At 39.1% G+C, this 144,179-nt stretch overlaps 1 protein-coding gene across 1 annotated transcript; it reads right to left on the reverse strand.

The window, feature by feature from the left end:
* Positions 1 to 25,271: 25,271 nt before the first annotated feature.
* PKP2 (plakophilin 2) lies at positions 25,272 to 115,438 on the reverse strand. Its single transcript, XM_080812526.1, has 13 exons — positions 115,146 to 115,438; positions 100,038 to 100,150; positions 98,645 to 99,339; positions 87,134 to 87,269; positions 72,040 to 72,247; positions 62,637 to 62,814; positions 47,671 to 47,788; positions 46,656 to 46,820; positions 45,591 to 45,764; positions 38,740 to 38,893; positions 30,443 to 30,632; positions 27,291 to 27,378; positions 25,272 to 27,143 (listed from the first exon to the last, which is right to left on the reverse strand). Exons 1-13 carry the CDS (start codon positions 115,366 to 115,368, stop codon positions 27,075 to 27,077), a joined length of 2,511 nt encoding a protein of 836 aa, XP_080668652.1. The 5' UTR covers positions 115,369 to 115,438; the 3' UTR covers positions 25,272 to 27,074.
* Positions 115,439 to 144,179: the final 28,741 nt, after the last annotated feature.

Raw genomic sequence — 144,179 nt, forward strand, 5'->3', positions numbered from 1 at the left:
AAAGCTGAAAGCTATCTCTCCCAGAATCGTTTGCAGCTAGGGTTCTTTTTTTTTTTTTTAATCCCTCCAAATTTTATTTATTTATTTGACACAGAGAGAGAAAGAGTACAAGCAAGAGGAGCAGCTGGCAGAGGGAGAGGAGGAGGGGGAAGCAGACTCCTGCTGAGCAAGGAGCCTGACCTGGGGCTCCATCCCAGGGCCCTGGGATCATAATCTGAACTAGAGGTGGTCACTTAACCACTGAGTCCCCCAGATGTCCCTACATCTAGGGTTCTAAATGAAAGTTGGATTCCTCCAGTCAGACGTACTCAGACATACTCATATGGACGGAGTCAGCTGTCAGGTGGAGGCCATCAGTCTTTAGCTGTCAGGGGGAGGCCATCAGTCTTCCTTCCTTCCTTGCTTCCTCCCTGTCTGTATCCCTCCCTTTCTTTCTTTTTTTGGTGAGAATATTGAAGTTTTACACTTTGAACAATTTCAAATATATATCACACTGTCACCTATCAACTATAGTCACCATGTTATACATTAGTTCCTTAGAAATTACTCATCTTTTAACTGAAAATTTGTACCCTTTTACCAACCTCTTCTTATTTCCCCAACTTCTGAGCCCTGGCAACCACTTTTCTACTGTTTGTACAAGTTTGACCTTTTGGGAGTGATTCCACATATGAGACACCTGAGTAGCCAGTGGGTTAAGCGTCTGCCTTCAGTTCAGCTCATGATCCCAGGGTCCTGGAGTTCAGCTCCCTGCTCCGGGGGGAGGCTGCTTCTTCCTCTCCCTCTGCCGCTCCTCCTGCTTGTGTTCTCGCATGCACTCTCTTTCCAATCAATCAATAAATACATACATACATACATACATACATACATACATACATACCGTCTTTAAAAAAAATCTTCTTCTGCCTTCAGTCAGGAATCCTGGGACACCAATAAACAAAGATTCTTTCCATCTAGTTTCTCTCATTCTTAGCCTGGAGCAGTGGTCCAGTGGTCTCCAAATCATTGTGGTCATGCATCCCTAACTAAGAAAGTTTGAGCAGCCAGTATCTCAGCGTGTGTGTGTGTGTACACATGTGTGAAACATGCACTACTAAAATATTATGTACCTCATAAAACACCCACAAATTGAATTAAAATATACAAATAAAAATTCTGCTTTTTTAAAATCTTGTATCCCATTGTGTGAATATGCACCCTCCGCTGGGGTACACACACAACATTCTAAGATGAATGCCTTGAAGTTCAGAACAAAGTTCAAAGGAGCCGACCTCCTGCAGTGATAAATCTACTCTGGTTCCTCCCATAGGAATATTTTAAAACTAGTTTTTAATGGCTTTTTATTTTCTTAACGCCCACAAGTAGTCCTTATACCAAGCCAGAACTAACTTAATCCTTGATTTTTCTTGTTCTTTTCTGACTTACGTATTTCTTTTCCTTTGCTTACTCTCTGTATTTGCAGTCTTGTTTTCTCTCAAGCAATCTGTTTCCAACATATTTTAACACTTAAACCATATAAATTTACACTGACTTTACAAAATGCTGTTTGCAGCAATACTGAAGGGATACACACGCAAACAAGGAGGAAGGGAATTTCCTTTAGATTCTGTTTGGATTCAGCCCAAGATGGAAAGGACCTGGAAGCCTTTCAGAGATGGGATAAACTGACAATTGGATGAAAAACTGTAAAGGACATTGGGATTTTCCACATATAAAAATATATAAAAGAAACATGAATAGAAATAAAACCTGCACTACTTTTCACTAGAAATAACTATCTAATACATAATAAGAGCTATGATCTCAGCAATTTGGCCTTCATATCCTGGATCGATGTCAAAAGCCTACAGGCCGGCCAGTAAAAAGCAGTATATTGTTTAAAAAAAAACCAAAACAACAAAACCTTATGAGTCAAATTTGAGACATTTAAAGACACATAGTTTTTTTTTAGAAGACAACCTCTGTTACCAGTTCTTTTGCATCTTTTCAAATCCATCATATATAATGCCACTAAAAATATACTATATAGACCATCCTGCATCATTCTTGTTTTGATTTAAAATTATATCTTAGCAAAGTTTCTAGTCAGTAAAGGAAGAGGACCCTCATTCTTTTTTATGGTTTCATGAACAGCTGTAAGATAATTTATTTAGTCAATCATTTATTTAGCCAATATTGATGATCAAAAGCACCAGTATTTAGCTATTACAAATATTGCCACAGGAATAATCTTACATGTGCCATCTTATGTTCATACTAATACGTCTGTAGTATGAATTCTTAGAAATCAATCGCTGGTCAAAGAGTGGTTTTGGCTTTAATAGGTATTGGCAATTATTGCTCTGTGATTCTGTGATGCTGACCCAATCCCAACAGGTCTAAACTCAGTTTTACTCCTGTTTTTCCACAGGTGGCTTAAGCCTTCAATCAGCCTCGACTGTGCACTCCACGATGCTTAGCTCAGGCCACACTGCACACCGACGTCTTGTCCGTGGTCTTAGTCCTGCGGGCTGAATTCTTCACGTTGACCTGCTGGCCCACAATCTGAATTTTGCGGGGGGCCTCAGGTGAGGGGCAGCTCAACACCTGCATCTCGCTATCTGCTTTGCTGTTACAAGTCACGATAGCCACGCGTGTCTTCTCTCTGAGAGGTGGTGCATGTTGACCCCCAGAGCCTTAGTCTGGCTCTTGCAGCTTTACTGGCCTTCTGGGGTCCTGAGGAGAGTTCTCTCGGAGTCCGGGGAGCCACAGAGTGCAGGAAAAATACAGACTTTGGAGCAAGACAAATACAGTCTTGAATCACAGCTTAGATTCTTTCCGGCGGTCACCTTGACCAAGCCCCTTAGCCATTTTGTTCCAGCGTTCTCATCTGTAACATGGTGACAGCAGTGTTAGCGTCATGAGGTTTTATTGTTAAGAGCGGAAGCAATAATGTGCGTAACATTTTTGGCAAAGGCTGACAGGTTCTACACACTTTATTTTTATTGCTCTATCCTGCAGCCACCTTTAACCGGAGCTTTTTCCCCTCCAATCTGTGAGGGCTGTGGCGGCGTTGATGACTTGTATATTAAAGACATGAGGGGGAATCATTCCTTTTTCTTTTCCTCCTATGTTACAGGCAGATAGATTCTTCCTCTTCGTGATCCTGAGTAAAAGATAGATGTGTTCTTAAGCCTGCTGTTGGAGTATGGCCACATAACCTTCTCCTCAGTCAAAGGGGAGGGTCTCCTATGGGCGGTCTCAGCTTGAACTCTTCTTTCAGTGCTAGAAATGGTCTTTCAGGGGCGCTTGGGTGGCTCAGTGGGTTAAGTCTCTGCCTTCGGCTTGGGTCATGATCTCAGGTTCCTGGGATAGAGCCCCTCATCAGGCTCTCTCTTCGGTGGGGAGCCTGCTTCCCCCCATCTCTCTCTGCCTGCCTCTCTGTCTGCTTGTGATCTCTATGTCAAAAAAAAAAAAAAAAAAAGGAAAGAAAAAAAGAAAGAAAAAGAAAAAGAAAAAAAAGAAATGGTCTTTCACAGGGGTCTTGCTGGCTTTGAAAATGTAGGCTTTGAGCACAGAGCTCACATAACCACAGTCCTATTATCTTGGAACTTAATAATAGTGTAAGAGGAAACCATATTAGAAATTACTCTTTCGGGGCACCTGGGTGGCTCAGTGGGTTAAAGCCTCTGTCTTCAGCTTAGGTCATGATCTCAGGGTCCTGGGATCGAGCCCTGCATCGGGCTCTCTGCTCAGTGGGGAGCCTGCTTCTCCCCCCCTCTCTACCTGCCTCTCTGCCTACTTGTGGTCTGTCTGTCAAATAAATAAATAAAATCGTAAAAAGAAAAAAAAAGAAATTACTCTTTTTTTTTTTTTTTTTAAGATTTTTATTTATTTGACAGAGATCACAAGTAGGCAGAGAGGCAGGCAGAGAGAGAGGAAGGGAAGTAGGCTCCCTGCTGAGCAGAGAGCCCAATGCGGGGCTCGATCCCAGGACCCTGAGATCATGACCTGAGCCGAAGGCAGAGGCCTTAACCCACTGAGCCACCCAGGCACCCCAGAAATTACTCTTTCATCATGAATATCCTTACCTTGAGAAGGCCAATAAACGTTAGTTAATGTACAGACCAACAAAACTGCAGATAAGGAAATCAGACTATTTTGTGCACAAGGTCATGAGGAAAAGTAACAAGTGCAACTGTTGACACCAAGCACTCAAAAAGGGTGTTTTCTTGCTCTTGCTGAAGAGAGGTGCAGGATTGTTAGTTGCTACTCGGCAAAAGCCTTTCCAGTCTGATGATCATTACTGAGTTTGTCTTCTGGCACTTCTTACCAAGTTAAAAGATTCTAATTTTTAGAAAGGTTTTTGGATATTCTGTTTTTTAGTAGCTTGATGCTACTTTGAATTTTTTTTTTGTTTAAGTTTTTTTTCATTTTATTTCTTTTCAGTGTTCCAGCATTCATTGTTTATGCACCACACCCAGTGCTCCACACAATACGTGCCCTCCATAATACCCATCACCAGGCCCTCCCAGCCCCCCACTCCCCTCCCCTCCAAAACCCTCCGTTTGTTTCTCAGAGTCCACAGCCTTTCATGGTTTGTCTCCCCCTCCGATTTCCCCCAACTCACTTCTTCTCTCCATCTCCCCATGTCCTCTGTGTTTTCTTATGCTCCACAAGTAAGTGAAACCATATGATAATTGACTCTCTCTGCTTGACTTAGTTCACTCAGCATAATCTCCTCCAGTCCCGTCTATGTCGATACAAAAGTTGGGTGTTCATCCTTTCTGATGGAGGCATAATACTCCATTGTATATATGGATCATATCTTCCTTATCCATTCATCCGTTGAAGGGCATCATTTTGAATTCTTCCTTTTTTAAAAAAAAATTCCCACTTTTATTTATTTTTTATTAACATATAATATATTATTTGTTTCAGGGCTACAGGTCTGTGATTCATCAGTCTTACACAATTCACAGCACTCACCCTGGCACATAGCACATAGTACTTTGAATTCTTCTTAAATATCTCCATATTTTTAAGTAAAATAACCTAGTGATCACAGTTTTCCAGTGAGATTTAAACCACTGTTCATTATAGCTGTAGTTATCTTGTCTGATGCTTTATCACCCATGTTTCTGATATACAAAAGACAATCTCCAATTTAAACTTGGATCTAGGAATCCCCTCGCCCAAGAGAAAGCTGTTTAGCTGCTTTGAGAGTTGTTGGAAGTCTATAACTAGTTCTTGTGTACGTGCCTGTGGGGATTTGGAGTTCTGGAAGACAGGAAAATGTCAATTGGTGGCAAGCCTAAAATGCTGGCAATAAAGGAGCTCCTTTTCTCTTATAAATCTGAGGAAGAAACCGAGAGAAGAAATACAGAAATGAGTGATGCAACAAAATCACAGGGTGTTGGGTCCCCAATGTTGGGTCCCCCAATAATGGGTCCATGATTAAAGGAGCAAGACTGATACAAAGCAAAGGTCAAGCAAAGCTTTATTTCACGCCAAGCATCGAGAATCAAACCGACCGGCCGGGGCCACGCCTCTTATAGAGAGTGTGACCCCTCCCTGCCTCACAGACTAACTTTTATAGAGCAAAGGCCATGTGGTTGGGCCTGGCGCCACACACAGGTAGCCAATGAGATTGTAACACACAGAGAAAGCTGCATAGTCATGCTAGGTCCCACATGTGTGTCCAATTGGATTACAATTCACCCCATAGTAACTATTTGAACTAGCCTATCGCCTTGGTCAGAATTGGTGCCCAAAAGCCGCCCAAAAGGTGGGGCCCACACTCCTTGGTAGGGGAGACAGTATGCGTGCTTTACTGATTGGATGTCTCCACCTAACCCGACTCATCCCTGCATTCGGGCTGTTATCTCTACTTGACCTGACCCACCCTTGTATTTGGGCTTTGTTACCTCGGACTGGTTTCCCGGACTTGCTTCTAAATAAGTTCCCCTTGTGGGGGGAGGCAGGGTCAATTTAAGTTTTACTGCATAAACAACAAAATGGCTGTTCAACCGAGGTCAGGCCGCTCTGGCTAAATAGGTCCTTACAAGGGTAGTTTAGACTTGGAAGAAACTTGCTGTTCTTCTGGTTTAAATGCTTTACTCAACAGCAGATGACCCAAGACCACAATGCTAGAAATTGACATAAGTTTAATTTTGATACCAATCTTATGGATGATGAAATTGAGGTAACTCAGACAGTAAGTGTAGACTTGGAATTTGGACCTAGATTTGGTTGGCTTTGGAGCCAAAATTTCAGCCTCCGTGCTACCTCATACACATAGATCTATGAGACGTTTTCTTGCATTGATTCACTTGTGTGTGTTTATAATGAATGACTGCATTTGCCCCATTGCATTTTGCTTATATTCCCTAAAGGATTTAGATGGTTTTTGTGCAAGGAAAAGACATTCTCTTATGTGCAAAAGACTTGGATTATCGCTTGAGTTTTTCCCCTCTGGAGAATTTATAACCTCCATAGTATCCCAGGAGATCAAACTGGCAGGGGGAAAGGGGCCAGGGAGTCAGGGAAGGGCACAGAAAGGCCAACTTGAGGATCCTAAAAACAAACAAAACGATCAATCAAAAAACTGGGGGTAAGATGTATGGAGTAATGACCAAAGGACACACCCAGTAAATTATAATACTGAAAACAATACTGGTCATGCTTTAAAATTGGAAAATAATGTTGATAAAGGAGGTAAGTCAAATTGAGGGGCTGAGTCAAAAGGATGTCTCTATGGGGGAAAAAAATCAACTCACTATTTTCCCACAGCCTGGCTTGAAGTTTTAATCATTTCATATATCTTCTTCTTCTTTTTTTTTTTTTCTTAAGATTTTACTTACTTATTTGACAGAGAAAAAGAGAGCGAGCACAAGCAGGGGGAGTGGCAGGCAGAAGGAGAGGGAGAAGCAGACACCCTGTAGAGCAGGGGAAGCCCAATATGGGACTCAATCCCAGGACTCTGGGATGACCTGAGTCATGAAGGTAGTGGCTTAATCAACTGAGCTACCCAGGAGCCCCTCATGTCTTTACATGGTAAGTAGAGAGGAGGAGAAAGGAAAGTAGCAGGTCCCTACATAAGATACAGCAAAAGACATATTTATTTCAAAATATAAGTATTAAATCTGTACCACTTCACCTGTTCAATAATTAAAATTTATTGAACACCTGTTCTGTGCCAAGCCTTGCATGAGATGTTACATATCCATACATAAGACACCACTCCTGAGCTCAATCAATTAACTGCCTGGCAGGGGAGACAGTACACAGATGTCTACAATATAATGGACAGGTAATAGGACCATAAAACCTTAATACAACAGTTTGAACAAGCAACTCAGCTTGGGGTATCTGGGATATAATCACAACAATTCCTTGAGTTGTAGGAACTTTTAGAAGGAGAGGAGAGGAGGTTTGCCAGATGAAAACAAAGGGGAGAAGATATTTCAGGTCAATGGCACTGTGTGAGCAAAGACACAGAATTATGCAAGCACACACATGGAGGGTCTGGAGAACTGTGCAAAGTTAGCATAGCTCTAGCTAGAGGACCAAGGGTAATGGCTATTATAGTTGGTCCTTGAACAATGCGGGGGTGAGGGGTGCTGTCCCCCTGTGCAGCTGAAAATCTGCATCTGAATTTTGGCTCCTTAAAAACTTAACTACTAATAACCCACTATTGACCAGAAACCTTACCAGTAACATAATTAGTCAATTAACACATATTTTGTATGTTGTATATATTATATATCTGTTCTTACCATAAAGCCAGGCAAAAGAAAATGTTAAGAAAGTCACAAGGAAGAGAAAATACATTTATAGTACTATACTGTACATATTGGGGAAAAAACTACATGGAGAGCAGACAAGCGGTTCAAATCCTTATTGTTCAAGGGTCAGCTGTGTTATACTAGCTAGTTACAATTAAAGTATTAATAGTTATTATAACAAGTTCATTCCACATACACTAATGCCAGACTGGAAAGCAAGTTGAGCAAGGCTGGGTCTGAGAGAGTGAAAGTTTCTGTATATGACAGAGATTATTAAAGATAAGATAAAAAACAACTTCATAGCAGAGAGATGGACAATATAACCAAGTTATCATTTCCAGAGTTTAAGGAAGTCTTCACAACAAAGAGATAGTCAAGCGGACCACTTCACCCTGAGACAGCAATGGTAAGAGCTTTCTTGAAGTCCAGATGAAACTGAGCAAAATACTGTAGAACAAGCAGAATGAATCAACAGAAGAATCTATGCAATCCTCTTGGATTTCCTTTCAGAGAACATGTCTAGAGAAGAGAGTATGGCAATTGGAGTCTCAGAGTCTGAGGTTTGAATTCTGGCTACGCCATTTTACTCACTATGTGGCCAGGAACAACGTAACCTCCAGAGTCTTAACTAACTCCTGTGGAAAATGGAGGCACGGAGAGGTGCCTCGTGGAGACGCTGCAGTGAAAAGTCTAGCACGATGCTTGGCACCCAGTGTGAACCCCCAACGTGAGAGTCAACCTTGCTGTGATCTCAGGGGGCTTACTTTGAACATGTAATCAAATTTACTGCCTTCTTCAGAACAACTCTAGAGAAAGTCCTTTGAAATAAGCTATGTTCGATGAACCATCCATGTGGGAGGGTTGTATGTGGTGGCGGTATGTCTATGGAGAGGTGAGCAGTTTTTGAAATAGTTTCAGAACAAAGAAAAAAAAAAGCCACTTTATGCAGTGGGTGACAGATAACTACGTAAAGCTTTTTGCCAGTCAATGTTATACAGAAACTGTCAACTCTCAATGAAGCCATAGACTTTACAAAACCCAAGTTCTACAAAGGTAGATGGCTGTAGGGTTATCTTTATGTTGTTCAACATATTCCTAATGCTGAGCACTGTATCTGACGCATAGCAGGTACCAAATAACTATCTGTTAAATGAAAGAAGAAAGAAAGGAATGGTATTGAAAAGGTTTGGGCATGCTCAAAAATGGCATAACCTTAACATAATCCAAGGGCAAGTTGATAAGCATTTGGGGGATACATCGGCTTCTTTATGTTGACACTGAGATAATCAACTGTCATACTTTCCCACTAAATATTCCTTAGTACAGGGGTACCTGGGTGGCTCAGTCGGTTGAGTATCTGACTCTTGGTTTTGGCTTGGGTCGTGGTATCAGGGTCGTGATATCGAGCCCTGCTTCTTTTCTTTCTTTTTTTTTTTTTTTTAAGATTTTAATTATTTATTTCACAGAGAGAGAGAGCACAAGTAGGCAGAAAGGCAGGCAGAAATAATAAATAACATCTTAAAAAATATTCCTTAGCACCATTTTCAGAGAGAAATATTCACTCAATAATTCCTTGAACAGGTGAAGTTCTTAGAAATTCCAGATGGGTAGGTTCGTAGAGTTCACATCTGAATGGACATTGTTACCAGAAAGACCGAGGAACCCAAATGATAGTGCAGTTTTACATTCCTCCTTTAACATGAAACCCAGCAACCTTCAGATGATTTCTGTACTCTTTTCCATTTTCAGCCAAAATAGATCTTTTGTGCGTCTCTCAAACTTTCCCATTATTGCATAATCCAGGAGGTCCCTGCAGAGCTTCCCTTGTTGTTAAGCAGAACTGACAGAAGAGTGATATTTTCTATTTAAGGCAGAGCTTGGAAGTTACCAGCTAATTCTTATATAGCACTGAAAAACAAATGCTGGGTTCATTCACCAGATATTGTACCTTTGACTTTTACTTTCTCGCCTCTAAATATCAGCTCTTAAACACCAGCCTGTTTAAGAGGTCCCATCACTGACATGGGATCATTGGAATTGCTATTATTTCTTTAGAAGGCAAAATTTAGGCTTTTATATTTTGTTTTCATTATATTTGAGAAACAATGCCTCACATCTACATAAACAAACCTGGAAATTCCATCTTGGAGGTTCAAATTCAAAATGTTAGAGTATCTTTGTTCCTTTAAGAGGTCCCTGATAAGAGCACCTGGGTGGGTCAGTTGGTTAAGCCACTGCCTTCAGCTCAGGTCACGATCCTGGAGTATCAAGATCGAGTCCTGCATCAGGCTCCCTGGTCAGCAGGGAGTCTGATTCTCCCTTTGACCTTCTCCCTTCTTATGCCCTCTCTCTCAAGTAAATAAAATTTTTAAAGAAAATAAATAAACAAACAAATAAATAAATAAATAAGTAAATGTCCCCGATAAGAAAAAAAAAATCTCTAAACAAAGAAGCAAGCAAACAAAAAATAACCCACACCTCGCAAAACGAAAAGGTTCAGGGCAGTATGTAATTTTGATAATATGCCACTTTATAGAGTGATACCTGTTTTCAATATCTAACTAGCTTTTTAAAAAATTTTTTAAAATTTATTTATTTGACAGAGATAGTGAGAGAGGGAATACAAGCAGGGGGAGTGAGAGAGGGGGAAGCAGGCTTCCCGCTGAGCAGAGATCCTGATGTGGGGCTCCATCCCAGGACCCTGGGATCATGACCTGAGCCGAAGGCAAACACTTAACGACTGAGCCACCCAGGCGCCCCTCTAACTGGCTTTTTTTCCTCTATTAACCTAAATGACTTCTAATATTTTTCACAGTTATTTAAAACATGTTCATGTGGTCATAGTTAAATCCTATAAAGGGCAAAGGGACTTGGCCTTTACATAAGCAAACCTCAGAGACACTGCGGTTTAGTTCCAGACCACCACAGTAAAGTGAGTATTGCAATGAATTTTTTGGTTTCCCAATGCATACAAAAGTTAGGTTTAGTGTATTAAGTGTGCAACAGCATTATGTCTAAAAAACGCCCAGTATACATACCTTAATTTACACCTACTTCATTGCTAAAGAGTACTAACCATCCTCTGATCATTGAGAGTGGTCATCTTCTTCCTGGTCGAGGGTCTTGCCTCAACATTCATGGCTGCTGACCGATGAGTGATGGTTGCTGAAGGCTGGGGTAGCTGGGGCAATTTCTTAAAATAAGACAACAATGAAGTCTGCCCCATCAATTGACAAATTCCTTTCACATATTTCTTTGCAGCATGTGATGCTGTTTGATAATATTTCACCCCCAGCAGAACTTCTTTCAAAATTAGAATCATTCCTCCCAAACCCTGCTGCTGCTTCATCAGCTAGTTGATGTAATATTCTAAATCCTTCATTGTCATTTCAATAATGCTCATAGTATCTTCACCAGGAGTAGATTCCTTCTCAAGAAACCACTTTCTATGCTCATTCATAAGAAGCAACTCGTCTTCCATTAAAGTTTTATCAGGAGATTGCAACAATTCAGTCCCAGCTTCAGGCTCCCCTTCTAATTCTAGTTCTCTGGCTGTTTCCATCACATCAGCAGTTACTTCCTTCTACCGAAGTCCTGAACCCCCTCAAAGTCATCCATGAGGGCTGGAATCAACTTCTTCCCAACACTTGTTCATGTTGATATTCTGATCTCTTCTCATGAGTCATGAATATTCTTAATAATCTCTAGAATGGTGAATCCTTTTCCGAAGATTTTCAGTTTACTTTGCCCCGATCCTCCAGAGGAATCACTATCAATGGCAGCTATACCCATACACAATGTAATTTTTAAATAAGAAGACTGGGAAGTCAAAATTACTCTTTGGTCCATGGGCTGCAGAATGAATGTTGTAACAGCAGGTATGAAAACAACATTAATCTTGGATGTCTCCATCAGTTCTCTTGGGTGATCAGGCACACTGTCAATGAACAGTAATATTTTGAAAGGGATCTTTTTTTTTTTTTTCTAGTACATCTCAACAGTGAGCTTAAAATATTGAGTAAACTATGTTGTAAACAAATGTGCTACTACCCAGGGTTTGTTGTTCCCTTGATAGAGCACAGGCAAAGTAGATTTAGCATAATTCTTAAGAGCCCTAGGGTTTTAGAAATGGTCAGTGAGCATTGGCTTCAACTTAGAGTCCCAGCTGCAATAGTCCCTAACAAAAGAGTCAGCCTGTTTTTTGAAGCCCGGCATTGGCTTCTCCTCTCTGGCTGTGAAAGTCCTAGATGGCATCTTCTTCTAGTATAAAGCTGCTTGGTCTACATTGAAAATCTGTTGTTAGTGTAGCTACTATCATTAATTATCTTAGCAAGATTTTTTTAAAAAATTTTATTTATTTGAGAGAGAGAGCGAGAGCATGAGCAGGGGCAGGGGAGAGGGAGAAGCAGACTCCCTGCTGAGCAGGGAGCCTGACACAGGGTTCAGTCCCAGGGACCCCACATCATGACCCGAGCCAAAGTCAGACACTTACTTAGCCGACTGAGTCACCCAGGTGACGGTTAGTTAGATCTTGATAACTTGCTGCTTCACCTTACACTGTTATGTTATGGAGACAGCTTCTTTCCTTTAACCTCATGAAGGAAACTTTGCTAACTTCCAACTTCCTTTCTGCAGGTTCCCTACTTCTCTCAGATTTCACAGAACTGAAGAGAGTTAGGGACTTCCTGTGGAGTGGGCTCTGGCGTAAGGGAATGTTGTGGCTGGTTTGATCTTCCATCCAGACCACTGAAACTTTCTCCCTATCAGCAATAAAGCTGTTTTTCTTTTCTTATTCGTGTTTCACTGGAGTGAACTTCCAACTTCCTTCAAGACCTTCTCCTTTGCGTTCACAACTTGGTTAACTAGTGCAAGTGGCCTGGCTTTCAGCCAGTCTTGGCTTCCAATGTGCCTTCCTCGCTGAGCTCTATCATTTCTAGCTTTTGATTTAAAGTGAGAGATGCGCAGCTCTTCCTTCCACTTGAACGTTTGAAGGCCATTGTAGGGTTACTAACTGGCCTAATTTCAATCTGTGTCTCGGGAAGTAGGGGGGCCCCGAGGTGAGACAGACAGATGGGGGAATAGCCAATTGGTGGAGCAGTCAGAACACACACATTTATTTATTAAAAGAGCCAAATTTGCTGTCTTACTGGGTATGGTTCACAGGATCCTCCAACAATGATAATAGTAACATCGAAGATGACTGATCACAGATCAACCATAACAAGTATAATAAAAACTCTGAAATAGTGTGAGAATTATCAAAATATGGCACAGAGGTATGACGTGAACAGAATGCTATTGACAAAAAGGTGCCAATTGACTTGCTTGATGCAGGGTTGCCAAAACCTTCAACTTGTAAAAAGCACAGTATCTGGAAAGCGCAATAAAGCAAAGTGCAAAAGAGAAGAATTCTTGTAATCTCAACTTAACCGGTCTGGAGATATGGGCTTTGCTAGGGAAAGGGACATGATCTCAGGTTTACTACTGTCTTCAGTCAAAGGCAAGTCCCAGAGAAGGACTCAGCTCAGAGACAGTGATTGCTAACACTCCCAGAAGCTGGAAGCGTGTGCTCCAAACCTGCGGTCGGGTATCCTGGTGGTACACCTTGGCCTCTAAGGAGAGATGGAAGTGGGACTCCGCTCAGAGTTCTGGCCCTCTTCACTTTCAAATCATGGCAGATCATCTTTAATTTTTTTTAAGATTTTGTTTATTTGTCAGATAGAGAGACAGATAGCACAAGCAGGAGGAGCGGCAGGCAGAGGGAGAAGCAGACTCCCTGCTGAGCAAGAAACCGCATGTGGGACTAGATCCTAGGACCCTGGGATCACGACCTGAGTGGAAGGCAGAGGCTTAACCGACTGAGCCATACAGGTATCCTGAGATCATCTTTAATTTTTAAATTAGTTTTAAACTTTTAATCATGATATATATCACACTAGAGAACTTAAAATATTGTCTACTATATAGAGCATTTCCAATACCTTGGAAGCCCCCACATAAATCTCCTTAATTGTATCCTCTACAGAGGTAACTGCTGAGCCACATTTGATGTTAATCATTTACTGGCTACTCTTTATAGCTGCCCCTTTTTAAAAAATTAAGACACCAGAGAGATTGGGCTGGAGGAAACCATTCAACCTACATGATTTTTTCCCTTACAACCATCTTATTTCACATGTGCTTAAACACTTTTCTACACGCATTACAGAATGGATACGACATTACATTCATGGATACGACACTGTTCTCGACACGGCAAGCAGGGAGCACCTCTACAAAGATCTTCTTTACATGTGTTCTTAAAAACACTTCTCTCATGCGTTCCTTTATGGCTTTTTAAAGACACATAAGTATTCCTAATAAATATTTTTTAGTTTAGTTTAAATGGACTCATCCTACTTCAGTCTCTTCCTGCTTAACATGATCTAATTTAGCTTTCCTTTTTACTGGTGATTATAGCGGCAGCTTGTTCTTTTCTCCTACTGTATATTATTCCATTATATGATGAGCGATGCCACTGATTTCTTTTATATTGTCTGATGTTGTTGGTTGGAACTTTGGGTACTAACTTGTCTATGAGAGTGTGTTTTTTAAAAGAGGTTTTATATTTGACCAAAGCCTTAATCTCTAGTTGTTGACTTCATGCAATGGCACAGAACGGATAGAAATATCCTTTTCACAGAGGAACTTTTTGTTTTGATAGAAATGTCTTCCACTTAATCATTAGAGTCTGTTAACCTATAATGGTTGGTTTTAGTTAGAGCATAACTAACACAAAAATTTTTCAAAAATGAAATAAAATCAATGTTTTATAATTAGAAAGATATATGAAGGAATCCTGTCTTTAAAGACAATTATCATATGATCTCTTGGATATGAGGAATTTGAGAGGCAGGGCAGAGGATCGTGGTGGGTAGAGAGGGAAAAAACGAAAAAGATGGGACCAGAGAGGGAGAGGAAACGTAAGAGACTCTTAATCTCGGGAAACAAACTGAGGATGGCTGGGGGGTGGGACGGTAGGGAGAGGGTGGCTGGGTGACGGACACTGGGAAGGGTATGTGTTATGTGTATGGTATGTGAGTGCTGTGAAATGTGTAAGACTGATGATTCACAGACCTATACCCCTGGGGCAAATAATACATCATGTGTTAATAAAAAATAATGATGTTAAAAGAATCAGCAAAATCAATAATAATTGTGGTATATAAAAACAAATTTTGTATATGAGCATCTCACGGATAACTCTGATCCTTTGAGTTTTATTGCTGCAATTATCAAACATGGGACCTCAGCCCCGAACATGCCTTTTCAAGATGATGAATCACAGGCAGTGAATTACAAAATGCTGAACTTCAGCCAACAACTCTAACAATAAGGAATTTGACTAGTTGCTTGGGATTTTACAGTACACTAATGTGAAGTTTTTCAAAAAAGATTAATTTGCTAAATATAGCATTGCTGGAAATTACCTTTCTCTAATGGTTTTCCTGATGAAGAAGCAATTCCTACAAGACAATTTGGCCTTCGGTATAATTTCAAGGAGCTAACACCAGAACAAATCAATGGCTTTAATTATCTGCTTGCCAAAATTAAGCTAAAACTTTTTAAAGCAAATGCCCCCACAGGGGTTTGTTCAAAAATGATTTTAAAACATCTAAAATGGCTTAGTATTCTTGATTCAGAAAAATTTCTTTGAAGGATATAAATTCAATATCTGGAAGTGCCTTTCCTTTCCCATGAGTTTAAATCCATTGAGGTGTCAGGAGCAATGTTTTTCCCCCAGGAGGGAAAAAAGGAAGAAGGTGTGTGTGTGTGTGTGTGTGTGTGTGTGTATGTATGTATGTATGTATGTGTTTCCCTCAAAGGAATGCTGTTCACTAATTTTTATTTATTGTAGACTTTTTGTATCAGGGCCCAAAGTTAGAGCTGTCCTTACGATGTTTACAGAATGATGGCTTTAAAGGTAATAAAGTAATGCATAAGAACATTAATTACTCTGTGTGTGCTTGCAGGACTCCGTTAACTCTAATCCAGCAGGAGAAACTTGCCACCATCTTGCTTCGTATGTGAGACTGTGTGTGTGTCTATGAATAAGTCGTTCACTCCACCCAAGTAAGACAATAAAATGTTGTTAGAGATTGGAGAAGGGGACCAGGTAGCAGAAAAAGCATGTGCTTCCAAAGTCCTATTACTGTAAGAAGGATAATCTGTGAGAAAGGGCAGAGGGAGATCATCTGTGGTTTGGGTGGCTCAGGTAGAATCAAATGGGACCAGCATCTAGACCCCTTGTACACATCTGGAGTCTCTGCCTATAATCACACCTGAGATAGCATTTTGGTACTGGATTTCATACCAATGAACTTAGACTACCATCTGCTTTCTTTATTTTTATTTATTTATGTAACTTATTTTAAAGATTTTATTTGAGAGAGAGAGAGAGAGAGAGCATGTACGCATATGCAATCATGAGCAGGGGGAGAGGCAGAGGGAGAAGCAGACTCCCCACTGAGCAGGGGCCTCTGAGGAGATGAGGCAGGGCTAGATCCCAGGACTCTGGGATCATGACCTGAGCAGAAAGCAGATGCTTAGCCAACTAAGCCACCCAGGCATTCCTATATAACTGATTTTATTATCCAGTATAGTTTAATACAGTGTTATACTAGTTTCAGGTGTACTGCTTTCTTTAGTTATACGGGTGACTTTGTAACCTTGCAAAGGCTCTAGCCATCATAGAAATGATGACATGAATCAAAATAATATTAATACTTCTATATACACCTAGAGATGAAGTTTTAAAAATCATTATAATATGCCTCTATTTTTTATTTAACATATTTAATACAATTAAGGAGATCTGGCATTTTGTACTTGTGATTTTATTTTTTTAAGTTTTATTTATTTTTTTTTAGTAATCTCTACACCCAATGTGGGGCTCAAACTCATGACCCCAAGATTGAGATCAAGAATCCCATGCTCAGGGCGCCTGGTGGCTCAGTGGGTTAAAGCCTCTGCCTTCAGCTCAAGTCATGATCTCAGGGTCCTGGGATCGAGCCCCACATTGGGCTCTCTGCTCAGCGGGGAGCCTGCTTCCCCCCCTCTCTCTCTGCCTGCCTTTCTGCCTACTTGTGATCTCTGTCAAATAAGTAAATAAAATCTTAAAAAAAAAAAAAAAAAAGAATCCCATGCTCTTCCAACTGGGCCAGCCAGATCCCCCTGTACTTGTGATCTTAATTTGATATGTTTAATTAATATTAGTCTTATGATTTTTATAAGGAAGGTTTTTGATATAGTTTGAAAATAGTATTTGACTGTCTAAAGGAATTGGATATTTCAAGTCTTTATGTTTCAGGTTTCTTAGCACCATTTAACTTAGTCAAGTTTAATTAAATATTTGGATCTAATATGTTGGGTGTATGAAGGCCTTGAGATACACTGAATTTCTGTGATTATTGTTTATCATGCTTAACCAACATATAATTAATTAAAGGTCAATTATTTGGGATAAATTACTGTTAAACTTATTACTTATTGAAATAGTAATCAAAGATCAAGTAAAAATTTTATGGAAAAATTATATGTGTATTGAAAACCAAATATTTAAGTTGAGCTCAATGTTTAAGAAACACCAATCTTTATGATATACCAAAGATCCCTTTTTAACATTAAAGAACTCAGTTAACAAATGATTACGCTATTCTGGGAAACTAATTTCCCCAATTCTTGGCAAATATATGAGTGACTAGAATACTCTCAGGGTTCGGCACAGAAAACAACTCACTCTAACAGAGTAGAATTTCTACCTGTACAACAGTGTATAAGTAGAAAGGACTTTGGGTGTTCACACACTCCTGCAAGAGCTGGACGAGCGGAAGTCAGAAGGTCAGTTGCTGCTGGTCCTACCATCACACCAGTCACTATCACGGCTGCCAACGTGCACGGAGCTGGTGACCGGACATTGGTACACTTACATCTATTGGGACTTGCTTGCCAAACGCAGTAGCGGCTGGAACATGGCCTCCATCTTCCTCCCCGCCTGCATCGTACTGGCAAAACCCAAGCTGTATTCTAAACTCTAACAGTGAGAGAGTGAAAAAGGTAGCTTCTTGCCTCCTAGCACCTAGGACACAGGAGGGAATTTAGAAGAGGTAGAACTGGGTGCTGAGTGTCCAAAGGCAACATCTGTGAAGCAAAACGACCACAAATCCATACAGGCCTAGTTATTATGACATAGCATTATTTTTTAATATCATAGAATGCAGGTCAGAAATGCCTTCTATCATATAGAGCATCTGGGGGATACAGAGTATTAGTCAACCATAGGTGGTTTTCCAGTAGAAGTTTTAAAAATGTTTGTGACCTAATTTAGACTACTTAATGGTTCTTTTCATTTTGTAGAAATTATTTCCTCTTGACATTTGTCAGCAAATACATCGTATAAAACAGGTTTCTTTCTCACATGGTTTTCCAAGGTTTATATTTCAGCACTACAATTTTCTGGGGCAATATGCCCCAGAGTGTGCTTTCCAGAGGAAATATGACACCATTAGGTCAAAACTGTGCCTTCCAGTTCCCTCTTGGAAACGTATGTATTTTTTTATTGAGTAGAATTAATTTCACAATGTGGCTGAAGACTGCTTTGTAAAAAGGCTTATCAACAGAATAAATAAATCTGAAGTCCAAAATTAACTCACCAAATTTATTTCTCTTTTTCTGTATTCTCATGAGCAATTTAATCTTCTTGTTGGCATTTTGATCTAGGACAGAAACACTGTATCTTCTGGTTTGGAAATTTTCTTGATTTGGTTTTGCTCTATATAATAGTGTTAAGAAGTGATAGTTAGAATTTTGATTGTGAGATACAAAAACTAAAACATTTTGCTCTCTATAGTAGTGTTAAGAAGTGATGGTTAGAATTAAGTTTGATTGTGAGATATAAAAACTAAAATAATAATAGCTTACACCCAATAAAATTTTATTTCTCTCTCATGTGTGCAGTGTCTGAAGGTAAGTGGCCCTGAACTGGTATGACCGGGTTCCACTGAGATCACTGTCCCACCACACCAGAGTGTGGCCTTCCTCCTTGTGGTCAGGCAGGTAATGTCAGCATTCCAGGCAGAATGGAGAAAGGGGATAAATGAGGGCACAGGGTATGTGCCCACTGTGTTAAGGAAGGTTTTGAGAGGCTGTAGGATAATACTTCACTTCCGTGCTGCTAGCTCGCATTTACTCACATGCCTTCAACTCAGCTGCCACGTGAGTCAGGGAAATACAGTCTTTACACTGGGCACTGCGTGTCCTGTCAAAAATGCCCTTGTGATGGGAGGAGAGAAAGGATGTCGTGAGGGTAATGAGCAGTCTATGTCACACCCATACTTTCATACACACATAAAACATTAACTTCAGAAATGTATCAGAATACTCTAAGAAAAAAAAAAAATCTTTTTTTTTTTTCCAGAAAAGGAAGCTAAGTGCTACTGTTTGACCAGATGCATTATTTACCCTAAGTAGCACAAATGCCTTTCTTTAATAGAAAAGCTTATTCAATATTTCCTCCCGGGTTAGCAAGAACACACTATCTCCCACTGCAACCCTAGTAGTAAAGGGAGTCCTTTCATTTTGTGCCCCTGCAAGTTTTCCCTGATTTGAGTTCCTCAGGATAGAGTTTGGTGTGGATTACGGATTAGCAGAAGTGAAGTGAGCAGAACCAGGAGGCACGAGGAGGGGCTGGAGGGATGAGGAGATTTGGCAGGTAAGTTTTCCCTCTCTCTTCCTCTCTCTTCCCATTTCCCGTTTCATCACTATGGAATTTGCTTTCTGCTCTAAGATGATTCCTGGGCCACTGTGAAAAGCAGGGGAATTAGACTGGAGAAGCTGAAGTCTGGGGAACCCCTGGGTGACGGACCAGTCTATAGGAGGTCATCAAGACTACCTTGTATTGAGTGCCCAGGAGCCAAGCATGATGAAAACATCACCTCATCTTATTCCTTGAACCGTCCAGTGAACCGGTAATTGTCAACTCCATTTTACCAGTGACTCAAAAAGTTAAAGTAACTCCCCAGAGTCACACAGCCAGGGAGGGGTAAAGTCAGAATTCCAATCCACGCTGTGTCTACTGGCTAAACTGATGTCTCACTGAGGAAATGAGTTTGTCCAAACACTTCAAGCTCAGGCCAGATGTCCTTCTAAGATGATGTGGTCCATGAAGGTAAAACTTGGGTTCCATAATTACCAGTTAAAGGTGAGGAATGGTAGATGTCAAGAAAATTAAAAAGAGGCACAGAACTTCCGAAATGATTTTATTCCACCCTTACTGTTCAGCGAGCATCATCTTCATTTTTCTCCTTGAAATCATGATTATTGGTTTAACTGCAGTTCCCAACTCTTCCGTCATTCTTCATCCACAAGCCCTCACGGACTTTGTCCTAAATGCAATGCAACAGCCACACTTGTCCTTTCTCCTGCGGCACTTGAGAAAACACTTCTACAGACAAATGAAGTCAGTTTGCTAAGAAATGTCGAATTCTTAAAAAAAAAGAAAAAAAAAAGGTAAATTCTTTCTTCTTCAAATGTCCTTACAGATGGCAGGCGGTGTTGGTTGACTACTCTGCCGCCCCTTTTGTTCTTGTTCAATAAAACCCCGGCTTTGTTCAAGTGTTCCCCATCCTTGCCTCTCAGTGGAGGTAGGCCCAGCCTTGTGTGAAATGTGATCGGTTTGAGAAAGGAACTGTAGTTTCATTTTTCTCACCAGGAATTGATTTAAGAACGGACAGGTGAAAGAATTCTGGGCAATATAAAATGAGGATATCTGATGGAGGCTTCTGGGAAATTTTTCTTTACTTATTAAAAAAAAGCATGCAAGTGGGGCACCTGGGTGGCTCAGTTGATTACATGTCTGCCTTTGACTCAGGTCATGATCCTGGGGTCTGGGGATCGGGTCCCACCCACATCGGGCTCCCTACTCAGTGGGGAGTCTGCTTCTCCCTCTGACCTTAGCTCCTTTCATGCACTCTCTCACTTCCTCTCTCTCAAATAAATAAATAAAAAAAAAAAAAAAACAACAAACCCAACCCAAAACCAAAACAACACTTAAAAAAAAAAAGGATGCAAGAAAGGATTGCTTGCTCTTCTGGCCTTTAGACATGGCCCTGTAAAGGTGACACGTTTGGAGCTGCTGCAACCATTTTGTCAACATGGAGAAATCAACCAGGGGACAAAAGCAAAAATGCCAAGGAGGCAGAGCAGAAAGACTGAAGGAACCTAGATGTTTTTTCAAAAAAGATTTTATTTAGGGGTGCCTGGTCGGCTCAGTCATTAAGCGTCTGCCTTCGGCTCAGGTCATGATCTCAGGTCCTGGGATTGAGCCCCACATTAGGCTCCCTGCTCAGCAAGAAGCCTGCTTCTCTCTCTCCCTCTGCTGCTGCCCCTGCTTGTATTCCCTCTCTCGCTGTCTCTGTCAAATAAATTAATATTTTTTCAAAAAAGATTTTATTTATTTGAGAGAAAGTGAGCAAGAAAGCAAGAGATCTGAGCAGGGAGCCTGAAGGGCTCTATCCCTAATCTCAGGGTCATGACCTTAGCCAAAGGCAAAGGCAGATGCTTAACCAACTGAACCACCCAGGGATCCCCAGAAATCTAGATTCTTGATGACTTCAATGAGCTGCTGGAATAACCAGGCCTGAGCCTAAACCTGGTCTTCCTGTTACACAAAATAAATACATTTATTGTTTAAGCCACTTCAGCTGAACCTTTTTGTTACCTGAATGCAAATGAAGCATCTTAAGTGATAAACTAAAGCGGGAGAAATAGAACCATGAGATGAGGAAGTGGGTCACTTTAGGTATGAGCCACCAGAAGAAGTGGCAATGTGCTACTTAGTATGTTCACACATAATTCTTACAAAGAGCTGTTCAGCAATATCACAAAAATAGATTACTTCTATTTTTTCAATTAGGAACTGCAAAAACCTCCAATTAGAGCAAGAGGTAAAACAAATTGGAGAAAAAAAATTTTTGTTAATTTTCTAAATATTAAATTTTTCACACATTCTTAGTAAAGGATATAAATTCTGATAACTCCTCCTGGCTAAAGATGCAGGTATGTTCTTCTTAGTCCTTTGTCTCTCAGGCTAACCATTGTTCTACGAGAGACCTATTCCAGAAGGTCCGTGTGGCTCTAGAGCTCCCCAACTCTCACCCTATAGAATGACGACATTCATTTCCCAGGAAGTAAGATGATGACTTTTCATTTCGCAGATACTGCAAAGGATACTGTAAACTGTATAAGTTTCCATCACAGAGACATCTGTTTTGCTCAGATATGTGAGCACTTTCTCAAAGCTGCATCTCACTGGTCGTCAGCTCCAGGAATAAACGTTCAATACATGTACGCTGAAAGAGAATTAAAAGTGGAACTCCTCCTTTTTTTCTAAAACAAAACTCCAAAGGATTGCTTATTACTGGGAAGAACATCTTATATCACAGCTGTAGGAAAATCTGCAAGTTTTAACTTGTTTTTTGTTCCTTACCAGATGGATTGTTATGTTAGTAGCTTACGGTGAAAGTCAGGCCTCTGAGAGATTTAACTGCTTCTTGACGTGAGATTTAGGACAAGGTTTGATCAGCGGGATGTAGGAATGTCTGTTGCTGCCTCAACATGCTCCTCTGGGCTAATCACTGCCTTCTGAGTTGCCTTCTTGCCTATAGACGAGCACACTCCAGGTGGGAAGGAAACAAAATACTCAGGAACCAGTCCTTAATCTATTGAAATCACTGACTTTCTGATTTCACTAAATCATGACTAAGCCCAGGTATGGTTTCTGAGTAGCCCAGGCCTCAGGAGATGAAATGGACGAGGCTGCTAAGCAGAGGAATGCCTCTCGTCCTCCTGCCTCTGGCCCAGATCACAGTGCCCACAACAGAAGCACAGCTTCAAGAGTCATCTAAGAAAAAAGGCTGTACTGATTGAAACAAAAGTCTCCCATTCTTAGGAGATTTCACAATGCACAGTGCACGTTAGAGACTCTGAGAAGTCTTGTAATCAATCTTTGTATAATCCAGCCCCTCTCACATTTATCGGATTTGGGGATATTTCTTTTCATATAACACTTACAAATACCTCCCAAGAGACTTGTTTCCTGAAGGAACAGACATTCGGGATCACTTGACTGGGCCATATTTGTTTTCCTCTTTTTTTACTGGCCTTCTAAGGGATGGTGTGTGTGCAAAATGGGTAGCTGGGGGAAGGGGTTGGGGCTTTTAACTAAACCAACCACATCTGAAAAGAGAAACTCAAGAGATAGAATAGAAAAAGAGAGCAAAGAACCCTCAAACCAGGGAACTCTAAGTAATGTAGTTAGCATTTGTTGGGTACGTACTGTCAGGGACTGTTTTTAGTGCTTTACAATTAAGAAACATTTAAACCTCAAACAACCGAACAGTAGAAGTAACTACTACTATCATTCCCACCTAACGGCTAAAGAAGACTGAGACTCAGAGTAAGTAAGAAACTCACTCCAGCTATTAAACGGAGAAGTCACACTTGGAGCTCAGACTGGTTGGTTCTAGAATCAGTCCTCTTCACCATTATGCCAGACTGCCCTTATAACTCTCCAAAGAGAGATAAGCCAAACAGATCCCCCACATTGCCCCAGCATGGAGACACGTCTTCCATTCTTTGGTCTCTAAGTAGACCCCGTGAGGAGCTATCCCACCTGATTTTCTATGGCCTCCCTGAACTTTCTGGCTGTACTCCTTTGGAAGGTGACCTCTTTCTGGCTTCACATTATTTTCATGTGTAAAATGTAAAAAAAGAAAGAAAAAGGAAAAACTGTATCCTTCATGAGGAGGCTGTGAGGAGTGCTCAAATATACGTCCACTATTGTTCAGTCAAAGCTAGTCTCACAAGCCTCTACCTATTGGCCCTGGTCTGTCCTCTACTCAGAATAAGACTGTCATCTTTTATACAAAGGTCCTTCAGATAGTTGAAGACAGGTAACATGGCACCTTTCTTCCAGGCTAACTATTGCTGGATTCTTTTTTTTTTTTTTTAAGATTTTATTAATTTATTTGACAGAGAGACAGAGATCGAGATCTCAAGTAGCAGGCGGGGGGCGTGGGGAGCAGGCTCCCTGCGAAGCAGAGAGCCCGATGCGGGCTCGATCCCAGGACCCTGAGATCATGACCTGAGCCGAAGGCAGAGGCCTAACCCACTGAGCCACCCAGGCGCCCCTATTGCTGGATTCTTTACATGTGTCTCCCAGATGGCTTCCCCTTCCTCTCATACTTTAAACAGCTCTTTTACCAACATACAGCATTTTGATCTTTCTTTCCTGAATATATCATAAAAAGAGAGTTTTCCTTTCTCTTACTGTCCTTAAAAGGTTGAAGTTTATTTCCTAAGAGATGAAGTTGTCAGTACCACTACAAACTAAAACATTAAATGTAATGCAGGATTTTATTTTGAAAAGTTTGTTTCCTTTTTTATTTCTCTTCCATAACAAATAATTTAATGTAACACTGACTGAGTCTTAAAATGGGTGCATTACAGGGTCATGCGAGCATTAGCTGAACAAATGACTGGAAATTTTTCTCCTGTTACTTTGATAAGAACTGCATCTTTTCTGATGCATTCAATACTTTAAGAAGGACTTGACCAGATGTCCTCTAAATTCCCCCCTAATCCTCAGATCCCACGATTCGAGGCTTCTGCAATTTTGTTGGAAGTACAAACATACTGAAGCTGACCTCATTCCAAAGCACAATAAGTTCATGACACGTTTTATTTAGAGGAAATTTCATTTATAACCATAGAACAAATAAATTATAGGTATATAAAGATATTGAAATATGTCTATTTCCGATTTCCTTTCTTTATTCTGAGAAATTGCTTCTTCAGAGGGTGATTAAATTCATTTTAAAGTGGTTTATCTACTCATGCTGTGTATTTCCCCATTTGACATGTTAATCCCCTATCTTGCCAGATAACCCCTTGGTTATTTCCATCAGGTATAAACAAATGTTTCCAGTGACAGAAAGCCAGGGCAGTGACCTCCCATATGCCACAACACCATTAAGAATTCTTGACAAGGAAGTAGTCCTTTGGAACTCTTAGCACAAATACACAAAAAGGCTCCACTCAGCTTGTCAATTCTCCTGATGACATGGGGGAGGTTGGGACACATATTTAAAAAAAAAAAAAAAAAGGTTTTTGTGTGGACCTGAGATCAAAACTGATATTCAACACACAAGGACCTCCCCCAGAGGTATCCAAAGATAGTAAAACAGTGAGGTTTTTGGTAAGCAGAGTGAACAAAGCAGGACATGGGGATCAAGCCCGTCTATCTTGTCAGGGTTACAGGCCCATTCAATTTACTAAAATCTACCACATTAGTATGTCTGTCCATAGTTGCATGCTTTAGTCATTAGCTAATTCCAGTTTTCTTACAGGAAGTGTTTCTTGGTAAAGAATTTAGGCTTTTAAGAAGAAATAGAAATAATTACAAAGTATTAAACCCTTAGCAATGTAAGTTTATAAGGTCAAATCTTCAAATGCCATGTCAATCATAGCACATATACCATGATACACAAATAAATCAGATGTACACAGATACCAGTGCAGGCAACATTATTTTGACCTCCTTTTGTGTTTAATATTGAAGGCTCTACTAATGCATTAAAAAAACACAGAAACTTTTTGAACATCCATCAGTTATGTGGAGGAATAAAAAATGTTCCAAATGTTATTCATCAAAACTCTAGAAAAAGAAGATTTTTCTCTTCAGTATTTAAAAATTGGTATCTAACTAATTTCATTTTTAACTAGGTTAGTATTCTGAGTCTTCTCCATCAAGCTCCTAAAATTAAAAGAATTTTGTCTTCTCAATATAATAAAGACTTAAGTACACATTCAATTTGAAAATGGGCATTTATTTTTCTATTACACTTCTCTGGTCAAAGGGAGCTGAAGGATTTTTTTTCCTTCTTACTTTCTTATAGCAAATATTGTCAGATTTTTTTTTTAAAAGCAAAATATAACAGATCTGTAGTTGAGAAGACTAATTTTACGTAAATGGTACTAATCACCACTCAGTTAAAAGAACACTTGTAATAGATTCACTTCAACAGATGATGTCAACATGTCAACTTTTCAACACTAGTATATCCCATATCATTTCTGCATGGCCTTGACATATTTTTCCTCAACACGGTGTCTTCACTTTTTTGCTCTGTAATTTCCTTGACTTAAAATAATGGCTTGAGGAAGATCACATGAGATTTAGAGGCTCTGTGGTATTTTTTAAATGTTAGGCAAAGTTGGGCTGCTTGATAATGTAATTTATTAAAATGAGCTGTTTTCAGTGCCCTGGGCTCATGCAGCAGTTTGAAAGGTTTTCATTTCCTTTTGTAGCTGAAGAGTATAGAGTATAGAGTATAGAGTCAACTGAAGTTGCTGAAAAAGTCCGGGTAATAGATCATACTGAATCCTACAATTCTGGAGAGATTTGCATTTCATGGTGTTGTCATAGGGTAGGTAGTTCCTTGAGCAAGACTCATATTTGACAGTGTTAGAGGGAACACGGAATTTCGTAACCATAGTCGCTGTTCTCTGTGAGAAGATTTTTAAATTTGCTATGATCACTTCATTTCAATTTCGTTTTCTTAGAGTCATGCACACTCAATGTGACCTAAATTTCTTCAGTTCATTTCAAATCAGAGAAAAAAATTCAAGAGGATAAAAACAAGCACTAAGTAAACAAACATATAATCTTGCCATTAAATTTTCTCCTGCAAATATTTCTCGTCGTTTCCATTCTGTTTCAACACTGCAGAACAATACACTCGTGGCCAATGGCGAAGCAATGTGCATATATGAGTGACAAAATATGGAAACCAGAAAAGGACTATAAGCGTAAATCAAACTTTTAAAATCCTGGTAATAGAACTGTCTCCTTCTTTCCTTGTTTGTTGTTAATGTTCATTCCACATGAATTCGCATTTCGGTTCCGGGAGGCCTCGCACCATGAATCCTGATCACAAGGACCACAGTCTGTGGAGGGTAAAAGCGAGGCTGTTGCCAGTGTCTACTGGTAGCAAACTTGAAAAAGTTTTCTGGAAGACTAATAAAATTATATTTTGCCTATATGTCTTCTGGATTCTGGGGACCTTGGAAATAGAAAAGGCTAAGAAACAGGGCATGCTTTTTTGAGGTTTCTTGGGCTGGGAAGTAGAAAAATAGGTGTTTTCCTTTGAGGCTTTTTTTGTGGCTGAGAATGGTGAGGTTGAGATTTCTGAGAGCACTTTTTCATTTTCCTCAGTCTTTAAGGGAGTGGTAGGCTTTGGCAGTCCGGCTGTTGACAAAATCTGTCTTCTTAAACTGAGCCTTTGGAATAAGCAAACAGAAATGTGAAAGGTAACAACATTTTCATACAAGAAAATGGAGTTTTTAGTGCTGTGTCGCCAGGGGCAGACAAACGGGCCATTAGGATCTGGCCGTTAACTGCAACCCATACCTTTTTCGTGTTCTTACCTTCTTGTAGGCATTATGGAGCTCCGTGTGCGTCCACAGGGAATAGAGGAGAACAGAAGCAGCTTTACTTGCTTTGTTGGAGCCATAACTGAAAAGAGGAAAAAGGCATTCTGAGATCAGTGAGAACGGGGCAGGCTTCTGGATGCTGTCTGTGGACGTTCCGTAAACCTTCTTTAACTGCTGCTGCTCGGCAGCCATCCGTTAAGTCAGGACACTCACCATGACAAGAGAATTAGATGGTGAGCTCTGAAGGCCAAGGGCCACATTGGGTTTAAAAAAAAAAATTATTAAAAAAAATCTTAAAACCACTAGCACAGGCTAACAAATAGTTTTTATAGAGCATATTCCTGATATTTACAAGGAATATATCCTTAGATTTCATCAATCCTTGGCTTATAGAATACAATTTATATATTTATATACATTATTTACATTTATTGATATCACATTACTAAATATATGTATATTAAATATTATATATGCTATTTATAGAATAGAAATATATTTGTACATTTATAATGCATATACATAGAATATAAATTCGGGAAAGCATGACTGAAAAATATACCTACCTCCTAGACTTAGTGACTCTACAAGAGTAAGAGTAATATTTTTAAGCTAATATAATAAATTCTTATTGAAATATTTGTTAAAATAGCTTCCAAATTTCTTTGTTTTTGTATAGAGTGAATGGAAAAATGTACTCCCATTATAAATCCAAGTCACTACAATACTGGACACTGTACTTAAGTTTTTTTCCTTCAATTTAAAAAAAAGACTATTTATTTATTTGAGAGAGAGAGGGAAAGTGAGAAAGAGAGAGAATGAGCATGGGGAGGGGCATAGGGAAAAGGAGACTCCTGGTGGAGAAGGGAGTCCAGCATGGGGCTGGATCCCAGGACCATGGGAACATGACCCGGGCCAAAGGCAGACGCTTAACCAACTGAGCCACCCAGACGCCCCTCTTCTTTATTTTTTAAGTAATCTCTACACCCAACATGGGGCTCAAACTCACAACCCTGATATCAAAAGTCACATGTTCCACCCACTGAGCTAGCCAGGTACCCCGACACTAAGATTTTGACGTTTTGCTTTTAAGTTTGTCCTAAAATGAGATGAGTTGGGGGGTGAGGTAACTGGGTGATGGGCATTAAGGAAGGCACTTGAAGTAATGAACACTTGGGTGTTCTATGCAACCAATGAATCACTACATTCTACGGCTGAAACTAACAATATACTATGTGTTAATTAAATTGAATTTAAATAAAAACAAAACAAAACAAAACATCTGTCTTAAACACCCTGTTTCTGGCTAAGGATCTATGCTTCCTTAGAGCTTTTTCTCTTCCATCACGTGAACTAGCACACAGCTGAGTTTTTTCTTTTAACAAAGAAACAAACATTTAATTTTTCATGTCATAGGAGTTTATAAACAGGCAACCATGAACAGAAAATGCAATACGGTATGGAAAAGAACATCTTGAGTTCATTCATTAGCTAAAAGCCTTTCTCTTCCATGCCAGCCTTGCATTAAGGGAAATCAAATCAGCACTTTACGGATTTTTTTAGTACTTCACGGACTTTTCAGAGCCACTTGCTGATACTGAAATACTAATAAATCCATGAAAGCTATGGGTCTCTGATATATAAAACTGGAAAATGTTTTTTGAATAGCAAGGGTTTCATATCATAGCTTCTTTATAAGTTGGTTGTTTGGCACTTGGAAATCATTTATTCAAAGGAAAAAAATGCTATAAATGGCAACTAATTTCCAGGCTAGCCCCTAAATTACGGGTCAGCTATACAACACTTAGCAAGGAAGGAACAGCAGGCACAACCGGTAGAAGCTCCATGTTGATATATTTTTTTTTGAGCCAGGGCAAATGGACACTCAGGGTGAAAAAGAACAGAGTAGCACATCCCCATATGTTGCTAAGCTATAAGCAGTTTCCAAAAGTGAGGGTATATTCTCATGCACTTCTTATGCCCGAGTACTCAAATAATAAAAATCATATAGTCTTAAGGAGATTTGCTTAGAAGCATGGATGACTACTTGAAAAAGTCATTTCTGTTTTATAGCAATCATTCAATCTTTCCATAAAGACTGAGGAACTGCTCTCTGCCAGACTCTGGGGACAGGTGAATATTCTGACTTGGGGAACTGACATTCTAACCAGCGCTCCTTTTAATTCTTTGACTCTGAATATGGGCTTCCTTCCCCATGAGGTTTGGGAATGGGGCTGCAGAGCACAGGGGCCTATCTTTGTGGGGAAGGAGATGTGTGTTGACTCTAGGACCCCACAGACCCCTGTGCTTCCCCATGGGGCCAGGCACACATTTGTCTAGCAGGGATGAAGTCCATGTGCTTTACGACTCATGAGAATTGGGGTATAACACTTAGTCTCTTTCTTAGTTATTTACAAAAGTAACTTATATTTAACAACTCAAACAATTCATATAAATAGAGAAAAAGATGCCCTCTTTGGATTCCATACCTGTAAATTAACTAATAGTAATTAATTTCACTACACAAGGTTTTTCATTCTCTTTATCACTTTTTTTTTAATGGAAAAAATTTAAAGACACAGGAACAGGGATGTGGGATGTCTTCTGTAATTAGATCTCCTATTCTCAAAAGGGAATAAGAGATGGAAGAGATGTGATAGAGAAAAACTGAGAAAGCAAGAATTTCTGATTATGTTGCCTCCTACTTCTTGTGTCATCACTGCTTCTTCTAAGGCACCTGGCGTGACACTGGCTCTAGATCTAAGTGAGGGAAGGGGCAGTCCCTGCCCGTAGGACTCTCACTTTGCTTATATTTTCCTGGTTTTAAATCATAGCTGTGGCTCTAGGAAACAAATTAATTCATTAGGTCAATAAAAGGTTGCCACGTACTACCCAGGGAAACTATGGAGTTTGACTATCTGGATATTTTAGAAGTGAATGGGCAACTATTCAGCTTGGAGAATTCAGTTTTTCACTTGCTTGATTCTCAAGAATTGAACCAGATGATCTGGCTCAACTTTACAATCTTGTTTTTTGGGCCATAATATCCATGGTTCTCAATGTGTGGACATTCAAAACTAGATTTCCATATGGGAGGGATGGTGAGGAATGGGGAGATAGCCAACAGGCAGATACTGTAGACTTACACATCGCTTGAGCTGATGGTCATGATTTTCTGCAGACCTCCAGTGTTCAGAAGATCCCGTGCATTCTGGTAACTATTTTGGATTATATTGTTCAGAGTATAGCAGGCAGAGGCTGTAGTCTCAATGAGAAGATCAGTACTTGGGACTGTGTCAGGAATTATGGAAACCAAATCCGGTAAAGTTTCTTTGGCTACAAAATGAAAAAAAATCAACATTTGATTAGAAGGATTGTTCCTTAATCTCAAGATCCCAGTACATTTTGGGTAAAGAACATTTTTAAAAGAAACATAACTAGTTAATGAAGGTATGGAAAGACGTAATCTCTGATACTCAAATTTTAAAAAGATTCTTAAAAGGTGATTTTTAAAAAACATTTATTTGAGAGAGAGAGAGAGAGTGCATGAGGGCACAGGGACCTGTGAGTGGGGGGAGGGAGACTCCCTAGCATACTCTCTGCTGAGCAGGGAGTCCAATGTGGGGCTCGATCCCATGACCCTGAAAGTGACTTAAGCTGAAATCAAGAGTTGGGTGCTCAACCCAAAAAGATGATATTCTCTTCTCAGTACATTGGAAATCTTTTGACAGAAACGACAATGACAATTTGACAGAAGTGTCAAGAATTTAAAAAATTTTCACATTCTTTGATTCAGTAATTCCACTTCTGGAAATTCATCCTAAAGACATTTACTTTAAGAACAGAAAAAGCCTTATGCAGAGGTTTTTATTATAGTATTATATATAAGTGAAAAATTATAAAAAGCTTACATAACTTAATAATAGGAATATGATTATCTAAAACACATCAGCAAAGATTATGTATCTCAAAAATATTTGTGAAACATGTATAATAAGAAAATATTTATATTAGTATTCTGTGTGAAAGTTAAGTTCAGTGATTTAGAAAGAATATATAATATAAAATATTAAAAAAAGAATATATAACATTTGGAAAGAAAATATTCAAAAGAAACCTGAGAAGAAATACATTAAAATGTTAATAAGACTTGTTTTTTGACAATAGTATTGATGGTGACCTCAAAATTTTTCAAAAAAATTATTTGTACTGCTTAGTTTCTTCAGTACACAAATAATACTATTATTTAAAAAAAAAGCAACACTTTTAAATTTATGTTTTCACTCTATATGTAAGTTCTAGGTTGTAGGGTTTTAATTTGGCTTTTTTATGGTAACAAAAGAGGTATTACTATTTGATGATTTGACTGTAACTTGTCAAATATATTGGTATATATTTTGGGCAATATAGATTTATACTTGATTTTTTGCAATGATTCTTTTCATGTGTATTTTCTTCTTTTTCTCTTACTACTTTGGACCCCTCTTCAATGATAGAGAACATGGTCCTGTTGCTCCTCACAACTCTTTAATACAGTGTTGTGTTTATCATGATTGTATAACAAATACTTCTGCTTTGTTTTATTGTTTCTTCATCTGAGTTTATGTGTCATGATGAAGCGCACTCCTCTCTCTAGGGCACTGCATTGTAATCAGTCATGTGCTGTCTGGGTTCCAAAGGGGGCTATGGGTTCCTGAAGAAAATCATCACATTCACTCCTGGACTTCCAGCATTGAGCGCTAGGTCTAAAACAGAGACAGATGCAATAAAAGAACTGAGCAACTTGTCATCCTTTGATAATACGTGGACCTGACTGACAGGAAGGGCACATATTCTGCTCAAAGACCTGAGCTCTGGGTTTTCACTGTTGTTGAAGCATCGAGGCACAGTGTTCAGAGCTCAGAGCTCAGCCTCTGAAGTCACACTTTTCAGTTTCAGTCCTGTCTCTGCCCCTCCGTGGCTGTGTGGTCTGGGCAAGCTACTTAACCGCTCCATGCTGCGTTTTCTTAAACTGTAAAATGGGGGAATAATAGTATCTACTTCACAGGGTTGGTAATATACATACATATACAACTGCATACATGTAACATTAGTAAAGAAAATAAACAAAAGAAACCTGAGAAGAAAGAGCGTACGTATGTATGCATATGTACGTACACCCATGACTGGGCCTGGATGAATATATTCTGGGACAATTAAAATGGGATCTTTAATAATGAAATATAAAATTAAAGGCCTTATCATGTTATTGGGAGAGTTACAGCTCAATGTCATGTTGTTGAGGGAGATTTTATTTAATTCTTAAACTCAATGTCTTAAAAAGCCGAGGCATTAGTTGGATGTCAGAAAACATCTGTAAATATGAGTAAATGGGAAGTAGAATCTCAAGATGCATCCAAATACTTCCTTATAAATACATTATTTTATCTGATCCTTGTAAAAACACCGTGAAGTAGTGATTATTAATCTCATTCTGGTTAGAGCAGTTCAATGACTAGCCAAGGTGGTGTAAGTGACAAAGTGGCCTTGTAGGACACAGATGTGTGTCTTCTGCATGAGCTCTATTACCCTGTCACCATAGCAAGTGTGCCTATCTTTAAATTTGTAAGAAAATATGTTTTTTAAAAAAGATTTTATTTGTTTATTTGAGAGAGTGTGCATGCCCGAGCCAGGGGGAGGTGCAGAAAGAGAAGCAGGCTCCCGGATGAGCAGAGAGCTGCATGTGGGGCTCGATCCCTGCACCCTGGGATCATGACCTAAGGTGAAGGCAGACGCTTGACCAACTGAGCCACCCAGGTACTCCAAGAAAATAAAAGTTTTAAGTTTATTTCTGTAAATCTAAGTAATAGGTGAGGATTTCTTTTTTTTTTTTTTAATTTTATTTATTTGACAGAGAGAGATCACAAGTAGGCAGAGAGGCAGGCAGAGAGAGGAAGGGAAGCAGGCTCCCCGCTGAGCAGAGAGCCCGATGCGGGGGCTCAATGCGGAGCTGATCCCAGGACCCTGGGATCATGACCTGAGCTGAAGGCAGAGGCTTTAACCCACTGAGCCACCCAGACGCCCCAATACATGAGGATTTCATTCCAGGTCAGCATATGGAAGGTTTTAGTCTAGAAGTCTCTCATGAGAAACACAATTCATGTATTTTAAACTGATTTTCAGGGGCGCTTGGGTGGCTCAGTGGGTTAAGGCCGCTGCCTTCGGCTCAGTTCATGATCTCAGGGTCCTGGGATCGAGCCCCGCATCAGGCTCTCTGCTCAGCAGGGAGCCTGCTTCCTCCTCTCTCTCTCTGCCTGCCTCTCTGCCTACTTGTGATCTGTCTGTCAAGTGAATAAATAAAATCTTTAAACAAACAAACAAAAAACAAACAACTGATTTTCATTTATTCCTGGCTATGACTACTCTGAATCAAGATGGGTCCTGTCACTCAAATTATTTATTTGACATAAAGCGGACTTGGAACTTAAAAATTGCATTTATCTTGCAGAACCCTCTTCTCGATACTGTCCTTGAAATGAATAGAGTTTTATCAGTGCATTATCTTATGAAAGCAGGGGGCTACATAGAAATAAACCTAAATTATACGACCAATTAATCTTCGACAAAGGAGGTAAGAATATGCCATGAGAAAACACCAGTCTTTTCAACAAATGGTGTTAGGAAAACTGGACAGCAACATGCAAAAAATGAAAGTAAAAGTGGATCACTTCCTTATACCATACATAAAAATAAGATTGATTAAATATCCATAAAATTCCTAAAAGAGAGGACAGGTAGTAATTTCTCTGACTTCGACTGTAGCAACATTTTTCTAGATCTGTCTCCTGCAGCAAGGGAAACACAGCAAAAGTAAACTATCAGGACTACATCAAATGAGAAAGCTTCTGTTCAGCAAAAAAACAATAAACAAAACTAAAAGACAACCTACTGAATGGAAGGAGATAGTTGCAAATGACATATCTGATAAACAGTTATTATCCAAAATATATGAACAACTTATACAACTCAATACCAAAACCCAAATAATCCAATTAAAAAGTGGGCAGAAGACAAGAACAGATGTTTCTCCAAAGACAACAGATGGCCAACAGACACATGAAAAGATGCTCATCATCACTTATCATCAAGAAAATGCAAATCAAAACCACTATGAGATATCACCTCACACCTGTCAGATGGCTAAAATTAAAAAAAGAAAAAACTCAAGAAACAAGTGTTGGCAAGAATATGGAGAAAAAGGAATCCTTGTACACTGTTGGTGGGAATGCAAACTGGAGCACCACTGTAGAGGACAGCATGGAAATTCCTCAAAAACTTAAAAATAGGACTACCCTACCATCCAGTAATTGCACTACTGGGTATTTACCCAAAGAATATGAAAACACTAATTCAAAGGGATACATGCACCCCTATGTTTATTGCAGCATTATTTACAATAACCAAATTATAGAAGCAGCCCAAATGCCCACGGATAGATGAACAGATAAAGAAAATGTGATGCGTGTGTGTGTGTGTGTGTGTGTGTGTGTGTGTGTGTGTGTATTATATGGAATATTATTCAGCCATAAAAAAGAATGAAATCTTGTCATTTGCAAAAACATGGTTGGAACTAGAGAGTGTAACACTAAGTGAAATAAGTCACTCAAGGAAAGATGAATACCATATGATTTCACGCATATGGTGAATTCTTTTTTTTTTAAAGATTTTATTTATTTATTTGAGAGAGAGAGCGAGCACGCACAAGCAGTGGGAACAGCAGAGGGTGAGGAAGAACAGTCTCCCTGCTGAATAGGGAACCGGATATGGGGCTCTACCCCAGGACCCCAGGATCACGACCTGATGCGAAGGCAGATGCTTAACTGACTGAGCCACACAGGTACCCCTCATAAATAGAATTTAAGAAACAAAATAAACAAAGGGGGGAAAAAGGCAATTAAAAAAACAGACTCTTTTCTGCAGAGGACAAACTGATGGTTACCAGAGGGGTAGTAGGTGGGGGGAATGCATGAAATACGTGAAGGGGATTAAGAGTACAGATACTGGGCACCTGGGTGGCTCAGTGGGTTAAAGCCTCTGCCTTCGGCTCAGGTCATGATCCCAGGGTCCTGGGATCAAGCCCCACATGGGGCTCTCTGCTCAGCGGGGAGCCTTCTTCCCCCCCCACCCCCCGCCTGCCTCTCTGCCTACTTGTGATCTCTGTCAAATAAATAAACAAAATCTTAAAAAAAAAGAGTACAGATAATGGTGATAAGCACTGAGTAATGTATAGACTTGATGAATCACTGCATTGTACACCTGAAACAAATGACACTGCATGTTAACTACACTAGAATTAAAATTTTAAAAATTACAAAGAATCCAATAAAGATGACCTCATTAGAATTTTATGAATACAAGCCTCACTACAATAACAGGCTCCATAAAATAAATTGAACAAAACTAGACTTTTTGTGCAAACTACCTCATTAGTGAGAGGATGTGGATGAGGCTGGTCATAATAAATTCTGATGTGACTGTACCATAATGGTCCTTTGGAGCTATTCCATAATACAGGACATGGCCAGACCTATTTAACAAAACACTGGTCCGCCCTATAATGCTCAGTGGGCATCACCTACAGTTTACATGGCACTTTAGTTAAGAGGACCACTAAAATGACAAATTGGAATACAGACATTGGAATAGAAACTTTCCTCTCTCTTTCCCTCTCTCCCTTCCTTCCCTTTCTTCTCTCCTTTGTTTCTTTCCATTTTATGTTTTTATAGGCTGTGTTACACGCGTGTCATACACAAGTTACAAAAGAGGAACTATTAGAGATCGAGGAGACTAATACTGCTGCGTGTGCAATCAAGACATTCCTCTAGGTTTGGCCAAGAGTTAGAAATCAGGACTGAGACAAACTTGAGTACACGTTCCCACAGTTTCTAAAACATGTCTGAAATGTAGTGAAAAATTTATCCAAAGTTCAGTGATTCCATGTCATTCAGTTTGCTTTTGTTAAAACTAATTCTAATGATTTATTGGCCACTAGATGTTGTATGATCCAATTTTAATATCATTTATTCATCTTTCTGTCTAAAGTTTCATCTGTTTATAGGCATAGAAAGATGTCTGGAATGATATTCACCTAAGGTTAACAAGAGTTATTTTCTGAGTGATAAGAGGAAGTATTTTCGCTTTTTTGTGGTGCTTTTCATAATTGCTTGGATTTTTAAAATGAGCATATATCTTTAAAAAAATTAAAGTTGTTGTTCTTTAATAAAACCATCCAAAACAATGATTTTCCATTTATCTAGCTTCTGGTTGAAAGTGACAAATACGGGAAGAGAAGTCATATTGTTAAGCCATTAAATATTAAGAGGAAAAAAAGTATAAATATTATAATTACCCAGGGGAGCCAACAAAATTTGAGATGCAATGTATCAAAGCCAGAACTCACTCAAAGTAGGCAAACAAAGAAAATAAATAAACATTAAGTATAGTGCAATGCAAAAAAACCTTGACTCTGCCAAGGCCATTTCCTGCTCAACTGAAGTGTTTATTTATTAAAAAAAAAACAAAAAACTGAAGTGTGGGGCTACATTTGTATCTTCCCAACGGTTTAGAGGATGGTAGAGCCCGGGAACAACAGTATTTCTGCCCTGAAGGCACATGCATAATGGGTTGAGTGCAAGTTACCTCCATCAGCACTGTTTAAAGATGGAGCCATCTATCCTTTGTGGGGAAAAAAAGGTCAAAGGATAATACACCTGATTAAAGTGCAGCACAAAAGTCCACAAAGGACAATGAGGAGAACACTTTCATATTTTTCAGAGTGCCTAGGGCAAGGTTTCTTTTAGATTCATGAAAAGTTTCCAGGCTCTGTCTGTATTTATAATGGGCGGGAAACCATTTATGAAACCGCCCGTCCGGTATCGTGCTGCTGGCTGGCTTTGGAAACGACATGAGTAAAACATAACCACAGACTTCAGTATCTCTGGTGCGATGTGTCTGTGTGTGTATTCCAAACTAATCCAATCCTCTAAAACCAAATAAGAATTTGTTTATAATTTTAGTGGAAGATTGTGAAAAACTGAATTTTGAGTCGTCAGGAATGACTGATTTATGGAGCATTAGGAAACATGATTGATTTTGGCGTTATCTTCCTATCATCTCATTTTATAGTATTTGACTTAATTCAAACATTCATCAGACATTTCTATATAGAAAGCAAAGGAACAAAACATTATATTATTTGATAGTGTAACATAGTTATCTTTGTCAATAATACAGACTCTCAAAAAAGGAGCAAATACTTCATTGTATTCATTTTAAAAATGTCTATGCCAATTTTTTTTTAAAGATTTTATTTATTATTTATTTGACAGACAGAGATCACAAGTAGGCAGAGAAGCAGGCAGAGAGAGAGGAGGAAGCAGGCTCCCTGCTGAGCAGAGAGCCCGATGCGGGGCTCGAATCCTGGGATCAGGACCTGAGCCAAAGGCAGAGGCTTTAACCCACTGAGCCACCCAAGCGCCCCTATGCCAATTTTTTTTTAATCTGAAAAATTTTGGGGTGCCTGGGTGGCTCAGTGGGCTAAAGCCTCTGCCTTAGGCTCAGGTCATGATCTCAGGGTCCTGGGATCAAGCCCCGCCTGGGGCTCTCTGCTCAGCAGGGAGCCTGCTTCCTCCTCTCTCTGCCTGCCTCTCTGCCTACTTGTGATCTGTCAAATAAATAAATAATCTTTAAAATTTTTTTTTAATTTAAATTCAGTTTAACTAACATATAGTGTATTATTAGCTTTAGTGTATTATTAGGTCTGCTTCCCTCTCTGTTTTTATCTTATTTTTCTTTTCCTTCCCCTTGATCCTCTGTCTTATTTCTCATATTCCTCTTATCAGAGAGATGTATGATAATTGTCTTCCTCTGATTGACTTACTTCGCTTAGCATAATCCCCTCTAGCTCCATCACACTGTTGCAAATGTATGCCAATTCGGTATATAATCAGTGACTCCACCTTTCTGCCTTTTTTGCACATCCATCCATTTTTTTTCTAGTGCAACAGGGACCAACCTTCTAAAGGGAGGACCGCTGTGTGTATATTTTCCACGTTTTAGAAGAGCAGTGCTTAAGCAGTCTGAACTAACTGCGCAGGTTAAAAAGGCTCCAGGGACTGCTGAGCTGAAGGCTTTTGAAAAACATCAGACATGTTACCTACCTTGTTAATTTCTCTTCCATAGTAATTAGAACAATAAAAAAATGCTGGATATTAAGAAAATCCCTATTTGAGACCCAGGGAGAAAGACCACCTTGCTGCCTGGGTGCAAAAGCCAGGTCTATCACATTTCACCCCTAAGTCCCATTTTCGGTTCATCACTGTAGAAAATGTGGTAAAGACAATGGTACCCTGCATTTGTATTTTCAATATGTATTCACGACATCAAGACACGTTTGCTGACTCACCAATTTCATTCTGCAGAGAAAGATTCCGAGACAAATTTCTCAGCAGGGAGACCGCCGTCTTTTTCACACTTGGATCACCGATATGCAGCATCTTGCGGGTGTGCTGAAGGCCATTTTCCTTCTGGACAACTGTCTGAGCTACTGACGTCGGCATCTGTTGCATGAGGCATGTCTTATTAATACTATTGCATTAACTTCACACGATAATATCAAGTTTCTATAGATTACTAGAGACTGAGCAAGATGTTTTGAAAACTTGCCAAATCCAATATTGGCAAGTTGCTATATTTTTGCACGTTTATAAATAAAACCTGTCTTTTCCTTTCCTTCCTCTTTATTCACATTTTCAGCTCAGCATCTTGAAAAGGATATAAGGACGATGTTTTACAATCAAACATGAGTGTCAAGAACCTAGTTGCATAATGTTTTCCCTTTCTCTATTTTCTTGAACTATTTGTTTAATTAATATTTCAGTGTATTTGTAGCTTGTTGCCTTGGTCACCTTCTTGCTCACATTTTGGCACTTTTTGTATTTTTAATAAACATTCATTTCTAAGAAGCCAACTTATTCTGAAAAGAGATGTTGGGCTTTTAAAGAATGCATGGCTAGTTAGATTACCCTAATTTTACATTCTCAATCAGAGGCTGTATGTGCAAATCTTATTTGGAATCAAGCTGGCCACCTACTTTCAGGGGGTCTGAGTACTGACCAGAACCTTCCTAGCATCAATAAACCTCTAACATTGCGGTTTGTGTCTGCAACTTTATAGATTTGTATTTGAAGCTAACTTGAGGCCACCTGCCAGAAATTCCCAGAATTCTTGACCATTGTTAAGGGTGACTATCTTCTCTGTTTATCTTATCTAAACACTGCTTATTTCCCCCACCTCCTGCAGACTGCTCTCCTTACGTTCACGACTCTACTTTGTAGAACAGGGGTTCTTAATATAGGGCCTAGGATAGGTTTCAGGGAGGGAACAGGAGGTCCTTAAAACTATTTTTGTATTGGGGCACCTGGTTGGCTCAGTTGGTGGAGCCTGCAGCTCTTGATCTTGGGGCTGTGAGTTCAAGCCCCACGCTGGGTACAGAGAGTACTTAAAAATAAAAAAATTCATAAAAAAAAGGAAGCCTATTTTTGTGTTTATAATAAACTTTCTCAGGGAAAGGATATATAACTTTTATTAGATACTCAAAGGGTCCACAACTCCAAAGAAGTTTAACACTCATTATTTTAGAATGTTTTATTGGAAACCAGTTACACTTTGTTTTTCACTAATTTGTTGAACATTCCATTAAACTATTTGCTCCAATCTGAGAAGAATCTTTCCTCTGTAGCCATCCGGAGAGGAGGCTACTTATTCTCTACCACTCCTGTGACTTGGGTACACACGTAGGTTAGCATTCCTTTCTCTTCCCAGTGTCCTTTCTAGATAATGTCTTCCCAAACATGCAAAAGCTCTGCTCTTCTGAGTCCTGTCATCCAGCCTATCACCCCCATAGCGTTTTCTTTGTCATCTCAAGGCCTACTGGTCCTTTCCCAACATCCACTGGAGGCTTCAGAGCCTGGCTCAGAGCCTTCTCCATCTCCTGTTCACTGTAGATGAGGACATTAATTACATCATAGTTCCTAGACTTCCTAAATGTCACTGACCTTCATCTCTCCTATACATTTCCCAATCACTTCCACGGTCATACAGAATCTGTATTCACCCCAAAATGCCTTGAGCCTGAAAACATAAACTCCAGTGTTAGACTCTGAATGCAACTTTCTGTACGTTTTTGCCCTTTCTCCCTTACTCCTACCATATTTCTTCCTCAGCCTCATCAAGAACTCCAGTGCCTTTATCACAACCCTTACTCCCCACACCTCAAGTTGTCAATCCTCTCTGCCTTACCTTTCTTTCTTATTTAGACTAAGGTACATGAACCAACACATCAAAAACTATCTTTCAATACCCTTAATTCTCTCATTCCAGCTTATTTCCACCCATCCATTAAAACTACAAAACTGATTTTACACCGGGTGACCAAACACTGTTAGAGTAAATAGTGCAGTTGTGGAATGGTATTTCTGCAAATTTATGGTCTCTAGTCTTCACTAGGAACCAAATATTGCCAGTCAACTTTTTAAAATACCTGTTGGGGCTTCAAAGTCTTACACCAGAATGATCCTCCTAAAATTCAATCTTATTCCACCTCAGGATTAAGCCCTGTAATGACTCTCCATAGTCTCCAGAATGATGTTCAGTTGTCTTCAGATGGCCTGGCATGCACTTTCCTTTCTTTCCTTATCATTACTCCCTAATCGTCTGGGTTACAACTACACTAAATTGCGCTCTCTCTTACTAGAACATAAGCTCCTTTGAAGGAGGATATGGATCTTATCCATCCCTTTTCTCCCCTTCAGGGCCTTGTATGGTACCTAGAACACGAGAGGTCCTATGTAAATGTTTACTGAATTGAACTATATGAACAATACGTTATCAAGTTTTCCCAAAGATTTACTATCATCTCAGGAGATCCAGATGGATTAAAAAGTCACAAGATATTGATTTCTTAAAATTTTTAAGACATAAGATGCTTTTAAAATTAAAATCTTGCTTTCTATATCATACTATACCACCTCATGATATATTCTTATATATAATAAAGCACGTTGATGTTAGGATATAAAAAAGATCATTGAACATATAAGACCTGATGAAGTCTGGATCCTCAAATGATGTTTAATCAACCAGGATTGAAAGCACAGCATATTAGTCTTATTGATTCTGATTCACTGAGGGAAATGATAAAGTCCAAAGCGATATGGTTTTTACAATCTGCTCAAAAAGGAAAGTAAACAGATTTACCAAATAGAGATTTTTTATATTCCAGCTCTAGGGAATATGTGAAAATGACTATTAATTAGTTGGTCAGCTATTTGCAAATAGCACTTCTAGTTCATATTGTCCTGATTACTAATGAGGTTTTAAGCATCTCTTCAAGTGTTTATTGGCCATTTTTATATTATTCTTTGTGAAGGGCCTGTTCAAGTCTCTTGCCCACTTTTCTATTAGGTTAGCTTTTGACTGTTAACTTGATGAGTTTTCTTATGTTTCCTAGACACCAACCTTTGTTACTTACATATCTTGCAAAAATCTTTTTCTACTCTGCGGTTTTGCCTTCTTACTGTCTTAACAATGTTTTTTGATAGCATAACAGTGTAAGTTGTTAATTTTAATGTAGTCAATTTATAAAGTACATACTTGATAGTAGTACTTTTACTACTATCAATCTTTAAAACCTTCCCCTTCCAGGTCATGAGGATATTCTTCCACAAGCTCTACTGTCTTGTCTTTCATATTTAAATCTCACTGATGTTAGAACTTGCTTTCTAGTAAGGTCTGAGGCTAAGGGATATATTTTGTTTTTTTTCCAACTGATATTAAGTGCTTTTAAAGTGTTTTAGAAATTTGAAAAGTACTTATTTCAATGACTTTTAACTTTGACTATGTGGCATTTTAACTTATTTCTATTGATACATAACTGACACATAAAACTATATTAGTTTTAGGAGTAAAATATAATGATTTGATATAACTATATACTGCCAAATAATTACCACAATAAATTTAGTTAATATCCATCACTACACATGATTGTAATTTTTCTTCTTGTGATGAGAACTTTTAAGATCTATTCTCTCAGCAACTTTTAAATATACAACTCAGTATTGCTAACTATAGTCACTGTGCTGTGCCTTACATCCTCGGGACTTATCTTATAATTGAAAGCTTGTATCTTAACCTTTTCTTTTTTCTGTACCTTAATCTTTTAATTTATAATGTACTTTTAATTTATACTGTACTTAGAGAGTTTGCTAAATGGGTAAATTTAATTAATCCTTTCTCTTTCCTTACTTATTATCTGAACCATATCTGAACCAATAAAGTTTATAGATATACTTTTACTAACTAGAAATTACTGTCACAATTTTATACTTAAATTATATAACCTATCTTTTAGGAAGGTATTAAGTTTAGGTTCTTTGTCATTTCAGGCACATGGCCATCAATTGCTCAGTGATATCTCAGTTATGAACACAAGGTTAATCACTGGATATTTACGGAAACTATTTTAAATGCCCTGCTTTTTAAGTTTTCCTATTCAATGGTTCTTTTTAAAAAATGATAAAAACAAGTATTTTTTATAATATGTAAGTATAACAAAATTAGGAAAAGTAATAATTAGAAAGGATATATAAGTCAAAATTTTAATAAAAAGCATTTTGTTAATTAAAAGAACATATCGGAGGGGGAGACAAACCATGAGAGACTGTGGACTTTGAGAAATAAACTGAGGGTTTTGGAGGAGAGGCGGATGAGGGGTTGGGTGAGCCTGGTGATGGGTATTAAGGAGGGCACATATTGGATGGAGCACTGGGTGTGGTGCATAAAGAATGAATTTTGGATTACTGAAAAAAAAAAGTTAAATTAAATTAAAAAAAATTAAATTTAAAAATTAAATTAAAAAAAAAAAAGAACATATCACTGTCCCATGGTGCTAATGATTTTCTCCTATAGATCTCCAGTCAAATTAAACTTTAATAACTCTGAGTATAGATTAATACCAGATCAGAGTAGGCCTCCTTTCAGGGGACCAGACTGGTATTATTTAAAATGCCTTGACGCAATTAGAACAGTTATGAGGGTATCTCCAATGCTTGGATTCTTTTTGGACTGGGAATCTCCCAGTACCTTAGAGTTCTGTTTATTTGTTTATCGTTAGATTATTATCAAATACAGGGATTTTGTCTTATTCATTGCTACATACTTAGCATTAGGCTGGTACCTGCTGTATAGTAGGTGCTCAAAAAATGAATGAAGGAACTTAAGATCTAGGTAATAAACTAATATATTCAGAACTTGTGTGGCACAATATTTCTGTATCTATCCTCGGGAATGTGGAAACATCTCTGGACTGCTTGGATTCCATGAGAGATCTTGGAGTGTAAGAGGGCTAAAATCCAGGCTTAAGGGTTTAGCTCATACTGAACCCTACTTAGAGCACAGGGAACTCAGATATGCACACACACACGTGCACACCACGTTAATTCCTAACATTTTTTTTTAAGTTGGCTGGGAGTTAATGAGAGGGCTTCTGTAGTTTGGGGAAGTGAAAGAAATGGAAACCTCGCATGGGAAGATGGGAAGGTAAAATGATTGTGTATCATTCAGGGCTCCCTGGTAGTTTCTTGTTCTTTCCTTTTTGTGTACAAGTAAATTTTGCAGAAAATCAAAGAGTTTATAGTTTGGTTTTATTTTTTTTCAGATTTTATTTTTAAGTAATCTCTACACCCAACATGGGGCTCAAACTTAACAAGCCCGAGATCAAGAGTCCCAGGTTCTCCTGAATGAGACAGCAGGCGCCCTGAGTTTATTCATATTCTTAATCACAGTGCCAAGGTAAGAGAAATACTGGTTTTAGTATTTCACAATTTTGTTCAAAATAGAGCAAGCTTCTGTGTAAACCATTAATTAAAGAACGAATATGGTTTCTTTCTTTCTTTCTTTCTTTTTTTTTTAAGATTTTGTTTATTTATTTGACACAGAGAGAGACAGTGAGAGAAGAAACACAACCAGGGGGAGTGGGAGAGGGAGAGGGAGAAGCAGGCTTCCCACTAAGCAGGGAGCCCGATGCGGGCTCGATTCTAGGACCTGGGATCATGACCTGAGCCTAAGGCAGACGCTTAACTGACTGAGCCACCCAGACGCCCCAGGAACATGGTTTCTTAAGAATAAATAATATTTTTGTTATCCACAAAGGTACTCTTTCTATGGGGATGGATAATTGGAAACTGGACATATAATGAACAATTTTGTGGGGGGGGCACTTATTATAATAACTTCATGATCAAGACAAAGAATGCAAGCTTAGTTCAAAGAACTAAACTGTGTAATAAGGTGTAAAATACCTGGGGTGGGGAATAAGCTTTTACTGTTTATGTAATTTGACTTTGCTGGTATAAAGTAAGCACTTCAGGAAGAGAAGCAGCTCTTTATTTTCTGTTGAATTTCTGGGACGTAAAAGCACAGATGTCCTTTCCAACTCCATACGCGGTGGACATCTGTTGTTTTTGCCTGGCCAGCACTCATTCTTCTTCTGCTAATGAGTCGCTACTTTAGCATTTCAGTCCATGTAGTCCCCATGGCAGTGAGCCCGCCTGCTCAAACCCATGCCCCCGAAATTCACAGGTGGGCCCATCACCCAGACCTGGTGAGCACAACATCACAGGCTACTAGCCACAGGTACTGGTTCAGATATGGACAAGTGAGACTCATTTCTCGAGTTCCAAATGGAGCTATTGAGAAAATAGTAGTTTCTTTACTGTGGGGACATTGGGTAGATAAAATATAAGTCTGAAATCACTGGTGGCCTTTGCTATCATATGAGAAGAGCCTTTGAAAACAAAAAAGTAGAAGAGGGAACCCAGAGATAGAGTTATAATTACAATTTCTGGGCACCTACCCACCACGACAGAAAGAAGACCCACCTTGACTTTCCAGTTAAACGAGCCAAGACATTTCTCTTTTTTGCCCAGGGCAGGTTAGGTAGGATTCTGAGACTCATAACTGGAAGAGCTCTAATATAAGTATCTAGGAGTCTTCCACTCACAGCCTTACTCGGCTCTGCAGAAGTTGAGGCTGAAAGTCCTAAAAAGCTGGACGCCTTGCTGGCAATTACTGAGAACTGTCTTGACAGAAGAGAAAAAACTTGCTCTTACTTCACTGTCTCATCTCTGAACCTAATGTAGGTATGTCCTACAATGCCATATTTTTAAAAAGCAGAAGAATAGGGGTGATACTCACTGGTCCACTTCCTGCTGTGAGATTCTGCAGAGCTCCCAAAGACGCTTCCTGAGTGTAGTTTCGGACACTCTTTGCGATCAAGGACAAATACATCCGTATCACGATGGAATGCCACAGCCATTCCACACCCTTCGGGTTGCTCTTTTCTTCTGGCATCGGCATGTCCTGATATTGCTAACCACATACACAGTGAAATCCAGAATTAATGTCTTCAAGTGATTTCTACAATTCCATGCCCAAACTAAGGGACCAGAAATACCATCTCATCTGGGGAGACTGACAATTTCCCTAATAACAAGCCCCTGATATGGAAATGAAAAAGCAAACATGTAGGATTTCCAGTTAGTTAACTTTTAGCTAATAATGTCTGTTTCTTCTTAACAACACCCCAACTTTACATTTCATAGTGAGAGAAAATTTGAGAATGAAGCATAGACTGTTCTAGAATCGTTTTCAGGCTGCTGTTAAGGTAAAAGCTTACTTAGTCACAACCACTGTGGAGATAAGAAAAACAGGCCTCTTCCCTCAGTCTTGGGAAGTTGTCTGGGATAGCATCAGCGTTCTAAATTTACCAGTTGCTCTCCAAGTTCACAAATATGTACCACGATAGTCTGAGGAATAGCAGAGGTTACATTCTTCCAGCTTTCAAGAAATGCCAGTGGACAGTATTCCTTCATATGGATATAGTTTTAGGCTACCAAGAGCCAAACACCAGGGTTGCTTTTCAAGTTAAACGTTTTATACACCATTGGCTATGCTGTATTAAGCTTATTTCCTAACTTATAAAGCATACAGCAGTATGATATAGTGGCTAATGAAGGAAATCTGGAGCCAGACCACCTGGGATTGAATTCCATCCCCCCTATTATAATTTCCCGGATTTGGGGGGGGGGGAAATTAATTAGCCATTCTCTACTTCTGTTTCCTAGTCAGTAAATGATATTAATAATACATACCTTATAAGGTTGATATAAGGATTAAAACAACTTAAAATAGTGCCTGACATACACTAAGTACTCAGAAATACACAGATAAACTCTTTCTTTCAAAGTCCTCCCAATATACCTCTTTTATTTTCCTGCTTCGACTGCCAAAACACCCAATACTTTTGTTGTTGTCAGTCTGGATAGTCCGGTTTTGAATATAGATACTCTGGGCATATCTGTCTGGGAGCTCTGTCTCCAGCTGGTAGGAGAGGTTATGAAGAATGCACACACAGTTCTCTGTGGCCTGAGAAAACAGGACATGAATCTTAATCATATACATATAGACAACCCCTTACAGGTGTGATACCACAGGATGTATTAAGCTTTCACAGTTTAATGGATGCAGTGGGGTGTGCTTGGACTGTGTCTGGGGAAGTGGGAAGAGCGTGGCTAGATCATGAATGGTCATAAGCACAATGCTAAGGAGTAGAGGCTGAATTTCTTAAACCACTGGAGAGCCTTTCTAGTTTATTTTTAAGAGTGTGTTCAGACGATTCTATATTTTAAGATACATAACTTAGTAGCCACGTGGAGGTGGAAAACAGAAGATACTGTTTGCAGGACCAGTTAGGAGGCTACTGCATGGTAAGTATGAAAGATGCACAAACCAGGGCAGCAGGAACAGCGTGAGGGAGGAGGAGCGGACCAACTGGGGGCATTTCTGAGGTGGAATACACGTGGTTTGCTGCCTGATGGATAAAGGACATGAGGGAAGGAAGGCAGTCAGAGATTACTCAGATTTCTTCTTTCATTTCGTGGGTGAGGATAATTATTAAAAAGGATTATTCAGACATGGAACAAGTTTGGGAATAAAGGAATAGATGACATTATTGCACATGGAGCACTTGGGCTCCTTTGAAATATCTACACAGAGTTGTTAAACAGGTAGTTGTAAATTTGGGTCTGGAAAGTGGACAGAAAAATGGGGCTAGGTAGACTTTTAATATTGCTAAGTATGGATGGGAGACCTTAAGCTTAGCAAGTGAGCTAATGAATAAATCTAAACCCAAAGAGAATACTTTGAGAATCTTCTGAAGTGTCCTAGTAAGACAAAGTAAGTAATTCAAAAGAGAGATATTTAATACACGGATCACCTTGTCGTCTGGCTGGTAGTCTGCAATGGTTCCTCTGACATAATGGACCAGCGAGTCGATCAGCCCGTCACACCGTCTCATCACTTTCCTCCCGTCAGGCCCGGCCGAGCTCATATTTCTATCAGGAAAAACAAGTAACCATAATACTTAAGCTGTGTATCTAATAGGCCTTTGTTTTAAAGTTTTACTTGATTGATGCTTCTTCCAAGTGTTTGGAAAACTGACAAATTGGTAAAAGCGGGGCAGACACGGGGTCAGTTCATTATCAATTGATGGTCATAAAATCTGGACACAACCTCTAACTATACTCCTGGAACATGTCAGTGTGTCAATAAAAGCTTTCTGTCTACTTCACTCCAAGCACCAAGGTCACAGCATCATTTACTTAATCTGCAATCGGTTTTTGAGAGGGTAGATATGAAGCAAACACTTCACAACTAAAAGAACAAACGGCACATTTGACATAGCGGTATACTAGATGTCCAAGTACCAACCTGTTCTGTGTCTTAACTCTAAATAACTTAAAGTGACTTAAATTCTCTGGGACTATTTCCTTATTTGTTAAGACATGATGTTGGACTCTTATTATTTTGGGGTTTTGTAGCTTTCAGTGTAAACAATCACTGACAAATATCAAACCAGATGTTCTAAAATGTGGTGACTCCATAAAATGGCAGAGAGATGTGACAAGAATGCGAAGTTCCACAGTCTGTAAGATCTAAGTCAAAAGCATGACCTATAAATATCTTTGCACTTAGTCTATTTCTAATTTTGCTAGGCCAGACACCTTTCTATAAACAGTAACTACATCTACAAGTGGAGGTCGCTTCCTTATAGAGGATTAAAACTTATCGAATACAGCAAAGTAATTTATTTGGGGATCAAATTTCAAATTCAGATGTTTATATTCTAGTATTATTATTACTATGTTCCTTTGGATTAAGGTTTTGTTAGCATCAACAATTAAAAAAATTTTCCTCCAAAAATGTTAATACTTCTGTCAACAAAAATGGTAAAAGAATAGCACATTCAGATTTTTAGAATTTTGAGAACCACCTTTACTTATTCCCTTTTGTTAACTTTAATTGCTAAGAACTACTCCTATAAAATTTATCAGATCAGTTTGTTTGTTTGGTTTCTTTGCTGGCAAAGTATTTGTTTATAATGTCTCTGTCATTCTGAACAGCAAAAAAAACTACAATTCTGAGAACTTTTGGGTCTTATTTTCTTCATCTTTAAAATAATAAGTTGCATTAAGTGATTTCAAAAAGCCTTTCTGCCCCAAAATACTGCTTTGAATACATACTATATAAGAGAACAAATGTACCCAGCATGGTATCAAGAAGTAATGGAAAGAAAAAAGGAACACATAGCATTGTACCCTGCTCCCATGAAAATCACATCTATAGGATGAACTTGATGGAAAATACTATTTTTAACCCACAGAAATGCAATTTCATGATTCAATGTAATACTTGAAGAGATAAGACTAATATATATAAAACCAAGGATTACTAACAATTTAATGTTTTCTGGATTGATACAATGAATTTTTAATTTTAATAAAATCCTTTCTGTGACTTTGGTTTTCATTTGACTATTCCAATTAAAGATTTACCTCCTTAACTTTACTGTACCTGAAAAACCAACACTTCGTCCATTAAAAAAAGATAATGCATGGGTTTATAAACTGTAAATCGAACCATTTTTATGATAGCTTTTTTCTCAAGAAATGATCATTTCAACCAATATCCTGTGTCTATTCTCTGAAGAAGCTTGACAGAAAATGAAAAGGCATCTTTCCAGTCATCTTCTTTTACACATGGAGAAACAGAGGTCCAAAGAGTTTAAGTCACTTTTCCCAGTAGAGTCAGAATGGGAGAGCTGTTCTTCATCCTGTTCGCAGGGGCGGCTCCAGACTAGGGCACACCTCATCAACGTTCATTCACTCTGCCATTTGCTTAGCAAATACCAGATGTCCCTCAACTCCAAGACAACGTTATCACATGTTTTAAAGCTTCCCCTTGACCTTTTCAACCTCTGGCTTGGAGAAATGGCAGTAGTTTAAAATTGCTTTGACAAATCAAAAGGTTTCTCACTAGCTAAAGCCGCTGCATACCTTGCAGATGGATGACCTAGCTTTGTTAAACTTCAGGGTGTTTATTTTGGGTGCGAATAGTAATTCGCTTTGGCGGGACTGCCAGTTCACACGCGCGGACTCTTGTCCTGTAGTTTGGTATTATCCAGACTCTACTTGCTTGAAATGGGACTTATCAAGGTTTTCTGGCACTTGATACCTTTGTTGACAGAAAGTGCAACCCCACTGCTTCAGTATTTGCTCCTGCATATCAAAAATAGTTCCTACCTTACTCAGCTGCCCAGAAATATGAACGATAAGGGTGGATGATTTTATAGCACTACATCCATGAATAGAAGTCCCTAGTCAGAAAGGAATTTGTTATTGTACCACTCCGAAAATAAGCAGTAATTATGAAAGTGATATATCTATCTTAAGGTACTAAAATTTTTTTTTCAATAGCTAGTACTTAAGTTTGTGGGAATCAGAGAATTACCATGGCTAATCTTAGGCAGAATGGAAGCTTTTACAATTTATCTCCCAAATCCTGAGAAATATTTATTTATAACTATTTCCTATAGGTAGCCCAAGAGTTTTAATATGGAAAATATCCCATAATTATAAATGAAATACTATCAAATATTTATACATGGCAACAATTATCGAAAAGTAAAAGAGAATGAGCATACAGACACACTACTCAATAAAAATTGATTATCAGAGTTACCAATGAATATATTAGGAATGTTTAATTTAGTATCTATGATTTCAACTCAATTAGATGATGGTTTTACTTCTCTTGGTATAATCTAGCCAAAGTCTGGGTAAATACATCAGCAACTTCGAGCAAACTAAAATATGTATGCTGTTGTACACTGAAATTTAAAAACCAGATCCTTGGACTTGGGTTGGAGGCTGGTAGCCCAGCCTCAGAAGAAGGGAGAAGTGGGGAATATAAACTCCTCACACAAAAGCAGAATTGTTTTGGAACTCTTCACCTTCCATGAGCCAGAATGGGGGGAACACCAGCTCGATTGGTTACTTATGCTTGATATGAGGAAGAATTTTTCTGGCAATAGGACTTGTAATGGTGGAAAAAAATAGAATCTGAACCTCTGTATGTCTCTGAACAAAACTTTACAGATTTAGGAAGATTCAGATGTTTTATCTAAAAGCAAATCAATGATTCATGACTGTCTTTAGGACCACTTTTCTCACACATTCCTGAGTGTCCTAATGAAAAGGAGAAAAGAAAACCAAACACCCAGGACTTTGTTAGAATTAAAGGAAGAATGGCATGTTTTTGTTAAGATTAATGACAGGGTGGCTAAACCTTAAATTCATATGGCAAACCAAAGAATGGACAATGTCAAATGATAAAGACAACCGCAACTTAGTGTGTGTGACAGACATTATAGTAGGTACTTTATAAACACTATTATCTGTCATTTCACAAAATTCTCCAAATTAGGGCATGCTAAAATTTCATTTGGAATCCTGACCTGTTACTCTTGTTTAAAATCAGTCGCTTAAGCGTCTGCCTTCAGCTCAGGTTATGATCTCAGGGTCCTGGGATCAAGTCCCACGTTAGGCTCCCTGCTCAGTGGGGAGTCTCCTTTCCCTGCTCCCTCTGCCCATTCCCTTCCCACTCCCCCTCTGCTCTTGATCTGTCTCTGGTTTTCTCTCTCTCTCTCAAAAAAATAAATAAATAAATAAACCTGCCTCTAATAGGCTTTTTACTGGCCCTTCCATAAGAAGTTATCTGTGTGCAGGTATACTGTTACAGCTAGTTGCCCAGCACCAAAAGGAGGTTTGCTTCGACACAGAAAGTCCAAAGCTTGATGTGTGGTGTATGGTCAACTGGAATTATATACTGGAATTAAAATTTTTTAAAAATTAAAAAAAAAATAAAGTTAAAGGTTATAATTACTTACGAGATAGGAGATTAGCAGACAGCACAATAATATGGTTAAAGTGAATCTTCTCACTTCAACTTTACTCAACTCCCTTCAACTCACTTCTCACTTCAACAACAAGTAATTCTAAGAGGTGGAGATTTTTTTTTTAAATGGGGCGATAACTACTGGTAATAGGTGTAATTTCCTACAAATGCATAGTTTACATGTGTGTCACATGCAAGACCTACTGCCTATGGGACCAGTCTTCATGGTCTAGCTAGTGTACTGAGAGAGTGATCACCTTGATGATTTTACAAATATTGTAGGTACATCTTCACATCCACCAACAACTATAGGATTTCCAATATCGTGTATTGTAAACTGTGCAATAAGGCCCCAGTCCCCTAAGTGCTTGGTCAGAGTCCATTCTAAGACCCAACAGGCACTTGATAAGAGATTGGTGGATAAAGAGGCGTCCTTCTTCCTCTTGTTATTTGAGATTTAGGTCTGGGCTTTTGTTTATCTCTCAGCTGATATATATCAAACAGTTGGGCCTTGTCTGTGATGAACCCAGAGAAAGTAGCAGAGGCAGCTTGTTATTGCATAGAACAAAAGGGGAACCTCATTTGAACTGGCAGAGGGACAAAAACTCTTTGCCAAGAAAAGGGCGTGTCTGTTACCTTAAAAGTCAATATCAGTTCCTGAAGGTATCTGCAAACAGCAGTCAAAGTCAACTGTTTGGTCTGCAAAGAGAAGCATCATTGGGAGGTAGAACAAAGCTCTCCCACCTACACGTCTTGTTCCTTCCAGGACAAGGAACATTAACTGAACAAAGATACGACAGCATCTATTACACTTCAAGAAACCAGAAGGTAGAGGAGAAAATCTATCCTTAAAAATCCTTTGGTTTTGGGACACCTGGGTGGCTCAGTTCGTTAAGCGTCTGCCTTCAGCTCGGGTCATGATCCCAGGGTGCTGGGATCGAGTCCCTCATTGGGCTCCTTGCTCAGTGGAGAAGCAGAGAGCCTGCTTCTCTCTCTCCCTCTGCCTGCCACTCTGACTGCTTGTGTTCTCTCTCTCTCTCTTTGTCAAGCAAATAAATAAAATCTTTAAAAAAATCCTTTGGTTTTGCTTTCCTGTATTTTTCAGATCATCTAAAATTATTCTGAATAATCAATGTAGCCAGTAATCACCTGGTTGGTAGGTAACAGTCACTTCCTTTGGATTTAGCTGGCTGTTCAAGGTAGAATGCCAAATTCCATTTTGAATCAATTATAAACAGCAAACTAATTTTTAAAAATATGCCTGGGAGTCACTGGAACTTGAATAGACATTCTTGGCACCTAAAGGAGATGTCTTGGATGCCAGATAAGGATTGATGAAGACGCTTAAGACTTAGAATAAAAGCATGATGCTCAGATGGTCTGCACCTCCAGTACAGACACAGATTTTTAACCACAGGATAACAAAAAAGTCATCAGCTGCTTTATCCAAATACATCAACCTGCTCATTTTTTAATCATGATGAATTTCAAAATTTTTAATAGTTCTATGACGATAGTCGAGTTTTTTTAAAAAAAGATTTTCAGTGACATAAGATATAGTTAATAATAAACTACTTCCAATTTAAGCTATACCAGATTTTTTTTTTCAACACAAGGATGCTAAGAGAGTAAATCTTAAAAGGTCTAACACAAGAAAAAAAAATCTTTGTTAACTATACATGGGGACAGATGTTAATCAGACTAACTGTGGTGATCATTTCACAATGTCTACAAATATAAATTCATTATGTTGTAATGAAACTAATGTGTCAATTATACCTCAACAAACAAACAAACATAGGATGTTTTTAAAAATCTCTGACAAAATCATTCTCGGGAATTTTTTGTTATTGTTCAGGACCCAAGTCACATACTGACTGATACACAGAAAGGCAAACAAATACAGTCCTCTTGATATAATAAAAATTATTTTTCTGTTACCTTGTTTTTTTCTGCCTCCATATTAGTCCTATTCATGTATTCTTAATAATCATCCCAAGGCTGAGCCTGGGATACCAGTAAAGAGTTTCTTTGGCAAAGAGAAATGTTACATAATTACTGAGAAGTACAACTCCTAATCTGAGCCTATCTGCTAAGGGCATGAATAGGATAGTGGAAAATTTAGTTTGAAGAACTGAGACATTTGCAAGCGTTGTAGTTGTACTGACTGACAATTCTAATGCGACCTAAACTCTTTAAGAGCACTGGATTCAGGAAGATCAGAGAGGGATGATCAGGTTAGCATAGCCCTATTTTCTTGGTTTGATGTCTGATTTGTTTGCTTTACTAACCTAATTACTGTTGAGAGATTTCAAACAGATGACCTAAAAACCCTGAGATTTCACTTATAAACGATCATTTTTTAAAAATTAGGATCTTATATATCTATTTAAATACCACTTACATCTTTTAAATTCACTTGAAGAGAAAATTACACAACAATTTATCTCATAAAACTAGACATTTGTTTGTATTTTATTAGGGATCAAGAGTTCCTGTCCCCATTGGGGTCCTTTTAGCTGGATGAAAAATCAAATTGAAAAGAGACAGATAAAGAGGAGAAAATCAAAGAGCATATGTACAGAGAGTCCACATAGCCATGGAAATTCTAAAGACAGGCAAAATGAGGTATGTATGTTATTCTAAACAGAGGATATAGGGGTAGGGGCCTGGGACTTCAGAAGAAAGGAACGCAATTGACAGGATGAAAAGAAGAGCAGATGTTTAGTAATTAGATGTTTGTCCTGCCACACAGATGGGACACTCAGATAAAATTTATCGCTGCTAATAACCTTTATTCGGGGAAAGACCGCCAATTTAGAGTTTTCTATGTAGTTAACAAAGGGGCAAAAATTTCTCTTGACCACACAGGGTCTTGGTTGCCTTCAGCTCAAAATAATCTTCATGTCAAGTGGCCCACCTTAGTGTGGCCTATCCTTGGCCCCCACAATATCTAAAATACACAACATATAAAATACAATTATGACTGATAGTGTAACATTGCTTGAAATATTGCCAATTCCATTATTTATGCTATAGGGGAGCAAATTTTGCCACCCCAAAATAAGCCTCTTTGTCATGTTATTTTAAGCTGGCTATTCTAAAGAAATAGCAAACACAGCAGAAGTTCTGCAAACCAAGCGGAAATCGCCCTTCGCCCTTTCGTGAGAGACATTTACATTCCCTTACAATTTGTAAGGGAAATCTCCTTTGGTGTCCCTCTGCTGTAGCAGGAAGAGATTTGAATATAGCAGGCATCCAAGGAACAAATACAGTGTTAGATAAGAGGAAGAGGAAAGACAGACCAAATGGTAAAATATCAAGAAAGTTGGACTAGTTTCCTTTCTCAAATTTCTGATAATGGTTCTGTAATTCGGGAGAGTCACTGTCAATTTCTTCAAGATGAAGAAGGAGACTGCTAAGAGAGGCTGCCGAGATGTGTTTGTGTTTAGTCTGATGTGTCTTTCAGAACTTTGAACCTCACTGCTCTTGGAAAAAGGATATTTTTCCCATTCTCTATTCTGACAGCTTCCACCATTCTCCATGGTCCTATACCTGTTCATTTCAGTCCAGCTGGAACTCTGGAGGCACTTTAATTTCTAACCTGTAAGTTCTTTTGGCCCCTTCTTCTTTAAGAGAGCAAAGAATCAGGAAAGACAAGGGAAGAAAGGAAAGGAGGAAGGAAAGAAAGAAAAGGAAGAAAGAAACAATGGGAATGACATGGAGGAATGGAGAAGTAATGATAAATCTTTGGTAGAAATTTCAAACTTCCTCCTGATAATAACTATTGGTTTTATTTGTCACATCCAAAGGTTTTCCAAAGGTGTGCCAATTCGCGAGATGGAACACACAGATTTGACAGCCGTGTCACATCAACTCCTAAGAAGTTACCCATACTAAATAGAAAAGCAGGGGCTCATCACAGTGAGTGTACATGCAGGAGGGGGGTTAAATCAAAGAAGGTAGCTCATGCTTTTTGGTAATTTTCAATTCTATGATTGTCACATAAATCTTTTGGAATCTGAAATATCTGAAAGAGTAGCCTATTGATTGCAATACATTATCAAATGTCAAATATTGACACACTTCTCGCCTTAAGTAAATGAAAATAATTTGGGAAAAAAAATGGATGGGGCATTTTAACATGTTTTCTCCACTCAAAAAAAGGAAAATGCTGAAGCTTTGTGATACCTTCCAAGAAAACAAAGGAACTGTTTCTTCTTTGAAAAGGGATGTGTATAGAAAAAAAAAATGCTTATACTCTAGCCACATTTTGATGTTAATTAACTAACAGAAATTCAGTGCCAGTGGCGTGCTGGTAGATTTTTATCCAAGAATCAGTTTTCTTTTTTCTTTCTTTTCTTTTTTTTAAGATTTTATTTATTTATTTGTCAGAGAGAGAGAAAGAGAGAGAGCACAAGCAGGGGGAGTGGCAGGCAAAGGGAGACAGGGCGCCTGATGTGGTGCTCGAACCCAGAACCCAGGGATCATGACCTGAGCTGAAGGCAGACACTTAATCAACTAAGCCACTCAGGTGTCCCAAAAGTTTTCTAGGGGCAAGGGAATGGGGAGACCTCTGACTTGTAGCATTTGCCAATTTCTGTGGTGTAAATATTCCCACTGTGGCTGATTTCAAACTACCAACATGATGTCACTGTCTGTGGAGTTATTAAGAGATGCGGATGATTGCTTTTGCTGGCTCTAGCACAAATTAGGAATATACCATTTTACTTTTCCTCTCCTAGCTTGGAGTTTACTACTTATTATTGCTAGCATAATACTGTTTATGATGTTTCCTCTTTGCAAAATGTGTATCACCTTTCAATGAGTAACTTTAGTTATTACAAGTATGTTAATTCCAAAGGGACCTAAAGAAAGCACCAAGGTCCATGAATGGAAAATGCTGCTGCGGACAGATGCTAATCCTGTAGATATGTCTGATACCTGACAAATATCCTGGACCTGACAGTGTTGGTCTTTTCAAAGGATAAACTTTTGCACGTTCTCTTGTGGGAATGCAGTCTCACTGTACCAGCTCCAGGTGGCCAGAGCCTGAGCCACTGCTGCAAAGCAAGTTCATTAACAAAGCAAACATTTTACCTGCAGAGCAGATTCACTAAACCATTGCTCTAGGCAGACCAAGCGAAGTCCCTCTCAAAACTTATCTCAGTGTCACATTAGTAAAGGAAAAAAGTCACTGGTGTATGCAATTTTTCTCTGAGGAGATTAAAAATAGTTAGCTGCACTGAGTCAACCACAGTGCCAAAGATGTTGTTCATGTTGCCAATTCATTGTTGGCTCTACACCCACTGCAGGAGAGAATACCTCAAATAAACTTAGAGCAATTAAGATACTTGCTAACATCATGATCTTCTTATTCAGCAAGATTCACTTGTAAGAACCAGTTAACACTCATCTTAAAATCTGTTTAGAGAAGCTGTGGTCATAAATAAGCAACTACACGGCAGACACCTCTATTGTTATGGAAATTGAGATTACTTGATCACAGGTTCCCTAGAAGGCTCCTCTTGCATTCTGCAGGTTTCTCCTAGTGGCTTTTATACTCATTGTGACAACATATAACCTAACATTGTTGCCTACAATGCCTTCTCCTTTCCTGGAAATGTCTCCCACTTCACAGGCTTCATCCTTTGTATCTTCTCTGCTTCTATGAAATGGAATGCAGAGTTCTATTTGCATAGAATTATAAAACCAATGAGACACGATGCAATGCCCTTAAGAAGACTTGAATGTGAGTATAAATTGGTCTACCCAGCTGTGTGAGGTTGCAAGGCTGTGAAGGACAGATTTTTTTTTTTTAAGATTTTATTTATTTATTTGATACAGAGAGAGAGATCACAAGTAGGCAGAGAGGCAGGCAGAGAGAGAGGGAAGCAGGCTCCCTGCCAAGCAGAAAGCCCGATGTGGGCCTTGATCCCAGGACCCTGAGATCATGACCTGTGCCGAAGGCAGAGGCTTAACCTACTGAGCCACCCAGGCACCCTAGGATAAAGGTTTTATCCACATCAGCACAGTTCTAGAAATGTGACAAACACGAACATATGAATATATGTGGCTTTGGAGACAGGCTTCCTGGATTTGAATTTCAGCTGTCTCTTGCTAGCTGAATGATGTTGGAAATACCACTTTACCTATCTGAACCCCTCAACTATAAAAGGGGGAAATCTTGTTTTACAAGGGCTACTGTAAGAATAAACTAAGAAAATCCTCATAAAGCATTTAGAAGTGTTTAGAACATAATATACAATAAATGTCAGCAATTATTATTGCAAATTAGATACACAAATGAAATAAGAACAGATATTTAAGCATGTACTATTGGCATTCAATTTGGTAGTTTTTTGTTATATTCTGCTTCTAAAAGTAGTTCAAATCAGTGGTTTGAATTGGCTTTGCAAACACTAAAATGGTGTCATATTGGTGGGAGTGTATTCAGCTATTACATCTTCTGGAATGTGTGTGTCAGCTAAGGCATGCTTCACTCAAACCATCCAAGTCTTTTATTCCTCATTCATAAGGGAAAACGGCAGGAAGAGCTGAAACTAACATCTTTGTCTTTATTATATTATTCACCTTCTCAATACACCTTTCCTGTTAATATTATAATTATTCTTCACACAGAACTTCATATTTCTATCCTCCCACCCTAGATAATCTTGCTTACAGAAGAAAAAAATTAACCCCTTAACATGACCTTCAAGCCCCCACAATCAGACCTTAGCCTATGTTTCCAACTTCTGTTTGATTACTTCCCATCACAAATCTGATGCTCTCACCAGACTTGATTATTCACTCAGTTCATCAGGTATTTTCATTTGGTCATTCCTTCTTTTATTTTTTTCATTCAATACTTTATAGTTGCTTACTGTATGCCAGAAGCTTTGCTAGGTGTTAGGGATTAAAGTAAAAAGAATGCAAAGGTTTATCACATTTGTAGAGAATGAGCCCAACATATGAAAGAAAAAGAGCAAGCGGAGAGGAGATATAAATTTAAAAACAGAGTAAGTCCCATGAATGTTGAGTTTCTGTCCAATCCTTGAGGTCATGGTTCCTAGTGCACTTCCTTCCCTTCCACAAGTGACCATCAACATCTTACCCACATGAGCCAATGAATCCTTACTTGGCTTTAGCAAGTTTGAAAATCTCATTTTGAGTTGAAAGAGTCCTGACTGATACTTTAAGAACTCTGATGTAACACAGTCAGGCAATGGGAGCTACAGAGAAATTCTGAGATGCACAATGTTTTTTAAATAGATCAAAATGTGTTATTAGATCAAAAGCGCAATAAAAAAGCAGATCTAGCGAACTGTACAGAAGATGGAGTCAAAGAGACCATTTAGGCACCTCTTCTGCTGTTCAAGGATTTGAGTCCCTAGTCCTCAGAGAATTTCTGACTATTGAAATAATAGTCAGAATATTGGCACCTCTTCTATAGTGTCTTTCTGATCCCACTCTGCTGGCAGGAATGGTCCTTTGTTTTGTATTTCTGCAGCACTTCCCTTGTACCTCTGACCCCATGGCTCTCATAATTCAGCTGCATCAGAATCACCTGGATGGCTTGTTAAAACTAGATTGCTGCCCCTTCCCCTCCATTACAGTTTCTGATTCAGAAGGTCTGGGGTAGAACCTGAGGATTCTAACAGGTTCCAGGTGGTGCAGGTGCTAATGCTCCAGGAGCCATTGCTCTAACATATTTCATCATAAGCTGTGTTCTCTTTCCTTTGCTCATCTGTAGCCCCTGGTAGATTAACAGTTCCCTAAGGATTTTCTTATTCATCTTTGTGAAATTCTCCGTAGGTAACATAAAAGCTTATACAAAATTGGCATGTGATACAGTGTTTGATTAACTATGGAGATAAGATAAATATTTTACCATAATAAATTCTCTTACTTACCATCTAGATTCCCTCAAAAAAATGAACTGTAACTAGGGAAAATATCAAAAGCGGAATATATTATAACCTCTAATGGGCTGCCTAATTTCAACTGCATCTTTTTTTTTTGAGAGAGAGCACAAATGCGGAGCCTGGGCTCGATCTCCTAACCCTGAGATCATGATCTGAGCTGAAGTCAACAGTTGGATGCTTAACTGACTTAGTCCACCCAGGTGCCCCTTGATTATATCTTCCATTTGATTTCTTTTAATCCTTGCACATAAAGCACAATGATTATTTTCAAATATAAGAAAGTTCAGACTAGCATTTTTCTTCCTCCTGCATGTACTTCTATTTTCTCTTGATTTAGCTGGCATCTGACAGTCCAAGGGAGAAAATATTTCAAGTACTTTTTCATCCCACTATTTAGAAAAGATCAAACTAACTTCTTTGGTAGCTGTTCTTATGGCAAAACTTTCTGTCCCTTTAGGCTTTGTTGCCTTACAGCTATTTAAAAACAACTAGGAATAAATTTAACTAGGTAGGCAAAAGAACTGTATACTAACAACAATAAGACACTGATGAAACAAATTGAAGACATAAATAAAGTGGAAGATATACCATACTCACGGATTGGAAGAATTAATATATTTAAAATGTCCATTCTACCCAAGGCAATCTACAGAGTCAATACAATCCCTATGAAGTTTCCAATGGCATTTTTCACAGAAATCAAACAGACAATTCTACAATTTGTATGAAATCACAAAAGACCCCAAATAACCAAAGAGTCTTGAGAAAGAAGAGCAAACCCAGAGGCATCACACTCCCTGATTTCAAACTATATTACAAAGCTCTAGTAATCAAAACAGCAGATTGTATTGGCATAAAAACAAACACAAAGATCATTGCAATAGACTAAAGGGCCCAGAAATAAACTTGAGCATATATGGTCAATTAACTTGCAACAAAGAAGTCAAGAATACTTGGGGAAAGTGGAGAAAGGAGAAAGGTAAATCTCTTTAATAAACGGTGCTGAGAAAATTGTAGCCACATGCAAAAGAATGAAACTGGACCACTATCTCACACCATACACAAAAATTAATTCAGAATGGATTAAAGACTTGACTATAAGACCTGAAACCATAAAACTGCTAGAAGAAAACATCGGCAGTAAGCTTCTTGACATCAATCTTGGTGATTATTTTTTGGATCTGACACCAAAAAAAGAAAGGTAACAAAAGCAAAAATAATGAAATGGAATGGTGTCAAACCAAAAAAAGCTTTTGCACAGCAAAGAAAACCATCAATAAAATGAGAAGTCCACCTATGGGATGGGAGAAAATACCTGCAAATCATATATCTGATAAGGGGTTAATATCCAAAATATATGAAGAACATACAATTCAATAGTAAACACAATCTGATTAAAAAATAAGCAGAAGATCTGAATAGACATTTTCCAAAGAAGATACAGAAATGGCCGACAGGCACAGGAAGAAATGTTCAACATCACCAGGGAAATGCAAATCAAAACCACAAGGAGATATCACTTCACACCTGTTAGTATGGCTATCCTCAAAAAGACAAGAAATAACAAGTGTTGGTGAGGATATGGAGAAAAGGCAAAACTTGTGCAGTGCCTATAGGAATGTTAAGTTGGCACAACCACTGTGGAAAACATTATAAAAAAATCGAACACAGAACTACCATATGATCCAGCAATTCCACTTCTGGGTATTTATTCAAAGAAAAGGAAAACACTAACTTGAAAATATATATGCACCCTCATGTTCCCTGAAACATTATTCGTAATAGCAAAGAAATGGAAACAAGCTAAGTATCTCTCAACAAGTGAATGGATAAAATTTGATATATATATACACACATAAGTATCTGTGTGTGTGTATGTGTGTGTATATATATATATATGTGTATATGTATATATATAAAATATTATTCAGCAACAACAAAGAATGAAATATCGCCACCGGCAACATCATGGATGGACCTTGAGGGCATTATGCTAAGTGAAATAAATCAGACAGAGAAAGACAAATACTATATGATCTCATCTATAAATGGAATCGAAAAGAAACAAAACAAAACAAAAAACCAAGGTTATGGGGTATCTGGCTGGCTCAGTTGGTGGAGCATGTGACTTTTATCTCAGGGTTGTGAGCTTGAGCCCCATGTTGGTATAGAGATTACTTAACAACAAAAATAAGCTCATAGATGACAGAGAACAGACTGGTGGGACTGTCAGAAGCAAGAGGGGTAGGCAAAATGGGTAAAAGTTGTCATAAGGTACAAATTTCTAGTCATAAAATAACTAAGTCCAAAAAAACCATAAAGGAGATAAATTTTTCGTATGCCATAAACAAACAAACAAACAACTTAGTCAATCCTAAAGAGGTAATGTACAACATGGCAACTATAGTTAATAATACTATATTACATATTTGAAAGTTGCTAAGAGAGAAAAGTCTTAAAAGTTCTCATCACAAGAAAAAAGAAATTCTGTAACAGTACATACCAATGAATGTTATCTCAACTTACTGTGGTGATGGCAATACATACAAATACTGAATCATTATGACTAGTATAATGTATAAGATAAAAGAATAAAAGCACTAGGTTTAAAATTATTTTTTAACCATATCAGTCAATTAGATTTTTGTAAATTAAAAAATAGCATGGAGCCTATGTTAAACCCTGGGAGACAGAGAAGGCCCATCTGCCTGGGATTCTGGGTATTCAGATCACATCTCTGTTTTCTTTATTGGAACTGACAGCCTCTCTCTTGTGAGCTAATGTGGGTAGCTGCTGAAATCAAACATGCCTAGAAACAATATTCTGTTCTTACATTACCTTTCTCATTGTCTCTACATGCCCCACTGGTAACAATGGGAAAGGACACACTTCTTGTGCTTCTTGTATTTAGAGGGATCTTTATAATTCTTATTGGATCTCCAGGTAATGAGGAAGAGTTTTAGAAACCCAGATGCAGTATGTAAGGTATACAGAAAAAAGATCTGTAGAGTGGCATTACCTTAAGCATCCTGTGACGTTGTAAAATATATCAAAATCAAGCAAACCGTTTGCTTTGGGGTAGTCTCCCTCTGGCCACCCCGAAAAGGGAATGATGATATTCTCAGTCAGGATAAGCAAGGCTTCTGTTATCATGAGATTCTTGAGTTTGTCATTAGATGACAAATTCCACAGCAAACCTAGAAAAGCAAAGACTACTATCAAAACAGTGCAGGGATGAGTCAAATGACTGCTGAAAAGATGCATTAGGGCCCACACCCCCCAGGCTGTGGCTAGCTGTTGGGAAAAAAGGGGGAGGGAGACAGACCTTTTCCAACCGAAAGAATCGGTTTTGAGTTTGTTAGATGGCAATGAAGCTGATCCGTAATGAGAGAGAGAGAGAGATTTATGATATAAAATTATGCCAGCTTAAATTAACCCGGAATGTGAATGAAAGTTAGAAATCCTTTAACATTTATGTCGTTTCTCTTAAAAGATCCTACCATTAGGCTGACTTCACTGAGATAATAAATTCTGGTCTCACCAATATGCAGGCTGAAAATTATCCTATTTTAATAAAGACTTCAATGTGTTTTTTTGTTTTTTAAAGATTTTATTTGTTTGACAGAGAGAGACCACAAGTAGGCAGAGAGGCAGGCGGGGGCGGGGGAATGGGGTGGGGAGCAGGCTCCTGGCTGAGCAGAGAGCCTGACACAGGGTTCAATCCCAGGACCCTGGGATCATGACCTGAGCCGAAGGCAGAGGCTCAACCCACTGAGCCACCCAGGCGCCCCAAGACTTCAATGTTTTTATTTTTATTTACTTAGTTTTTAAAAAAAATTTTAACTTTTTTTTTTTTTTTTTAAAGTAATCTCGAGGGGCGCCTGGGTGGCTCAGTGGGTTAAAGCCTCTGCCTTCGGCTCAGGCTATGATCCCCAGGGTCCTGGGATGGAGTCCCTTGCATCGGGTTCTCTGCTTGGTGGGGAGCCTGCTTCCCTTCCTCTCTCTCTGCCTACTTGTGATCTCTGTCTGTCAAATAAATAAATAAAATCTTCAAAAAAAAAAAAAAAGTAATCTCTATACCCAATGTGGGGCTCAAACTCACAACCATGAGACCAAGACTTGCACACTCTACTGACTGAGTCAGCCAGGTATCTGAAGACTTCAGTGTTTTTAAAGGGTCATATCTTTTTCTCCTGTAGAAACAGGGAGAGACTATCTCCCTCTGCCTCCTGTTCCCCACTACCTGCAACTTCTGCCTGATATTTGCCTCTCAGTGAGAGCAGGAAGGGCCCACGGAAAACCTTTGCCTATACCCACACCTGTCTCCAGTAGGCTGATCAATACTGCCAGTTAATATTTATTAAATCCTACCCAATGGTAGACTTTCTTCCTCCTGGAATTTATGCTAGCTACCTCGTGTATTTCCTATATTACAGTTTGGCAGTGAAGGAGATACAAGAGTATTTGATCAATTTGCCAACGTGTATGGCCTAAAGCATTGGTCTAAGGCTGGTACCACTGTCCTCATTCAACTTCCCTTTCCTCTTGAAACCTCTCCCCTGACCCGCCCTTAAAGAGAAAGGCTATATTAGCCAACACTGAAAGAAATGAAGATAACAGCGCACTGTACCTTCCAGGGCATCTGTGAGACAGAGGCTGAAGCTGGGTATCTCAGAAAGAATACAAAGTGGCACATACATTGAGGATTTGATTCTCTTACAAATGCGGCATTCAAACACTCCCGATTCAGGGCAAGGACCACGCTCCTCTTGCTGGCTATTCCAGTGACTCCCAGGAGGGGTAAGGTTGCCTTACCTTCCTTCACACCTCAGTAAATGACTAACTCACTAGCATCCAGGAGGGCGGAGAGAGAGAAGGGGCAGAAAGAGAAGGGATCTTCATCTTCTTCCCTATTCATTCCCCTCACCACCTAGCCGGTAATTCCAACTTTTAAAATGTACTGCTTTGTCTGCAAAAAAGAAAGAGGAAGCACTGGTATACAGGACAGTCTACTCAGTGAAAAGAGCAAAGGTGCTTTTTTGGATGGGGGTGGGGCTGAATTCAGTGATTATATCATCAGCCCTGATTTTAATGACTGAAATAGTCAACTGCGCAGTTAAAGTGTGCTAATTATTCGACCATACTAATACCTGGCCCACCATTTAGAACACTCAAGGCCAGACACAGTTTCCTGACCTTCATCAGTTTACTTTGGCTGTGTACCAGTACGTAATTTCTGAAACGATAACCAAATTTCCACTGCAGCCTACGCTGAGCTTCCGTCAGATAGAGCGACACTGGGTCTGCCGAGGCCCGGCATTCTGGCTCAGGAGGAGGTCTTCTCCTGCTCCAACTGGCTCTGGGGTTTAGTCAGGAGCAGTCTCTCAGTCTCAGGTTTTGTAACACAATGACTTCATTCCTCCCACTTCATCTTGAGGGGCGCTGGATGGGGGAGTGACAGAATAAAACTCCAAAGGTGGTTGAAAACAATTTAGAGGCAGGTCTGAGGTTGAGTTGCGTGGTTACTAAGCCACTAAAGAAAGTTAAGAAGAAAAGAGAGAAAAGGAAAAAAAAAATAGCTTCCTGTTTTAAATAAATAAACAAATTAACAGTCTCTGCTTGCCAGAGGCTTAAAGATGTAAAGCATAATGACATTTCCTCCTTTTTAAAAAGGACCACACAGGGCACTCAAAGGAAAAGTATACCTTACAATAAAAACCAGAAGAGGATTAATTTTAAACAAAGGGAGTGGAATTTTCCTTCAAAAGTCGGATGTCCTTTATAGCTTGGCATGTGGTATTACTTCTATAAAAGAATCCGGTTTGGGAGTGTGAGTATAATTTTTGAATTTTTAATGTAGGATATCTTATAGAAATGTCATGCCTGCCAAATTTTTGTATGGCATGAAGCTAGGAAGGAGCTTAAGTGTTCACTAGAGATTCGAGTTACACATACTTAAAACATTCCTCCTACATGTACATACAAAATCAATAAAGGACCAACTACAAAATGGGAAAATACATATGACAATACAAGGTTAATTTCCTTAATACAGAGAGTTCTTATAAGCCACTAAAGATTCAATTGCTTGAAAAATTAATCCAAGCTAAAAAATATTAGAATCTAATACACATAGGAATGCATTTTTCTCTAGTAATGAAAGAAATGCAGATTTAACACCTAGGTATCTGTGTGTGTGTGTGTGAGAGAGAGAGAGAGAGAGAGACTATAAGAAGGCAAAACCAGAACTAATGAGTGGAAATTCTAGGGAAAAAGATTCTAGCTCACTGGAAATACAAACTTCTAAGAGAGCTTTGAAGGAAACAGAAAGATCTGCTTGTAAGATCCAGCTCTGTTGCTGGAGCTGATAAAAAATGAGCTCATCCTTTAGGAAAACATTGACAAGGGGTTTTTTATCCCAAAGCTAGAGTGCTACACTAGACTAGCAGTTTCTAAATGAACCTCGTGACATATCTGAATCACATATTTCTGGGCCACATCCCAAATTCACTAGCCAGAATCTCAGAATGGATCTTAGGAATCTGTATTTTTAAAAAATGATTCCCAAGAGGGGTGCCTGGGTGGCTCAGTCATTAAGTGTCTGCCTTTGGGTCAGATCATGATCCCAGGGTCCTGGGCTCGAGCCCTGCTTCAGGCTCCCTGCTTGGCAGGAAGCCTGCTTCTCCCTCTCCCATCTTCCCTGCTTGTGTTCCCTCTCTCATGGTGTCTCTGTCAATAAATAAGATCTTTAGGGAAAAAAAAAGGTTCTCAGGGCACCTGGCTGGTTCAGTCGGTAGAGTACATGACTCTTAAATGCAGGGTCATGAGTTTGAGTCCCACACTGGGTGTAAAGATTACTTTAAAAAAATGATTCCCATTTCTGGCATTGAGAAACAAACAGACCAAATGACCCTCGATAGAGGTTCCTTTCAATGACCTGATTCTAGATACCCTGAGACAGTATTAGGGTTTAGGTTTTCATTGGTCTCACCTTTAACTTCTAGTTAATTTATTCATAGCACCCAGATCTCTATTATAGTTCTTTGTTGCAGCTGATAAGCCTGTCATTTCCTATCACTAAGTTCTCATGTGAGCCAAAAAGAAGAGAAATGGATTCTGGTAAGGGATATACTTTGAATAATTAGCACTTATAAGAGAGATAATAATAACTGCATTATCCAGAAATTTATTGCCAACTGTGATATTTGCAAAAAATAGCTAACTTCAGTGAAGGGATCTTGTAAGATATTAAAATCCATGTTTTATAATATTGCCCTTTAGGACTAGAAATATAGTTATTTAGCAAAGTCGGCATGATACTTTGATAGCAAAATCTGCAAGGACTATGATTAAATGAATCCTTATTATCAGTACGGAAGGAGAAAGAGGAGCAGGAGGAGGAAAAGGAGAACCGGTGTGTTTTAGCCTCATTTTGCAAAGTGGTCACAGGAGGATTATTTTTTTTTTAAGATTTTATTTATCCATTTGAGAGACAGAGATCACAAGTAGGCAGAGAGGCAGAGAGAGAGAGAGGAGGAAGCAGGCTCCCTTCTGAGCAGAGAGCCCGATGTGGGGCTCGATCCCAGGACCCTGAGATCATGACCTGAGCTGAAGGCAGAGGCTTTATTAACCCACTGAGCCACCCAGGCGCCCCAGGAAGATTCTTTTTTTTTTTTTTTTTTAATAATTTCCCTTGCATGGATGTACTCCTTTCAGCTAAGTTTTGCAAATCTTACCTGAAATACCACACTACTGTAAAGGCCATTTAGTCCAAGTTATATATGAACCCAAGGTAACTTGTTGCACATTATAAATGCAGAAAAAAAATTATTATTTTTAAAAGGTGCATAATGAATATTTTATAGTAGAATGTTTCTGCTACTAAAATACAGCAATCCAATTAAATATTTCCATAAAATACGCAGAAGTCAATATGCATTTTCAACAAATTTCATCTACAATCATCCTGACCCTTCCTTATGTAATAAGCAGAAGGACAAGAATCTCCTGCTTTATTCTTATCAAGGCAGAGCCCTACTCACTCCTGAAAGTGCTCACTCAGTGACCCTGAAGATGAACCTCAGATCAGTATGTACTGTTCTCATTTGAATTAAAAGTACATTACCATGCTCACTTGGTAAGGGAGGGGGAACAATCTCACAGAGGGAAACTCTTTGATCCTCAAGTCTTTTTATCTGAAAAGGAAAGAGCTTCCCCCTAGGCTGGTACTGAAAGTGCCAGGAAGGTCGGTGAGTTGCCATTCTCTCCCAATAAACAAAGCTCTGCAGCTTCTTTTATGCATATATAGAAATGAGATGGTTAACTGCTTCATATCTTGGCCAGAAAAATCAGGGTCTTATCTAAAAACAAACTTGATTCTCTTATTTGTGTGTAATCCAGATATTCCCAGGTCACTAGTCTCCCTTTTTTCATTAAAAAAGATTTTATTGGGGCACCTGGGTGGCTCAGTGGGTTAAAGCCTCTGCCTTCAGCTCGGGTCATGATCCCAGAGTCCTGGGATCAAGCCCCGCATCGGGCTCTCTGCTCGGCAGGGAGCCTGCTTCCTCCTCTCTCTCTCTCTCTGCCTGCCTCTCTGCCTACTTTTGACCTCTGCCTGTCAAATGAATAAATAAAATCTTTAAGAAAAAAAAAGATTTTATTTATTTATTTTTTAAGATTCTTGAACTATTTATTTGAGCGAGAGAGAGGGAGGGAGCACTGGAGAGATCAAGCATGAGTGAGGGGGAGGGGCAGAGGGAGAGGAAGAAGTCAGCTTCCCACTGAGCAGAGAGCTGGATCTCAGGACCAGCTGAGTGAAACCGAGAGTTGGACACTTAACAGACTGAACCACCTGGGAGCCCCCACAAGTCTCTTTTATATAGTCAGTGATACAGCCACAGCTGTTGAGAAACTTAGAAGATTAGCACTGTTTTTACTGCAATAAACATACAGGCATGAAAAAAGTGACATCCTAATATTAAAGGATGCAGAAGCAGTTCATTAGGAGTTCCCTCTTTCAAAACTCCGCTGGGGGGGGGGGGGGATGGCGGGAGACAGGGAGGAAAGTATGATAGGATCGCATCTGAAAATGCTTCGGAAGCAAAGACGCCTTTCGAAGGATGAGAGGATTCACCAGGTGATCAAGGTGTGGAAAAGGATTCTAGTCCAAGAGACAGCAGAGACAAAGACACCAGACATGGAACAGACCAGCTAATCCTCTAGGATTTCAGAACTTGGGCTGGAAGGGTATGAGAGGAGACACTGCTGCCCCTGATCACCAGGCTCACATCATAAAATCTTTGTGTGGCATACGCCACAGCATGCGCTCTGTCTTAGAGCTAACGGGGAGCACAGTAGGGCAGCATTTTCATATTAGAAAGAAATCACTAGGTTCAGAGTGGTGAATCGAGTGGGAATGCACAATACTGAATCAGAGGGCGGGTAAGAAGCGACTGCAGTAGTAGACCAGAGGCGTGAAGACGACTGAAACATGCCAGTGGTAAGTGGGGAGAGAGGAAGGCTCAGAGAAGCGGGAAAGAGCTCTCTGATCTGAGATTCTTAAAGACAAACCTTTTCCTAAAGAAATGTAAAAATGAGTCACTCTCTGCCCCCAAAACAGTAGGGGGGAGCCACTTTCACAGAGCAAAACACCCAGATAAAGCAAGGTTCGAATCTGAGCCTTGTGCTCTGTCAATTGTGTAATCCTGGGCAATCTGCTTCCCCCTGCTGATCATGTGGCAACCATCAATAATGCCTTAAGGAGATGTCAGGGGGCACAAAAATGCAAAATGGAAAGTCCTAACTCAGGGACTAGCACATAAAAGGGGCTCAATAAAAAGATAGATATTCACCAAATAGATAAGAAAAGATTCACATATATGGTTGCTCACTTTGTGTTTCTAAACAAAGATATAAATATGTCTACATTAAGTCAACAATTTATTTCTAAGGTCCTGAAAGCACTTACTTAGCTGTTTCTATTAATAGAGCTAAAGGAAGTTATTTGGAAGGATTTGTATCAAACATTCAAGTATCAACTCAATTCAATTAGCATGTAATGAGCACCCTCTGGTAGGGGTGTTTGGCTTGTTCTAGAAATCGTGAGAAATTGCACAATAAACCTCTATTTATCAGCTCTGTAGATTATCTAAAGATAACAGTTCCTATGGCATTAATTCCACAGAATGTTCTCGGACCATAGTTTCCTATTGCCTGAACAAAAAAGAGGAAGTGTGGTTCAATGAATTACTTCCTTGACACACACCCACAAATCCTCCCAAGCTCTCTAGCTACAATACACCCTAACCTCAGTACTCTATTATCCAACTCCCTCTAAATGACCAGCAGCTTCTTTTTGCTTTTTTGCTTTGCTAATGATGTTCACTTTGCTGGGAATAACTTTCTTTCTCTTTCAAAACACCAGTCAAACGGGTATCCTAGCCTTTTTTTAAAGTCCACAAGGAAACATATCTCCTTTGTGAACTCTTTTTTTGACTGTAGAACAGTTTATCTGTTTGATTCTCTCTTATGGTTGTCATTACTATATTTTAATGAAGGAAATGTTAGGTTCTAATTATGAGGCATGGCTTTTGTTTTGTTTTTTTAATGTGCCTATCATCACATAATTGTTCATCTTTTAGTAGAGGGAGGAGAACGTCTACAACCTCTCTAGACTGATTCTCATTGCCTGGCACTGGAAGGCAGCCCTATAAATACTGGCTGAATGAATGAATGGATCAATGAACAACTAAGATCACTCTTAATTTCTGTAGGTATTTTAATGTAAGTAATAAATATGGAAGGAAATTTTTCATGGGACATGACAGCATGCTGGCAGAAGGACAGCATGGTATGACCCTTCATATAATTTTATAAAATTAAAATATAACAAGATAGAAAAATATGTGATTATTTTAGGATATAAATGGGGAGAGAAGATAGAATGACAACATTTCTACAGAAAAAAAGAACTGCTCTATGGTAAAGTGGACACGGCAGAAGTGCAGAATAAATTCAATTTAAAATAGTATTTGTGGGGCGCCTGGGTGGCTCAGTGGGTTAAGCCTCTGCCTTCAGCTCAGGTCACGATCCCGGAGTCTTGGGATCCAGCCCCGTGTCGGGCTCTCGGCTCAGCAGGGAGCCTGCTTCCTCCTCTCTCTCTGCCTGCCTCTCTGCCTATTTGTGATCTCTCTGTCAAATAAATAAATAAAATCTTAAAAAAAAATAAAAAAAATAATAAAATAGTATTTGTGAAATACCTCCCTTGAAAATAAATAACACTCTCAAGCATTATTACTTAAAAAGACTCTTATAAGATATATTAAAAAGGGTTAACTTCTTTGGGCTTTACTTTTCTCATCTATAAAAGTGAGATTTAATCACCCAATAATACCTAAAAATACCTCAAAACCTTTCCATGATAATTAAATTAAAAATGTATGTTTACCACCTGGGCCACTGACGCTACTTAATTAAAGTTTCCCCAGGGCAATCCTACTGACAATTGCTGTCTGCAATGTGTGCAGGGAGCACAGTGGGGAGCTAATGGTGATGGCGAGGAGGGTGAGCTTGAACATCAATGAAATATTTTCTCCTCTACCATATGTATTGTTCATTAAATGAAACTAGGCCTGTTTCATTCATTCATCCTATGTTTCAAGGATTACTAAAACTGTTGCTTTAATGCTCTCAGATTATTTCATCCTTCTAATCTCTTGGGCAGAAAGAAGATATTTGTACAAATCAGTATTGTGAAATACGAAGTAGAGAACTAGAAAAAAACACATCCAGCTACTCTCATCTTTTTTTCTTTTTGTTTTTAGGGTGCAGGGACAGGTAGGTTAGGGAGCAGGTATTTTGAGGGGTCCAGACAATGGAAGGATTGGGAAACAACATTTCTTGCATTTTGACTGTTTGATTAAATTGACCCTCTACACTTGGGCACACCCTGATGTGCTTTCTTTGCATAGATCAGCGAGTGGATTGTGGAGTATATAATAAAAATAACTGGATGTGGTTCCTATTGGTTCTCTTCAGAGTGAATGCCTTGGGCACCCAAGGCAATACTGAAAGTTCACACATCCTCAAACTACACAGTTGGCCATTAGTAAGCTGATGCAAGGTTTCCAGGCAGTGAGCCTTGCCAAGTTGTTTTAAAAACATGTAGTCAAAGTCACAGTTTTTAATGAAAAATATTGAGCAAAAGGCTCAAAATAATTTCCCCTTCAGGTAAAAAGGAGTTCAAACCTGACCTGAATCTGGGGTCTAACTCAGCAGGGTGACAATGTCCCTTGAAATCCACCTCTCAAATAATGATGAGTCCATCAACCATTGGTTTCAGGAAGCTTAAGAAAAAACAGATGGCATAACATAACCAGCTGGGGTACCCTGTTCTACATCCTTTAAAATTCTGTAAGCACTACCTGTTATTTGCTTTTTAGTCTCCAAGTCTCTGGTTTGCTTCAGCACTTGGAGCAGCCGAGGTACCCCATTGAGTTCAGCCACCTCCAACTTGTTGTCATTGTCTTCGAATACTAAGTTTCTCAAGGCCCCACATACGGCTCGCTGAATATCTTCATTCTGAACTTTTAGGAGCTGCAGCAGCTTGGGGATGCCACGAAGCTGATTAACCTGGGGAAGAAATGGGTGTGTATTTATTCTGATGTGGCATTAAAGACACTGTTGTAATACAAATCAACAGATGAAGTTCACTAGTGTGTATTAGAACTCCCATCAAACACCAATGGAGAAACAATCTGAAACTCACAGCATACAATAGACACCTGCTATAAGGCAGTACCTCTCATCCAGTAGCTAGCAATAAATTTGAGAAGACTGAAGCCTATGAGATAATTGAAGGGGAAGGTAAAGTGATAGAAGCTGTGTAAGTGATAGCGAAGTGGATAGAGTTAAGTTATAAAAGCCTTGAGCATAATGAAGAAGGATAGGAATGCAAGGAACGAGGAATTTTATGGAAGAACAGCACATTACATGAGTTTTCTTCCAGGACACAATTTTAGGGTCAACATAAACAAATAGAGCTCACCTTCATTAATGGTAGAAATAAAGATTCACATACCACAGCAATGGTAGCAGCAATGCAAACTAATCCTAAATGCCAGCTATTTTTAGGGTCAATTGCTTTGGGTATTGAAAAAAGGCTTATATAAAAACTATGCAAGCGGGACACCTGGGTGGCTCAGTTGGTTAAGTGGCTGCCTTCGGCTCAGGTCATGATCCCAGCGTCCTGGGATCGAGTCCCACATCGGGCTCCTTGCTCAGCAGGGAGCCTGCTTCTCCCTCTGCCTCTGCCTGCCTCTCTGTCTGCCTGTGCTCACTCTCTCTGACAAATAAATAAATAAAATCTTTAAAAAAAAAAAAAAAAAAAAAAAAAAAACAACTATGCAAGCATCTTAATTTAAGTAAATAATGTAACTTTATACTTTTTGAGATGTTATTTTAAAAACATTTCTCCTATCCAAATATGCAGGAAAGAATGTGCTATCTGTTACAGAAAGGGCCAGAATGAGGAATAGAAAAATAGACAGTTTAGATTCTGAAATGGATGGTTGTCCAAGAAGAGGTCAAATAGTGGCAATCTGAGCAAAGCAATTTTTTATCTCAGGCTGCAAGTATTATCTTAAAAAAATCAGGAGGTGGACAGGGGGTTGCTGAAGAAAAATGTCAAGTGGCAGACTGAGGGTTTTCCTTCTCATAGACTTCTACTGACATCTGATACAGAAAAATCTGTTGTTTGGAGACAGCAAGACAGAGCGTGAGGAGGGAGGAACAGAGGGAGAAAGAAAGAGAAATCCCAAGCATGCTGAGCATAGAGCCTGACGTAGGGCTCAACTGCACCACCCTGAGATCATGACTGAGCCCAAATCAAGAGACTGATGCTTCACCGACTGAGCCACCCAGGCACCCCCAGAAATTTTTAGTAAGAACTTTTGATAAAGATCTCAGTCATTTTCACCATCTTAATGCAGAAACTTTTAGGATATTAACTCTTGTTGTGAATTGGCAGGAATTTCCCTTTCAGATCAAGTTCATCACCATCATCAAGTTCATCACTGCACAACAGTTCATGCTCTGGGCATCTTAACACCTTTGCATATTTTCTCTGTATCATCAAACTCTAGGGTCCCTTTCATAGACAGATAAGTGGTATTTAAGACATAATCTTCCAATTTGACATCTTCCTTTGTTAGGATTGGGAAGAAGACAAGCAAGGCACAAATAAAAGTTGAGATTCAAAAATAATAACCATGATAGGGGCAACTGGGTGGCTCAGTGGGTTAAAGTCTCTGCCTTCGGCTCAGGTCGTAATCCCAGGGTCCTGGGATTGAGCCCCGCATTGGGCTCTCTGCTCAGCGGGGAGCCTGCTTCCCTCTCTCTCTGTCTCTGCCTGCCTCTCTGCCTACTTGTGACCTCTGTCTGTCAAATAAATAAATAAATAAATCTTTAAAAAAATAATAATAACCATGATAATATTAATAAAACAAAGATAATGACTCCTCCACCTACTTCCAGGTGTTGGCACAGTGTTAGATTTCATATATGTTATCTACTTAATAGCTTGTTAAGAATCTTATGAGATTAAATACTCTTGGGGCACCTGGGTGACTCAGTAAGGTAAGCATCTGACTCTTGATTTCGGCTCAGGTCATGATCTCGGGGTTGTGGGATCCTGCCCCCCATCAGCTCCATGTGGGCAAGGAGCCCAATTAAGATTCCCTCTTTCTTTCTCCTTCTGCCCAACCCCCCGCACCCTTCTTGTCTTAAAAACAGAGAGAGAGAGGAGAGAAGTAGTCTTTTGGTGAACAGGACCCAACAGGTAGACTGGTCACAGCAGTTTTGTTGGGCTATGTCTAGAGCCATTATAATACATTTGTGTGACAATGCTAATGGAAAGATTTCTTAGCTATCAATTAATTATCGTCCAAAAGATCATTTGATCACTTCATCTATTCCCATTATTACAATTCCTTAAAAGCAGAAAGGCACAATTTATTTTAAAAGTCTGTAACTCACATGTTTCCTTAATTCCATCAATTCCTATTTCATAGTTAGGTTTTAAGGTGGTTGAATTGACACTCTGTAAACTTCATAAATGCCACCTATACTAAATCTTCACACCAGCAGTATAACCATCAGATGTGAAAAGAAAATCTTCTTTGTCCTAAAGTTACTTTGCAAACTTTAGAAATATTCTATTACTTAATTTATAATTTATAAGTTGCCTTCTTCAAAATATGATGCGAAGTGAATTACTGGCCATATTTCATTTCCAGATGTGATTATAGAACTAGTGAGAAGTGGCGCGTGGAAGCCTCCACTGCCCTGACCAGGGGGTGGGGAATGCTCGGTAAGGCTTCCCTTACCCTGTCACCTCTATCCCTTTGGCTTTCAGCGCTTGCTCCAGCCCGGAAAGAAGGCATTGCAAACACACCATGCTCAGATAAAGGCTGAAATCTGCAACAGCTCTAGTTACTGGAGAATTTGACTCCCTAGTGTCTAACACCTAGCCTAAACTTAAAATAGACTTTAGTTACTTTTATACATTGTATCAAGCAGATTGATACAAAATCAGTATCAAATGCAGGAAGTTGATGACATTCTCCTTATTGCATATAACTAGAAGAACGGTTGGTGATGGATCCTATATACATTAGGGTCAATGTCAAATGTACTGCCCTTGCCCCCTTTAAATTCAGGGAAGCAGAAGGGACCAGAGAGGCTGCGTGTCTTTCTCAGTTATACCAAATCCTCAGGGGATTTGTTCTCTTTTGGGGAAAGGAAAAAAGAAACAGATGAACATGAATGTCTCAGAACTTCAAAAGAGCTTTCATTTGAAATGGTTTCTAAATATATGGAAGGGCTCTATTCTGATTCTCTTTCCTGCCAACTATAAAATAAATGATGAGGATTTCCGGTGGCAAATAAGCAGGGGGTAATAGACTGGCTCCTTTGGGGCAACGGCTCTCTTGTGTTCTGGTGTCTTTGCTCTCTCTTTCTTTCCTGTCTGGAATGCTCTGACCACTATGCCTAACTTCCGGCAAAGCCCTACTCATTTTGCATGAGTTGGCTCAAATGTCACCTCTGTGAAATATCACCCCTTCTCTATTTTCTTTCCCATTAGCATTAATCACTCCCTGTAAATTGGTATAACCTTTCAGGAAGGCAATTGGAAGTATGTATCAAAAACTGTAAAAATACTCTTCTAATAACCTTCACTAGGAAAAAATTTGAAATGTACACACACATAGTTGTAACTACATTATTTATAACAGTGAAAAATTTGAAACCATAAATGTCCAACAACAGAGGAAGACTGGTTAATGACTGTCACATATCCTTATGTTGAGCTTTCCATTGGAGAGGCAGAGCAATGTTAGAATTGTCCAGTATTTTATTAGTCATTGTAGTTCTCTCACCAGTCAAAGGGAGATTATCTAAGATTAGCAATCTGCATGTTAGGTATACAGTATTCATTCAACACATGGTAGCTACTACTATCACCACTAATATGCCACCATTAATATAAGGTATGCAAAATACTGCTAATGTTATAACAAAGTGCTTATGATACAGTGTTACTGAAAAAACTGTAAAATATCTATGTATTTCCATTTAAACACATACATAAAAAAGGAAATGAAATCAGGGTGTTTGGTAGAAATGATGGCGGTGTAATTTATGAAAGCAGCTTATTATTTTTTATTTTTTTAAACAAGCATACATTTGCACATTTAAAAAGAATCAAACCAAAAAAATCCATACAAACAAAGCTACATATTCAATTTGATCACAGCTATGTACATATACAGATTTTAAAAGTTAGAGGACAAAACCAAAATGATAACCAGAGTGGGAATTGTGGGTATGTTTTTTCTTTTTTTGTGTCTTACTTTCTCAAATTCTAAGTAATGAATTCCTATGAGTTTATAATAAGATTCTGCAAGACAGCTATGGCAGTCAATATTCCAGTGATGAAATCTGAAACAGGCATGGAAATAGAGCCAATTTTAGAAGGGACTGGCAGATTAAATTAAGGGGTTTGTCCTTTCTCCTACAGGCAAGCGGGGCTGCTATTGGAAATGTCTCCCTCCGTGCTGTGAGGCCACTGTATCAGAAGGGTGGCTCAGTGGATTAAGCCTCTGTCTTCTGCTCAGGTCACTCAGGTCATGATCTCAGGGTCTTGGGATCGAGCCCCGCATTGGGCTCTCTGCTTAACAGGGAACCTACTTCCTCCTCTCTCTCTCTCTCTCTCTGCCTACTTGTGATCTCTGTCTGTCAATTAAATAAATAAAATCTTCAACAAAAATAGAAGAAGAAGAACAAGAACAAGAACAAGAAGAACAAGAAGAAGAAGAGGTGAAGAATGGAAGGGAAATTAAGCACGAAGCAGCTGGATTAACAGAAAACATCTCAGAAAGGGATTAGCATAGTAGCACTGAGTGGGGAGGGAAAGATGTGGGTAGATTCAAGACACTTTAGCAGTACTAATAGGTCTTTAAAACTGCATGAATATGAGTAATGTTGAGAGGTAAGGATAAAAGAAAGTTCAAAGTCTGTGTTCAAGTTTTTGTGTCACACCACTTGGGTGAACTACCACTTACTTACACAGGAAATAATAAGTTCTGATGCATTACTTCAGGGCAGGTATTGTACTATTATCTGACTGCACTGACTGCATTCTCACAATTCCTTCTAGTAGGACTATTATTTCAACTTTAAAGGTTGGAATGCTGAGACTTGGAGAGGTTAAATATCTTGCCCAAGGTCACTGAGGTAATTAGGGTGCTGGGTCCACCCTGCCCCAAGTGACTCTTTAGAGTTAACGCTCAAACCGCCAATGGTCCTGCCTTCCAACCCAGTAGGAAGAACAAGCTCAAAAGCAGGGTTGGACACTAGAGAAGAAAAGCGAAAGAAGATACTGTGTTCATTTCTCAAAATGCTGATGTTGAGTTCAGTGGGATGTCCAGCAAATGGATGGACACATGGTTTGGAGACCAGGGCAGAGACAGAGGCTAGAGATGCAGTTAAAGGATCTTTAACACATGGGAATGGAAGTCATAGGAGTGGATGAAGCAAGTCAGATGATGGTGTGGAGGGAGAAAAGTCCCAGGAAGGCATGTAAAGAATGCGAACATTTAAGGGACAGGCTGAAGATAAATTTTTCACAGAAGAAACCCAAAAGTGCCACAGATGTGGAAAAAGAATCAGGAGACTCTGGGCCCAAAGAAGAAAGTTTCAAAAAGAAGGAGATCAACCATGTTAAATGGGTTGAGTCCTAATCAAATAAAAAAAGGATTAAAAAGTTGCCACTGGTTTTAAAAGTTAATGATTAAAAATTTTGATCTTTATGTGCACAATGTAATTATTTTTTTAAGATTTATTTTATTTTTTAGAAAGAGAGAGCATGTGCACACGTGCATATGGGGGGGAGGGGCAGAGGGGAGAATCTCAAGCAGATTCCCTGCTAAGCATGCGGAGCCCAAAGTGGGGCTTGATCTCAAGATCCATGAGATCATGATCTGAGCTGAGCCCAAGAGTCAGTTGCTTAACTGAGCCACCCAGGTGCCCCTAGGATTTTCTATACACAACACAGTGCTCAAACCCACAATCCTGAGATCAAGAGTTGTACGCTCTACCAACTGAGCCAGCCAGGTGCCCCTCTAATTGTCTTTTATACATAAATTCAAACACTACAGCACTGTGCTTAATATTAGCAGGATTTTTGTTTATGTTCTTGGGTTATAACACAATTCTTAAATTTTTCTACTATGCATATATATTTTTAGGTTTCAGTGTGATTTTCGTGTTTCATTATTCTCAAAACCAGTGTTTGTCCTAGCTTTAGAATAAGTGCCAAGAAAGCAAGCACAGCATTAATCCTGTATGTAAGCAAAATGATATTTATAATCAAATTAGTAACTTAATAGATAGAGGAAATCTAGTCCAACTTGAGTAACAAAAGAAAAATTGAAGTATTTCTGTATTAGAAAATGAAAACATGCATAACAATGTCCAGCTTTTTAAAATTGGAAATAAAGATTTAAATATTTATCTGATTTAGTCATAGAAAGGACTAATTTTTAGCCTAATTCTCTTCACCTATATGTATAAAGAAAGTTCATTCCTAGTTAAATATATTGTTTTAAAAAAAAACCTTACTTATTCTTCCTGTGGAACAAACATATAAGCAAAGGAGCAGTGAGAAATACCTAATAATTATATAACTTTTAAAACCAAAAAAATTGGGGCACCTGGTAGTTCAGTCAGTTAAATGTCTGCCTTCTGCTCAGCTCAGGATCTCAGGATCCTGGGATCGAGCCCCATGTCAGGCTCCCTGCTCAACAGAGTTGCTTCTCCTTCTCCCTCTGTGATTTCTCTTGCTATTGCTCTCTCTCAAATCTTAAAAAAATAAATAAGATAAAACCAAAAATATTCTAGATACGGGGGTAGGTTTTTTAAAGAAACACCTAAAATACAGATGCCATGAATAGAAATATTTACAGATTGGACTTCACAAGAATTTTTAAATCCTGCATGATGAAAGATACCATGATATGCACAACACTGGATTATATATTATATGATGCATAACAGGTAAAGAACTCCTACAAATAATTAAGGAAATACAGATCTTATAAAAAAAAGTCAACAGAACCTTTTTGTCTGACTCTACTTAACTGACCTGCCAGACTACCTACATTCTCATTATTCCCTCTGTGAACCCTATGGATTCCCTGAGTACTAATAAAGCTGGTAGGTTACTCTGTGTTGGGCTTTGCAGTTTTATTTCTATTAGTTGAGACACATATTTTCCAAGGATAGCTTAGCTGTGTTTCCCAATGCATTTGGGCCAACTATACTTGTTACTATAATCATGTAATTTATCTATCTGTTCTAAAAATGAATGAAATATAAACGTGAAAAGAGTTCTGTCTCTCTGAAAACTGATCTCTATGCTTTGGAAAGACTAGGTAAAGGTAAACAGCTTTAAAAAGCTCTGTAATGATTTTTGGACAAAATTTATGTAAAAGACTAGGGAAAATATAAAAATCCACAAGGATTTGAACTCAGATGAATTAGGCCATTAAGTTCTCATGTCACTTTAAAGAAACTAGAAATTGCAGATGATACATAATTGGCATAGTGTATGAAAGATTATGACAAACTGTGTAATTTTGTGTGGTATGTGTGTATAATTAATTTTTTTCCTCTGTAACTCTGATTAAATGACCAACTATTAGTCTTGATTTCAAAAAATTGGAAAGTTTCTACCATAAAGAGATTTTTTTTTTGGCTTATTAGATTAACAAAACCAAATAATAAAGAATAATCTTGTGATGGTGCATGTAAATGGGCACTGGGACACAATGTTATTAGGGTGTAAGTTTACACAGTTTCAGGGAGAATTTATTAGGAATTACTTATCAAAACTGATAATGACTCAAAAGTGAGAAGGACTAGATTTGCCTACCTCCTGAAATAATTTTAAAAAACAGATAAAACATGCAATGATTTCAAGAACTGGACATGAAGCAATGATGGATAGTGATCCCTCAGGGATAGAAAACAAGCAAGGTGAGCCCCAGTGCTGTCACAGATCACTGTCTTGAGAGAGTTCTCAGGCTATAGTGTGGTGAGGGAAAACCCAACTGAAATTCAAAAAGTAGAGCTGAGACAGAGTGCAGAAGAGGGGTTTAATAAGTCCTAGAATAAATGCTGCTCTGGTCCCACCTAACAAATCTAAAAAGCAAGATTTGAAAGGATCAAACTGTTTTCAAATAACTACATCCTAGAACAAGGCTCAAGAACATTTACAGAAATATAAAAATACCCAGCATCCAACAAGGTAAAATGCATAATACCTGGAATTCAATGAAAAATTTCCAGGTATGCAAACAAGAAATGGACACAGAGATTAGAATTAGCGGACAAGGTCATTCAAGCAGCTTTGTTTTCATTTTATTTATTTGACACAGAGAGAGAGAGAGAGAGATCACAAGGAGGCAGAGAGGCAGGCAGAGGGGGAGGTGGAAGCAGGCTTCCTGCTCAGCAGAAATCCTGATGTGGGGCTCGATCCCAGGACCCTGAGATCATGACCTGAACTGAAGGCAGAGGTTTAATCCACTGAGCCACCCAGGCGCCCCTCAAGCAGCTATTTTAACAGTCTTTCGTATGTTTGGAAATCTCGAGGAAGGATGGAACATGTCAGGTAGAGAAAGAAGATATACATTAAAAAAAAAACAAAACCCAAATGAGAATAATGGCATATTAAACACTGCAGAAGAAAGGATTAGCGACTTTAGAGCATAGCAACTAAACCTATCTAGAAGGAAACATACAGATAAAAAAACTAAAGAAAAAGCATAGAATATGGATTAGCTATGAGACAACTTTGAGCAGCCAAATAACTATATAACAAGTTCCCAAAGGAAGTTTCAAGTATTAATGGTTGAAAAATCCAACCAAAACTCCAAAATTGGATGAAAAGTAAAAATCTACAAATTTAAGAAACTCAGTGAACTCTCAAGCACAAGAAACTTAAGGAAAACTACACCAAAGCATATTATGACCAAACTGCTCAAGAGTAGTGATAAAGAGAAAATCTTAAAAGCGTCGTGCGTGGGTGCAGAGAGACACAGTATGTACAGAGGAACAATAAGAAGGACACATCATTTCTTGTCTGAAGCAACAGCAAGTGAGAAGACAGTGAAGCAACAACTTTCAAGTACTGGAATAAAAAACTGTCAACCTAGGATTCTACTGCTAGTGAAAATCTCTCAGAAACAAAGACGAAATTCCTTTTCAGACCTACAAAAGCTGAAACCGTTAATCACCAGGAGACCTGCACTAGAATAAATGTTAAAGAAAATTTTTTAGGCAATGAGAAATAACAGATAACATCTACACAAAGAATTAAAGAGCACCGGAACAACTTAGATGAAATGGACAAAGACACAAACCACCAAAGCTCACTAGGAAGAACACACAGCCCCAAAGGCCCTGTATCATAAAGAATCTGAACTCACAGTTAAGAATCTAGCTAGCCTCCTTAGCACAGTAGGCAGTGTGTGAGTCTCATGATCTGAAGGCCCTGAGTACAGTTGGGGATGTTTCACAAGAAAATTTCAGATCCAACTAGCTTCACTGGTGAATTCTACCAAATACTTAAGATAGAAATAATACCAATTACCATCAAACTTTCAGAAAATTGAAGAGGAAAGAACACTTTCCAATGTGAAGCTAGTATTATTCTCAATCCAAAACTGGACTAAGGCACTGCAAGAAAAGAAAATTATAGAACAATATCCTTTATAAATATAGTTGCATAATTGCTTTAAGAGAATTTTAGCAAATCTAATTTTAAATTAAATTTTAAATTAAATTTTAAATTTTAAAACAGTACATCATGACCAAGTGGGATTTATCCCGGGAATGGGATAACATTTAAAAATCAAAGTAATTTACAATAGCAGCAAAATTAAGATAAAAACACAGAAATATTTTAATAGGCAAATAAAACATTTGACAAACTCCAACAACCATTCCTGCGCAAAAAAATAAAACACAAACTCTGTAAAATTAGGGATAAAGGTAGTTCTTCAACTTAAATGGTGATTTATGAAAACCCTACAGCTAACATCATACTCAATGATTAAAAGCTAAAAGCTTTTCTTCTGAAGATCAGGAACAAAAGAAGGATGTCCATTCTGACCACTTTTATTCCAAATAGTATTGAAGTCCTAGCTGGTGCAATTAGATAAGAAAAAGAAATAAGCGGCATCCAAATTAGCAAGGAAAAAGTAAAACTGTCACTATTTTCAGATGACATATTATACAGAAAGCCTTAAAGACTCCAAAATCTCTACTAGAACTAATCAATGAATCCAGTAAAGTTGTAAGATACAATATGCAAAAATCTGTCGCATTTCTGTATACCAATAATAAACTATCAGAATTAAGAAAATGAACCCATTTACAATTGTATAAAAAAATACCTAGGAATGGGGCACCTGGGTGGCTCAGTGGGTTAAAGCCTCTGCCTTCAGCTCAGGTCATGATCCCAGGGTCCTGGGATCTCTGCTCATCTGGCTCTCTGCTCAGCGGGGGGCCTGCTTCCTCCTCTCTCTGTCTGCCTCTCTGCCTACTTGTGATCTCTGTCTGTCAAATAAATAAATAAAATCTTAAAAAAAAAAAAACCTAGGAACAAATTTAACCAAGGAGGAGAAAGACCTGTACACTAAAAATTATAGGATACTAATGAAAGAAACTGAAGATACAAATAAATGGCAAGATATTCCATGCTTATTGATTAGAAAAATTAATAGTTAAAATGCCCATACTACCTATAGATTTGCAATCTATAGATTTCATGCAATTCGTATCAAAATTCCAATGGTATTTTTCACAAAAATAGAACATAGAATACTAAAATGTATATGGAACCACAAAAAGACCCTGACTAGCCAAATCGATCATAAGAAGAATAAAACTGGAGGCATCATGTTTCCTGATTTCAAAACTATATTAAAAAGCCATGGTAGTAAAAAGAGTATATTGGCATAAAAAGATGCATAGATCAATGGAACAGAATAAACACTCTAGAAAAAAACCCACGCATATACGGTCAATTAATTTACAACAAAGGAGCTGAGAATACACAATGGGGAAAGGATAGTCTCTTCAACAAATGGTGTTGGGAAAACAGGACAGTCACATGCCAAAAAAAAAAAAAAAAAAGAAAGAAAGAAAAGAAACTGGACCACTACCTTTCACCATACACAAAAATTAACTCAAAATGGATTAAATCTTTAATATGAGACCTGAAACCATAAAACTCCTAGAAGAAAACATAGGCAGTAAGCTCTTTGCTGTCAGTCTTTCCAATGAGTTTGGATAGGACACCAAAAGAAAAGGCAACAAAAGCAAAAATAAACAAGTGGGACTAGATCAAATACCAAAGGAAACCATCACAAAATGAAAAGGGGAACCTACAGAATGGGAGAAAATATTTGCAAATCATACATCTGATAAAGGGTTAATATTCAAAATATATAAAGAACTTGCATGACTCAATAGCAAACACAACAATCCAATTAAAAGTGGGAAAAGGATTTGAACAGGTATTTTTCCAAAGAAGACATACAGATGGCTAACATACAGAGAAGGTGTTCAGCATTCCTAATCATCAGGGAAATGCAAATCAAAACCACAGTGAGATCTCATGTCACACCTGTCAGAATGGCTATTACCAAAAAGACAAGAAATAACAAGTATTGGCAAGGATGTGGCAAAAAGGGAACTCTTTTGCATTGTTGGTGGTAATGTAAATCGGTACAAGCACTCTGAAAACATTATGGAGTTTCCTCAAAAAGTTAAAAACAGAACTACCTTAGGACTCAGTAATTCTACTTCTGTGTATTTATCAGAAGGAAATGAAAACACTAACTCAAAAAGATAAACTCCCATGTTTACTACAGCATTATTTACAAGACCCAAGACATGGAAACAACCTAAGTATCCACTGATGGACAAATGGATAAGTAAAATGTGGTATATATACACAACGGACTACTATGCCATCATAAATCAGAAGGAAATCCTGTTATTTGCAGCAACATGGATGGCTCTTGAGAGCATTATGCTGAGTGAAAAACACAGTGAGAAATTACTATAAAATCTCACTTATATGTGGAATCTAAAAACAACATACAAAAACCAAAATCAAAGATACAGAGAACAGACTGGTGGTTGCCAGAGATGGGGGGTTTGGCATTGGTGAAATGGATGAGGGTGGTCAAAAGGTACATACTTCCAGTTATAAAACAAGTTAAGAAGATGTAATGTACATCATGATGATAGTTATTAATACTGTACTGTATATTTCAAATTGCTAAAAGAGTAGAACTTAAAAGTTCTCATAATAAGAAAAAGAATTTAAGACTGGCATGAATGGTAACTAGACCTGTAATCATTGCATAATATATACATATATTATAAAATGTTGTACACCTGAAAATAATGCTTATCTATATTATTATGAATATAACTCAATTATAACTCTAAAAAAGCAGGAAAAAGGTGTTAAAAATACTAGAATATAAAACTTCTTCCTTCCTTCCAAAAAGAACTACATAAACATCCCCAGATTAAATTCCTAAACACAAACAAAAACAAAAAAAACCTTACAGGTTGTACCATACTGAATAGTGAAAGAACAACCAAATGCTTCCCCCTATGATCAAGAACAGGATATATCCACTTTTTTTTTTTAATATAGCATTAGAGGTTCTAGCCAATACAATAATAAAAAGAAATATAAGTTATCCAGATTGAAAAGGAAGAAACAAAACTCTCTTTATTAGCAGATAGCATGTTCTATGTAGAAAATCTGATGAGTCTACAAATACTCTACTACAGCGAAGAGTGAATTTAGTAATACTGCAGTAAAACTATAAAATACAGCTGACAGCAATTAAAGAAGACCGAAATAAATGGTGAAATATACCATGGTCATGGGTCAGAAGACTCAATATTGTTTAGATGATAATTCTCCATATATTGATCTATAGATTCAATGCAATCTCAAACCAAATCCCAGCAGTTTTTTCATAAAGAAATAGATTCTAGGGGTGCCTAGGTGGCTCAGTGTGTTGAGCCTCTGCCTTCAGCTCAGGTCATGATCTCAGGGTCCTGGATCAAGCCCCACATTGGGCTCTCTGCTCGGCGGACAGCCTGCTTCCCCCTCTCTTTCTGCCTGCCTCTCTGCCTATTTGTGATCTCTCTCTCTAATAAATAAATAAAATCTTAAAAAAAAAAGATTCTAAAATTCATGGGATGGCAAAAGACCTAGAATAGCCATAATCACTTGAAAAAGAACAAAGTCAGAGGACTAACACTAGCAATCTTCAATATAAAACTTTATTAATATATAAAACTATAGTAATCAAGACAGCATGAGATTAGCATGAAGAAAGACCAATAATAGATCAATGAAATAGAATACACAGTGCAGAAATGGACTCACATATATGTGATCAATTCCTTTTCAACAAAGGCACAAATATAGCTTAGACCCCAAATAATAGTCTTTTCAACAAATGGTGCCTACACAATTGTGCATATATATATATATCCATATATATATTTATATGTATAAATATATTTATATCTTTTAAAAGAAACTTCAGTCCACATCTTGCAATATATACAAAAATACATGCCAAATGGATCTTAGACCAATTATGAAATCTGACACTTCTAAAACTTCTAGAAGAATAGACTATCTTTGTGACGTTAGAGTGAGTGACCAGAAAGATCTCTTGGATATACCATGAAAAGCACAATCCATAAAGGAAAAAATTTATAATTAGACTCCATCAAAATTAAAAACTGTTAAAAGAATGAAAAGAATAAAATACAACTGGGAGAAAGTATTCTCAAATCATGTATTGGAAATCTTAAAGAACAAAGTAGGGTTAATAGATGCCAAACATTTCCAAGATAAAGGGTTAAAGAAAAACAAAGTGCAGGGTACTATACATAATCTGCTACCCTTTGCAATTTTGTTTTAAACAAAAAAGGATACCGAACTAACCCATCCAATAATTTTCTACATGCATAGAATATCTCTGGAAAGAGACCCAAAAAGTGATGAGAAACAGAGATAGGGAGAGAAGGAGGGAGGGAGGGAGGAGGAGAGAGGGCAGGAGAGTGAGAGAGAAGGAAAGACAGAGATGATGGGTAGGCTGAGATTTGGTGTGGAAGGGAAACAGTTTTCACTATACTTTTTTGAACTAGGATTTTTTTCCTACACAAATGTACCACTTTTTCAACAAACATAAAATGACCTATTGATTCCATCTTTGTGAGTTCTGTCCTATAGAACACTTATGCCAGGGTGTCTGGGTGGCTCAGTCAGTTAAGTGTCTGGCTTCTGATTTCGGCTCAGGTCACGATCTTAGGTGGTGAGATTGAGCCCCGTATCAGGCTCCATGCTCAGTGCAGAGTCTGCTTGAGACTCGTTCTTCCTCCCTCTCCCTTCCCTTCTGTCCCTTCCCCCATTCACATGCATACACTCTCTCTTTCTCCCTCTAAAATAAATGAAATCTTCTTTAAAAAAGTCTCAAGACTTTTATTTTATTAATTTGTTATTTTAAATTGACCTATAATTGATGTATAACTCAGTAAAGATTTTTTTAAAATTTATGTATTGAAAGATTTTATTTATTTATTTGAGAGAAAGCAAGAGTGAAAGAGATCATGGAGGGGGAGAGAGAGAGACGCAGACTTCCCACTGAACAGGGAGCCCGATGTGGGGATCGATCCCAGGACCTTGTGATCATGACCTGAGCCACAGGCGGACACTTAACCAACTGACCAAACTAGGTGTCCCAAGATTTTTTAAAATTTAAATAAACGATTGGTTTCAGTTTGCATGGCCCCCATAATAGATGTAAAAGCATGGCAATTTTAAACTGAACTAAAGATGACACTCACCCTTTTCCGGGCTTCAGATTTCTGGAAGCACTCGTGCTGTATGAAAGTAGCTGCAGCAGAAATTCTGGGTGGCAGTGTGTGGTCTGCGTCGAGCATACTCACTGCTCGCTCCAGAGTCATCTCCATGTCTGCATTCCTAGACAAACAGTCACAGAGTCAGCGGAATTCCAGACCTGCTCCCTCCTGCCTCCCAACCTGATATCCAGAAATGACCTGGCTTATATCCAAAAGCACAGAGAACATCTGAGCCTTGGCTTCTCTTCACCCAAAAGAAAGATCAGCACCTGAGATCAGAAGGTATAAGAAGCTAGCAGTAGAAATATTCCTGGTCAGACTAACCTCTGAAAAGAAAGACACTGAACTCTGTTTAAAATAAGTAATATGTAGTATGATAATCACATATTAAAAGGCCACGTTAAAGGCAAAATAAGGGGTTCCTGGGTGGCTCAGTCAGTGGAGGCACTTAAAAAGTAGGTAAGTAAGTAAGTAAAATAAATAAAGGCACAATAAGACTTCACATGGAGTTTAAAATAAATTTGGTCTTAAAAATTAAAAATATTTCTACCATGGTAATGTTATACTTGTGGATAAAACACCTTCCCTCAATAATCATTAGATTTTTCTCAGATCTGTTCAGAATCTGTTATTTTACCTGAAAATGAGTATTAAAATGAGCATTCAGTAAGTTTTCTAACAAATGAAACAGTATGTAAACAGTATCAGGAACACTGAGTCTGTTTTGTTTAAATAAGTCATGCTGATGTGACCGAATCCATTAGGAAAAGTACTGATTAAACATAATTATAATGTGCTTTTTCTTAAAGAAAACAATTTCTGTCACCATTGCCTTGCCACTGCCATGACATTTGGTATATGTCTATCTAGTAGCATACTTTTGTCCTTTACTAATTGCAGGTATTTATAGTGATGATGAAATCTGATGTAGTTTGACACGAGAGAATAATTGATAGAGGACAAATAAAATTGCCATTTGTAAAACAGTAACTCCCAAATGCCTCATCAAACTGGTTTTTTCTCCCCTTTTATTTCTGCCTGGAGGAGAACTACGTTAGGAACCCTGTTACCACTGTGGATGTTAACACATTCATGCTTCCTCAAGCACTGACTCAGAGAAAGCAGACTCAGGATGTCAACATCTTAGAATTGCAGCTAAAGACGTGCCTTAAAGGTACGTCTAAAGTCCTCCTAGGACTTTGGCTTCAAAGAGAGTTACACCTGATTCATTCCTGGTAATAGAGAACAAAAAGATAGCTTGGCAGGGCGTTTTCCAGTATTTGCTAACAAGCACAAAGAGTACAGGCATACCATGTCTTACTGTACCTGGTACCTTACTCTACGATGCTTTGCAATATTGCTTTTTTAAAAATTTGAAGGTTGCGGCAACCCTGCGTCAAGCATGCCTATCAGTGCCATTTTCCCACAGCATTTTCTTTATTTTATTTTATTTTATTTTATTTTATTTTATTTTATTTTATTTATTTATTTGACAGAGAGAGATCACAAGTAGGCAGAGAGGCAGGCAGAGAGAGAGGTAGGGAAGCAGGCTTCCTGCCGAGCAGAGAGCCGGACGTGGGGCTCGATCCCAGGACCCTGGGATCATGACCTGAGCCGAAGGCAGAGGCTTTAACCCACTGAGCCACCCAGGCGCCCCCCCACAGCATTTTCTAACCTGATGTCTCTGTGTCACATTTTGTAATTCTCATAATGTTTCAAATTTTTGCTACGATGATTGGTGATCAATGATCTTTGATGTTACTACTCTATTTATTTGGGCGGGGACGCCATGAACCACACCCACATAAGATGGTGAAATTGACTAATAAATGCGTGTGTTCTGACTGTTCCACTAACTGGCTGTTTATCCATCTCTCTCCTTCTCCTTAGGGCCTCCGTATTCCCTGATACACGGATTGAAATTAGGCGAGTTAATAACCCTACAATGACCTCTAAGTGTTTGAGTGAAAGGAAGATTTGCACGTCTCTCACTTTAAATCAAAAGCTAGAAATTATTAACTTCAGTGAGGAAGGCACGTTGAAAGCCAAGAAAGGCTGATAGCCAGGCCTCTTGCACCAAACAGTTGGCCCAATTGCGAACGCAAAGGGAAAGTTTCCAAGGAAATAGAAAGTTCACTCTAGTGAACACACAAATGGTAAGAGAGTAAAACAGCCAGGACGCCTGGGTGACTCACTGGGTTAAGTGTCTGCCTTCAGCTCTGATCGTGATTCTGGGGTCCTGAGGTTGAGTCCACAGAATGGGGCTCCACACTCAACAGGGAGTCTGCTGCTCCCGCGCTCTCTGCCCTTCTCCCCCCGCCAGCTCCCACCCCCCCACCGCCTCCTGCTCGTGCTTGGTCTCTAGCTTGCTCTCTCTCTCAAGTAAATAAATAAAATCTTAAAAAAAAAAAAAAAGTGAAACAACCTTATTGCTGATATGGAGAAAGTTTCAGTGGTCTGGAAAGATGATCAAACCAGCCATAATATTCCCTTAAGCCAAAGCCAAAACCACAGCAGGGCCCAGACCCTCCTCAGCTCTGTGAAGTCTGAGAGAAGTGAGGAAGCTGTAGAAGAAAATTATGAATTTAGCTGTTCATAATGTTTAAGGAAAGAAGCTGTTTCCATAACATAGAAGTGCAAGGTGAAGCACCTTTTTTAAAGAAAAAAAATTTATTTGAGAGAGAAAGTGCATGTAGGGTGGGGTGGGAGGGCAAAGAGGGGGAGACAAAGTCTTAAGCAGACCCCTCACTGAGGGCAGAGCCTAAGTGGGCTTAATCTCACAACCCTGCAATCAGGACCTGAGCCGAAATCAAGAGTTGGATGCTTAACTGACTGCACCACTCAGGCGTCCCTCAAGGTGAAGTACTTTTAAAGATATCTATATGTCTACAGATATATATCTACATATCTATAGATAGATCTACATATCTATCTATATATCTACATATCTACACATCTATCTATATATATATATATACACATATATATCTATATATTTTTTTAATTTATTTTTATTAGAGAGAGTGCATGCAAGTTGGGGAGGAGGGGGAGGAGGGAGAGAGTGAATCTCAAGCAGACTGCACACCTAGCATGGAGCATGATACAGGATTTGATCTCATGACCCTGAGATAGTGACCTGAGTCAAAATCGGGAGTCAAGTGCTCAACCGACTGAGCCACCCACACACCCCTAGGTGAAGTACTTTGTAGAAGCTACAGCAAGTTATCCAGAAGATCTTGCTAAGATCATTAGTGAAGGTGGCTACACTAAACAATAGATTTGCAATGTAGACCAAGCAGCTTTATATGAGAAGAAGATGCCATCTAGGACTTTCACAAGTAGAGAGGAGAAGCCAATGCCGGGCTTCAAAAAACAAGCTCTTTTGGTAGGGGCTATTGCAGCTGGGACTCTAAGTTGAAGCCAATGCTCACTGACCATTTCCAAAATCCTAGGGTTCTTAAGAATTATGCTAAATCTACTTTGCCCGTGCTCTATCAAGGGAACAACAAACCCTGGATGACAGCACATTTGTTTGCGACATGGTTTACTGAATATTTAGCCCAGTGTTGAGACCCACTCCTCGGAAGAAAAAGATACCTATCAAAATATTACTGTTCATTGACAAAGCACCTGGTCACCCAAGAAATCAGATGGAGACATACGACGAAATCAAAGTTGTTCTTAGGCTTACTATCACAATATCCATTCTGCAGCCCATGGATCAACGAGTAATTCTGACTTTCAAGTCTTACTATTTAAGAAATACATTGCTCTGGCAGTACATGTACGAAAACTGGAACCACACAGAGATAGCACGGCCTCTGTGCAAGGACGACATGCAAATTCATGAAGGAATTTACAGTGTTTATAAGTTGGTAATAAAAGGCACAGCATAAGTATAGTCAATGATACTGTAATAGCATTGTACGGTGACAGATGGCAGCTACACTTGTGATGAGCATAGCATAATGTATAAACTTGCTGAATCAATATGTTATATACCTGAAAATAATGTAACATTGTGTGTCGACTACACACAATTTTAAAAAATTTAAAAAAAATACATTGCACAAGGCTATAGCTTCCATAGATAGTAATTCCTCTGATGGATTTGGGCAAAGTGAATTGAAAAACTTCTAGAAAGGATTCACCCTTCTGGGTGCCACACAATAGCAGTCCTGATTCAACGTGCCTGGCTGGTTCAGTTGAAAGAGCAAGCGACTCTTGATCTCGGGATCATGAGTTTGAGCCTAACGTTGGGTGTAGAGATTACGTAAATTAATAAAACTAAACTAAACTAAACTAAAATGAAGAGCAACCTGAGAACAGGAAGAGGTCAAATATCAACATTAACAGAAAGTGGGAAAAAGTTGATTCCAACCCTCATGGATGACTTTGAGGGATTCGGGACTTCAGTAGAGGAAGCAGCTGCAGATATGGTGGAAACAGCCAGAGAACTAGAATTAGAAGGGGAGCCTGAAGCCGGGACTGAATTGCTGCATTCTCCTGATAAAACTTGAATGCAAGAGCAGTTGCTTCATATGGATGAGCAAAGAAAATGGTTCCTTGAGATGGAATCTATTGCTGGTGAAGAGGCTGTGAAGATTGTAAAAATGACAACAAAGGGGTTGGAATATTATATCAACTTGGTTGATAAAGAAGCCGCAGGGTTTGGGAGAATGGCTTTCAAACCTGAAAGAAGTTCTGTGGGTAAAATACTATCAAACAGCGTCACATGCTAAACCGAAATCATTCATGAGAGAAAAAGTCAATCGATAGGGCAAACTTCACTGTCTTATTTTAAGAAACTGCCACACCCCAACCTTCAGCAACCACGACTCTGATCAGTCAGCAGCCATGAACAATGAGGGAGGACCCTCCACCAGGAAAAAGATTACCGCTCTCGGAATACTCAGATGATGGCTAGCATTTTTTAGCAATAAAGTATTTTTAAATTAAGGTATGTACATTGTTTTTGTAGACATAATGCTATTGCATATTTAATAGATTACAGTGTAAGCAGAACTTCTATGTCCACTGGGAAAACAAAACATCCATACTGGACCCACTTTACTATGATATTCACTCTACTGTGGCCATCTGGAAACTAACCCACCATACCTTTGACGTATGCTTGTAAATTCCCTCTTATAGCAGGCTAACTCACTAATCCATGTGTAGATATGAGTTTATGTATGTGTAGTGTTGTATGGTGTGTTTGGGTGTGGTGGATGTGACATAGGTGAGAAGGTAAGAGTAATGGGACCCAGGACTAAAAACCAATACCCAGTGCTTCTGATACACATGTTCAGACATACCAGTGTCACCTCATGAGTATGAAGGTATTAAGAATGAAGCAGAACAGTTCTGGCATCTGTACTGAGAATTATATAATGATCTCTTGTTTTAAAGTGCCTCAGGAATGAACTTAATGGGTAAAAAATGTAGGCTATTACTATTTGAGTCATTTTTATTTAGTATAAACACAGCTTTTAAAAGAGATGAAGGGGCTCCTGGGTGGCTCAGTCAGTTAAGCGGTTAAGGGTCTGCCTTCAGCTCAGGTCATGACCTCAGGGTCCTGGGACAAGTCATAAGTCACGTGTTGGGCTCCTGGTTCAGCAGGGAGTCTCCTCCGCCCTCTCCCCTCGCCCCTCCCCCTACTTGTGTGTGCTCTCTCTCAAATATATTAATAGTTTTTAAAAAATAAAAATAAAAAAGAGATGGAAATATTCTACATGCATGGACTCCAATGCCTTTACAGAAACATCAAAACTCTAATACTTTCCATCTCGTGGGAATTTTAAGTGTTTACACCCTCGAACACTACACATGTTTTAACTGATGAAGGATCACTTATGAGAATAATAGCCTTCTGTTCGATGCAGGTTTTTTTGCTTTTTGTTTTTTTTAAAGAGTAAGCCTCTAATCCACTTCATAAGTCACACATGTCTCAGGGAAGTTTGCATTTCCCAACACTATAATGGCCACAAATAATTCCATTACTCTAATCCTTTATTCTCCTGAACATGATTCACAAAGAAGCTCTGCATCCACGGCTTGTCAACCCAGTGCTACTTCACTTTATCATTAAAAACAACTCTCACACCGAAGGAAGACTTCCTCTTTAAGAAGGTCTGCTACAGCTGAGAGGGTGTCGATTCTGGGTTCGCTGTCTGTGAAGTCCAGCTCTGTAACACGGCACACATTCCGATCCCAGTCTGGCTCCATCTCCTTGCCACCTTCACCCCTCCCTTCCCTGCTCTGTCTGCCTACCCCATCCACAAACCCATCGAGCTTTATTCCTTCTCTAAACACTGTGTGCCTCCTCACAAGCTGCTCTGATTTTTCTAGAAAGCCCATCGTTCTACCTCATTCTTATCCATTCTTCATGACTCAATTCCAATAGCAACAGCTCTGAAATCTTTCCTGTATTCCCATCCCCAGCTAGATCTTTTCTGAATTTCCTCCTCTATCCTCATTCCTCCCCTCCTTCCCTCTCTCTTTCTCTTCCTCCCTCCTTCCTACTTCCCTTTCCACTCAATCACAAAACACTTCTTGAAGCCTGTGGAAATGTGGCTTGTGAGATGGCGCTGGGAGTGGGTGGGGGTGGAGAGTAGGGGGAGACTCTCCCCTGGGCCCCATTATTGCCCGAACACATTCTCCAGAACTGAGTCTTTTTTAACCATTTTAGATAATATAAAATGATTTCAACATAAGTGAAAAATTCAAGAGGAAGCAGTATAAAATATCTTTGGTCAGAATAGGAGATGATATAGGAAACAAAATAAAAACATGGTACTTTTCTGTCTGTGCAATCCTTCAGCAACCAGCATTCTTGCTGACTAATAATGCAGCCCTGCCCCCAGGCTGGTTTCCAGATATTACATATATTAATAGGGCTATACCTCGGAGGGCCTAACCAATGTGACATGATGAATGGAAAGCTTCTGGGTGATGTCAGATGCTCAGGAAGTACAAATTCCCCCCCATCACAAAGGTTTAAGTGTGATGAAAGTATTGCTTTGGGAATGTGCCTCTGGTGTGGGTATGTGTTCCTCAAGACTGTTTTGAGGGGAATAGAAGAGTCTTAGTTGAGGCAATAAAGCCTTGAACTGGGCCATTAAAAATGGAAATGGAAAATAAGATATAGTTGAAAGATACCTAAAGAATCAAAGAATTCAAAGACATTGGTAATTAAGAGGATATGGAAGATTTTTTTCTGCTCTGTGCTGCTCTATGTCATGAACTTGACTGGTAATCCTACTAGGGATCCAACCTCTCTCCACAGGCTCCATCTACTAATCTTAGAGCACAATGCTCTTTTGTTCTCTGAATTCCCATAAGCTAGCAACTGATGATGTGTCTTACTTTCTTTTGCACCGATCCTGTCCTAGACCTTCATATAGTCCATTCCATTTTCTATCTCTTGCAGTGCTAGCTACACTGGAGGAGTCTGACTTTCATTTGCTGAACCACCACTCCCCAACAGGTACAAAAATCATATTTTTAGAAAAACAGATCTGGAACATTTCACTTGGTAATTTCTTAAACCTTTTTCACCAGTCTGCTTTAGATCAGATATTGAATCTCTTTTCACTCCAATGTCGTGGTTTTTAGCTGCCTTAGTAACTGTCTGACCAGCCATTCTTCTTTTGGAAAGAAAGATCCATTATTTCATACCTTATGTTATTATGTAGGTTTATAATTGTACCCGCCTACTCTGTAGGAATGCTCCACATACATGAAAGAACTCTTCTTTACATGTAGGACTTTCACCAGACATTAAAAAAAAAAAAAAAGTAGATTCCAAAAACAGGGACTAGATAGGTTTGAAAGGTTTGAAATGGGAGAGAATGCAGGGCAAAGGAGAACATGGGGTCCTAGAGCCAGGACTCTCAGGAGACGGCCCTGGGGGCCGAACTGCCACGGGCACACCTCGGAAGGAAGAGATGCAGACGCCATAGACACAGGCGCCAGGCAGAGATGCCACTTGAGGACTTACTCCCCTATTATTGGAAATACCCTCTTTTCCTTTTACACAGAGAGAAAATTTTCAAGAAGAGTTCATTTTTATGAATTCTGGTCTTCAGTGTAGCAACTCTGGGAATCGTCAAGAATAGATTTCTTACCCTTTATTTTACATTTCTTGACCCTCACGTGTTCCTTCTATTCTTTGATAATTTTGTCTAATAAAATCTGCCCTGTCCATTAAAACAATAACCCAAAAGTAGCATAGCTAATACTTCTTCTAGAACCTGAGCAACAAAAGAACTTAGATGGCAAAAAATACAGATTTTATGTTTCATTTCTTCCTTCCTTCTTTCTCTCACCATGCACTTATTTAGTGCCTATAATGGGTCTGCTTCTGTTTTAGGGTACTGAGAATACAAACATAAGACATTCTCAAGAAGTTCAAAGTCTAGAGGAAAAGCTGTATGAAATGAATAACCACAATGTATTATTCTGCACCCACACGGTGCCGCTATCTGGGGCACCCAGATTACAAGGAGAGTGATCAGGAAATAGGCAGGATCTGAGTTACATCCAGAACCATAAGGAGCCAGGCAAAACCAGAGCTACTGGGGATAATGAGAGACAGACAGAGACAGATGGATATAGATACATGGAAAAAAGGAAGGGAGAAAGGAAATACATGAATGAATATCTATTAAGTGAAGAGATTCCAAGTGGTCTGTTTGTGTAGGGGTGTGGGGGGATGGTGGTGAGAAAGGGTGGAGGGGAGTAGGATTGGAGTGATAAGCAGAGGTGAAAATGTGGGCTTGTACCATGTGTGCCATCCTAGAAAGTACAAAAACTTGGTGGAATTATGGAAAGGTTACAATCGAGGCAGAGAAAGAATCAGATTTGGTAAGATCATTCTAATGGTCAGAGAACAGTTCTGACGGAGCAAGACCAGAGGTACAGAGATGTGTGCAATGGAGATGGACAAGGGGTAAAAACTTAAGGCCCGCTGGGGAGGTTGCAATACAATGTGGGACTCTGGAGGGCTGAAAATAAGCACAACTTATAGGTTTGTAAGGGGCAGGACTTCAGTTCGAGGAGATGGTTAGGAGTAGACAGTAGGGGGGAGCTAATACATTTAGGTTTTGATATACTGAGTTTGGGATGCCCAGGAGGTTGCTAGAAATATATGCAGACCTCGATAGAGTTCAGGATAGAGGACAGTTCTGAAGAAAAATCACGAAGGAATGAGAATCACGAAGATAAGAGTGTAGTAAACGGGTCTCCTTGGAAGAGCGCCCAGACTTGGAGAAGGGTTACCGAAGGCGACCTCTCTGAGCATGCAGAAAAGGAGCACACAGAGGAGACTGAGACACAGCTCGAGAGGGGAGTGGAAAACCGGAAGAGGCTGGTGCCCTGGAAACCAAGAGAAGAGAGAACTTCACAGACAGTGCTGTCAAATCTGTCTAAAGGCTGAGTAACATGAGGACGGAATAAATGTCTGCTTCAGATGTAGCAAAAAGGCAGTCATCGGTCCGTTTGTGAGGACAACACTTCCACAAAAAGGTGGGGATGGAAGCCAAAGTACGGCAGAGTGATGAGAGACTGGGGAGTGGAAGGGTGCCTCAAGAAGCACGGGGGAGGGACGCCTGGGTGGCTCAGTTGGTTAAGCGGCTGCCTTCGGCTCAGGTCATGATCCCAGCGGCCTGGGATCGAGTCCCATGTTGGGCTCCTTGCTCCGCAGGGAGCCTGCTTCTCCCTCTGCCACTCTGTCTGCCTGTGCTCTCTCTCTCTCTCTCTGACAAATAAATAAACAAAATCTTTAAAAAAAAAAAAAAAAAAGAAGCACGGGGTCACGGAGATGGAGGAAGAGAAGAATGCCCGTTGTCAGAGGATGCGGCATCAGAGTTCCATTACTGCTAAAATCACTTTGTGAAAATTGTGCCAAGCACAAATCCTAGAATGTAGCAGGCGCTTAATAAATTCTAAATTTTAAATTATCCACTTAAAGGCCTTCTTCCATAAGGACCTCATGCATTTTCTTCTTTATAAGTATGTCCACAGTGACAAAGATCTGCATTCTATAAGAAATGTTAGAAGTCTCAGGCTCAGTTTTGTTTTATAAAAACTATTTCCTGGAGCACTTGGGTGTCTCAGTCAGTTAAGCATCTGACTCCTGATATCAGCTCAGGTCGTGACCTCAGGTTTGTGAGGTCAAGCCCTATCCCACCCACCCCCCCATCCCAGTCAGGCTCTGTGCTCAACCAGGAAGTCTGAGATTCTCTCTCTCCCTCTCTCTCTGCCCCTATCCTCCCTCACACCGCCTGGATGCCCCCTCTTTCTCTCTCGCAAATAAACAAATCTTTAAAAATTTCCTGCTTCAAGATTAGATGATCCTAACATCTTTTATCACCAGTGTCTGAGCAGTCAACGAGCAGACAGCACAAAGTCACTTAAAGGGATGATAAGAGGTAACAACTTCCATTAAGCAACTTTAGAAATAAAACAAAAGTCATGCATTTAATGTTTTACCATAGCAATACTACATCATTATTTCCGGAGTTACTGATTTAATCATCAATTTCTCAACCTTTCTCTTAGTCACTTCCTCAGTTCATGAAATTTGTACTCCAGCATTAAACCTGAGTAAGACTAGGGCACCTGAGTGGCTCAGTGGGTTAAAGCCTCTGCCTATGGCTCAGGTCATGATCTCAGGGTCCTGGGATCAAGCCCTGCATCGAGCCCTGCATCAGGCTCTCTGTTCGGCAGAGAGCCTGCTTCCTCCTCTCTCTCTGTGCCTACTTGTGATCTCTCTGTCAAATAAATAAATGAAATCTTAAAAAAAAAAACAAAAAAAAACCTGAGTAAAACTTAGGTTCTAAAGATCAGATTGGTCGTGCCAGAAAGTCAATATGAGAGGCAAAAGAAGGACTTCAAGAATCTGGTTACTTTAATTATTCATTACTGCCAAAAAAATTCTCTCCAAATCACTGCTGCTAGCATCAAAAAGTAAAAGCGTCAGGCATCAAAGGAAGGAAAGCGACACCTGGGGATTAAGCTGCTTACTTAGCTCTCCAGCTCTCCACCGTTTTACAACAGTAGTTATCAAAATAGCAGGTGAAGTTCACTCTTAGCACCAGCAATACGCATTTTTTCCTTCCTTTAGTTCGAGGAATGATTGAGACAGTGCATCAATTAACCATTTCTTGGTCTACATTCGAGTAAGCACTCATTCAGAGCAGATTCTCACACGGCCAAGGGGTGGCCACGCCTTCGGCCAGCGTCTAATTTGGAACAGATGGACTCAATGTCACATTTCCCCACAAAGCTGCCAGAGGAGCACGTAGCTTGGCCCCTGTCCCTGAGGTAAATAGGCTAATCTGTCAATTAGGCAGCTGCCTGAGAAGTCATTGTTTTCGTCGCTTCTCTCTGGAAGCCTTTCTCGGCAGCCCCAGAAGTGCCAGCTCACCCTGAAGGGCTGTGGGAACAGAATGTGCTGGCACAGGCTGTCCCGCCAACCGAGAGGGGACTCACCCGAGCTGGGAGTCGGTGAAAGTGCTTCTGTCCAGGAGCAGGTTCCCACTTCCAGCTGCTGCCACTTGGCCAGCCGTCATGTGCGTCCTCCTCCCACCTGCATCCACAGTGACACTGGGCCCGGCTTCCCTCACCATGCGGGTGCTGCGGAAGGAGCTCTGGTGCCAGGAGTGAGCGGCCCTGTTCTGATTGACCACCTGCAGGGGTGCCAGTGGCCGGAGGTGCCCAGGGACAGGCCCCGAAGTCAGATAGTTCTCTTTCTCCAAGAGGTTTCCCATGCTGTGACTGGTCCCGGGCCTGGGGTATGTGAGCACCACTGAGTTGACAGGGGCATTGTCGAACATGGTGTCATTCACAGACCCATACTGGTGCTGTCTGTGGTAGGTGTCATAGTGGCGATGTCTGCTCATGGCCCCGGAGTGACTGAAACCAACGATTTCTGAGCGAGCATATCGAGGCGGCAGAAGGAGGGTGGATCTCCTGCTGTCTTGGTGCCGCAAAGTGTGCCCAGCCTGGCTTCTCTGGCCATACTGGTAATCACTGTGTGAGTAATGAATCCTCTCAGGGCTGCTGTCTGGAGAAATCTCAAGTCTCCTCAGAGGCTGCCTCAAGGATCTTTCTTCCACCGACTTCTGTGAACTGTACTGTGCTGTTCCTCTCCCCCAGCGACTTTCATAAGTGGCAGTGGTGCCTGTCTGCAGAGAAACAAAGTTTAAATGTGGCATAAGTCAGTTTTCATCTTTGTTAAAGACCAAGGAGTCCAGGACTATTACATAAGGTGTCCATTTCTCTGTCTCACATGAAGATGTTGGCCACTTTTCTTAAAAAAAAAAAAAAAAAGGTTGACTAGTTGTTTGTACTAGGATTTGATACTGTTTAATGTTCCCAGTTTTGGTGTGCCTGGGTGGTTCAGTCAGTTAAGCATCTGCCTTCAGCTCAGGTCATGATCCCAGGGTCCTGGAATTGAGCCCCACATCGGGATCTTTGCTCAGCAAGGAGCCTGCTTCTCCTTCCCTCTTCCTTCCCTCCCCTATTTGTGTTTCCTCTTCCTCTCTCTCTCTCAATAAATAAATCTTTAAAAAAAATAAAGTCCCAAGTTTTCCCTGGTGTCCACACAACAACAATCTTCATATAATTAGTTTAGGGAATGGCAATATTTGAGAAAGGTAAACATTAAAAAATAATCTATGGAAGGGGCGCCTGGCTCACTCAGTTGGTAGAGCATGTGACTCTTGATCTCAGGGTCATGAGTTCAAGCCCCATGTTAGACACAGAGCTTATTTAAAAAAAAAAATTAAAAAAATTAAGATCTACAAAATTTAAAAAGAACTATTAAAGTTTAAAAATGTTTTCATGGTAATCTGATAACTAGGGTTATTCCTTGGTATCCTACCTTTAACATGTCATAGGTTTTAATACCAGGTGAACGCCCACCAGCATAGTCACTTTCAACCAAGTGTAGGTTATAGACATACTCAGGAACACTGCTGGTTCGGTGAAGATTTCCTGCAATCAAGCATATAGTAAAATATTAAGTGGGCCAATAAGTAGTTAAAGATTACATAATGGGTTTAAGTAATTAAGACCAATAACAAGTATCAGGTTTATATTAGTGTTTTTAAATGCTTAACATCACCCTTGGATATGGGAAATGACCAAATGTTATCACAACATTTTTTATGAGATTTCAAACTAAAAGTTGAATTAAGAATAAAAACGTATTTTTAAAAATACTAGTTAAATTTTTTTGTAAGAAAAAGGAAGAATGAGGAGAGACAGTTTTCACAAAGATCCAAAAATGGGGGCACCTGGGTGGCTCAGTGGGTTAAGCATCTGCCTTTAGCTCAGGTCATGATCCCAGGGTCCTGAGCTTGAGTCCCACATCCAGCTCCCTGCTCAGCGGGGAGCCTGGTTCTCCCTCTCCTCCCTGCTCTTTTCTGTCTCACCATCTCTGTCTCTCTCTCTCTCTCTCAAATAAATAAATAAAATCTTTTAACAACAACAACAACAAACCCCAAAGATCCAAAAATGTTTGTTACAAAACTGAGGAATTTGGGAGTCATTTATTGGCTCAGGTGGTCCATTGCATAAACATTCCGTTTCTTGGGGCCCTGGATGGCTCAGCGGGTTAAAGCCTCTGCCTTCTGCTCAGGTCATGATCCCAGGGGCTGCATTGGGCTCTCTGCTCAGCGGGGAGCCTGCTTACCCCTCTCTCTCTCTGCTTGCCTCTCTGTCTACTTGTGATCTCTGTCTGTCAAATAAATAAATAAAAATCTTTAAAAAAACAAAAAACAAAAAAACGTTCTGTTTCTTAAGTCAGAGGAAAGAGAACGCTCTTTCCGGGGTGGAAATTCTGAAGTTTCCTGAAAAGGGTGTAGGTGCATAAATATAATGGTGACAAACAGAACTGTGACTCAATACTAGTAGATAAGACATCTTGCAAAAACAGCAAGGTGGGTCAGTGCAATCAAAGAAAACATCCGCTTGAAAGGGGCCACGCCTGGGGTTGAGGTACTTGGCACCATGAGTTAGGCAGGGGATGAAATCATTCTCTGCACTACGAATGAGTGCTTTTGTGGAATTACCAGGCTCGATCTTAGCCTGGTGGTCTAATCCAGCCCAGTCCCCTACAAACACTGAGTAGGAGGGAGTGTTTCCTGCTCAGCTCTGTGGGTCTACAGGGACTCTCAATGGATGCATGTCTCGTTAAAACAGTCCTTTTTGAGGAGAGGGGTGGTAGAAGACAGTGTTGTGACCCTCTTCGACTTTTTTACCCTTCTCTCAGCTTTCTATTTGTTCTTCTTTTATAATCTCCCACCACCTTACCAAAAACAAAACAAAACCTAATCAAAATAATCACAGATCTCAGGGTACCTGGGTGGCTTAGTCGGTTAGGTGTCTGCCTTTGGCTCAGGTCATGATCCTAGAGTCTTGGGATTGAGCACATCAGTCTCCCTGCTCAGTGGGGTGTCTGCTTTTCCCTCTCCCTCTGCTCCCCACCCCTGCTCAGGCTCTCTCTCTCTCTCTCTCTCTCTCTCAGGTAGATAAATGAAATCTTAAAATAATAATAATAATCACAGATTTCCAAAACCTAGGTAAGTTCTGGTTCCCTGATCTTAATCAAAATTTCTTTTTCTTCTAAAAATCAGAGGGAAAAACACTCAATGAACTCTCCTAGGTTTCAGACTTGTGAAGGATGTGGAGAATAGAACAACACAGACGTCCCTTTCCAACACAATTGGAATATACCGACATACTCTCCCAGCAAGACTGTTATAAAGTCAAAATTTCAAAGGCTAACAATAGATTCACATTTTTTTTTTTTTTACAGAATCACATATTTTGAGGGGGAGGGGAGATGATTGTTGCCAGAGGACTAAAAAGTATGAATCCACCCAAATTATGTTTGTACATGTGTCTTATCTCCTGGAGCCAAACAACATGGCTGGTAAACAGCTTCAAAGGGCCTCAAAGGGTCCTGGGGGTAGGTAGGTTTGTAACTGTAACCTTTCTATAGACCAGGGAAGTTGAGGTAAGCCAGGAACCTCCTGTTTTTACAGGGGCCTGATTTCTCCATAAGGGCAGGCAAAAATGTCCGGTAGCCCTAAGTTTTAACCTCAATGACAGAGAACCTCCACATGGAATGAGGAAGGAATTCTTTACAACCTCAGAACAAAGGCTGCAATGCCTTAAAGATTCAAATCTCCATGTCCGCCTGGGGCTCCGGCTAAAGGCCGGTTGAGTGTGTCCTAGGTCCCAGCTCTGCTCTCAGCGATCCTTCCGATCCTTCGATCCTTCAATCCTTCGATCCTTCGATCCTTCCGATCCTTCGGTCCTTCGGTCACCCAGACTCCTCACCCCAGGCTATCAGAAAAGCAGGGCAGCAGGCCACACCTCCTGGTGGAGAAAATGAGGCTAGCTGGGCAGGGCTAGGAGACATCCTGGCTCTCATACTGAAGGGTCTGGGGACTAGGGTGCTCTCAGCACCGGAGGTGTAGAAATCAAATTTACCATGTCTCAAAAAAAGTCATTTCAGAATTTTAGATTATATGAAAACTGAATATGAGAGTCAGGGACAATCTAGAATGGGAAAATACTAATAACATATGTGGATGGCAGCTAGAACTATTAATTCCAGTTTCGGGGCTGATAATGTAAGGGCACAGTTTTTAAAACCATGCAAATTTTTTTCCTGGGCCCCTCTAGCCCATCATCACCAGCAGTATTAAGGACTACCCCTCCCCTACTTTCACGCAGACATTCAGGGATAGTTAATAGGGGACTACTTCCATTTTGAAGCTGAGATTCCTGCAAAGATTTTCTAAATGTGTAAGAATCTTTGGAAAAGATCCAGCTAAACAACGTATCTTATCAAAATAGCTCATCAGTGAGTTTTATAATCAGGCTTATTGAAGTAAAATGTTTAACTCACATTGTTGCTGGGGGCTGTAAGGCTTTTTAAAGCAACTTACATGAACTCCTTGTATCTCAATATTACTTTTCTTTAAGGAGTTCAATTATTTTATATGTTTCTTTCCAATATTCTGTGATGCAGAGCCAGCTCCTATCATCTCCTTTACAAACAGGGAAACTTAATTACTTGCTTTAGATTGCAAAGCAATTTTGTATCACGTTTGAACTCTGGGTTCCTCATTTCCACTGGTCTCTGCTGTTTGACTGCATTGTAGTCTTTCTGGAACTGCCATTTATCAAAGCTCTGGTGGGATCATTATCACAGGTTTTGATTGGAAAACCAAAAGCAATCATTCTCTTTCCTCTAGAATCTTCATCTGGGCAACTCCAAATACTCTGTAACCATTAATTTTTTATTTGCTGACATAAGTCCTTATAAGGAAATTTATCCCTCAGTTTTCAGATGAATGAATTGAGACCAGTTTACTGGTTCCCAAAATAACTACAACACAGTTGGGAACAAGGAATAAAATAAGCTTGGATCTTTAAATCACAGACTCTCTTCCTGTGCGGCAAAGGCTGTACCTCCTGGTACTTAGCTTGCAGGTTTCACTGGTTAAAAGGTCAGTCTCAAACAACAAGCAATGCATACTGATTTGCCTAGGCAGTCATGAATTTGCCGTCAGTATAGTGGCTTAAAGATGAATTAGCAGCTGTATTCTAAGTTTTATGTTTTTAAAGATTTTATTTATTTAAGGGGGGGGGAGGACAGAGGGAGAGTGAGAGGGAGAAGCTGACTCCCCACTGAGCAGAGAGCCTGATGTGGGGCTTGATCCCAGGACCCTGAGATCATGACCTAAGCCAAAGGGAGACACTTAACTGACTGAGCCACCCGGGTGCCCTAGTATTCTAAGATTTTAAAGAAATTTTGAACTGGGTGGAATAAAAAAAAAAAAGTATCTATATATATAGAGAGAGATAGATATAAATATATCTGTGTATATATAGATATATAGATATAGATATAAATATATCTGTGTATATATATAGATATATAGATATAGATATATCTGTATCTATACATCTATATCTATATATCTATCTATATCTATATCTATATTTATATATATCAGGATGGAAACATATCTTTAAGACAAGTCATTTTCTGTTCAGAGAAATAAATAAATAATAATAACTAAACATATGTAATAACTCAGCCATGCCCTTCTTCAAAAACAGAAAAAGAAAGCAAAAGTAAGCACAGCATACTTACAGGCACAACCTGCTTTAAATAAACCAACATGAAAATTCAGACTTTCTAACATGGAAAATTAGGGTATCATTATATTTCAAAGAAGTTGTTCACATCACAAAATGAGGCAGGTTTCTTCCTAAATAGAAGAAATCTGTGGTCTTGGCCTGGAGCCTCTACTCCACTACTTTCTGTGTGCCTAGACAAATCACTTATATGCCTCAGTTTCCCATAATTCTAGTTACTAACAGAATTGCTGAGAGAGGTTTACCACAGAAAGCATATATTCAAATGCTTTTAAAATTGTAAAGCAGGGGTGCCTGGGTGGCTCAGTGGGTTAAAGCCTCTGCCTTCGGCTCAGGTCATGATCCCAGTGTCCTGGGATCGAGCCCCGGGTCGGGCTCTCTGCTCGGCGGGGAGCCTGCTTCCCTTCCTCTATCTCTGCCTGCCTCTCTGCCTGCTTGTGATCTGTCAAATGAATAAATAAAATCTTTAAAAATAAATAAATAAAATAAAAATAAAATTGTAAAGCAATATGCAAAAATGAGATAGTTTTTTAGAATTTGGATTATGAAAATTCATTTTTTACCCATTCTCATGAAGTAATCTGTTCAAAAAAGAGGGACAAACTAGAGTGCATGCTTTAATTTACACTGTGTTTTACTGCAGAATTTTTATTCTGGTAAATTTACCAGTGATCTTGAATTTAACTTTCTCTGGTTATTTGTGATTGACCCAGCTACTGAGGATCACACTGGCAGTATTGTGGTTTTTCCAGCCATTCATTTCATTTGCAGAGTGTGCAAATGTGCTTCTTGTGTCTCCTAAAGAAGGTGATGATTTATAGGAACTATTTCAAATTAATAATAATTGGGCAACATTACCCATACCTTTCTAAGAATGCCAGAGACATTTTATAAGAGAAATGAAGACTATAGTTACAGAACAACTTTAAACTCCACCTTCTCAAAAAGCAATTACGGTCAAAGCAATGATAGAGTAGGGGTGGGGTGATGGGAGTTGACTGTGATGGTGGAAGGATTCCAAACTGCTCAGAAGACTGCAAAGGTGTAGAACTTACAGGATAGTGTAATTTTCTCTCTTTCCTGGTCCGAATGTGAATCTGAATGATACGACTCCCTAAGTAGCTGTTAGGGGGAAAATATCTTGGTTTCTGGTTATGTATGCCAGTATTGTCCAAAATAATGGATTATTGTTAGGGTTAAAAATAAACTGACTTCCATAATCAGTTTTTTGTTTGGGGGTTTTGTGAGCAGATTTATTACCTAATTGGTTAAATTTAATACGCTTATAAAATCAAATTGACGAGCCTCTGTGACTCTTATCTGAGCATGTTTTAAAAAATCAACTATAGTCGCCCTTATGGTAAACAGATGATTGAGAACTGCTAAACAAGCAAACAAAACCCTTATATAACTTGCTTCTATTAGAATAGCATTCGAATTAAAAAAAAAAATCATTTCTCTCAAGCTTCTAGTACTTTCTGGGCATGGTTAAAAAACTGATTTGGTTCACCCTAGGCTCTAAGATGAGAATTTGTAGAGCTGGAAAGAGAAGAAATTCCCATGAAAAAAGGTATGTTTAGATATATACATAGACATCAGCAAGCATTCACTGCCGATATTGATTTAAATGCTACACTTAATTGTGCTGCTGGTCACAAGACGTTGCCTTCACAGTGTAGGCTGACAATGGTCTTTTGGTGGGAAGAGAGCCCAGAAGTCTAAGAGCTATCATCTTCTTTTATTTAGCCTTTCTGCAGCAACCTTTGGGAATAGGAGTTCTCTTTCTTCACATACCTTAAAAAGATTTAACTCCTGCCTTAAGAGTAAAATTGGGGGTATGTTATTACGGGTGAGAAAGGGCATCCTGAAACCTACTGGAAGAAATCTGTATAGGGAAATTCATATTTAAATGCCTCCTTAAAGTCATTTTCTAACAAAAGTAGGAGCTTAAAACATGAATTACATTAGGACCCATCAAGAACCATACAACAGGACTCAGGAATGAGTGAAGGATTTTTCTTTGCCTGTCTGTGCCTATGACACAAGGTTTATTTCCCTGAATTTACATTAAAAACAACAACGACAACAACTTCTTTTATCTTCTGTTCTTACTTTCTAAGAAAAATGACCAGATATTTGTGGAAACCACAATTCTACAGCATGTATAGGTGTAGAACTCAGGTGAGTACTTGCTGAGGCTGGAAAATGAATGAAATTTGGTTTAAAGACCATGGCAAAGGGGCACCTGGGTGGCTCAGTGGGTTAAAGCCTCTGCCTTCGGCTCAGGTCATGATCCCAGAGTCCTGGGATCGAGCCCCACGTCGGGCTCTCTGCTTGGCGGGGAGCCTGCTTCCTCCTCTCTCTCTCTCTCTGCCTGCCTCTCTGCCTACTTGTGATCTCTGTCAAAACAAACAAACAAACAAACAAAAAAAAACCATGGCAAAGATATATTTCAAAGTAGGTTGAAATCTATTCATGCTCTGCCTGATTGAAAAATTAACAAAAACTGTGCAATGCTGCTTATTGTGACCAGGTAACACAACTTACGTCACTGACTATGAGAAACAACTGGTATATTGGGTATACGGTTGGAAAGACCGAGCTGGGACTTTCTTACAAAGCTGATATTCCAGGAATCGGAATTGAGGAAATAGTGGGAAGGTGAATATGCCAGGGACAGAACCACTCTCCTCACACGATGGGCCACACGTGCCATGTACCACTGTGCAACGAGTCTGGGGCTACTCTCCCTCACACCAGATACCAGTTAGCCACTGGAAGGCCTTATTTTCATTTTTTCCCCCAAATATTTAAAATAGATTTTATTTTTTACACAGAGAGAGACAGACACAGAAAGAGCACAAGCAGGGGGGGCACCAGAAGGAGAGGGAGAAGCAGGCTCCCAGATGAGCAGGGAGCCCGATGTGGGACTCAATCCCAGGACCCCAGGATCATGGCCCCAGCCAAAGGCAATAGTTAAAGCACTGAGCCACCTAGGTGCCCCAAGGAAGGCCTTATTTTTCAGAAGCCTCCCCAAGCAGCTTCAGGTTATTCCGATAGATCTGTTTATGGCATGCGGGAGATAATCCTAAAATTACTGCTCAAGACAACCACAAAAATACATATTAAAAAGGACTCATACACTGCAGGTGTCAGCATACATTTCATTTGAGTAGCCAGAATATCTCGTCATAGAATATGTGATTTTAAGCACACTGATGAAGTCCTACGTTGATACATCCTGGAAATTTCTAAATCTATCAATTCCTGCCACATGTCTCCTTACTTTGGCATTCCTGCCAATTCATTTGCTGAGATATCTGGTAATGACTTTAGAACTGCAATGACAAATATCACATTATACTCACAATGGTCAAATATCATATTATACTCACAATGGTCAAAAAGATGAATTTACAGAACTCACAAACCTAATTATTTTTCTTTTAAAAACTCACTACAGGTTTTGTAATGAGTCTCAAGTCATTATATCTTCCTACTCCCTCTCATGTGCCAGGGTTAATCTCTTCCCTCCCAACTCATTCAGAGCTGCTGTCCCTTCTCCTTTAAAATCCTCCTTGCATTGGGGCGCCTGGGTGGCACAGCGGTTAAACCTCTGCCTTTGGCTCGGGTCATAATCTCAGGGTCCTGGGATCGAGCCCCATATCGGGCTCTCTGCTCAGAAGGGAACCTGCTTCCCCCTCTTTCTCTGCCTGCTTCTCTGCCTACTTCTGATCTCTGTCTGTCAAATAAATAAATAAAATCTTGAAAAAATAAAATAAAATCCTCCTTGCAGGGGTGCCTGGGTAGCTCAGTGGGTTAAAGCCTTTGCCTTCGGCTCAGGTCATGATCCCAGGGTCCTAGGATCAAGCCCCGCATCAGGCTCTCTGCTCAGCAGGGAGCCTGCTTCCCCCTCTCTTTCTGGCTGCCTCTCTGCCTACCTGTGATCTCTGTCTGTCAAATAAATAAATAAAATCTTTAAAAAAAAAAAAAAATCCTTCTTGCGCCAAATCTTCCAAATGTATTTTCAGAAATCCCCTGCATTTTTCACATTTCTCTCTTACTGAAACATCTTCTGTGACTTGCAAATCTCAAATCTTTAACTTGCATTCAAGATCTCTCTCTACCCTCTGAGATAGTGTCCATCCAACACCACTTTACTGAGTTTTGAGGGGGCAGATAAGAGGTTAACCAGGCCATGAGAAGGGAGGAATGAGGGTGGCAGGAATAGGAACACCAAGTAAGATAAGTCACACGTGTTTGTTTGGAGGGGCGTAGGAGTAGGGGTGATAAGATGAAGTTTGAGAAGTTGCAGGCATCACACCGTGGAGAAATTGGAATGTCATGCTGAATGAGAATTTTACTCGTGGTGGAATAACTACATTGATAGCAGCAAGGCACTGAAGGAATTCAAATCAAGAAATGATGCAGTGAGACTTCAGAAAGTTTACTCTAGTAGTGAGGTGAGGAATGAGTCGGAGTGAGGCCAGATTCAAGCAGGAAGAGTTTGTCTTATCTTCTAGGCATCCTGACATAAAGAATCATATTTGTACTACTGCTTCTAGCAGAGCCCTGCATCAGCACTTCACGAGCTCATTTATTTCCTTACCCATTTAAAATATCCTAGTTACACCAATTCGGTGTGCACGTAGTGCTTCGGGCCCACATCCATCCTGTGGATCGCCACAGTGGAGTCAAAATGGGAGGACGGTAGTCCTACACTTTGCTCTTGCCTTGGTGTGGATGGAAGGTGTTCAAATCTTTTCTCCTGTGTCTGTCATTCTGGAAATATAGATAGGAGAAAAAATTTCTTTCCCTCTAATGTAGGCAGACTCTCTCTTCTTGAGTGAGTAGACAGGATATGCTCCTTTTGGCAAGGCTGATTCTATATCTGGATGCTGAATATTTATTGTTATTCTCTTATCTGTATGCCTTAAGTATTAACCTATAATATTTTGGTGGTTTATAAGTTCCTATTATCTGTCAAGAAAAGTTCCCATTTGTTTTCCTTCACCAGAGACAAAGGTAACAATACAATAATTCTGATGTGGTCCTCCTTATGCCCATCCCATGGATGTATTAGTGAGATTCAAGATTTAGTGGGAATAATTTATTAAGCTTCCAATAAGCAACGTTTTCTCCTGGAAATCAAGAGATTTCAGTACTTTGATCATGGGATTAACAGTGTTAAGCCTAAATCTGATTATTCTAAGAATATAAGTATATGGATTCCTCTTCTTTTTTCCTTAAAGATTTTAAAAATTTATTTATTTGACAGAGACAGACACAGCAAGAGAGGGAACACAAGCAGGGGGAGTGGGAGAGGGAGAAGCAGGCTTCCCGCTGAGCAAGCAGCCCACGGGGCTCAATCCCAGTACCCTGGGATCATGACCTGAGCAGAAGGCAGATGCTTAATGACTAAGCCACCCAGGCACCCCAAGTATGCGGATTCTTCCAATAGTAATGCCAAGTTGCATTTTCAAATGCTCAAAACTTTTTTCTTCAAAATATGCATTTCTATCTAAGTCAACATATTGGGTTCCCTACCTCATTTTAAGCACTGAAGAACATAACAACTCTTTGTATGTTCAATATCCAATCACCACTAATGACATCACACAAAAGATATAATATAGATTTTTTAATATTTCTATTGTAACAGGATCTGAAATTCTGTTATTCCTACCATAAGAAGTCAAGCAAGCAAGATGGTTCACCCTAATGCAAAGATTTTCTCCTCATTTTTTTTTATTCCCACTTGCAACGCTGCCTTCTACTGTTTACTTCCCCAGGAGAAGTATGGTTTACATCTTCATACATTTGTGTACATGCACAAAATAGTTGGAGTCCAGCATTTTTCTAAGAATTGTATAATTTTAAATTCTTGGATATTATCTGAGATGGAAACAAATGATCTTTTATGGGACTTATTAATCAAGTCTGGTTTATATATTCCAGAAGTTCTAGCAACATATTTGCTATATTTCATTACTATCATAAGTAGGTTGCCAATAACATGTTTATTTTCTTAGAAAAGAAAAAATAGGGCGCCTGGATGGCTCACTTGGTTAAGCGATTGCCTTTGGCTCAGGTCATGATCCTGGAGTCCCAGGATCCAGTCCCACATCAGGCTCCCTGCTCAGCAGGGAGTCTGCTTCTCCCTCTGATCCTCCACTTCACCAGCTCTCTCTTTCTCAAATAAATAAAATCTTTAAAAGAAGAAAAAAGAAAGCTTTTACTGACCAGACCAGAAATTCAATTTTAGTATAAAATCAGTTAACTATATCTGAAGATAAAATAACGCATATATGTAAATCCTTATTTTAATACATGAGAAAATAAGTTTTAAAGCCAATAACCAAAACAACACTTTAGAAGAATGAGCCAATGTGAACAACAAATACCACGAATATGTAAGTCAGGTGAATTCCCCTCTGTTCCCATCATTGTAACCTCTAGCACAGGGCATAGATAACATTAAAGGAGCCTCTTAAAAAACCTAAATAACAGTCTTCTCTTGAAGGGAATGTCTTGCATTTTATCTGTGGCACATAGAGCATTAAATTTTTATAATCAAAATCAAACATTGTTATAGTTCCACTAATTCTGAAAGATTTCTACTATACTCACTCAAGACCTTATGCATAAAGGATGTGTTCTCAGTGTTTCTAAGGGTGTGGAATATAGTTTTTGTAACCATATTTTGCTAACACTCTATTTCCTTTTATTAAGTATAATCAGAAGAATTTCTAAAAAACAAAACAAGGGACACCTGGGTGGCTCAGTTGGTTAAGCTTCTGCCTTTGGCTCAGGTCATAATTCCAAGGTCCTGGGACGGATGGGGCTCCCTGCTCAGTGGAAAGCCTGCTTCTCCCTCTCCCTCTGTTGCTCCCCCTGCTTGTGCATGCTCGAGCTATCTCTCAAATAAATAAAATCTTTATTAAAAAAAAAAACCACAAAACTAAACTAAAAGCCTACACTTTTTCTGTACTCACTGCAATTGACCTGCTAGACATTAAACAAAAAGTAGCCCATAGGCAATATTAGGCAGACACAGAGGTACATTAAATCAAGTGGCGCTAGTGATATAACTACATTCAGAGCAGCCTGGGCACATCTCTGCCACCCCACTATCCGGCTCTTTTGTACCCCCCCTCCTGATCCCTCCCACTTTCTGAAGGACTAGCCACCTTGCTCCCAGAATTGCTTCATTCCTAGAATTCCTTTTTGGCAAACAAATAATGCATACAGGATTCAAACAGCTCCCCCACCCCCCACTCCGCTCTCCCCAATAACACCTATTAACAATAACCTTTCTTGCTCCCTTAACCAATTTTCAGTTCCTTCTCCAGAATTTCTTCTGTTCACAGATACTCAAAACATCTTGGCCAGGGAAACTAAGTAAATGACATGCTTCAAGTTTTTATGGTGGATTTCCAAGGAAGTTGCAAATTTTATTAGGGTATTGTTCACTGTGTTTTACAAGTGTTACATAAAACAATTTAAAACAGGACTTTCTTCCCCATTCAAGCACCTGGGGGAACTGTGTGTTAAGTATAGTAGTACTTTCAAAGTAAGTGTAATAAATAGGATATGGACACTTTAAATCTTTTCATTTGCTAATACTTGCAGTTCTTAAATGTCTTCTCTGTTTTGTTTATAAAGTGATTTTTAAAATTCCCTACAATATACTCACTCATTTCACAATGCTGCTACACACCTCTGACCCCCCTGCCCTCTAACCCACCCCCCTCACACACGGCACTTCCAAGAGTTAACAGCCAACTTTAAAATGCTCAGCACAGTTTAAAATAGCAACAAAGGTTAGAATGATTTACAATGAAAACCACCCACCTATACACTGAGGTATTCAAGGCCCTTGCAGGATATTTATCAACAAATCAGCCTCATTTATCACATCTCTGTTTTCAGCAGATTATCTTTTGCCCCAATCTTGCAGGTATGTCAACAATTCAGAATTCTCCAGGGCTCTGGGACTAACAGCAGTTAACACCGGGGCCCTTTCATCCCAGACTTTTCTTGTGTTGATACAGGATTCTTTCCAGACCAGCCCTACTCCAACAACTGCTTGTCTCTTCCAACTTTAGAGACATGATAGTAATACGGAAATAATAAAAACAATACTCACAACCATCACAAGCCCCCAGGCCTTTCCAAAGAACTTTAATTAACAAACACGAACCACCCTCGGTAATTGTTTCATAGCACGTTAATGTTAAATTCCTTTGAAGCCGATTTCCTTTTTAAGTCTCAGAAAGCCGAGGCTTTGGAGTAAGTAGGTGTTGTTAGCGGCCTTATCTCTCTGCCTGACTTGTACTTCTGTGTAGGCTGCTGAGTGTATTTCGGCTTGCAGGGAAGCCCCTGCTGTAATCAAAATATTTCAAACACTTTGTTTCTTAGTAGGCAGAACCATTCAAGAAGTTGCCCTAAGCATTCGAGAAGAAGCACCAAGACATCATTTGTCCCTACCACATCATTCTCTGAACTATGGAATATTCCCACCACTCTCTCCTAGAATGGTCTTCCTCCAGCCACCGACCCCTCTCCAGTCCTACTGAATTTTTGAGATCTAAAATCCCAGTTCCTGTAAGAAGCTTTTCAAAATTCCCTTCAGCTAGTAGTCTAACTCGTACTTCTAAACTCCATAATGTGTTAGCTGCTCGTCTTTGGGTTGCTTGCTATTTTTTATGTGATAACACTGTTTTTTAGAGGTTTCCTTCTTAGACTTTAAACTTCTTGCCTAAAAGCAAATACAAGTCTTTAATGCAGCCCCTGCACAGTGCCCTGCATGAAGAACAGACTCATTTGATAGTTCTTGAAGTCATCAAGCAATATGAATTTGCCATGTTATAGGGAGGACAGATCATGGTGCGTTTGGGGCAAAGAAACCAATAAATATTGAGAGACTGATGCATTCTTTTTATGCATTTGTTTTAAGGATTTAATGAAATGCAAACATATGAAGATTTTAGAACAGTGTTAAGCACACAGGGGATGTTCAGCAAGATGATCCCTTTCCTTTTGTTGATTTTCCCCACTCATTGAATAGTGGCTGTCTAGCTGCTCTTCTGGTTAGTCATTTTCAGAGGGTAAGAAATAACATTTAATGTGCATCCCCTGTGTCCCCCAAGACAACGCCCTAGTTTAATTTCAGCTTAACACTGAATCTGCAAAGATTAACAGGGTGCAATGACGCCACTCATCATCAGTTGTCACACTCTCAAATGCAAATTTAGGTTCTTTTTTTCCATGTACTGTGGCAGTTTAGTGTTTTCTAGACCTCCCTACTCACAAAACTACCTCAGTTTTACTTAGAGGAAAGTGAGAAGAGACCAGGGAGACCTCAGGGTCTAATAATAATCCCATTTTGTATTAATAACCAAAAAGCTTAACTGATGAGTGGTTTAAAAATTCAGGCTTGGTGGTTTTAATACCAATTCTTCTACTTACTTGAGTGTTAACTGCTTAGTTTCCTCATCTGTAAAATGGAGATTAAAACACCTAGGACAAAAGTTTTTTTTTTTTGAGAACTTACTGATACAATGAATGCAAACTACATAGCTCAATTCTTGGCACACAGTAGGGAATTCTATTAACTGCGATCACTAAATAACTTCTCTTTACCTTTCAAGTATGTAAATATTGACTGCCTGATTCTTTAGGATTCTTTCACAAACTGAAAACAATACAGCCTCCCAGGGTATGCTGGGTTTTTTCCCTAATGGGTTCTACATTTGCCATTGCCCAAGTTAGGTCCTCAAGAAAGAGTTCAACAAGGCAGGAAACAGACAGATATCCCAACTTAATCGTTCAATTAGTTTTCTCTTCTCTTTTCCGTAATAAGCCTATAATGCTTTTATAATAAAGAAAATAAATCAAACTACTAATAAAAGAGTTACTACTTTGATTATCTGACTTTTAGCAAAGGAGAAAGTGATAATACCATGTTCTCTAATTTTCACAGCTGGTTTACCATCTTCCCTTCCACCTTCCCTATAAATGACTAATATAGTGCTATTGTTTTTTGACCCCTTTCACTTCCAAGTTTAATTTTTTTGGACAGACCAGGGCTGTGCCCAAGAGGACGTCCACTCGCCTTAGCAAGGCAGGCAAGGCTGCTGCTGGCGGGGCCAAAGTCCCCTTCCTCCTCCGCGGGATGGTGTAGTTGTTCCCTGGCCCAGAGCCTCCTACTCAATTTTTTTCACTTCCTAGACCAACCACTTTCTCCGTACACAGGGTGGAGCGCCCCGAAATACCTGGGCGAGGCACCACAATCGCAATTTACAGGTTGTAAAAGGGAGGGCCAGTACTTTCAGGTTTTCTCTTTCAAAAAATTCATAGAGAGGTATGGATTCTTTAAAATCTAATAAAAGCTAGGAGCATTTTCCTCCAGAAAAAATGAGCATACCAGTTTTCTGCATAGAATCTCCAAGTGTTTATAGACTCCCAGAGCCTCCAGATTAAGTCCACGATTCTAGTGGTGGGGGTTGGGGGAGGAGAGTGTTAAGGAAGGGGTGAAAATCGTGTATTGAAATCTTTCATATTTATATAAATATATGAAGAAGCTGAGAAAGGTTATTTTAGAAGAGTGCTTTCCCGAAGTAAGTGGGTCTGAGTCTGGAGGCGCGGCAGGTCATACAAAGGGACCGCGAGCAACAGGTGGGCAGAACACAAGGTCCCGCACCCTCAGAAAGCAGCGAGTCGAAGCAACAGGGCGCTGAGAACGAGGAAGGGGGAGGGATAAGGGGTGGGATGGGGGCGTTGCGGGGTGTGGCTGGGCTCCACTCACCGTTGCCCACCAAGCTGCGGCCCTTCCGGGCCAGGGTCTGCTGCACCTGCTCCTGGATCCGCAGGCTCTTGGCCGCCTGGCCGCTGCGGCTGCTGCTCCCCGCCAGCTTCAGCTTGGCCTCAGAGGGCAGAGCCAGGCTGGAGCTGTCCAGCTGCCCCAGGATCTGCTGGCCCAGGACTGTCCGGATGTAGCCGCACTCAGTCGGGGAGCCGGGGGCTGCCATGGGGCCGGAGGGGGCGACGAAGCCGCTTGCCTGCTGGGAGACCTGCGGACGAAGCTGCCGCGGAGCCCGGGGCACTGGCGCGAGCCCCGCCCCGCCGCCCCGGCCCCGCCTCCGGCCCCGCCTCCCCCACGCTCGGTAAGAGGCCCGGGCTGGGGAGAGCGCGGCCTCGAGAGGGGAGGCCCAGATTTCCCCCAACCCCCACCTCTACCCACCCGGGCAGGGGGCGCGGCTCCGGCCAGGCACGCGCACTCGGCCTGGGAGCGGGTCGGGGCCGGCCGCGCGCAGACACCTGGCGGGTTGGACGCCCCGCGGGGAAGATGGGTGCGAGGCGCTGTCCGCCTGGGGCCGCGCAAACCCACCGAGTCACCTCGGATTCCGCCCGCCGGGGCCGCGCCCGGCTCTGGTTGCGGCACTCCGCGTCCGCGCCGCTCTGGCAGAGGATGTGATTTCCGCTTAATTGCAGAAGCAGCCGCCCTCTAGGCAGGTGCGCCCTGGAGAGTCACTTATGATCCTGGGCTAAGATTTGCTTGTGGGATCCCCGAGTGAGCAGTTTATCTGGTTAGGCAACCTCTGCCAGACTGTTCAACATTTCATGGTTTTCCTGGACCTGAGGGTGAGAAAGGTCAGGCAGAAAGGGCAGTAGGAGGGAAAGGTGCCAAGAAGATGATGTGTGTGAAATAAAAGACTTTTTTAAAAGGTTTTGGTTTTTTTTTTTTCCCGTACAACTTTAGGGGCTATGTACTTTTTGCACAGATGCAGTCCCAGAAACATATGTTCTTCCTCATTCAGAGCTTCTGTTTTCTCTTGTAAATACACAAATTGTACCCAGTACACTCTTGCTCACCCACTCCCTTACAAACACGCCCACAGAGAGAAACTCCAATAAGAGCTCTAGAGAAGAGCATGCTTTTAGTAGGTGATACTGTTTAACAGCCCTGCTAACGTTGATTAAGTCTGTTTATGATGGGGCTTTTGTAGAGGGCCCATGGAAGTGGCCTCTGACTTTCCATTGTATCTTCCACAACTTATATTTATCTTGCTATTAATTATGTTTCACGCGCGGTTGACTACTGAGAACTTGAGAGCCAAGCTCAACAGAAAGGGTCCTTGACCTTAAAGTTTACAGCAAGTCACTCGTCCTGATTTTCCTCTTTGGACTTGAGAGGCAGAAAGAAAAACATTTATCCCTGGTATTAAGTAAGATAATCTTCCCTTTAATTGCTTGGGTTTGTATGTTCACTTTCCCTCAAATCACTCAATTACTGCAAAACTCCATTTCTTCAGGTCTGGAGTGGCTGGAGAACACAGCTTCCCCCTTCTCCTGTGCATACATTTCTACCCTTACACACACACTTCATGCACAGGTACACGTGCTTCCAGGGAGTGAAGAGGTAATCAAGGGGCCCAAAGCCTAGACAGTAGAGTAGTGATAGTTCTGTCTGTCTTTCTCAGCTGGCCACAAGTCTAAGGTCTTGGGCAATGTAATGCTTAAGTGAAGTCCTGTGGATGATCTTAATTCCTCACAGCAGGACCGTCCTGAAGTAGATTATACCTTGTGAAGGGCTCAGTTCCATAGCCAGATGTAAACATTCAACCCTGGTGCTGAGTTTCAATTGAAAAGATCAGTGAACTGAAGGGGATGTGGTGATAGAGACTCCCAACATCAGACTCAGTTCCTATCCTCTCCTTTTTCTCTCCCCCTCTCCCTACTCAATGGCCTCTTCTTGCAGCCCTGATAATGCTGCACTGAAAGACATTTCAGTACCAGCCTTCATAAGACCCGCTGAGGTATCCTTGATTTTGTGCCTGGAGAGCCATAATGTACAAGGACAGCTCTGCCTTTATCTAGACCAGGGGACTAGAGAGGAATTTTTAAAAATTTATTTATTTGACAGAATCAAACTTCGTTTACTTTTTTTCCTCTCAAGTTGGTTTTTTTCTTTTTTAAGTTGATGTTGTAATTCACTATCTTCTTAGGTAGGTACCGATGTTGAACTTGGAGAAATCTTGTTATGGGATACGCAGGTGATTCGACAGGAGGAAGATGGCTAAAAGCCTCACTCACCCTTTGTGGGGGAGGCAGATATGGGTTCAGATCTGATCTTGCCTTTGTGAATAGTGCGGCCTTCAACAAGTTTCTTTACATTTATTGAGCCTCAATTCTCTTACCTGTAAAATGGGAGCAATAAAAGTACCTACCATGAAGTGCAGCTGTGAGGATTAAATAAGGGGTTCATAAGAGTACTCAATAAGTACTTATTTAATGTTCTTTAACAAATATCTTTTGGGATCCACGTTTGGATTTCCTTTCCTCCTTCAGGTCTTTGCTCATATGTCAACTTCTCTCAATCAGATTACACACACAAACACACAGAATCACTCACTGTCTCCCTTTGCTGCTTATTTTCCCGTAGTACTTATTCCATTGAACATGCTTTATGTCTTACTTACCTAATTGTTGATTTTTTCCTATTAGAATATAAACTTCAGGAAAGCGGGGATGTTGTTTTGTTCACTGCTGTTCTCCAGGCCTAGAATAATGCACACAGGAGACAACAGATATATGTTGAATGAATGAATGAATGAATGAATCTTGCCTAAAAGCACTTAGTATTTTACATGTTATGTAATGAGTACGCCACAACCGTTAGTCAGCAATAATTATTTAGGCTTTCAAACTCTTTTGGTAACTTGTTATCAAACTCTTTTGGTAACTTGTTATCTTTTAAAAAGTCACTTAGATATCATTATATATTCTAGGTATCCTACCAATTAGCTGTGTAATATTCCCTGTAAATAAAAAGCAAACTAAATTGAAATAATTTTAGAATACTTTCATAATTCAATGGTTCAGTATAACAACCTCTTTGAAATTAAGATAAATATATAAACTCATTAAAAGGATCTCTTTGGACATGAGAATCCTACTGCAATAGCAATAGTTAACTACAGGGTGAGGAAGTATGCAGATTCTGATATTGTGCCCCCAAAACACAGAATAGATGTGTTTCTTCTCCAACAGAGTGCAAGACCTGTCATACTCTTTGCATTTCCTGGGAATGCTGCTTAGCTGACTTCCTAAATTGTGAGCAAGCCCTAAGATTAAATGCTAAGGGCAGCTTCTGGCCAACAAATTATGGCATGGAAATAAAGTCCTGTGGATATTTTGTGGTACTTGGCTAGGGTTCTGCAATCTGCTACTTCTTAGTATTTTGGTTGTTTTGAAAATGCTTCCATTTCTTTTGTTTTTCATTTATCAATAGAAACTTATTAAAGGGAAAAAAAGTAAAACCATAGAGATGTTGAAGTGGATTATAAATAACAGATGACTGAATTATTAGGTTACTTCTGTTGAAAAATCTGCAATAAGGATTCAAAGAATTCTTGAGTTTAAATTTGCATTTTTTTTTAAAGATTTTATTTATTTATTTGACAGACAGCTCACAAGTAGGCAAAGAGGCAGGCAGAGAGAGAGAGAGAGAGAAAGATGAGGAAGCAGGCTCCCCGCTGAGCAGAGAGCCGGATGCGGGGCTCAGGACCCTGAGATAATGACCTGAGCTGAAGGCAGAGGCCTTAACCCACTGAGCCACCCAGGTGCCCCTAAATTTGCATTTTTATCTATTTTAAGTATATGCATATTTTATCTATTTTAAGTATATGCATATTTTATCTATTTTAAGTATAGACTTAAAGCACTAATCTTTTATTGTTTTCAAATCTACAGTTAGGGTGTCCTCAGAGTAACCTTTATTTTCTTTTACCATTTATAAATTCCAATATGGGAAATTCCAATATTCACAAAATTCTGGAAGTTACTAGAAGACTATAGTATAAATTTTAGAGCAGAAATATTCTTTAGTGTTCTTCATTAAAATATTAATGGCATCAAAACTCTTTGATTCATATTTTTTTAAAAAAACTTAAACACATTTTCATGAATGAAACAATTTCCCATTTCTATTTATAGCCTATTAATATCTTTTACTTTTATTTATTTATTTTTAAAGATTTTATTTATTTATTTGAGAAAGAGAGCAAGGCCAGGGGCAAAGGGAGAAGCAAACTTGTTGAGAAGTGTGGAGCCTGACTCAGGGCTTGATCTCAGGACTCCAAGATCATGACCTGAGCCCAAGTCAGATGCTCAACCGACTGAGCCACCCAGGTGCCCTAATATCTACTGTTTTTAAAAAAATATTTTCTAATTTAGTGTAAGAGACCTGGCAGATAGAAAATTTAAAATAAACCTCAGGTTTTACTTCTCCTTTCAGCAAATAGGTTTGTTGCCAAGGCAATGGGTAACAGTTTTCTCATAAGCCACATACAATGAAACTGAATTAGGAGTGGAAAAGGAAGCTCTGAACATGTACATGTGGAACACCACTCTGGGATGGAGATTTTTAATGCCAGTGAGGGTTAAGATGTTTATCTTTAATGCAGATATTCATCTTGTCTGCTATTTGGGGTACATTGTCAGTATGTAGGCTGAAATTATCCTTTTTAAAGACCCTAAATATGATGTGAGAGGTGGAAACCAGGTGGGCAACCATAAGGGCTGGCAATGAGTGATTTGTTCGTAGTTACTGAGGCTTTCAAGACCGTTTGTTTAGGGGCGATTGGCGGGTTCAGTCAGTAGAGCTTGAGACTCTTGATCTGAAGGTTGTGAGCTCAAACGCCACATTGGATGTAGAGTTTACCTAAAAAAAGAGAGAAACAGTTCCTTTAAATCGTGACTCATGGGCATGTATGAGCTCAGTACCTCCTGAGGGGATGACCACAGCTGCTACATTAATGGCTGTCACTACTTTCATCTGATGGCCAGAGAGTCCGAGCATAGAATGTTTTTCCATTTCTTTGTGTCCTCTTCAATTTCTTTCATAAGTGTTTTATAGTTTTCAGAGTATGGATCTTTTACCTCTTTGCTTAGGTTTATTCCTAGGTGTCTTATGGTTTTGGGTGCATTTGCAATTGGGATTGACGGGAACAACATTTAGTGATTTTTTTTTTCTTTAAAGATTTTATTTATTTATTTGACAGAAAGAGGTCACAAGTAGGCAGAGAGGCAGGCTGAGAGAGAAGGGGAAGCAGGATCCCCGCTGAGCAGAGAGCCCCATGCGGGGCTTGATCCCAGGACACTGGGAACATGACCTGAGCCAAAGGCAGAGGCTTTAACCCACTGAGCCACCCAGGCGCCCCTACATTTAGTGATTTTTAACTTTATGAAGGTATCAGATAAATTCAGAAAAAGTTATTTTCTATAACTTTGTAGAAGATCTAACATCACATGGATCTAACAATGTCATGCATTATTTAAATTTTAAAAATTACTGCATTATATACTTTTTGGATTCTTTGGAAATTATTTGACTATAAGATATTGATTCATACATGTGTATTTTCATTAATAAATTATCTTCATTTTTAATTTGTGTCCTTTTTCCATATATATTATTATTTCCTTGAAATTCTATAAATGGAAAAATTACATTCTGTGTTAAAAAGTAATCCTAATAATCTGGCTTGGATTTTGAAAGCCCATCTTCCCTCTACTATTTTTCTTTTGCAAACATCATCATAGAATGCCATTTTAAACATCCTCGTAGAATGGTAGGGGAATGTAATGTGTTCTTGAGGCCAGACAGTACTGGATTTGATTTGTTGCTTTTCTGGGTGACCTTAGGCAAGTTACTTAAATTCACTGAGTTTCAAGTTATTTATTTGGAATGTCCTGTCATTAATAGTATTAGCCTTTCAGGGTTGTTAAGAAGATTCATCAAGATACTAAATATAGGGGCACCTGGGTGGCTCAGTGGGTTAAGCTTCTGCCTTCAGCTCAGGTCATGATCTCAGTGTCTTGGGATCAAGCCCCAGGTTGTGCTCTCTGCTCAGCAGGGAGCCTGCTTCCCCCTCTCTCTCTGCCTGCCTCTCTGCCTACTTGTGATCTCTGTCTGCCAAATGAATAAATAAAATCTTTAAAAAAAAAAAGATTTTATTTATTTATTTACTTGACAGAGAGAGAGAGAGCACAGACGGGGGAGTGGCAGCAGGAGAGGGAGAAGCGGGCTCCCCACTGAGTGGGGAGTCTGACTTCGGACTCGATTTCAGGACCCTGGTATCTTGACCTGAGCTGAAGGCAGATGCTTAACTGACTGAGCCACCCAGGCACCCCCTTTAATATAGTTCAGTTGTGAGGACAAATTTTTTTATCTTTTTCTCTTGGAAAAAAAAAAAAAAAAGCTTTATAATGAAAGATGGGATTCTGATTTACTTATTTCATTTAAAAAAAAATATTTTTTTATAAACATATAATGTATTATTAACCCCAGGGGTACAGGTCTGTGAATCGCCCTTCATTTTTTTTTTTTTTTAACTTAAAGCTTTGAGTAATGATGTGTTAAATGAAGGTAAGATTAAGCAATCATCTGTTTTCACAATTTGTTTTGCTCCTGGAACCTGAAACCCAGAGCTTACTGCAAATCTCCTAGAGCCACCACCTTTTGGTGAAGGATCATGTGGCAATTTTGTAAAGGGCAAAGGCCTTTTGGAAAGCTCTGGATTTCCATGGTTTTAGGAACAGGTCTAGACAGAACACATACTTCTGCATGTCTGAGGTCCCCTGTTTCGTTTTTACAACCCAAGGTTTCTTGCAACAACTAAAATTCCTTAGTATCATCTACTTAGTTGAACTAAACTAGTTCAAATTTGGAACCTGTCCAGTTCTGCTCTCTTTTTTTAAAATAGAGCGCATGGGAACGCTGGGGGCAGGGAGGTGGGTAGGGGCAGAGGGAGAGAGAGAGAGAAAGAGAATTTTAAGCCAGTTCTGTGCTCGGTGTGGAGCCTGACTGGGGGCCTCAATCTCACGACTGTGAGATCATGCCCCAGACTGGACGAAAATCAAGAGTCCGTCGCTTACCTGACTGAACCACCCACGCGCCCCATAGTTCTGCTCTTTTTAAGCTTAAAGTGTTATAGCTCAGATAGCAGGAAACTTTTTGAAGAAATATTCTGGACATAAAACCAAAGTCAACTAGGAATCCTAGTGATTGTCCTGTGTTACAGAAGAGGAGGTAAGAAAGGAAGTCCCTTTAAAATAATGACTGTGTAAGCTTCCATGAAAATGGTTTAGAATGTTTTGCTCTGTATTTTGAACAGCCTTGCTGATATTTTAATGTCATATATTTCAGCAGAAACATCAAGCTTTGAGACCACAAATAACAACGCAATTATTGACTCAGTAAGTCAAATTTTAAAGACATTATCAGGAAAGTACTTAAGTGGGAAAGTGACCCCATCAGCAATCAGTTGCATGAAGAATCAAGCCAGCATTAATTATCCTGGCATTCAAGATCTTTCTCATCAGCCTCACACTACCAAGTTGACTTTATCTGACAGTATGGAACTCCAGAACAAACATTCTAAAGCAGGCAGACTAAAATTCTTTTCACTCCCTGAGTTGTTGGTGTTCATTTCCTCCTATCTTCAGTGACTGTGTAGTTTATGTCTACCCTGTCTTTTAAGGTCCAATTAATGTTTCCTCTCCATAACAAGGCTGACTTCATCTCTTATGGGTTTTCCTATGCCCCACCCCCCAGACTCCTTAGAATCATTTGGTTTTACCTCATGAGAATTAAATTAGAAATAAGTATTTATTTAACCTTAGTTAGGTTACTAGACTTCTCTAAGCCTTAGTTTCTGCCTTGAAGAGGGGGGTAATAAATATTACCATATTTATTAGGGTTAATGTGACAAGCAAAGTAACAGGAAAATTCTTTATAAACTGTAAAGCACCATGTGAATGTTAAATATTATCCTGCATATTTTAGAATTTTTAGATACATGCCATCAAAGTAACAGATTGTTTTGTAAAACCAGCAGTATGCAAGATAGTAGCTAGGAACTTGGTATGCAAAAAGAATAAGGCACATTCTTGCCCTAGAGGCCCTTCCATCATAGATAGGGAGATAAAACAAAACCATGTTAAAAGTTAAAAAACAATAGCATGTCAAAAATTACTCAAAGCAACAATAAAGTAGGTGGTACAGGATGGTCTGCCAAATAAATTGGAAAGATAAAGAGTATTCCTGAAGTCCCAGGCATAAGAGATTGCTTTCTAGTTTGTGCAAGAAGTATAGAGATTATGATAGGGTATTCATTGAGCTGGATCTTAAGGGTAGGTAGGGTTTAATTACGTGGAAAGCGGCAGAGCTTTTTAAGAAGGTGGATAGAAGTGTGGAGATTGAAAAGTGTGATTGCTGGAAGACTGATAAAGAAACTATTCTGACTAGAATAAATCTGGCTCGTGTTCCCAAACCAGTTGAACGTTAGAATCAAAGAGAAGGGGTGCCTGGGTTGCTCAGTGGGTTAAGCAGTTAAGTGTCTACCTCCCCCTTAGTTCATGATCCTGGAGTCCTGGGATCAAGTCGCCAGTTTGGCTCCCTGCTCAGGGGGGATTCTGCTTCTCCTCCTCTTTCCCCCTCTCCCCCAGCTCCTTCTTTTTCTCTCACTCACTCACTCTCTCTTTCCCCAGTAAATAAATAATAAAAATATAATCTAAAAAAATAGAATCAAAGAGGAAACTTTTTTTTTATAAGCATATAATGTATTATTTGTTTCAGGGGTACAGGTCTGTGATTGATCAGTCTTAAACACAATTCACAGCACTCACCATAGCACATACCCTCCCCAATGTCCATCACTCAGCTACCCCATCCCAACCACCCCCTTCCCTCTAGCAACCCTCAGTTTGTTTCCTGAGAATAAGAGTCTTTTATGGTTTGTCTCTCTCTGGTTTCATCTTGTTTCATTTTCCCCTGTCTTCCCCTATGATCCTCTGTCTTGTTTCTCAAATTCCTCATATCAGTGAGATCATATGATAATTGTCTTTTTCTGTTTGACTTATTTCGCTTAGCATAACAGCCTCTAGTTTCATCCACGTTGTTGTTGCAAATGGCAAGATTTCATGGTTTTCGATGGCTGTATAATATTCCATTGTATATATAAACCACATCTTCTTTATCCAATCATCTGTTGATGGACATCTAGGCTCTTTCCATAGTTTGGCTATTGTGGACATTGCTGCTAGAAACATTTGGGTGCACTTGCCCCTTTGGATCACTACATTTGTATCTTTAGGGTACATATCCAGTAGTGCAATGCTGAGTTGTAGGATAGTTCTATTCTCAACTTTTTGAGGAACCTCCATGCTGTCTTCCAGAGTGGCAGCACTAGCTTGAATTCCCAGCAACAGTGTAAGAGGTTTCCCCTTTTTCCGCATCCTTGCCAGCATCTGTCATTTCCTGATTTCTTAGTTTTAGCCATTCTGACTGGTGTGAGGTGGTATCTCATTGTGGTTTTGATTTGTATTTCCCTGATGCCAAGTGATGTGGAGCACTTTTTCATGTGTCTGTTGGCCATCTGGATGTCTTCTTTGCAGAAATGTCTGTTCCTGTCTTCTGCCCATTTCTTGAGTGGATTATTTGTTCTTTGGGTATTGAGTTTGATAAGTTCTTTATAGATTTTGGATACTAGCCCTTTATCTGGTATGTCGTTTGCAAATATCTTCTCCCATTCTCTCAGTTGTCTTTTGGTTTTGTTGACTATTTCCTTTGCTGTGCAAAAGCTTTTGATCTTGATGAAGTCCCAGTAGTTCATTTTTGCCCTTGCTTCCCTTGCCTTTGGTGATGTTCCTAGGAAGAAGTTGCTATGGCTGAGGTCGAAGAGGTTGCTGCCTGTGTTCTCCTCAAAGATTATGATGGGTTCCTGTCTCACATTTAGGTCTTTCATCCATTTTGAGTCTATTTTTGTGTGTGGTGTAAGGAAATGGTCCAGTTTCATTCTTCTGCATGTGCCTGTCCAGTTTTCTCAACACCATTTGTTGAAGTGACTGTCTTTTTTCCACTGGACATTCTCAAGGAGCAAATTTTAAAATTGTATGGATTGGGGTGCCTAGGTGGCTCAGTGGGTTGAGTGTCTGCCTTTGGCTCGGGTCATGATCCTGGGATTCTGGGATTAAGCCTCACAGCAGGGAGCCTGCTTCTCCCTCTCCCCCTGCTCATGTTTGCTCTCTTTCTCTCTGTCAAATAAATAAATAAAATCTTTTAAAAAAATTGTACAGATTCCTGAGCTCCAGTGCAGACCAATTAAATCAGAATCTGTGGGCATGAAAGAGCTTTCAAGGAGATTCTGATCAACAGCCAAGTTTGGAAACCACAGATAAAGAGGATTAGCAGGCCATAAACTGAGAAATTTAGTTGAGGTCTGAATTCACAAAGGCCTTAATGTTGGGAGTAGATTTTGTGCCTTATACGGCAAATACCGCGTCTCAAACTTAAATAATGTATGAATTTTTTTTTTTTTAAGAGGAAAGTGTCTCTGGGGACTTTATGAGAAAACTGTAGAAGTCAGTGAAGAGTCATTCATAGAAAGTTTTGGCGAGTGAAGGTGCTCTGAGGTATGAATCTGAGATTCTGATCTCTTTATTTATAATCTCTGGAATGGCCTAGGAATGAATCAATCATGGGGATTAATCATACAGCATGGGGAATATAGTCAATGTCATTGTAATATTGTTGTACAATGCAGGTAGTAGCTACACTTGTTATGAATATAGCATAATGTATACTGATGTTCAATTACTATGTTGTACACCTGAAACTAATGTAACATTGTGTGTCAACTATACTTCAAAAAAAAAAAAAAAAAGAAAGAAAGAAAGAAAAAAGAAAACCCTGCTATTCAAACAAATACATATATGTTCATAGCTGCACTAATCAAATTAGCCAAAGATGGAAACACCCCAAATGCTCATCAACAGATGAATGAAAAACAAGTCATGGTGTACACATAGAATAAAATGTTATTTGGCCATAAAGAGGCATGAAGTACCGATATATGCTACAACATGGATGGATTTTGAAACAATATGCTACCTGAAAGAAGTCAGACACAAAATGTCACATATTGTATGATTCCATTTGTATGAAATATCGGAAATATGTAAATCTGTAGAGACAAAAAGCAGATTGTTGGTTGCCAGGAGCTGGGAGATGGGTAAGAGGAGAATTTTCTTAATGAGTACAAAGTTTCCCTTTGGAGTGATAAAAATGTTGAAACTGGAAAAAAAAAAAGACATTGAAATTTAGTTAGAAATGGTGGTTGTATAGTATTGTGAATGTAATTTATGCAACTGAATTATTCACTTTAAATCAATTAGTTTTATGTTACACGAATTTCACTTAAACTTAAAAAAGAAAAAAAGAAAGAAATCATAGCTGGGTGATTACCAGATACAGGACCTGGTATCTAGCATAGATTCAGAATTTCTTTTTCAATTTTAGTCTAGTTAGCAAAATGAATGATATCTGTTTTCTTTCTGTTGGCAGTATTTCAAGTATCTGGTACTAGTATAATCATTGTTTTGGCTATTCGCAGACTTAGCAATGCAATTTTTGCTTTGATATTCTTCCCAGTTGTTATGTCAGGAAAAAAGCAGAATTAGGCAGTATGCTAAAATTGAATCAGTATTACTTACATAAATGATCTGTTTTCAGTCACAAATCTCCTTTGAAGTCTAAAAGCAAAGAAAAAACTTGAGATTGTTGAAGTGTTCTACAGAAGAGTTGAAAGGCCACTGAGTTGTTGAAAGAACACAAGAAGGCATCACAATCTTCAATTTATCAGCTCATGGCAGGACCACTAATTGTGTTCTTTGTCCAAGGTATGGGTTTTTCTGTCCCTCACTCTGCAAAATTTTAGGAAATGTCCTAAATGTGTTGGATTGTCACACAGAAGTTGACTCACAGTTCTGGGGTTTGTCATTGACTCGTCCTTCCTACTAACCAGAAATGATATGTCTCATCAAGAAGATTGCATATTATGTCATTATGCAGGGCTCTAATATTTAACTTGTAGTCTAATTTTCCTTGAAGTTGGCAAAGTGAGTATTTAATAAATTGGTCAGCAGTACGGTGAACATATATCTGATAAGACAAAACAGATGGAAGCGCCTGGGTGGCTCAGTTGGTTAAGTGTCTGCCTTTGGCTCAGGTCATGATCTCAGGGTCCTGGGATGGAGCCCCACGTGTGGCTCCCTGTGCAGAGGGGAGCCTGCTTCTCCCTCTGCCTCAGCTGTGGCCCCTGCTTGTGCTCTTTCTGTCTCTCTCACACATAAACAAACAAACAAATAAATATCTAAAAAATAAATAAATAAAAGAAAGCAAAAACCAAAGAAGGTATTTGCATTAGAATTTCTGACTTTAAGCTTGGGCTGTGTGGGTGGGAGACAAAATTCTGGCCTCAATTTCTTCATTTGTAAAGATCTGTTAATGGTACTAGTCACATAGGGTTTTATGAGAGAATGTACAAACATGTGTGAAATGTTTACATAGAATCAAGCATAAAACTGGCCAGAAAAGGGAGTTATTTTTCTAAAAAATACATTTGACATATAATAATGTATAAATTTAGTAACGCAGTTTGTTTTTATTATTAGGAATAATGCTGGAACTAGTATAGTGCTTGTCATAAAAGGGAGGATAAAACAGCAAAGGAACATAGCTCAGTTTTCCTTCAGTTGAAAAATAGACATGTAAGTAAAGCAAAATACATAATTATTGCAATTATGAGAATATATACTGTGTAACACTTAAGGAAGAGAAAAATAAAGAGGTGATATCAAGGTAAAGAGATGAAAGAGAAGTATGAATGAGGGATAGGGTATATCCTAAAAGTTGGTTCTAAGTGACATATAAGGATGTGAAAATGTGAACTGTTGTAGTTATATAGAAAACCAGGTCAGCTTACATTCCGTAATATTATAAATCAGAAGTGTAGCACAAAGTGGAACAGAAATTCCCAAACCTTGCTGATATTCGGATTACTTTAGAGACTTATAAAAATGTAAATGCCTATGCTTCACTCCAGAGATTCTGATTCTATAACTGTTGGGTAGAGTCCAGTGAGCTGTGTTTTTACAAAGATCCCTAGATGAATTTTGATACATGGCTAATTTGAGAACAGTAGACATAGGAATGACGTCTTTGTCTTTGTCCATTAGTATCTGCTCAGTCCTTACACAGAATTCCCTGTTCTCTGTAGAGCAAGAAAACAAAAAAGCATGGTGGAATAACCCAATTTAAAACTGAAACAATCATCAGCTTTTAAAAACTGTCCATGAAAAAAGATTAAAAGTCCATTTGTTTCCTTTTTCTTTTCTGGTGACTTACAGAGGAGCCAACTTCTAGCCACCTCTGAAGCTGGAGATAAGATACAGCAGTGACATCAAGTGGTTGTTATAGGGTATCTTCCTTTTTATTTGGGACTTCGATATTTAAATGAATTAACTTAAATAGGGGGTTGTTTTCTCACTCCTTCCCCCCTACCTCACCCGTTAGACAATTTGTTCTTTAGTTTCTGCATACCTCATTCACCAGAGATGCTGAAAGAATGAAAAAACAACAAATAAAACTTGATCCTGACATGTGATCCTTTGAGTGCTATCCAATACATACACCTTTGTTTAGTTATTGCTAGAACCAGGTGGTTTCCGTGACGTGAAAAAAAGTCTAAACTCAACTCTACATGCAGAAACTATGATAGTGCTGATGAAACTATCCGTATATTTAAAACAATGTGACTCAGGACGCCTGGGTGGCCCAGCTGGTTGGGCATCTGCCTTCCTCTTGGGTCATGATCCCAGCATCCTGGGATCAAGCTCCCTGCTCAGTGGAGAGTCTGATTCTCCCTTTGCCCCTCCTCCTCTGTTCCTTTTTTTTCTCTCTCTCTCTCTCAAAATAAATGAAATCTTTAAAAGAAGAAAAACAAAAGCAAAGACTGAATGTCTTAAAATAATATGACTCATGAAACAAGGAACCACTATAAACTTGACTGAAATGAGAATACTTCGGGTGTGTGCCAAGTAAACTCATGAGACCAAGATGAAGGTGAGCTGACACTTAGGTATCTCTCTAAAGGATGAGAACTTTCAAAATGTCTTGATTAAAAACAAAGTAAAAGTAGATTTGAAAGCTTTCTTACTCCAATGACCAAAAATGTTTATTGATCTACCCTACTTGATGCAACTCAGTAAGTGGAAATCGGATTTTATAGTAAAGGGAATTAAGAGGTGGCTTTTGGGATTTTTACCGAATAATAGCATTCATCAAAGATTTTCTTTAAACGGTGACCTCACCAGTGTATTTATATTATGACTGTGTTTATAAAAATTTGATATACACAGTTTAAAGAAATGCATTTGCTAAGCAGAATGCGACACACCCAAATTACAAACAAAAGAAGAGGAAGTTGGGCAATTAATTGGCAAGTGGACGAGAGAAGTGTATTTAGTTACTTGGACTGTGGTGCTTCAACAGACTGGCAGAAAAAGAAGAGTCAATTGTAAAAAAAAAAAAAAAAAAAAGGAAAAAAAATAGGATTATCCTTGGTCCCAGGGACCATCCTTCTGAATGGGAAACCAGCTGCTGTGGTTGAAGACCATTGCGTGCACCTCTCCATTAGCCACTCTTCTTGGGCTACCCGTGCTGAGGTGAAAACCACACAACAAAACCACCACTCACAGGAAAGTGCTCTTTACTTATCTTCCTGTGTCTCTCAGATGTTATTTTCTTATTTTTTATTCATTATGTCTATTCTATGCTTTTAAATTCTGAAAACAAAAAGGAATATACTGCATTTTCAAATTCTAGATTTAGCTACCTTCTAAGTAGGGGCAAGAACCGGTCCTCAGTTTAGCTCCTTGATGCTTACTCATTTTAAGTCATGAGTAGAAACCCGATATATTTAGACAATTGGCAGAAGGAAAATTTATATGAAAACTAAATACAGCTGTCAGCTGATATGGTGGGTCATGGATTTATTGCCACAGACAATTTAATGATCAGAAATAACAAGGAGAGAACTTATATGAGTTAGCATCTATTTTTGGGTTAAATGTTCTAAAATCTGTGAATGACTAAGTGATGAGGCATCCTCTACATTTCCCATTCATAGGTGAATAATAGGGAGAGTTTGATGAGTAGTTTTCTTCAGCCTCTCAGTAATAAACAATTCCAAAATGAGAAATAATAGGTTGCTTTGCCTTAAACAGAACATGTCCCTGGGTTGAAATACTGGAAACTTTATAAATCTCTGTGAAATTATCTAAAGACTCCAAATAGGAAGATTGAGTTTTCACTTATTTTACCCAATTGGATGTTAAAATGGATCGAGCAAAACTCTGTCTGTTTAGGCCATAAACATTTACATTAATACATTAATACATCAATACATCAATAATAATTGTCCTTTTCCCAAGTCATTCCATACTTTTTTCTCCTGATGGGGATATATTAAGGATCCACTAAGCATGAAATAAAGCTGGAAGAGTAGAGTGGGGCCAGATCATGGATGACTCTTACCGTTTCTTCAGCAATAAGTGGTTGTTGTCAAGAAAATAAAAGACATGATCAGGTCTGTGTCTTGGGGAGATATAACTGGTTGTGGTATGGAAGACATATGCATGGAAGACGAGACCAAAGGCAGGGAGACAGACAAATACCGTGGCTGGAGAAATGAAGAGGAAGGTAGAATTAATAGGGTTGGCCTGTGTGAACTACTGCTTTTATTTATTTATTTATTTATTTATTTTTAATTTAGAACGTGTGAATGCTCAAAAAAAGTTAATTGAATATATGCCGGTCATTTGTTGAGGAAAGGAAATAGTCAGAGATGACAGTAAGGTTTCGAGTCTGGATAGCTGGGCTGAGACTGAACTCATTCTGTGCCATCAACATTGCTACCCGTGTCCTGCCAGCCTGCAAGATCCTTCACATGAATTAGAAAAGATTATCTTTAAAGAAAATCATCATAATACACTTGTATTTTTTTTGACAAGAACATTTACTGTCATCAGTGGAAACATTTTATAATATATGCATAGATGCGATGTCTTTGATTGGAATAATGCCCTTTGGATGTAGTGGGTTGGGAAATACCCACCATACACCACCATACGCAGTGCTCTGAAGTGTTGCTTGTTCTTAAGGAAATCACAACCTTTCACTTACATCAAGGGAAAGAAGAAAATGTGGTCAAGAGTACCAACTGCTGCAGAGGCAAAACAAAATCAGAAAAGATCAAAGAATACTAGATGTAAGAGTTGGAAGGGTTATTGGTGATATACTGAGACAGAACTTTGATACAATTACAAACCTTTGGGCTGAAAAATCCTATAGAGATATTTTTAACTCCTCTTCCCTTCCTGTTTTAAATATGGGAAAACTGAGACCCAAGAATTTGAGGGATTTATTCAATCTCTTGGAATGCTATCTAATACTCTACACTTCTTTTGGTCTTGGGCTTGTGTCTTGTATTTTTCTATCTTTATGATTTTTTTCCACTAAAAATCTGCTGAGCTAATACTCTTTCCTAATTACTTCATTAAAAATTTTTTTTTCAAAAGATTTTATTTATTTACTTGACAGAGAGAGACAGCAAGAGCAGGAAACACAAGCAGGAGGAGTGGGAAAGGGAGAAACAGTTTTCCAACCGAGCAGAGAGCCCCAATGAGGGGCTCGGTCCCAGAAGCCCGGGATCATGATCTGAGCTGAAAGCAGATGCTTAATGACTGAGCCACCCAGGTGCCCCTCCTAATCACTTCAATTTAGGAAATGTGAAAGGCTAATGGGCAAATTTTGGTAAGTAAAACTGGCACTGGGGATGAAAACTATTACTGACAGCATGGGATAGACTAAGGATTTTCTACATTTTTTAAAGGAAAACTCAAAATTTCTTCTAGTACCTACTTTCATCCAAAGAAGAAGACTCCTCTGTGCATCCTATCACTGGCCTAAGATTCCAGGTCTTGGGGTAGATGAGCAAGAGGAGGAGAGATGGTGTTAGACTAGGTAACAAGAGTATTTCCTTTCTATGCTTGCGTACCACAGTGATGATGCTAAAAGCTGAATTGCCCAGAGTTGAGCAATTACTAGGAGGTGAGGAGTGGAGCAGCGTGGGTTGATTATTTATAAAAGAAGTTGGCAGAGAATGACCAGAGGTTGCTAGGAGAGGAAAACAATGACATTAAGGAAAAAAATAAAGGGGGTAAAAACGGTATTTACTGGCATTTCTGATTCTTGTTCAGTCTCTTCCCTGGGTGCTCTTCTCACTCATTTCCTTTCTGTTTTTTCCTTCCTCTGGACTCCCTTAGAAAATTCATTTTCTTTAGGAAGTTTTTCCTAAAAATAATCATCACATAATATACCACTCCATACTCATATGTGACTTTTAAAAGTTATAAGTATTGTTATATACTTTTGCATGTATTACATGTTTTTGTTCAATTTTTAAAAATTTAGTCTTTCAGAAATCAGTGTGACTCATGTTTCTTGTATCCAACCCTAATACCTCTTGCTACACACAGACACACCCCACATATACAGGCAGTAAAATACTATTTTTGTTTTTTGCCATCCTCTTCACGTCAATCCTAAGACTTTCACCCACTCAAAACATTCCTAAGTACCTACGGGGCTGAAGTGATAGATAAAATGTGATGTAGATATAGTCTGGCTGCCCTGTTGTTGGTTCCTGCTCCTGGAGGCTTGAGTGGCTTTGTGGCCAATGTAACTGTTCTTCTCCCCAACAATCATTGCCTCTCTTCCTTCCTGCTGATTGAACTTTGCTTTTGTTGTGGTATTGGACAGGTAGCAATGGGCTCAGGGAAGTGGGGCCCACCCATTGGTGAGAGAGGTGATGGGTAACTCACTAAGCCAATCACTCTTCTTTGCTGGTGGGAAGATAGGCTTAGTTCTAGTTATGGCAAAGGAATATAAGGGAAACCGTCTGAAAATACGTGAGAAATATGTTCTTCCTTGTTAACAGGGAGACCACTTGGTGAGAAGATACTAGGGTCTATTTTGCTCAGCACACCAGTGGGAGGAAGTACTAACGGAAATAATAGTAGCCATCTTGTTACCTTACCATAAAAGCCAGGAGAATCTCGGAGATTTTAACCTAGAACACTGACAGCTTTGAGTCACTAAACTGCTTGGTTCCACTTACAACTAGACTTTTTGTTGACTATGAGTTATATCTTTTGGTTTTAAGCCTCCATTAATCAGTTTTGTTGTTGTTGTTGTTCATACTTGTATCTGAAAGCATCCTAGTAGAAGGTTTGATAGAAGCCCTGACTATGAAGACAGTGTAGCTAGGTAGGAGAAAGTTCTAAAGCTGAATCAATTCAGAGAGATTGTTTGCTAAGGAAAGTGTAAATAGTACATCTGGAGAAAGAATAATTATTGGAGGCTGAGAGTAAGGAGATACAGAGAATGCCCCCCAAATCTGGCCAGCATCTGGAATGGAAGATCACAATAAATACTTTTTAAATGTTGCAAAAATAATGGTGCTCATTGTAAAATGTAGCATATGTGATAAGGGTAAGGAAAGTCAGAGGCCAGGAGGACAAAGGTCAGGATGAAACGCATTTTAAGGAATCTTCTTACAGGGATAGTAATCCCATCAGTGGGCCCCACTTTCAAGAGTTCACCCAAGTTTAATTACCTTCCAAAGGCCCTACCTCTAAATACCTTCACATCAGAGGTTAGGGCTTCAACATATGAAATTTGAAGAATGGAAACATTCAGTCCATAACACTCTTTAAGCTTTGATTTTCTCATCTGTAAAAAGAGGAATCTAATGTAGGGGCCAAGGGCAGGCCACCCCAACATGGGCCACTATGGTATGAAGATTATTATTATTATTTTTTAAAGATTTTATTTATTTATTTTAGAGAGGGATAATGTGAGCAGGGGGAGGAACAGAAGGAGAGGGAGAGAGAAAATCTCAAGCAGACTCCATGCAGAGCATAAAGCTTGACACAGGGCTTGATATCAGGACCCTGGGGTCATGACCTCAGCTGAAATCAAGAGTTGGATGCTTAACTGACTGAGCCACCCGGGTTCCCTGGCATAAACATTATTTTGAGTTATAAGCAATCGATACTCAGCAGATTCAGGAAGAACTCTTTACTTCCTTGTCAACTGCCTGATTGTATGAGGAAGAGAACTATTAACAGAGATTCTTTACCTGGGAAACTTAATAGGAAAACCTTTGTTTTCCAAACATCTCCTTTCACCTTCCTGCTAAGGGTCTCTCTCCCCATTGTATTCTCAGACCCTTTCTCCTTAGCTCATATAAGCGTCAGCTTGCCTAACTATCTTTGGAATTTCCATGTTTGTGTGGATTCCCCATACTTATGCTATTAAATTTGATTTCCTCCAATTACTCTGTCTCATGCCAATTTGAATCTTCTTCCAGCTTGAAGGACCTTTGAATGGCAGAGGAAATTCTTCTGCCTTGACACTAATAACTATCTCGTAAGGTTGTTGTAGGGATTAAGGAGAGATTAATATATAGAGAGCATTCAACCAAGTAGTAAGAGTTGATAAGTGATAATTATTATTATTATTATTTTAGTCTTTCTATATTATTGCATTAGTATTATTTTAACCTTTGGTGTTGCCTTTTTGGTACCTGGACTCTTCTTAACTCTCTAATGGCTAATATATCTCAGTCAGGAGGGGGTAGCCATTGGCAGATCGGTGAGCTGGGAGTCAAAGATCTGATTCAAATACTAATATAGTGTTCTTAATGCTTACCTACTGTGGATATCTTATTCAACATTATCTTTGTGGTCATATCCCTGTATACATTTTGACACAATTGTGTAGGATGGGCCATAACAATGTGTCCCTAACACAGGGATGAGCTGATGACTATGAGACATATATATATGTTAAGTGCGACATTTGCTACATAGAGGATTCAATATAGGTGGATGTAAGGTGTAAATAACTGAGAACTACCTCAAAATCAAATAAGATGAGTAGATTTCAATTCACTTTAATTTAAACAAACCAAAGCCAACAACAAAATTATTGAATATTCTGTTAAACACACTGAAAGTCACTAGGAATATAAAGATATAAATTTGACAGCTGTCAATATCAGAACAGCAGTCTGATAAAAGAAACATGTAAACAAATAATTATGATGAAGGATAGCAGACATAGGGGTAGAAAACAAAATTACAAGGTAAAGTTGACACCACATCATAGGAAAGAAGAATCAGACTGACCAACTGTATAGACCAGTGTAGGGCTTCAGAGGGATGGTGACATCTGAACTCAGAAACAGATAGTTGAGCATCACTTGAAAGAAATTCCAGAGTTTTGTATGTGTGTAGGATTAATAGTGAGATGCCAGCTGAGAAATGGGAAATTAGAGAAGTGTATTGTTTTCTGAAATTTTAGTGCTGAGATTAACACATAATGGGTTAGAGCATAGATTCAGTTTAATACATCTGGGATAGATTCTGAGATTCTGAATTTTGAAAAATCTCTCCAAGTGATATGGATACCCTCTGGGCTAAAATAAGCTGATGTACCTACTTCATGGGAAGATCTGCTCAGTATTTCCCAAGCTGGCGTCCCACAGAAGACTCTTCTTTAAGATACTCAATGCAGTGTGAAAAAGTTCTGTTCAAATAATTTTGTAAAGTGCTTTGGAAAACAAATTTAAGCTAGTTTCTTTATATAAAATCCCCTAAAGCAAGTTATACATCTCTAAGAGAGAATATAGTGTGTAGGCATTTTGTATAGATTTAAAAAATTTGGTTAAGTCTGTTTGTAAGGACTTTATTGCGTATGCATGCGTCTTTGTTTAAGTCTGGGTCTGTTCACAAATTTGGTTAAGTCTGTTTGTAAGGACTTTATTGCGTATGCATGCGTCTTTGTTTAAGTCTGGGTCTGTTCACTTTGTTTAAGTCTGTTTAAGTTTGTGTGTGTATGTCCGCTTATATATATTTGCCTCTACTTGAGTAGGGTGTGTGTGTGTGTGTGTGTATAACAGCATGTATATGTGTGTGTCTGGATATTGTAGGGAGGAAAAATCTTTTTTACTCTACCATCCCAGGTTCAAGGACTGGAGATCTTGAATCAATGTGTTAAGACAAATGGTGGGGTGCCTGGGTGGCTGAGTTGGTTAGCGTCCAACTCTTGATTTCAGCTCAGGTCATGATCTCAGGGTTGCTTAGTGTGAAAGGTCTGCTTGTCCCTCTCCCTCCCCCCTACCCCAGCTGTCTTTTGTGCTCTCTTTCTCTCTAAAATAAATGAAGAAATGAAATCTTTCTCTGTGCAGACTACCACTTCTGATAAGAAAAAGAAATTTTCTCAGGACTTTTTCTTCCACTATGTTCTTTACTCTAAGCCTCAGTTATGTTTATCACACATACACACAGGAAATTAAAAAACAACCACCATAGACTAGAGGGTTGTAGCTCCCTTATCAAGGATGAGAGTCGATTTCTAAGCTAGAATAAGTAGAGAATCTCCACTTTTCCTTTGAGCTCACATGAAAAGGCTGAAACAAGTGGGCCATTGACCCCATTGTGACCTTAAATGAGTGAGGTTCCCGCCAGCTCAAACCTGCTCGTGAGCTCTGGCTCTGTAATTGCTTTTTTGTAGGTTAGGTGCTGAAAATTGTTCACACCAAGGTTAATACAGGAAAATAATTCCTGAATAAAAGGATTCAAGTAAGCAGGAGATTAATATGCACCTTGATTTTTATTCAGGCCACTGGTGTCTTGGAAATCAATGTAGAAATTATGCAAGAAGAAATTACTCCCCAGCAGGTACTTTGTGAAAAGGTTGTGCCATATCAAATGGCATTGGTAATAGATACTGCATAAATTTAAGATGAAATTGAGGCTTAGGTCTCACTGGGAAATGGAAACGCCTGGATGACAGAATGATAAGTGATTACATTAAGCATTTTAAATACTTCATTTTTATCAAGTGCAGTAGGCTAGACAATCACGTCTCCTCAACTGCAACTGGCTGCCATTGATGCCATTGTTTTCTGACAAAGATTTCACACGTAAGATAAGTTTTTTGGGGGCGCTTGGGTGGCTCAGCTATTAAGCACCTGCCTTTGGCTCAGGTCATGATCCCAGGGTCCTGGGATAGAGCCCTGCACCTGGGTCTCTGCTCAGTGGGAAGCCTGCTTCTCTCTCTCCCGCTCCCCCATTTGTGTTCCCTCTCTCGCTGTGTCTTTCTCTGTCAAATAAATAAAATCTTAAAAAAAAAAGAAAGATAAGTTTTCCAGTAAGCATCTATTCTGATAAATAAAAACATAGCTGAGCAGCAAATCCAAATAAAAAAAAATGATAAATGATAATTAACAAAACCATCTCTATTCCTGCCAATAACTGGAATCTCTAATCAAAGTTGTAGTTCCCTTGTACATACTACTTAATTTAGAATTTTGATAAAATACTGTCTCATAGTTCCTATTGTTAAAATTAATGTTTGAATGTATTTGTTATGGAAACATGAATATACTCTTAAACACAGGTCTGTTACAGGCTGAACTGTGTCCCCCAAAATTCATGTATTAAAGTCTTGACCTCCAGTTCCTTCGATGTGACTGTATTTGAATATGGGATCTTTTTTTTTTTTTAAAGATTTTATTTATTTGAAAGAAAGAGTGAGTGCAACAGAACATGGGGGAGGTGGCTCAGAGAGAGACAATCAGACTCCCTGCTGAGCAGGGAGCCTGATGCTGGTTGGATTCCAGGACCCTAGGATCATGACCTGAGCTGAAGGCAGATGCTTAACTGACTGAGCCACTGAGGGGCCCTTGAAAAACGATCTTTAAAATGGTAAAATGAGCTCATTAAGGTGGGCCCTGATCCAATATGACTGTATCTTTATAAGAAGAGGAGATTAGGAGGAACCTTGGTGGCTCAGTCGGTTAGGTGTCTGATTCTTGATTTCTGCTCAGGTCACGATCTCAGGGTTGTGGGACTGGGTCCTGCATTGAGCTCTGTGCTGGGAGGGTGGAGCGTGCTTGGGATTCTCCCTCTGCCTCTCTCTCTCTCTCTCTCTCTCTCTACACCTCTAAAAAAAAAAAAAAAAGAAAGACTTAAAAAAAGAAGAAAAGATGATTAGGATGTGGACATGCACAGAGGAAAAATGATGTGAAATTACACTGAAAAGATGTCCATCTGTAAGCCAGGGAAAGAGGTATCAGAAGAAACAACTCTGCTAACACCGTGATCTTGAATTTGTAGGCTCCAGAACTGTATGGAAATAAATTTCTATTGTTTAAGCCACACAATTTGTGGCACTTGCTATGGTGTCCCTACCAAACTAATATAAAGTCTCAAATGGCTGCTTTGAGATAGAATGGGAGATTCTAGCAAAACTGATATTTATTGTCTCTAGAGAGGTATATCTTTTCCTTTTTGTAGAGGGTTGGGCATGAGAGGTTGGGTAGTTGTGAACAGAGTTCTCAAATTTTAGTCAACAATGTCATGATCTGCCCATGATCTGTAATTTCCCTTACTCAGAAAATGCTTGGAAAAATTAAAATAAGAAAGATCAACATGTACTGAAAGTGAAGAATTATCATGATATATATCATTATAAGCATAAAGAAAAATATAGAACAGTAGTATAAGATGATTCCATTTGTATGTAAATCCAGATTCCTGCTAGTGCTTATGTCTACACACTGGAAAAATATTCCCAATTAAGCATAGAGGGACAATGTTGAAGAGGAAGAGCTCACCTGTTGAATAAACCCAAAATATACTTCTGAAGTTAAAATTGTTTTGAGAAAAAATGCTTGAATTTTGCTTGTTTTGAACTTGCCTTTAGGGAATTTGAAGTACTATTTTAAAAATGGCTTATTAAAATGAGAAAGTGATGTTAAAACCTGGCATCTGTGGTAGAGACATTATAAATGTTTGTTTAATGTCTTCTTTTTGGCTGATATTGTACTTTTTAATATGTGGCTTTGAAAAAAAAAATCTGGTGTTAAACCAAGCTTACATTGGTATCTTCTTTAATTGAGTGCTTACTATGCGGTAGGCATGATTATAGGCCCTGTAACACAGTGGAGAATAAGTTAGGCGGGGCCCCTGACTTATATTTTATATTCTAGGGGATTGATAATAATCAATCAGTACATAAATATGATCAGACATGATCTGTCATGCTAGCTATGCTCAGAATCACTGTGTAGGAATTACCATAAAGGAATGTCATTTTCTAGACTCATGCAGTAGCAGGATGCTGGCCTTATGATGATTTCCAAATTGTTATTAGGTAAATTATTTCTACCTCAAAGTCTCTTTCTGGGAACAATTAATTTTCCATTCATTTGATCTTAAGATGGACTATCATGGTGGCTTTAATTCTTTACATTTGTAGTCTGGCAGTAGAGACTTTGTTAGGGTCTGTATTAAATGACAGTCTACAGGCCACAGAGTACTTAATTTTTCAATGGTTAGATTTTATTTTATCTTTAACAATCACAATCAGGAGGGGTGCCTGGGTGGCTCAGTGGGTTAAGCCTCCTGCCTTTGGCTCAGGTCATGATCCCAGGGTCCTGGGATCAAGCCCCGCATCGGGCTCTCTGCTCGGCAGGGATCCTGCTTCCTCCTCTCTCTCTGTCTGCCTTTCTGCCTACTTGTGATCTCTCTCTCTGTCAAATGAATAAATAAAATCTTTAAAAAAAAATCACAATCAGGAGATTTTCGTAAAAGTATGTCCATGTCCAGTAGAAAGTAGTGGACAGCTAAAATGAATAGTTAAAATTATGGTGAGTATATATTTTTAGAACAAAAAATCATAGAATTAGTTGTAGTAGTCTCATGACGTTTTCATGAAGCACACATTCATGAGTACCTCATAAAATAATAGCAAAGATAATAATGATAGGAACTGGCACTTATTGAGTAATTTATACAATTTCTAAGCACTTCCATTTATCAGTTGGTTGAATCTTCACAACCACCATAGAAGGTAGCCATCTTTATCAGCCCTATTTTACAGACAGGTGAAGCGAGCCCCAGAGACATTAAGTAACTTTCTCAAACAGATAATTTGCTTAATGACATTTCCCATGTTATCTCCTCAAGCTAGTTTACCGATTTTAGGTGACTGACCATCCTGCTTTGCCTGGGACATTTCTGGTTTTATCACTGAAAATCCCGCATCCTGGGAAACACTCAGTCTCAGACAAACCAAGATATACTTCAAATTGGTCTCTTGAATGTTTCCAGTAATTACTTAAATGTTTTCAGTAGTTATTTTTGTTTAAATGATTTAATTATGTCTGATCTCTTCATCTTTCTTCCAATTTATTACACTGACCCTTTGTTTATAACAAATGTTAACTTTGGGATAAAATGTTTAAGAAGGAATATCCCAAAGACTCTTCTTTGGGGCCTGGGGATATGGAGATGAAATAGGCAAGGTGAGGTGGTATTGAATAGTGTAACGCAGGAAATGGGCCCAGGGCCAGAGTGGATAGTGATGGTTCATTTCTGCTGCCTGAAGTAAGCCTGATTAAGAATACTTTAGAGATTCTTAAGTGGACTAACTCCAGACAGAGTCTCAAATATGGCAGGGTTGAATTGATGCTATAGGTTTAAACCTGAGATATGGAATACATTGTTAGATGACATACCAGTAATGGAGTAATAGGTTCAGTCCTGGGCTTCCACGTCCTGTTATGATTTAACTCATGATCAAATCTCAACATTTTTGTTCTTCTACTTATTCATTTAAGTGAGCAAAATTATTTTCTTGTTTCACCATCATAGTATAAACCATAATCTTTGGGTTGGCATAATTTTAATTTTTGTTAGTTGTAGAATCATCCTTACTCTTATTTGTCTATTTATTAATTTAGTCATTTACTTATCCAACCCACAAGTATTTACTGAGGAAGTTAATTTCTAACAAGGCAAAAAAGGCTAAGAAGATTACATACTATCTTTCCCAGCTATATTCTCATTGTAAAGGAAGTCTTACACCGAAGGAGTGGGTATGTGAGAATGCATTTTGGATATCCACTGATTGAGTAGAGAAGTTTGAAAGAATCTTTGAGAAATTTATGCAGATGAGTATTCTCTAGTGAGGTTGGGAATGGAAACAGTCTTGTTTGTTGCACAATGTTATTATCTAGTATCTTTCAGTTATTCAACAATTATTTATTGAGTAATTTCTGTAGATAAGGAACTGTCTTATTCCTGAAAGGAATACAAAATTGAATGATATTCTGTCCATTCCCTCAAGTAGGTATATCTTGATAGGAAAGATGATCCATTCACACGGGGACTATCTGTAAAGTAGTACGTAACAACCTCTGTATCAAGGAATCTCATGGGAAGAAGTTATAACCATTAAATTGTTGGGAATATTATGGAGGAACTTGAAGGCTAGACAAAGGACTTCAAATTTCATTTTATAGGTCATAAGAATCCATCAAAGATTTTTAAACAGGGTTAATGGAATCAAAGTAGAATTGGGCAACACTAAATTGCTCTTTATACCAAGATAGGGATATTTATTCATTATTCTGTGTCTTTCTTCTTTAAAATCTCAATTCCAGAAGAGTAGGGACTTTATATTGTTTTATTGTTGTTATTGCCAGTACTCCAAAGAATGCCTGGTATCTAATAAGTTCTCAAACATTTGTTAACTATTGAATGGATTAGTTCAAAGGTTATCACACTTTCTTGGTTCATAGTGCTCTTTGTGCCTCAGAAATTTTTATGACACCTCTAGGCAAAAAAAGAAAAAAAAGAAAGAAAGAAAAATAAAATTAACCTTTCCATTGGTTTTCAAATAACACTTAAAAAGTCACAGTAAAAAAAAAAAAAGTCACAGTAAAAAAAAGTCAGCTTTACAAAGATATGACATCAATGAAAGGAATGTAGAGTATAATGTTAGGTCCTTATATCTTCACTGCTCTTCTATAGGACATATTTCCATGTTCCTACTAACTTTAGTATTTTTAGCCAGATTTTACTTTATCCAGGTACTCTAATTACTGGACTATAAGCCATTGAATGAAGCACAAAGGTCAAACTGGTTTGCATAGTAAGAATGTCAAAGTCAATGTACAATTTACCAATGTATCATGATAACCATTCCAATATTATTAGATCAACATTTTATATTTGATCCATGATAAGAAGATGTCATATGGAATATATTCCTATGAGACTCTCCGAAAAAAGAATATTCAAATAAAGGTTGTGAAACCTGCATATTACTATATTTATCTTCAGTAAAAGTGTAATTATAGTTGTAAGGCTTAGACATTGATTTAATGACTTTCAGAGAAAAGTCTACAGCTAAATTAAATATATATATCAATTGTAAGTTCAATTCTGATTCCAAAAACATTATAAGGTGAATAAAAGTGTACCACAAAATTAAGGATATATTGAATATCGTCTTTCTTAGAGAATCAAAATGCAAATTAGCATATTAAATGCTTTGAGAAGCCTCATGTTTAAAAAAGCTTATTTTTGTTTTACTCTGAATTATCCAAAATTACTTGACCAGAAATATCTTTTCTCATGTATTACCTACTCTCATACTGTGACTCCAATGATCAAGAAATTTTGCCTTAACATTTGGCTTGTTTTTTACAAACAGACCTCCAACATTTGATTCTATTTGATTCAAAGTTGTTCAAAAGAATGCTTCTAGGAGTACTTTGAATTTTTTTTCTGATCAGATTTCCCACTAGGTGGTAGTGTTACAACATCAAAATCCTTCCCAATAATGGCTTAGCATTTCCAATTTAGTTCTACAAGCATTACTGAGTGTCTGCTATGTGTTAGATACTAATGATATACAGACTAGTGACTTTGGGGGAGCAAGAATCCAGCCCTCTTTCCTCTCAGGTGAATGTTCTTTCCACTATTCATAGCATATGCACTTTAGAAAGCAAATGCCTCGTTTTCTTAACCAGGAGTCTTTGAGAAACTTTATACTTAAAAAATTGTAAAAGAAATAAGGAGTTCATACAAGAAGGCAATTCTCTTGTAAGAATGTAAAACCAGCAGCTAAAAAGATCCATGAAACCTCATGAGACTTTTCCATGAGTTTCTAGACCCCAGGAAGATGAGAGGTAGAATCTGTTCTAGAGAGAAACATTTCAGCTTAGGAACAACTTACAGAACAGATATAAAGCAGTTCAAACATACGATTCACACACATACGGGGTCATAGTGTGATGGGTAGCCTAGATATCTGCCTTATGGTTTTGAAGCTGCTTGATAGGCTGCTTAATACTGTAATAAGAAGTGACCTTAGGGGTTAGCTTGGTTGAGACCTTTATTTTGAGACCTTTACTTTGTAAAAGAGGCAACTGAGGTTAAGGGAAAACAAGTCATTTATCAGGATCACCGGAATATCTCTAGAACACACATGAGTGGGGTTGCTATGCAGATTTCAGTGGCCATCACCACTGATAAAGTTTCTAGAAATTGAGTCATCCCCTTCTTCCTGGTACAGAGAGGGGGACACCCTTACAGATGTAGATTTCCCTTGTAAATGTAAATGTATCTTACCAAGGGATAACTTCTACTAGGTTTTCAGAGCTTCTCATGTCTGCAGTTTCTTAAAAATAACCCGTTTAGGGGCACCTGGTTGGCTTAATTGGTTAAGTGTCTCCCTTTGGCTCAGGTCATGATCTCGGGGTTCTAGGATCAAGACCCACGTCAGGCTCTCTGCTCAGCGGGGAGTCTGCTTCTCTCTTTCCCTCTGCTCCTCCCCTCCACTCATGCTCGCTCTCTCAAATAAATTAAATAAAATCTTAAAAAAAGAGACCAGCTTAAAATAACCGATATGCCAAAGAAGCATATCTTGGGGTGGTAAAATTAAGTAACTTGTCGAAGCACTCTTCAACATTATATAGCTATTATTATTTACTATTATGAATGGGAACTTTCT

Source organism: Martes martes, assembly GCF_963455335.1.
Source record: "Martes martes genome assembly, chromosome: 8".
In the NCBI taxonomy this organism is placed as follows: Eukaryota; Metazoa; Chordata; class Mammalia; order Carnivora; family Mustelidae; genus Martes; species Martes martes.

Coding starts and splice junctions, on each gene's coding strand:
- PKP2 (XM_080812526.1), bottom strand. CDS start 115,368: ATGGCAGCCCCCGGCTCCCCGACTGAGTGCGGCTACATCCGGACAGTC. Junction 72,248..87,133: donor AATCTGAAGCCCGGAAAAGG/GTGAGTGTCATC, acceptor TTTCTTCCCCAG/GTTAATCAGCTTCGTGGCAT. Junction 30,633..38,739: donor TTCTCTGCAGAATGAAATTG/GTGAGTCAGCAA, acceptor TTCATTTTGTAG/CCAAAGAAACTTTACCGGAT.